Source organism: Nannobrachium achirus, assembly GCF_963921795.1.
Source record: "Nannobrachium achirus genome assembly, chromosome: 13".
In the NCBI taxonomy this organism is placed as follows: domain Eukaryota; kingdom Metazoa; phylum Chordata; class Actinopteri; order Myctophiformes; family Myctophidae; genus Nannobrachium; species Nannobrachium achirus.
Window position 1 is genome coordinate 14,971,610 of NC_137833.1, and position 123,187 is coordinate 15,094,796.

The following is a 123,187-nucleotide window of genomic DNA, read 5'->3' on the forward strand; positions in this document are numbered from 1 at the left end:
GCCCTTGTGCCACTTGAATATTGTCGCTGTAGTGTCCGGTGGAAACCTTGTATGTCCAAAACCTTAAGTTTTTGAGCGGTGCTAATCGCTCCTACGTCTGGCTTTGTGTGTATGAGTACGGATGTGTGTATGAGCATGGATCTCCATGTATGGAGATAACTGACGTCACAGACAGAACGGCCCATACAAGGAGATATGCGTCATGTTTGCGATTTTTATGAAATGAAAAGAGGGTTTGTAGAGGATAAAAGTAACTATCGCTGCTTTCACTGCTGGGAGAATGACAGCTGAGACAGAATGCGGAAAGAAAAATAAACATATCATGCCCACCTTGAATGTCTGACCAACTCCGGATATTTTCTTTGGATAGTCAGAACATCTGCAAGGAGTCCGAAGTTCTGAATGACGTCGATTTGAAGTGTAATACCTACCCTCTCCGACATCTCATTACTCCGACAGTGGTTACGTTTAGGGTTAGGTTTAGAGTTAGGTTTAGACATAGTTTTACTGAGGCTAGGGTTAAGGTTAGGTACCATCGAACTAATGGGACGTCGGAACAATGACACGGCATCAGACGGGTTAGAGTATGTGCCAGGCTTTAGTCACAAGCTCTAATATTCTTGCGCTGTGCTAACCGCTCCTACAGTACGTCTGGCTTAGAGCGTATGTACAGTATGAGTGTCAGTCCGTATGAGACCGGTATGTCCGTATGAGCAAGAAGATATGCACATGTGTCGTGTTTGATACCATGCGAAGTGAGCGCTGCACAGGTGCGACTCTTCATTGATAAATCACTTTAATCACTTTGCCCTATTTTGGGCATGTTATAGGCAAATGTTTTGAAAGTCTAAACATGATGAATGGTTGTGTGTTTCCGTGTGCGCGTGCACGCAGGGGGGCAGCGTGTGTGTGTGTGTGTGCATGCGTGCGTGGGGGGGGGGGGGCAGCGTGTGTGTGTGTGTGTGTGTGTGTGTGCCACTATACCGCTGCATCAATCAGCTGGGTGTTGTACCTGTGAGTCAAGGTTGTCCTGTGGTCACCAGTGCGCTGTCCCATTTTACTCCATTTTCACCATTCACATTGAAGAAGTTGGTCTGAGTCTGTACTTCCAGAGATCCTAGGCTTGTTGTGCCCTCTACTGCTAGCACGGCTACCTGCAGCAACAACAACAGCATGCATTTGTATGTTGGGTGGGAAGGGGGTACATCAACCAAAGGGACAGTAGAAGGCTGAACAAGCTATAGGTTGGCTCTGTCGTTGGGAGCCAACAGGATGGTGTGGAGGTGGTGGATGTGAGCAGTGAGCACATCCCCTCTATAAGGAAATAATAGGGTGACTGGATATACCAGCGGTGATTCACAGGGGCGTCACAGGGGGGGGGGGGACTGAGTTACTAGGGCCCAAGGTGTAGGGGCCTTAATTATTTAATACTTTCGCTGTTGAAAAATAGCACATATACAAGCTCACAACGCGGCACTCGGTGCCGTGCTGCGAGCTTGTATATCTGCTATTTTTCAATAGTTAAAGCACAAAATAATTGATGTGAATCCTTGTACCCAGGGCCCAGAATTTGGTGCGACACCTCTGGTGATTCATCCTTCCAGTACAGTACGCATGCCGGCTTCCATGAAGCTGTACAATGATGCTAATGCTCGATTCACCACCAGCCGCCCCGCTCAGTCCGTGGTCGTGGTCGAATGATCAATAATGACTCTGGCTCTTACGACTCTTATAAACTCAGTAAAGGAGTAAATTTACTTGAGTACCGTACTGTTAATTTCACTCATGTACATTTCCAAGACACATATTTTACTTTTACTCAAGTACATTTCTAGGAAGGTAGGCTACAAGTTACTTTTGTACTTTTACTCAAGTGACATTTTTGATTAACTGAACTTTTACTTGTGGAGTAAATTAAGGCCCATCTGTACTTTTACTTGAGTATTTCGTCCACCACTGCTCTTATCCCTGTGGACTGAGGACTAATGACTATCTATTAACAACAACAATAATCATGAAAATTAAATAAGAATAATAATTACTATTATTGTTGTTGTTGTTTATTATTGTTGTTGTTGTAATTATAATAATATTAATGCAGAGGCTGGTTAGAATGTCAATCTTGGAGTTTTTGGTCGTGCAGTTTCCTTGCCATCATGTAACTCCAGATAGTGGTGAGTTATCTTCAAATGTTGCTGTTTCTGCGCTGTTTTGGTTCATTTGCATACATATACTGTAAACTCCAGTGTCTTCTCAGCCATAATCCTCTCAGCAAATGTGTTTAGTGGCTGAGTTTTGTCCCCGTTTGACTTCCTTCAGCATTAAAACAAACAGTGCTCTTAGACTTAAACTATTGTCCCTCTTGTTACTAAACAATATAGAAAGATATATAGATACTATAGACAGACAGTACGAGACAGACCATTCTCTACTGTTTGGTTTTACTAGTCCTTACCCGTTCAAAGATATGAGCTCCGAAATGATGTGCAGTGTGTGGGTTATGGGGTGTGCACTGTGCACACAGTATATGAGGGATGGAAAGTAACTTTCTGGTGCTTGCATGATAATATGTAGGAGCATCAATGTAAGAAATACCCGTTTTGTTTAATGGCTATGGAGATACTGTGTACCGATCTACATGACAACATCTGAAAGAGGGCCAGCCAACACACCCCCCCCCCCCCCCCCCCGCCCACCCACACACACACACACACACACACACACACACACACACACACGCACACACGCACACACACACAGAGCTGGTTAAACATGCCTCATGCTAGATGCAGAATAGATAGTAGTTACACCATAAAAATGCTAATATACAGCATATGATTTGTGAAAGTGACAAACGGGCTTCACAGTTATGTCAGGTGTGTTCATATGCTAATGGTGATGCGATTTCAGATCAATTGCTCCAGCCACTGAGGAGAAACGCTGTGACAGACACTCAGACAGACAGACACTCAGAGTGACAGACAGACACTCACTCAGACAGACATTCCGAAAATTATATGTTTGATATAATTTCTTAAATGTATTGTCTCTTCACTGCATCTGTTTCTTTCTGTCTCACATTCTGTCTTCTCTCTGGGTGGCCTTGTGCTGGTTCTGAAGCTCTCATTAGTTCTCTTTCTTTGGTATGACCCTACCAATATCTCTCTCCCCCTTCCTCTCTCTCTCACACTCTCTTCTGTTATATATTTTTCATCTGTTTTAACACCCTCCACCCCTCACTCTCCAGGTGGTTAGGTCACCTCTGCCTCGCATCGATTCATCTGCAGTTAGGCAGCCTGTCTTGTTTCATCCGCCTGGGTTGTCGGTACAATTCCCTGCGGTCCCCACACTCCGTCACAAACATTTGCGCAGGGGCGCAACCCGCACGCACGCATGCACACACACGCACGCATGCCCACACACACAAACACACACACATAAACACCCTGTCTGTTTGCTTCTTACCAATAACAATGTACACCCCCTCGACCTCTCCCTTATGCCCTTCCCCCTTTCTTCTCCCTAGTCTTCTTCCCTCATTCTTTCATGCCTTCATTTTCCCTTGTTCCTCCTCTCCCTGGCTTTCATTTAAAACCCATTTCATCCCCTGGCCTTTCCTCATTCCATTCCCATCTCCTCCACTTTATGTCACATAAGCACATATGCGACTGTCGTGCGAGCGCACACACACACACACACACACACACACACACACACACACACATTTGCGCACACACAAGTTCACAGACATGCACATGTATGCACACACTTGCTTGGACGCGCGCGCACACACACACACACACACACACACACACACACACACACACACACACACACACACACACACACACACACACACACACACACACACACACACACACACACACACACACACACACACACAGTTTAAGGATTCATAGGACTTCCCCCATTTCATTTCTTTATTTCTCCAACTCTCTCCCTCCTGTTCCCTCCCCCTGTCTTTAGATAGATAAAGATAGATGCTTTATTTGTCCTTGGTTCTTTTTGCTCCCACAATTTCCAAATGCTTCTGCCAACTCATCTGTTATTCAGAATCTTTTGTAAATAAGCTAGATATCTGGTCATTTCCCCACTTCCTTATTTCCTGCACAGTTGCTTCAATAACTCCTACTGGACTGTGGTGTGGACTCCAACAACATAGTTAGCTGGCTGCTGAGCAGAATTGGAAGATCCAAAAAGAAACATTTTGAAATACATTTTTAAATCTGGAACAGATTTTATTAAAGAAGTGCGTTTGTGGCGAGACATTCAGGGGACCTAGGCGACCTATTTGCCTATTGGCTGTCCATGTCACATGGTAACCGAGCTAGTTTCATGATTGGGAGCGGCCTTGCGGTCTATGTGAAACTGGCAAATATAAGCTGGCGAATATAAGGAATTTTCTTCAGAATAAGAGTACCCCTCAGCCAATTGAAAAATGTTGAAAAACGATCAATTTTCCCATGATATGCACATTCCAAATATAGATTAAGCATTTACACGAACATACACAATGTTAATTATGTTTCTGGGTTAAAAAAAAGCTTTAATAACATAAAACAATTATAAATGGATAAATGCTGTTCACTGGAGTGCATGGCCTTTACAAATTGGACTCTAGACAGTAGACGGCTCTTTGCGTCAGCACTTTGAACACATGCACGCGTTCGGGGAGACCTCCTCTTCCACCCCACACTCTCCGCTAAGCCAAAGAGGTGTAAACATTTTTTGTGATGGCCGTTCAGAGCGGCCAGACATTGAAAAAGTCCCATTTTCAGACTCTAGTGGGCGCTGGACGGGAGGCGGCTCTTTGCGTCGGCACTTTGAACACACGCACGTGTTCGGGGAGACCTCCTCTACCCCACTACACTCTCCGCTAAGCCAGAGAGGTGTAAAAAAAATATTTGCTGGCCTTCCAGTGCGGCTAGACATACAAAAAGTACCATTTTCAGACTCTAGTTGGTGCTGGAGAGCAGACGGCTCGCTGTGTCGGCACTTTGAACACACGCACGCGTTCGGGGAGACCTCCTCTATCACGCCACACTCTCCGCTAAGCGGGAGAGGTGTAAAATCTATTTCTGTTGGCTTTGCAGTGCAGCCACCTGCTCAAAAAAGTAGGGGTGTAACAATATAGTAACTGTATCGAAATATCGTTTTTAACTTAAAAAACCGAAGTATATCGAAATGAAAACAGTTAAAATCGAATCGTATCGTTTTATTTTGTATCGTATCGAATCGGCAGTGCAAAGAATCGATTGTATCGATACTACCTTCTTGTGCATTGTATTTAGCATTTTTAAGAAGAAAAAATAATAAGGAGGAGTTTAATTACTTTTCCTTTCCATATAGCTACACTGGTCTATCGATAAATGTGTGTAATCTCTGGTTTCATGTCAAGGTGCGGGTTTGTCAATATACAATGTCCATGTATTTGGCAGATAATCACTGTGTTTACTTATTTATATCTACATTATTCCCTTAAAAACCTGCACTATCCACACCTATCACACAGATTTAATGTCTTTGATAAATAGTTACTATATCGATTTTAAATCATTGAATCGAATCGTATCGTGTCGCCATGAATGAACCAATATCGTTCATGTATCGTATCGTCAACCATGTATCGTGATATGTATCGAATCGCTATTAAAATGTATCGTTACACCCCTACAAAAAAGTGTCATTTTCAGACATTTTCAAACTCTAGTTGGCGCTGGAGAGCAGACGGCTCGCTGCGTCAGCACTTTGAACACACGCACGCGTTCGGGGAGACCTCCTCTATCACACCACACTCTCCGCTAAGCAGGAGAGGTGTAAAATCAATTTCTGTTGGCTTTCCAGTGCAGCCACTCGCTCCAAAAAGTGACATTTTCAGACATTTTCAAACTCTAGTTGGCGCTGGAGAGCAGACGGCTCGCTGCGTCGGCACTTTGAACACACGCACGCATTCGGGGAGACCTCCTCTATCACACCACACTCTCCGCTAAGCGGGAGAGGTGTAAAATCTATTTCTGTTGGCTTTCCAGTGCAGCCACTCGCTCCAAAAAGTGACATTTTCAGACATTTTTAAACTCTAGTTGGCGCTGGAGAGCAGACGGCTCGCTGCGTCGGCACTTTGAACACACGCACGCGTTCGGGGAGACCTCCTCTATCACACCACACTCTCCGCTAAGCGGGAGAGGTGTAAAATCTATTTCTGTTGGCTTTCCAGTGCAGCCACTCGCTCCAAAAAGTGACATTTTCAGACATTTTTAAACTCTAGTTGGCGCTGGAGAGCAGACGGCTCGCTGCGTCGGCACTTTGAACACACGCACGCGTTCGGGGAGACCTCCTCTATCACGCCACACTCTCTGCTAAGCAGGAGAGGTGTAAAATCAATTTCTGTTGGCTTTCCAGTGCAGCCACTCGCTCCAAAAAGTGACATTTTCAGACATTTTCAAACTCTAGTTGGCGCTGGAGAGCAGACGGCTGGCTACGTCGGCACTTTGAACACACGCACGCATTCGGGGAGACCTCCTCTATCACGCCACACTCTCCGCTAAGCAGGAGAGGTGTAAAATCAATTTCTGTTGGCTTTCCAGTGCAGCCACTCGCTCCAAAAAGTGACATTTTCAGACATTTTCAAACTCTAGTTGGCGCTGGAGAGCAGACGGCTCGCTGTGTCGGCACTTTGAACACACGCACGCGTTCGGGGAGACCTCCTCTATCACGCCACACTCTCCACTAAGCAGGAGAGGTGCAGTGGTGAAAGTGAGCCGGAACGGCCGGAACCCCCGTTCCGTTAAAACATTCGGGGCCGGAACGGCGTTCCGTTAAGAAGAGGAGAAGCCAGCTGTCAAAATCCCATGTTAAATAGCCAGCCACAAACGCACGTCCAGGAAGAAAACAATAGCCTATAGGCCTACTAAAGTCAGATTAACATACAGTACACAAGTTTTACTAGTTATATTTTCTGATAAAGTGCTTCTAAATTATTCCCGTGGGTTTGTGTAGGTCAGTGTGATCCAGTCTGTTTGCGTTTCAGTGTTTGTTTGACACGGAGCGAGTGGGTGGGACGTTCGTGAACGAATCGAGTCTTTTGAACGGCTCTTTGAAATGAACGATAGGATTCGGTTCACAGTAGGGAGCCGTTCCTTTATAATGAACAGTGGTGGGAAAATTACTCAATTTCTTTAGAAATATCAATACTGCAATCAAGTAGAAGTTTGGAATGTTAATGTACTTGAGTAGTAGAAGTATCAAAATGTAGGCCTACGTCTTTTGAACGGCTCTTTGAAAGGAACGGATCCCAGAGATCCGGCTCACTTCAAAGAGCCATAAATCCCATCTCTAGGAGGACTTGTGTCTGTGCCTGCATGCGGCAATAAATGCAGAATAGACCAAAATGATTCAATTCTGCATCTGGAAATGGGAGATGTAGTGGAGTATACTCCAGTAAAGTAGGCTAGGCTATACTTAAAACCTGTACTTAAATACAGTACTTTAGTAAATGTAGGTCTACTTAGTTACTTTAGATAACTGGTTATAATAATATGAATAATATAATAAATATAATAATAATATATATATATATATGCTTACCCTTCTGTTTGGAACAATGAACAATATGAAGAGGCTTTAGGCTTATCATAGAAGGGCAGCAGGTGGGCCTCCCAAAATGCAGTTTTCTATGCATTTCAGGGGTTTTGGGGGATTAGAGCCTCCCAAATTTTTTTCGGACGCGCGGCTTTGCCGCGCGTCCAATTTATGACAGTTCCGGCAAGAATTTCAAACCACTTTCACCACTGGCTCTAAAATTAATTTCTGTTGGCTTTCCAGTGCAGCCACTCACTCAAAAAAAAGTGACATTTTCAGACATTTTCAAACTCTAGTTGGCGCTGGAGAGCAGACGGCTCGCTGCGTCGGCACTTTGAACACACGCACGCGTTCGGGGAGACCTCCTCTATCACACCACACTCTCTGCTAAGCGGGAGAGGTGTAAAATCTATTTCTGTTGGCTTTCCAGTGCAACCATTCGCAAAAAGTGACGTTTTTACTTGGCAAAGGCAAAAAGCTGTGAGTAGGGATAATAAGTGGAAATGAGAATGAGAATGAGATGAGTATTTATTGATGGAAATTAAAACGACTTGCACATTTTTTTTTTCATGTGTTTGTCCTATCTTGGAATACTCCTCTGGAGTTTGGGATTCAGGTAACTTAACAAAGGTGTAAGTGTGCATGAGAGGGATATTAGATATTTTCTGGGAGTTTTCAAATTTGCTCCTATATCTGCTTTAATGGTGACAGGGGACTGGAAGCTGCTAAAATTGTATTTAAACAGATTAGGCAAAGATTTCCTTATTTTAAGAATGCATTTTAGGGAGAAAAAGCACTGCCCAGATTTGACAGGAATTCCTACTTTTTCTCAAGGCATTATTCAAAGCTGGCATAAAGCGGGAGGTGGGTCAGTGAAGGAGCCATGTACAGCAGATGAAGTGGGAAACCATATCATTTGGGGATCTGCTTTTATGACAGATGCTAGAGGGAAGTCCCTGTTCTATAAACACTGGATTGACGCTGGAATCATTTATATAAAAGATCTATCTGTTAAAGAAAAAACAAAGCTTCGTAACTGGATAAGAGAAATGAGAGAATTAGCCATCATCAGAAAGGCAATTCCCAAAAAATGGCTCCCATTTATAAACAACAGTATAACGTCCAGAGATGAAAATACTGATGCACGAATGGCTCTGACAGGTTACACCTGTAAAAATATATATAGGCTGCTGTTAAAAGAAAAAATAACGACATCATATATGCAGGCATATTGGGAAGCTGTACTAGTTGAGTAAACATCATGTGGAGTAACGTATGGCGGCTACAAACTATAAAACTATCTCCAGATAGAAAATTGGCAGAGTTCAATTTAAAAATATTACATGGAATTCTCCCAAATATGTCAAACTTGTATAAATGGAAGCTTGTTCCCAATCCTCTATTTGCTGTTTGCTTGGTAAAAGAAGATACAGAACACATGTTTGTTTCATGTCGGTGTCTGGGTAACTTTTGGAACCATGTTTCTGCTCTTATGTCTCATCTTAATGTCACATTTAGAGTAGAATTGTCAAACTGTCCATCTTTAAAATGTGGATAAGGTACAATGATCACCAAAGGTTCTCTACAGAATTGAAGGCAATAATTAAAATGGATCTCTTGGTGGATGAGGCAAGAGGTAATGAAGCCTGGGCATATTTATTGTGGTTGTTGGATTAAACCCACATGGAATATTTTCTTTTGCTTTTTTAATCCTTTATCCTGCCTCCTCCTTTGTACAGTAGCCTATGTATATTTCCCATCTCATTGGTGTGAGGTTTTTATGTATCCTTTTTATATGATGTTTTGTAATGTGCATGCATGTCTTAATAAATAAAAGTTTTTTAAAAAAAGGACGGTAAACTGGAACAGAATTAAATCAAAGACTATGTGGCTAGTGAAGGATGAGACCCACTTTCTATTGTACTGCCCATTTTATCATGATTTAAGAAAACACTGGACATTTTCTGACATCTGGCTGCACTGGACGGCCCGCCACACTTTTTTATACAGCTCTCCGGCTTAGCAGAGAATAAAAGAATACAGACAAGGTCCAAACTCCTGAGGAGTAATCAAAGATAGGACAAACACATGAAACAGGTTAAGATTTTCCTTTTAATTTCCTGACATAAATAAATACTCACTTTCTCATTCCCACATGTTAACCCTACTCCCAGCTGCTTGCCTTTGCCTTTGCCAAGTAAATATTGCACTTTTTGTGCATCTGGCTGCACTGGAAAGCCAACAGCACTTTATTTTACAACTCTCCCGCTTAGCGGAGAGTGCGGTGTGGCAGAGGAGGTCTCCCCGCACGCGTGCGTGTCTCCAAAGTGCCGACGCAAAGAGCCGTCTGCTCTCCAGCGCCAACTAGACTTTGAAAATGTCTGAAAATGTCACTTTTTTTTTGAGTGAGTGGCTGCACTGGAAAGCCAACAGAAATTAATTTTACACCTCTCCTGCTTAGTGGAGAGTGTGGCGTGATAGAGGAGGTCTCCCCGAACGCGTGCGTGTCTCCAAAGTGCCGACGCAAAGAGCCGTCTGCTCTCCAGCGCCAACTAGAGTCTGAAAATGTCTGAAAATGTCACTTTTTGAGCGGGTGGCTGCACTGGAAAGCCAACAGAAATAGATTTTACGTCTCTCTGGCTTAGCGGAGAGTGTGGTGTGATAGAGGAGGTCTCCCCGAACGCGTGCGTGTGTTCAAAGTGCCGACGCAAAGAGCCGTCTGCTCTCCAGCGCCAACTAGAGTCTGAACATTTCTGAAAATGTCACTTTTTGAGCGGGTGGCTGCACTGGAAAGCCAACAGAAATAGATTTTACGTCTCTCTGGCTTAGCGGAGAGTGTGGTGTGATAGAGGAGGTCTCCCCGAACGCGTGCGTGTGTTCAAAGTGCCGACGCAAAGAGCCGTCTGCTCTCCAGCGCCAACTAGAGTTTGAAAATGTCAGAAAATTTCACTTTTTTTTTGAGTGAGTGGCTGCACTGGAAAGCCAACAGAAATTAATTTTACACCTCTCCTGCTTAGTGGAGAGTGTGGCGTGATAGAGGAGGTCTCCCCGAACGCGTGCGTGTGTTCAAAGTGCCGACGCAGCGAGCCGCCTGCTCTCCAGCACCAACTAGAGTCTGAAAATGTCTGAAAATCTCACTTTATGAGCGAGTGGCTGCACTGGAAAGCCAACAGAAATAGATTGTACACCTCTCTGGCTTAGCGGAGAGTGTGGTGTGATAGAGGAGGTCTCCCCGAACGCGTGCGTGTGTTCAAAGTGCCGACGCAAAGAGCCGTCTGCTCTCCAGTGCCAACTAGAGTTAAAATTGTCTGAAAATGTCACTTTTTTTGAGTGAGTGGCTGCACTGGGAAGCCAACAGAAATTGATTTTACACCTCTCCTGCTTAGCGGAGAGTGTGGTGTGATAGAGGTCTCCCCGAACGCGTGCGTGTGTTCAAAGTGCCGACGCAAAGAGCCGTCTGCTCTCCAGCGCCAACTAGAGTCTGAAAATGTCACTTTTTGAGCGAGTGGCTGCACTGGAAAGCCAACAGAAATTAATTTTACACCTCTCCTGCTTAGTGGAGAGTGTGGTGTGATAGAGGAAGTCTCCCCGAACGTGTGCGTGTGTTCAAAGTGTAGACGCAAAGAGCCGTCTCCTGTCCAGCGCTCACTAGAGTCCGAAAATGGGACTTTATTTGTAGATCTGCCATTTTCAAAATACTCTGTTACAAGTAAAAGTCTGGAATTCAAAATGAAATTCAGTAAAAGTATGAAAGTATTGGCATCAAAATATTCTTAAAGTACCAAAAGTAAAAGTACAAAATGTTTTAAAATAGTAGATCTACACGCTCACAACATGTTGTGATGCGACACATTGTGAGCTTGTAGATCTGCTATTTTCAAATAGCCTAGGTATTAAATAGGGCTAAAGTTCTTAATGTGTGTATTGCAATAACACATCTGCAAAGTAACTACTGTAGTAACTCAAGTTTAAAAATAAATTGTAGTGGAGTAAAAATACAAATACCTCAAAATTGCACGTAGCCTACATGTAGGCCTACTTAGTTACTTTACACCACTGGCAGAAGGTGCTAATTGTGGCAATTATCACATTGTGGTCAGAAGTTGTATGGAAAATGGGCTAAGTACCCATTTTACTTGGGATCAATAGCCAATTTAAATCGGTAAAAACTTGTTAGGGCACTTTGAAGTACACCAGTATAAGCAATTTAAAAATACACACATCGTAATTGTATTCTTTTAAATAAATGTACGGTCTTTACAAACATTAATTACTGACATCTTATTTTGAAGGTCTTATATTCGCCAGCTCCTACACCGGAAGTCCTATATTCGCCAGTTTCACGTTGCCGGCCTTGCGCTGTTCTGGCGCTGTTCTTCTTCTCGAGTTTGGAAAAAAAGGATCCGTTCCGTTTCCTGCCTGAGCCAGATGCGAGCAGTCCTTTGTTGTCCCTGCTTAGCATTGACTTAGCATTGAGAACATTGTCATGATCGTAAAACTATCTAGTTTTAACGTTCAGAACGTTTTCTTTTTGGACAATAAAAACATTGACAGCCAGGGGGAAAAAAATCCATGAAGGACACGGAATGCAATCGTTCACTCGCCGTTGGAAAATTGACTTATTAGACTATTCTGGATGTGTGGCTAACGGCTAACGCTAACGTTAGCTAGCGCTAGCTGCAGGCTAACGCTAGCTAGCGCTAGCTGCAGGCTAACGCAGGCATGTTATACACAATTACTCATGGAATAAAACGGCGACCCAACTCTAGGTTAAGTCTGTCAGAACCGTCAGATTATCCTTCTAACTGAAGTTACACAAACACTGATTATACTACATTTAGCACTGTTAGCCCGACCAATTTAGATAGGGCACGAGTCACGTTGTTTCGCACGTAATAAATTCACTTCAACCTTGTGTTGAGCAGTTAAACCTATTTGCTATGTACGTCTACAAAAACGTTCATATTTCAAAGATAAAGTGCTTACTGAAGTCTCACAGATGTCACAGTATGGTACGCTCAAGCAGAATTACCCGTATCTTTCGTATTGTTTAATAAACAGCATTTTAATCCGATCGGACGTCATTTTCTGTTGTTTTTCAGCCATGCGACCCCATCGGTTGCGAGGTGTACTGCACTTAGATACATTAATACCTTTTTAAGGAAACGACGACCGATCGGATTAAAATGCTCCTCTTTAAATAATACGATCATTACGGGACATTCTGCTGGAGCGTACCCTATGGTGACATCCGTGAGCCTTCACTAAGCAATTTATCTTTGTAATCTGACCGTTTGTGTAGACGTACGTAGCAAATTGGTTAAACTGCTCAACAGCAGATTGTGTTGAATTCACGGTTGGCGCAGCGTAGCGTCTTTACATTTAGCCCAATAATGCTAATCTACAAAGCAATAACTAAAGTTTAAAACATACATAAACCACTTTAGCCCTATGTTATACCAAGGCTATTTGAAAATAGCCGATCTACAAGCTCACAACGCATTGCGGTGCAACGCGTTGTGAGCTTGTAGATCTGCTATTTTCAAACATTTTGTACTTTTACTTTTGGTACTTTAAGTACATTTGGATACCAATACTTTTGTACTTTTACTCAAGTACATTTTTAATTCTGGACTTTTACTTGTAACAGAGTGATTCTACATTGCAGAATTGATACTTTTACTTAATTATAAAAATGTAGGTACTTTTTCCACCACTGTGTAAACGTTTGTGTTCTCATGCCAATAAAGCTTCTTTGAATTGAAGATTGAATTGAAGATTGCTCCCCATGTGGCGGAGTACACAATAATGGTAAATAAAGTAGCTTACTCTAAAATAATCCATCCATCCATCTTCAACCGCTTATCCAGCATCGGGTCACTGGGGTAACAGTTCCAACTGAGATTTCTAGAGTTCCTTAATAATAACAATTAAAATAAACAATACTAATGATTATAATTGCGACCGTCAGGTCGCAGTTACTATGAAAACCTCCACCGCCTGTCTGTCTGTCTGTCCGTCAGTCAGTCTGTCTGTCACGTCACATCACACTTTTTTGCCCCTATCCATGTGAAATTTTCCACACACAATCCTTGTCTGCCAATCCACAACCTCCACCCTTCCAGGGACCCCCGCAGCTCCAGGGACCCCCGCCAAATTTTTTAAAACACATTTTTGAATACTGCTCCTACAGTTTTTGCCCTAAAATCACACAAATCGCTACACAGTATGTCTACACTTATCTCATCGACATGGATCTGTCCCATATAGCGCCACCATCAGGTAGATTTTTTAACACATTTTTGGACCTAAACTTTTTTTTTTTCTACTTTTTTTTTCAAACTTTTTTTTTTTTTTTTCAAAAAAAGATTTTTTCAAACTTTTTTTACACTAACTTCAACACACCAATCCACCAGATTTTATATTGACTGTGTGTCAATTCTTGTTTGTGAACACAGTGTGTCACGATTGGTTGAAAACCTGATGTAAGAGGACAGCTTTTTCCCAGGCTGAATTACGAGACTACCTCTGGAGCATTTAGCATAGTAAATGTGTTGGTGTTGATTCATCCAGGGGTATTATGGGATATGCTTGGTTTACTTCTTGTTCAGGTACAGAAGAGTGTGGCCACGCATTGTTGCTATCAGTGATTTATTTTATTTGTTTACGAGTGATACGGAAGATAGAACCCTGGCTGTTCACGTGTTTACTTGGAATATGTTTTGTTATTAAATCACCAGTTTTCCAGCACGGACTCCTTACTTATTTTAGCATAGAACAAGTTAAGGATTACTCTGCAACGAAGAGGAGGAAGGTGGTTATAGCGTGAGCATGAAAACCAACACAGAGAGAACACACAAGATACTTTATAGAACATGGAATCCCTGCATGGATTTCTGGGTATTTGCGGAGAGTTACCATGCCACTGACCTGTCTCTCCAAAGCTAAAAAGGGGGCATATACTTATTATCTCCTTCTCTCCCTCCTTTTCTTACCGATCTCAGTGATGAGAGGGGATGTATGTCGCCTCGTTCCTCCCACTCCGTCCCCTTGAATCTCGTCTCAGTGAGGAGGGAGGAGGTGTCAGAGAGGCCCACTATCGATCCACGTCAGGACGGAGGACACACCAAAACACGTCCCCCTCTGGGATCAGCCATCAGCTGGATGTGTCTCTGACCCTAACTCTCTGTCTCTGCTCTCCTGCTCCTGAGAGAGAATTAGACAGAGGAGGAGGAAGAGCAAGGAAGGAGCAGAAAAGCAGATACTCAGTGAGCCATTCAAAGGCCAGTGGTGGACAGTAACTAAGTACTTATTTTTTTTTTGCAAGCTCATGAATTTCACTCCGCTACATTTCAAATTGAAATATTGTAGTCCTTGTGCCTTTTATGCCCATTTATGGAGATCCCTGATGTGTTGTCATCAGTTATATGCCCATATATTGGTATGCCCATTGCCCATATATGGGCATATAAATTGGATCGGCAGTTCTGGACAACTGGACATCCATATGCCCACATATGGACGTATCGGTCGGATAGGCGGTTCTGGACATAGACATAAAAAGTTAGACGCCTCCTCCGGCTCTGATCTACAAGCTCACAACGCATCATGGTGCGACAAGCTTATAAATCAGCTATTCTTTATTTACATTTTTTCAGATATTTTTTGGAAATGTATAATGTATAAAATCTGTATAATTTGCAATGTTACTTTGTTATTTGTACTTTTTAATACTTGAGTATTTACTTCAGAATACACTCCACAGTGAACGAGAGACGGAGAGAGAGGGAGACTGTATCCTTGGCAGACACAGTGATAGATGTGGGACGGTAATCTCTAAAGCCACCTGGAACATGAGACTGATCGATTCTCACTCTCTCACTCCCAAATGAAAAGTCTCACTCTTTTCCATCTCTCCCCCTCTCAATTTATTTCAATTCCAAATGCTTCATTGGCATTAATACAATACATTCTGCATTGCCAAAGCATACATATAACACCAGTAAGACTACCTAATCAGGAGATAAGCGACCGTCAGGTTGCATACACAAACTTTAGAAGGCAATGGTAGGCAATCAGGAGGGAATATTGGAAATGGGACAGATCCATGTTGATGATATGACTTTAGAGATACTGTGTATCGCTTTGCGTGATTTTAGGGCAAAATCTGTAGGAGCAGTGTCCATTAATGTTGTCAGCAAAAAGCAGCCTCATGGTGGCGCTAGAACAGGGGCATGTGAGAAACAAGTCACAAAATAGTCACTTATACAGAGACAAAAAGCGAATAACATTCTCACAATAATACGTTATTATATTGACAGGCAATATAATAATAATGAAAACAAATGAATAACCAATAGCTGCAGCAGTTAGTGAGTTGTGAGTTTGTTTAGCCAGATGTGCTAGGCTCTTCTGTGTGTCTCTCTCTCTCTCTCTCACACACACACATGCACAAACACAAACACACGCACGCACGCACACACGCACATTCTCTCTCCCTCTCGAGTCATTTCTTGCACATTTTCCCCTCTGTTCCTAGGTTTCCTGTCTCTCTAAACACCCTATCTATAAAGCATTAAATGCCGAAAAGAAAAAAGAACAGTACCCCAAACCTAACATTTCCTAAAGCAGATAATCATGTAAGGTGCTGAAATATTTTATAAATGCATGGAAATCTTAAAGAGCTTTGCATGCTTTAGCCAGTGGATAGTACTGTAGATGCTGGGAAATTGCTTGGGTGAAGATTTGCCTGGAAGGTCTGCTTCAGCTAGGTTGAAGTCTTTGAAGTTGAAAAAGGCACCACAGCAATCTTCTTATAATTACAGTTTTTCTTAAAGGTGTATTCAGTGATAATGAAAGTGGCCGGGGGTCATCTTGTCCCTTACTGGCCTTACAGCGTGGAAATGTTTAGATTTTTATAGATTTTTTACACATTATAATGTTCTCGTTTTGATCATTAGACCCAATCACTGAATATCTCCAGCTTCAGGATATGTATGATACTGATTTACTACGAGACTGTGGCATTTTATGAGTTCAGTAGTTTACAATCTAGGCATTTAGCAGACATTCTTAATTCAGAGCGACTGTGGTTGTCAAAACTTTTATTTTGACCATCATAACTAAACATCATGACATAACTACAGCCATACTCGACCCTGATTGGTCAAGGACTGGCTGGCCACCTCTGAAAACTGAATCTAGCTATGCTCGCAACACGGGCCATGGTGGAACTCCTTATATGGTCAGCACACATTCTAGTGAGGAGAATGAATGGAAAATGTACCAATTATATTTTTATTTGAATGAAATACAATCACTGAATATACCTTTAATTGCTTTGGATCATTTCTCAAGTCTTCACATCATGCTCCATATCAAGAATTCAAGATGGTGTCATTTTCTTAGGTAGTTAGAAGGTATTGACCTGTTCAACTCACTGTTCCCTGCTCAGCCCAGCTGGATGCAAGTCTCGTCTTTGGCGACTTTGTTGATTGCTACACGCCACTGTATTCTGTAAATGTAAAAAAAAGAAAAAGAAAAGCTGCATGAGAAAATGGGCTCTGAATTAAATGCATCTGTGGCGCACACAGAGGATAATTTCCAATTAATATCGACCACGCAACAACGGCTACTGATTGGTGGCTTGCTAATTATACATAAACAGGCAAATACCAACATCAGAGACATGAAAAGAAACATTTGTGGGAGTGTGTACATGTATGGTTTCTCATCCTACTGTAGATACAAACGCACACAAGCAGCACACGTTTACACCAACATGTAAATAATCGATTCACTTTAATCCCATACATACAGTAATTCATGCACACATAAGCAACAGGTGTTTTATTGAAGATAAGATACATCGTCATTGATCCCGGATATGCATATAGAGCAACAGCAGTGCGAATGAACACTGCTAGGGTTGGGCATCCAAATTGCCATATACCGGAAATCCAAGTTCAAAACATCCTTTTTGTTTTCACGCTCTTTCAGTGGCAGTCACACACTTAAGAAAACTTGAAGAGTCAGTTTGTTCTCCTTCACAACAACTCTACCGTCTACCCTGAGCAAGCAGATTTGTCAGCTTTAAATAGGTTACCTTGATTGCTGCTACTGCTCACCTGCGCTCTCTCCAGGGACCATATGTATGAAATGGATGCATGCACAATTTGCACATTGTTCTGCGTTTCTCCGTAAAGGCGCTTTTCTTTTTTTTTTGTGTAAAAAACTAAACAAAAAAAATGAACACTGGTTTTTCATCCCAACCCAAGGCGTGGCGTGGCAGAGAAAACAGTGTGGGATTGTGCACATAGTAATTTGCATAGCCTATAGTTCATAATGAAACACGAAGAAGCGTAATTTAACAGACTGAAATCAAAATATTAGTTGAGGATTTAGCAAAGGGTAGTAGGATAAAGAACCAAAGAAAATTAAAAAGTGATTGGGAAAAAATGTACTATGAAAACCTCCACCGGCTGTCTGTCACGTCACGTCACACTTTTGGCCCTACTCTTATCTCCGGCATCGTTGCCCCTATCCATGCCAAACTTTGCACACAAACTCCCTGGCTACCAAACCACAACCTCCGTTCGTGATTTCTCACTTGCCCCTCTTCTAGCGCCACCATAAGGCCAATTTGTGCATACGTACATGCGACCTGACGGTCGCTTATCTCCCGTTTAGGGAGTCTTACTGGTAATACTAGTGTCAATAATGCCTGGTATCCTGGATCAAACAGATGTCAGTGGCACTGTCAACAACATCCAAGGGAGACAGCAATACCCAGGTGTGTATTTATTTATATTTTTTATGAATCAGACCATTGATTCACATTCTTTGTGGCATCAGGCTCTGTCCATGGTGCTGAATACCACAAGTAACACACCAATTAGTGTAGAATCGGATCAATATGAGTAGCAGGGAATTAGTTTCCACAAAGCAGTACAAGGCAGATAAAAGGAGCTTATCCCGTGGCTACAGTATGTGTTATGATTTGCTTTTGTTTTGCTTTTTCAGATGAAAGGCTGCGCTCAGAACGTTATATGACCTGTGGCATCCAGGGGCGTCACAAGGGGTAGGAAAGTGGGACTGAGTTACTAGGGCCCTGGTAACTTTAGCTATTGAAAAATAGCAGATATACAAGCTCACATCGCAGCACCGAGTGCCGCGCTGCGAGCTTGTAGATCTGCTATTTTTGAAAAGTCGTGAAAATGTGTGCAAATCTCTGAATATGTATTTTTTTAAGCGAACATTTGTAACTCAAATTTTGCCTCCGGGGTAGTCCCTGGAACTAAATATTTTGAGATGGGGGTCCGTGGCCAAATTCATATCATTTTGGGGGTCCTTCAAATGAAAAAGTTTGAGCATCACTGACATGGAAACATGGGTTTCTTGCACACATTTTCACAACTTTTCAAAAATAGCAGATCCACAAGCTTGCAGCGCGGCACTCGGTGCCGCGCTGTGAGCTTGTATATCTGCTATTTTTCAATAGTTAACATTCATGGGGGGCCCACAGTGAATCCTTGTACCCGGGGCCCAGAATTTGGTGTGACGCCCCTGGTGGCATCTAATCAGTCCACAGTCTTTTCCATGTGATACTGAACATGCAGGGGTGGAGTGGGGGGTGGGGGTATAATGTTAGATCCTGAGGGGTTTCTGCAGATTAGATATTCTTTCCATATTACGTTCCTCTCCACGGCCTCATTGCTCTCTCCTACTTCTCCCCACCAACACCCCGTGCCTTTTGCCTCCTCTGTTTATTTATCTTCCTCCCTGCCACCTCTGTTGTGACTTTCGTTCCCCTTTCTTTTATTTGAATACTGTGAGTCTCACTAAAAGTTATATTATCTCATGCCCTTCTCAATTATTTCTCCTCATACTATGCCTCTCCCCATGCATGCCCTCTGTTTATTTATCTTCCTCCCTGCCACCTTTGTCAAGACTTTCTTTCCCCTTCTTTTATTTGTATGAACTAGCCCTTACCCGTTCAAAGATATGAGCTCCGAAATGATGTGCAGTGTGTGGGTTATGGGATGTGCACTGTGCACACAGTATATGAGGGATGGAAAGTAACTTTAACTGGTGCTTGCATGCTAATATGTAGGAGCATCAATGTAAGAAATACCCGTTCCATTTAACGGCTACAGAGATACTGTGTACCGATCTGCATGATTTTTTGACAACATCTGTAACAGGGCCAGAACCCCCCCCCCCCCCCCCCGCCCGCCCGCCCGCCTGCCTGCACACACACACACACTCCCCCCCCCCCCCTGTGTGTGTGTGTGTGTGGGTTTGTGTGTGATTGTGCATGGCCTGAACAACAGCGCCCCTCCCTTAACATGTGTGGTCACAAAAGGTACTGTAGGCTAAATAGATATAGATACAGCATAAAAATGCTAATATACAGCATACGATTTGTGAAAGTGACAAACGGGCTTCACAGTTATGTCAGGTGTGTTCATATGCTAATGGTGATGCGATTTCAGATCAATTGCTCCAGCCACTGAGGAGAAACGCTGTGACAGACACTCACTCACTCACTCACTCACTCACTCACTCACTCACTCACTCACTCACTCACTCACTCAGACAGACATTCGCAAAATTATAGTATAGATGAATACTGTGAGTCTCAAAAACAGTTATATTATCTTCTCATGCCCTTCTCAATTATTTCTCCCCATCCTATGCATCTCCCCTTGCTCTTCTCTCCTCTGCTTTTCCGTCCTCATCCTCCTAGGCTGTTCTTTCCCTGTGAAACACATGTGGTCGTTTCACAATTAAACTCTTGTAGAGAAAGATGACAAGTAACAACAACAAAGGCTTTGTGATGCACCAGATACGAAGCTGATGAGCCTGAAATCTACAGGGAGATTCTACAGTAATTTGCTCCCTGTCATTTTCCTTTGAGGCCAAGGTGGAGAGAGGGAGAGAGTACTACACACAGACAGTGAGAGAAACAATATTCTGACTATGATTAGATTGATAGACCAGGGGTCTTCAACGTTTTCAGGCCAAGGACCCCCTAGCAGCGGAGATACAGCAGGGACCCCCCACTACATATTGTATAAAATTGCATATTGTATACAATTGAGTTGCAGATTTTCACACATTTAACCAATTAAATCATCAAAACTTGACATTTCACTCTGTACTCGGTCTGCTCTTTTTTACCTCTACAGCAAACACATTTGCCAGAAATAGCCGATCTACAACTTGTCAAGCTCTCAACGCCTCGCGCTGGAGTTGAGAGCTTGTAGATCTGCTATTTTTGGCTAAAGTTCTCAGAATAGGCATGCCAGGATTCAAGTTGTTAATTTAAAAGAATTATCCTACTGTATCACACAAAGATTTGGCGGCCCCACTGTAGTGACTCTGAGTCTGAGGACCCCCTAGGGGTCCCGGACCACCCGTTGAAAACCCCTGTGATAGACAGACAGAAAGCCAGTCAGCCAGACAGACAGACAGACAGACAGACAGACAGACAGAAAACAGACAGACAGACAGACAGACAGACAGACAGACAGACAGACAGACAGACAGACAGACAGAAAGCCTTTTTAGGCAATTGATCCTGCAGGGGAAATTCAGTTGTCATGGCAATACAGCAGTTATGAAACACAGGACAGATACAGAAAAAGAGATAGGCTGATAGGAGGATATAATACTAATAAAATTAAAAATAAGTAAACAGGTAACGCACAGGGATTCAATAGGAAAACTAAGAGTACCTGCTTGGCCCTCAGCACTTGGACTGCCAGCCAGTGCATTAACTGGTCAATAAGCTTTTAACAGGCGTAGATCATAGAGTTGAATACCGCATATATATTTTTTTTTAAATGATATTGTGTAAACGTTCATTTTCTTCTGGACCTGGTACTCTAGTCTAGAGCAGTGGTTCTCAACCTTTTTAGGCTGTGACCCCCAATATAGGCCTAATCATATTTTAACTGGGGACCCCCCACCCTGACAAGCACTATAAGTTGAGGAATTACATTTTGTATAACACGGTTGGTTCTATTGTGAAAATAGCAGATCGGCTATTTTTACAATTTCTGCTTCTAATATTTGACAATTTGGCCAATGTTTCATTTGGTATTAAAAGAGGTATTAAAAAGTCCTTAAAGTGTCACTTTAAAAATGTGCATATGGTATACCCTCTATAGCCTATAACTTTATGTTGGTTTGTGAGAGAGAAAACAATGTTGCACATTACCCCCAAAATAATTTGGGTACCCGATCCCACAGGCTGAGAACCACTGCTCTAGAGCAGAGTTTCTGAAGTCCAGGGGTGCCTCAGAATACGTTGTTAATATTTGGAATTTATCAATGTCACTTCAGTTTAACCACTTAAACCCTCTACTACTTAGTACAGGGGTCGGCAACCCAAAATGTTGAAAGAGCCATATTGGACCAAAAAAAAACAAAACAAATCTGTCTGGAGCCGCAAAAAATTATAAAAGCCTTATATATCGTCGTTGTTGGGTAGAAACCTTGTATGTCCAAAACTTCGTTTTGTATTTATCATTTACAAAAATGAACTAAACTAGTGAAAACAGCCGATCTACAAGCACACAACGCCTCGCGGTGCGAGGCGTTGTGTGCTTGTAGATCTGCTGTTTTCACTACCTTTGTGCGTCAGTCTTGTATGATGAAGCAGGGCTTTAGGCCTACTTTGCAAAAAAATAATAATAATACAAATTTGAAACTTGGGAGATACAAGGTTTCTGCCCGACAGTGACGATAAAAAAAAATCGTTGAAACAAAAAATACATTTTTCCCCCCATCTTTTTCCATTTTCATACATTTTTGAAAAAGCTCCAGGGAGCCACTAGGGTGGCGCTAAAGAGCTGCATGCGGCTCTAGAGCCGCGGGTTGCTGACCCCCGACTTAGTAGGACGGACCAGCAAACCTCCTTGCCAAAAATAGCAGATCTACAAAGCTCACAATCTGAAGCATACTTTAGTTTGTAGATCTGCTATTTTGTTTCAATCGGTCAAAATGGAAACAAATATTCTATAGGCCTACATTTTTCCTCATGACACAAACTGTATGTCTGTATCTTAGGGGGAACGATTAACATACATAGCATACCTATCATGATAGAGTTATAAGAATACCTATACGGTAATGACAACAGGTGCTATCAACTTCAAGTATGTAATTCAGGGGTGCCATGGATGAAAAAGTTATTTACAGGGGGCGAGTATTCCTACCGTAGGAGCCGGAGGTGACATGAGCCAGGCAGCAATGTTGGAGAAACACTGCCCTAGAGGAGTGGCGGGAAAAGCTTTAGGCCTACTTATTTTTTAATTAAGTAAAAGTATTAATACTGCAATGTAGAAATAGGCTACTTTGTTACAAATAAAAGTCCGGAATAACATTTATTTTACTTTCATTTTACTTTAATTGAGTATATTAAAAGTACTGGTATCAAAATGTACTTAAAGTACAAGTTTTCAAATGTATTTCATAAAGAAGAAATGGCAGAGCTAATTGGTTGAAAAAAGAAAAGGAAAAAAAATAAACATCTCTTACTGGAGTACCTGGCATATCTTTCCAAAAGGGGGTCCGCCATGGGGTCCGCGGGCTGATAAGTGTCAATTGGGGGTCCTTGACATGAAAAAGTTTGAGAACCACTGGATTCTTTAATGCGTGGACTTCTCCGGGCAAATAACCTCGCGTCACCTGGCCTGTCTTTCCTACCAGCTAGCTCCTTTCGGAACCCCTCACTCCACTGCTACGCAGCTCCGAGATGGGGTTCCTACTGGTAGCATGCCGGAATCCTGCGGCTGGATCGCCGATCCGCCGTTAGGGAACACTTCTTACCTTTTGGTGAACACTCTATCCAAAAAGTGACCGGTCTCTGTTCATCTATAATCCTTTTACTTCTTTAAGGTGGAAGAAACTCGAAGCAAGGGGGTGAAATAAAGTTTTTATATCGCTCGAAAGACCAGCCGGCTCTGTGTTTTCCCGTGTTTTCCCCCCGTTGTAGTCTCGCGTGGCTGTGAGCATTTGACCAAATCGCGGAGGCAACAGTCTGGCCACGCGAGACTACAACGGGGAAAACACGGGAAAACACAGAGCCGGCTGGTCTTTCGAGCGATATAAAAACTTTATTTGTGAGGGGTTCCGAAAGGAGCTACCTACCAGCCAACTACTGTCTGATTTTTGAACAGGCGTATCTCAGCTCAGCTTAGCACTTCGGAAGGACCCCTGCACACCGTCACAGTTCCAAGATGGCAGCGTCCATACGGATGTGTTGTGCCCTCCGCGTTACACTCGGAGGTGAGATTTATCCCTATAATGTATACTGTAGCATACGTTAGACACCATTCTAGTGTTAAATCAGGGTCTGCGTCGGCAACATTATATATAAATATTGTCATGTGTTGGCTCTTGGCTGCCTGGAAATATTATGGCTAGCTAGCTAGAGTCAGAGTGTCATACTCGGGCTATGATGACAGTTCTGTTTCAGGGCTTGTATGTCTTGACCGAGCATCCCTTAAACCGGCGGACTGTTGCCCCTTAAACCAGCTAGTTTCTCAAACCTTTTTTATGTCAAGGACCCCCAAATTGATATTTACTAGCCTGCACACCCCCCATTTGAAAAGATAACGCCAGGGACCCCCATAAGAGAAGATGTTTAAGGTTCTATAGCAGTGATTCTCAACCATTCTAATATCAAGGACCCCCAGTTTGACATGCATTATGCTACGGACCCCCATTTAATGGCATTTCTATCTCTGAGACCCCCATTTATATTGTAAAATCTATGTTATTTTAACTGAGCGTGTACAAATGGAACCAACTGGATCACTAACTGATGATCTATCCCTTATATGAGGTTTGATTGATTGAAGACTTTATTAGAAGTTTGCATAGGAAAAGGTACAGTTTCATGACGGTACAGTTCACTGGTACAAGGTCTACTAAAAGGAGATCCATGAAAAGACTAAGCTTATTTCCACTGGAAACCATTGAAGGTATAGCTGCAATTAAGCAACTCGGATGCTACGGTGCTATCAGGCATCTAGAGTTGCAGAGAAATACTAGCCCTGAAATACATCATGTATGGCCGTCATGTATTCAGGGCTAGAGCAGGGTTGGCTTAGGCTTGACAGCTGTGTCATCCAAACAGATAGGTTGGAAATCATTCAATGGTCTTGCGTACCACCTGTTTCAAAATTGCACATAATGCAGGAGGCAGCAGGACGTTGCGTTATTGAAAACGAGTGCTTCCACACGGATACAAAGAGATATTAAATCCAAGCTTTTCATACAGCTGCTGCAATCTTTGTGAGTTTAACATAGTTTAATACAATCAGATAGGACTTTTCTGTTTGGATGAATCGGCTGTCAAGGGTTGGTATTGCAACTCTAGATGCCAGATAACATTATTGCATTAATTGCTTGCGGCTAGGCTAGACTAGACTTGAGGTATGTGTCACTGTACTACTAAGAAAATGCTTAAAATTAGCATTAATTAATTACAATTTCTGGAAAAACAATCTTTTGAACTTTGACAATTGTTGCCTGTTTTGTCAATAAATGTCTAAATGGTTTGGCTCCCCCTCCTCAAGGAGTTTATCCATAGAGACAGGGGTCATCATGATCCCAGTTATGTGTCTAGGGTAGCCCTAGAATGTATGTGTCTATTTGTGTAATTCTCCAAATAAACAGCCATCGGTCCTATTGCGTGGCGTTGAACAGATAATCTCCACGGCAATAAAGTGGTGCATGCTACTGCTACTTGTTGGACTCACCGAATAATTTCATATCCCTTTGAAAGTTCTGGCAGAAAACGTGTGTTTAGTCAAATATCTCTACTTTTCCACAAGCTGAACACGGACGACTTTCAGTGGCGGGGGGCCCGGAATGAGTGCTGGACTGGATATATCAAAACTTCCTTTGGGAAGCACAGACGCATGAGGCACACAATTGGCAGGTGGTGAGATTAATTACCCCACGCCAATCGCAAAGCACCTGTCAATTGTGTGCCCGTACATTCGTGCTTCCCAAACACACATGTTCTCAAAGGAGGTGTTCAGTCCCGCAGTCATTTCAGGTCCGGCCCGTCGCTGACAGAAAATGTTGTCAGCGTGGAAAGCTCGTGGAAAAGTGGAGATATTTGACTAAATACACGTTTTCTGCCAGAACTTTCAACGGGATATGAAACTGTTGGACAATTTCTGTCTCCAAGTCTGAGGAATTAATTATTGGGTGAGTACATACACAAGTAGCACACACAACTTTATTGCCGCAGATTATCTGCTCAACGCCGCGCAATAGGACCGATCTATGGCTGTGTATTTGGAGAAATACACAAAGTGTTATTTGTAAGATCACAGACATTCAAGGGCTATTTCTAGGGGTGACTGTGAGATTTATGGCAGAAATACTGCCTTCAGCCAAAATGTTCTTTCCATCAAAGGTTGTCAATGCTGGAATGAGTTCCCTGTCACTCCAACTGCTTTTAAAGTGGTTAAAAAACAACCAGTCTTGTGGTCATGTATGACTCAGTCCACAATAGAGTAGGTCTACCCCAGTAATAGTCTTAATCTTTTCTTACTTCTCGTTTCTTATTTTCTTATTTTATTGTGTTTGAAATGTACCATGTATTTGTATGCTGTCCTTATGTCTTGTTATGTCAGTATTGTTTATTTTTTAATGTCTGGGGATGTCAGATGTCAGACTCTCACAATATACACTTGCACTCATGTGTGTAATACTCATGTTTTTGTGTTCATTACTGGCACTGTCTCGTCATGATAAAGTAAAGTTAAAATACATCCTCTTGAACTGATGTTCTTGAGTGTGAATGAATGCATGCACACGCAAATGCCCCCCCCCCCCCCCCTGCTATGTATACCATGCCTATATTGTGCGCTGTATCTGTCTTAATACCAATAAGTAAGCAAGTTTGCGGGGCCAGGAGGCCCATAGGGCAGGAGCCTTTCTCCTGTTTTCTGAGCTCAAAGCTGCTTGATGTACAATTATAGTACACCCCCTGGACATGACGCTAGTATGTATGTCACATCTAACCCGTGATACCCTTCATACCAATGCGTTACATGCATACATAATACGTTCTTTGCGTTTGTTCTTTAGGTGCGGTACCACTCCATCGCATAGGGGGAGCTCTGCAGCTCTCCCAGTTGGCCAGGCACACCTCAGTAGTGTCCACTGTGTCCCTCCAAAAGAGCCCTGTAGTTCCACTGGCCCCAACTGCAGCATGGCAGCAAATCAGACATGGCAGCTTCTTCAACAAACGTAAGTGTCAGACATGGCCCGACGGCTGGCATAGCGGTCTGGTACTTAGGCTGCAATGTAGCCTGACAGCTCTTCGCGGGTTCGAGTCCCGTTCCCGACAAGCTTTGCCTGCATGTCTCTCCCCATCTCTCTCTTCCTGTTTCCTTTCTGTCTCTGCTGTGCAGTGCAACTGTAAATAAAGCTTAAAAAGCCACCAAAAATATCTTTAAAAATAAATGTTATGACTTGGGATGATCAAGTCTGGAAATCTGGATGCAACATAAATTGGCCATGTTGTGATGTAAACTCAACTTGCCCTTTGTATTAAAAAAGGTGCTTTTCAAATATTTAAAAACGCTACACACAACATGACAGCCCCACCCTCATACACTGTGGTAAAATGTAGCTTTTTTTGTTGCATTGTTTGGTGACAGGCAATTATGGGCTGTAGCAGATTGTGACACAAAACTGACAGTGATGGATGGTCTTCATAATTTACCCACCAACTAGATTTTATAACTTATGGCTATACTGGGTTCCTGTAATAATTTCATGTCCGAAAATGCAATCCTGGCAAGTGTTAAATTGGGATCCTTAGTAATTCTAAAGGATATTTTGTTACTGGTTAATGGTTGATCGTTAAAAAGTTATTGTACAAACTTGCGGTTATTATTTTTCAAAATGGCCATCTCTACCATTATGCATGTCTGCGTACTACTCTGCGATAAGCTAGTTTACAGCTTGGCTGTACGGTTATACTGTAACTTTGCCTGGAGGGATGATTGCTCAGTGATTAATACAAATAAATAGTTGACAGATTTGAAAACAGATTCAAGAATTAACACATCTTATAAACGATTGCTGCCCAATCGTTAACCATGGTAATGGTTAATCTAAGTCTTGAGACATCTGCTAAATGTGGTATAATACCAAGAGTGACATTTTTAAAGCAATTCTTCTTATTTAAAAATGTGTTCTGTTATAACAGGGTTACATTAATAAATTAAAGCACAAAAGAGGAATACTGGGCCCCTGTCTGTAAATTGATTGTGAACCACAGACTTACTCATATTTAATTTCAGTGAGTAGAGGAAGTCGGCTCTTGTTCAAATGCAATAGCCAACACTACCTTGACTGTTTTTCTTTGATTTCGTTTGGATGAATAGTTTTATTCTTAGTGACAAAATATGTTAAACGGGCATGTCAGGTGCTGTCAGAAACATCAAAGAAATGTCCACATCACTCACAGCACCTCTGTCTTGCGTTCTCTTTCTTTCTCTTTCAGTTTGAGATAATTACCTGTTATGCCTCTGTCAGCCTGTCTCCCCCCTTCCTGACATGTTTTGAGCAGCCAATTATTTTTGCCCTTTTTTCTCCCATTTTCATAGATGTGCCAATTAACCCTTACCACACATGTCTGTGTTGGCAGTGCCACTGCTATTGTATTGTGCGTACCATGCTGGCTCGCCAGCCACCTGCCTTCAACACGCGCTAGCGCAGCCAGAAAGATCGCCCTCCCCAGCTGGCTTGCCTCCTCCAAACAATGGCCAAGTTTGTTCATGTATCCGGCTCGACTGAGCCGGATGCACCACAATGAATTTGAACCCCTAGACTCCATGGTGGTGCACATGTACTTTACCCCTGCACCACCTGAGTGCCCATCTGTCAGCCTGTCTTACTCGGTTTACAGCATGTGAGCGTGCACGCGAACAGCCGAACACACGCACACACAGTCACAATGGTCTGCTTTTTTGTTAGATCTGTCACCCTCTATTATCACTCCAGGTTGCCAAAAAATAGCAGATCTACAAGCTTGCATTGCGTTGAGGCGCTTTGTGATCTCGTAGATCGGCTATTTTTTGGCAAAGAGACTTGTTAGAGAGTGAAAAAAAGACGTATCAAGTACGTATATTATAAGTACCTTTTACCAATTATAGAGAGTTTAAGTGGTACCGGATATGCAGCTCGGCAAATAAAATGTTAATTGATCCCAGTGCATGACGGAGGACGATATCATGATAAATTAAATCTCCACGATACAATTATCGTGAGTGTTTTTTATCACGATAAACGATAATATCGCATATCGTCCCATCCCTAGACTCAATACGGGATATTTATATCCTGCTATTAAATCCTAGTCACTATTAACTAACTAATATTAACTGTCTGTCTGGCCTTCTGTCAGCATACTGTATGTTTTCCTCCTCAGTTGGTTGACCGATAAAATTGTACATGAGCATTCATGTAATGCAGTGAGTGAGGAAGCTGATTATTCACGTTTCCCAAATGTAAGCTCTTCATTAGCATTTTTGCCATGATGGGATATGTAGTCACGGTCACGGCCCCTGCAGGCTATAGGATCTGTAGCCACGGTCGCGGTCCCATAACACAGCCAAACAGTGTCAGGACATGGCTACACCATCTCAGAGAGAGAGAGAGAGAGAATGAGAGAGAGAGCTGGCTCCATGGTGCGAATGTTATAAAGGACTTGGATTTAAATGCATACAAAGCAGCAGACCCAGAAAGGCTGCTGTTGTTGTGTATATACATGTGTGTAGTCAATAAAGGTAATTCAATAAAGTGCAGAAGCCTTAATTACACAAATGTTTTGGGAAGAACCCACAAGTAGCATTCAATGTGCTTGCTACAGTAGTTCAGTGACATTCTTCTCCTTCTTTCATAATGACCAATGACACAATCAGTATTAAGTTAACAACTTTGTGTAAGTGTAATAACTTAATGTAAACTCTGAACTTTACTGTGTACTTTTCAACTTTATTGTTGAAGGGAAGTGTTTGTCTTTCAGCCCAGTGTGTGGTTTCCTCCTGCTTAACTCATTGACTGCCAAGGCACGAGTTTCACGAGTTATTACAGTACTCCCAGGCTGCCACAGCCCGAGTTTCCCGAGTTAGAAGCCATTTTGAAGAAAAAAAAATTTTTTTTTTTTTTTTTTTTTTTTTTCAAAATTTTTTTTTATAAAAAAATTTCTAAAAATGCCTCAAATGTATTAGGCATGATCGCAATTGCGAAATTGCATGTTTAGCCCCATAACAAACACATCTTTCAAAATGTCAAAAATGGCTGTTTTGTCTGACTTTGAAGGCTTGTATCTCATGAATGCCTGAACGGATTTCCAAGCGGATTTTTTTGTTTGAAAGCTGTTAAAAAGTACTACACATATGGTGCATGATCTAGGCATGGGCGTGCACGATCCGTGCACTAAAAATTGATCCGTGCACTAGAAATTTGGAAGGTGGCAGTGTTTGTTTTGTCTGACTTTGAAGGCTTCTATCTCATGAATGCCTGAACGGATTTCCAAGCGGATTTTTTTGTTTGAAAGCTGTTAAAAAGTACTACACATATGATGCATATATGGTGCATGGGCGTGCACGATCCGTGCACTAAAAATTGATCCGTGCACTAGAAATCTAGGATAGTGGCAGTCTGGTACTTGGGGGCCATCTTGAAATGGCATTCAATGAGTTAACAACATTATGTATATGTTGATAGAAATTAAATATGTATGTTTTTCATAAGAACTACTTTATTGGATTGTATATACTGTAGAGGCGGGAGAGAAGGGATGGGGAGAGATATAGTCGTCCTGAGGTGCTCAGCATACTAGTTGTCATATTGTGTACGGCTTAATGTATGGCAGGAAAAATGGCCCTGCACAATAATTGAATCCCTGTAACGTACGCGTGTGTGTGTGTGTGTGTGTGTGTGTGTGTGTGTGTGTGTGTGTGTGTGTGTGTGTGTGTGTGTGTGTGTGTGTGTGTGTGTGTGTGTGTGTGTGTGTGTGTGTGTGTGTGTGTGTGTGTGTGTGTGTGTGTGTGTGTACACACACTGAAACAAAGCCTAATTTGGAACTGTCACTCTGTCCGATTATGATCATGGCCTGCGTATATTAATTAACATATCATCCCACAAACAGTCTGAGGCTGTGAGTGTGTTCATTAGCATATTTCATATGTGTTTGTTAATGAACATACTGATTGCTTGCTTTGTTAATTAACAATAATAGGCCACTGCCTAAATTATACTGTATGTACTATAGTGCTTGTTCTAACACAAACAAGAAGTTTGTGTGTGTATTGCCTGCCCTTTCGTGTCTGGTTTTGTGCATTTGGGTCTGTGTTTATCTACTCTTATCTTTTTGTTGTCGAATGATTCCAAATTATGAGTAAATGCAGCTTTTGAACTCTAGGCTAGTCTCCTAGATGAGGGGAATGGCATTTACTGAGTAGAGAGAATGCATTGGAAGAAATGGGCTAATATATACAGTATATCTTTTTTTTATTCCCTCTAAAATGGGAACATTATGCTGACACTAGAGGCTAGGGTAGTTTAGGCTCTGAGCTGCTGTGGTGAATTTTAAACAGGGGTGGTCTTTGATTTCCCTCAGACCACAGTTCTCTGCAGACAGAGTGAACTGAGGATTTAAGTTTGACTCATTGACTCTTGAACTTATTTTAACCTGGTTTGAAGTCATTTTGAGCTGTTGAGCTCATTTTTACATTATAAAGGGTGTCTCCCTCACCCTGACATCTCTATATCTCTCTCTCTTTCCCTCTCCAACCCTCATCCATCTAAATTTGTTCAACACTATATATGTATAGGCTGGAAAAGATTGGAGAAAATATGCATACACCATGATGTTTGGCTATGGGTGGATCAGTGGAACTGATGTAAATCCTCCTTTTTGTGTATCTTCAGGGAAGTTTTGTTTGAAACCACAGCTTAAAAGAAGCAATACGATGTGTTGACGATCCATTCTGCCGTGTGTGTGTGTGTGTGTGTGTGTGTGTGTGTGTGTGTGTGTGTGTGTGTGTGTGTGTGTGTGTGTGTGTGTGTGTGTGTGTGTGTGTGTGTGTGTGTGTGTGTGTGTGTGTGTGTGTGTGTGTGTGTGTGTGTGTGTGTGTGTGTGTGTGTGTGTGTGTCGTTTGTGTGTACAGTGACAGCGGAGGAGCTGTGGAAAGGTGTGATGGCTGAAACAGGGGCCGGGAACAAGAAGGGTCGAGGGAAGAGGTCCAAACGCAAAGTGAGGAGAGACCTCAACAGAGGACAGAAGATCGGAGAAGGTGAGACTCTCTCCATGTGTCTGTAAAGCCTATTATAACGTATTTGTTTTTAACCATGTACAGTATCTACTGTATATCCTTAAAGGTGATACACCATGCATTTAAAAAGTATTTATGTCATATTGTTTATGTCCCAAAAACGTTTTTCAAAAGGTTTGAGGCTAAATTACCACTCCTGAATAGAGAGCCTCTCTCATTTTTGAATGGCTCTCAGAGCATTTCAGCTGCAGTACCACCTTTGGCCTGAACTGTGCCACCCCCCCCAAAATCCTTTTGAAAAAAATTGTTTTTGAAAAAAATGTTTTTTTTGAAAAAAATATATATATATTTTTTTATTTTTTTGTGATGACGTCACAATCGGCAGATGACGTCACAATCGGCAGCAAATCTGAACAGCCTGTTTTGAGAACCCGTGGGATACTTTTAACCTTCGCCTTCTCAAAACCAGAGAAAGACACATCGGTCTGAAATGGGACTTTGTGAGGATAGAAGGTGCTAGTGGGACCCCAAAAAAAGGTTTTAAAATAGGAAAAGTGAAATTTCACGGTGTATCACCTTTAACACTGTCTGTCTCTTCCTCTCTGTCTGTACATCTGTCTGCCGATATCTTTATCATAATTTATTGCGACTGTCAGGTCACAGTTACTATGAAAAGCTCCACCGGCTGTCAGTCAGTCAGTCTGTCACGTCACACTTTTGCCCTACTCATATCTCTGCCACTGTTGGCCCTATCAATGCCAAACTTTGCACACACACTCTTTGGATGACAAATCCCAACCTCCACTCATTTCTCACATGGCCCTCTTCTAGCGTCACCATCAGACCGATTTTTGCAAAACACATTTTTGTACACTGCTCCTACAGATTTTGGCCTAAAATCACTCAAAGCAGTACACACTGACAGTATCTCTAAAGTCATGTCATCAACATGGATCTGTACCATTTCCCATATTCCCTCCTGATTGGCTACGATTGCCTTCTAAAAGTCTTACTGGTCTGTATTACAGTCTGTTTGCCTATCAGAGAACAGAAAACCTTTTAAGTCCCCTTTCTCTGTTTTTCCATCCTTCTCTCTGTCTTTCAGCCTCTCTGAAGTTGGAGCAGCTAACTGATGCTAATGACTGAACCGATGGGCAGTTAGCTAGCTACAGTACATGACAGCCTACTTATAGAATATTCATTACACTGCACTGATTAATTCATTACTCATTTCTGTTAGAGATAGGCTTTCTGTCGGTCTTAGCTCAATTTAGTTCGATGCGTCTTATTGGCATAAAAGTTGAGATCGAGAATAACGTCAAAGCAGCACTATCTATTTGTGTCGGTATGTAAATGCCCTGTTTGTTTTTTGGCTGTGTTATGTCACTGCATGTTTCAGTTAAGGATCAGATTTTGGTGAATGAGTCAATACAAATGTTATTTTGAAGATGATGTAATAAAGTGAACTTATTTATTCCATGGGGAAATGTGTCCTCTACATTTGACCCACTTAACTCACTGAACTATTATGAGCAGTGGGCAGTCACTGAGCAGCGCCTGGAGACCAGCTCCAGCGACTGTATAACGATTGAAACCCCCACCAGACGAGCAAGCATAAGTGCACAGACGCAAAAAGAATTGTTAATGAATACAGCCGTTCTCACTGGCTGTGCACGCACACTCCACTCCACTCACATTCTCATTGAAATGCATTGACCAGACTTCCTGGCCAATGCCATATGTCCTTATAATATGCACGTTACTTCTTATGTATTCTTGATAAATATAAAGTCACCAGATCACAACTTGATCAAAGAAAAGACAAACTAAGACTAGGCCTGTCACAATTATTACATAATCGTCTAATCGAAATTATTTGACATAATCACAATTATTTTGTCCATATCGTGAATGTTCATACATTTTTCAAACGTTTTCAGAAATAGTGGAAATATCAGATCTACAAGCTCACAATGCGACGCGTTGTGAGCTTGTAGATCGGCTATTTACACTATCAATGTTATTTTTTTTTATTTAAGTAGAAAGTTAATGTCAGTAATTTCTTTGTATATTTAGGTTATGCGTCATATCTGCCATGTGCAACTTCAAAGCCTAAAAGCCAAATAGAAATGTAATTATCAATTTTATTATCAGTTTTTTTTATACTTTTTATTGCAATGATTTCAATTCTTACATTTCATATTTCACATTTTATATCCATAGTTGCAATTATTTTCTTTTCTTTTTTTTCCTATAAATTTACATCTTTTTTTTAACACGTGCAAAAAAAAACGATCAATAAAAATACATAAAATAAAATTAAAATAAAATAAAGAGGCTTTTTTGTTTGATGTCTGTGTCTAAAACACCCTTGGTCTGAACAAAAATACAAAATAACCGAAACACAAAAAGAGGGGTTATGTGGGCATGTTATCCTTGTATAAAAGATAAGCGGCCCACCTTTTTCAAAAACGGGTTAGGGTTAGGGTTTTCCTTACCATTCATTTTATATGTCACCTTCTCCATAGAGTACATGTCCTCCATTTTGGACAAAAACACAATTAAATCGTTAATCGCAATTATTTGAGTGACAATTAATTGTCATGTAAAATTACTTTGCTGTTGCTAATCTTTTTTTATTGTCCCCCCCCTCTCTCTCTCTCTCTCTCCCCCTCCCCCTCCCCCTCCATCTCTGTCCCCCCAGGGCGTGGTGGTTTCCTGTGGCCTGGTCTGAATGCTCCAGTGGTGAAGGCAGGAGCGGTGCAGTCCATGTCACGCAGGGCAGAGGCTGAACAGCTGGAGATACGGGCTGACATAGGTACACACGCACGCACGCACGCACGCACGCACGCACGCACGCACGCACGCACGCACGCACGCACGCACGCACACACACACACACACACACACACACACACACACACACATACTCACAAATGTGGTTAGAAAGTTCAAAGGTCACCTTCTGACCTTTTTGAATTTTCTCAACTACTCTCTGAGATGGAGCAGCAATGGTACAGTTGCAATACACATAGAGACATTTATGATATGTTTGCAAATTAACTTCTAGTAATAAGTGGTTTAGTGCTATGTCAAATATGCTCTTTAAGTATGTGAAGGTGAATGCTTGTCTTCGTTCCATATCCTAAATTGAAAAGTTTATGTTGCTAAAGACATTTAAAAATGTTTCGGTTGTATCGCAATTGTGTTTTTTTATTACCTTTTTTTGTCATAATATATAGTCAAAATGAATAGTTTAATATTAATCAGTTGATGAAAATAATAGTTTGTTTCAGCTCTGATGATAGATGCTGAACAGTGTTAAAATGTGTCTCTAGTGAACATTGGTGTAGCTTAACTCTAGAACACTCAACGCTTCATTTTGTCACACATCACTAAGCCACTAGGCTATGGGAACAATAGACCAGCACTGCTATTTCTCAGAGGCAGTGCTGGCTGAGACTTGTTTATTGCCTGTTTTTCATCTCATAGATACATCATTTTAATGTATGTAAAATGACACCGTCTGGCTGTCATTTTGAGTTGGATAAAGAATGTTGCAGCCCAAGAGTGTCTCCCTAATTAAAATCACGTGCGAGTGGAGAGTGATCTATGGGAATCACAGTGGTGAATGAAATCAAGATTCATATATTCATAAGAGTCCATGTCATCACGCAGTACTTTTGCTTTTGAGAGGCATAAAAATACACAAACATGTTTTCTTTTTTTTTGTTCTGTTTTTTCTTTTGGCATGTAGGGTCAGGCATGTCCCTATTATGACCAAGGATAAGCTCTAAATGTGTGAAAACACTTTTTTTCCCCTATTGTCTGAATGTAGTGCGACAGAGAGACGAGTGGGAGAAGAGGAGAAGAATGAGGGTGAAGAGGGAGAGAGGATGGAGTGGAAACTGCTGGGGGGGCATCAGCCTGGGACACCCAGATCCAGGCCCTAATGGAGGTCAGAACACACATACTATACATACACTGAAGCTTCTATGGTTGACTATGTCCTTCTGACTTTCTGCACTGATTTTGATGACTCTATGGCAGGGGTCTTCAACGTTTTCAGGCCAAGGACCCCTTAGTTGAGAGAGAGAGATGGAGCAGGGACCCCCAAAACCTTTTCAAAGATTACATAGTTTCATTGTTTGACAGCACAATCAGTGTAATTTGGATTCATGTCAATTTCTTTTTTTTTTTTCAGATATTTAACCACTTGAACCGTCACTCTGTACTTAGGTCTGCTCTTTTTCCCCTCTACACCAAAATAGCTGATCTACGAGCTCACAACGCCTCGCAGCGTTTATCGTGGAGATTTAATTTATCGTGAAATCGTCTTCCGTCCTGCACTGGGTTCCATTCACCTTTTATTTGCCGAGCTGCATATCCGGTACCACTTAAACCCTCTATAATTGGTAAAACAGACCTGTAAATAACGTACTTGATACAGTCTTTTTTTTTTTTCACTCTCTACCAAATAAATAGCCGATCTACAAGCTCACAACGCGTCTGCAATTTTTTGGCAAATGTTCCGCCCCAGGATAATGAATGTTGGCGATATTTTGATTATTGCGATAATATTGTAAATCGCAATGTCTTTGGTCACAATTATGTCATGAAATTTTCATATCGTCCCATTACATCCCTCTGCCCCCCTGTCCTCTCACCATGTGACATTATCTCCATCTCCCTCTCACTCTCTGCATCTTCATCCCTCCCTCCCGCCCTTGTCAGACTCATTTGTTCCTCCATCCATCCTTCCATCTACCCTTGTGCAAGGTTCATATTTCAGGGTAGCAGAAGAACTCATTCCAGTGAAGAAGAAGTGTGTTTCTGAACTTTTAACAACCTCAGAAACCTCACAGAAATCTGTTCACTGCTGATTAAATAACACAACAGCACCTTGTATCTCTATCTCTCTCTCTCTCTCTCTCTCTCACTCACTCACTCACTCACACACACACACACACACACACACACACACACACACACACACACACACACACACACACACACACACACACACACACACACACACACACACAAACACATACACACACACGGGCATGCCGATGTCCTTCAATACAGGAAGCCAGAGACGGACATGATGGATGTGTTATTTTTAACAACTTTATACTGCTGTGGGAGGCAGTATATAAACACACCACGTGCGTTCACAGTCACACACTGACACACTACTGTAATACATTGTTTTCTACTCTCTTCTCCTCTCAAACATTCTTTCTCTTTCTTTCTATCCCCTTTCCTGTTTTGCTCACACTGCCTCTAGGGTGAATTGACAAAAGGATTGTGCAGCTTGTATGGCCGCTGATCCTGTACAAATAAGAAAATAAACTGTACTTCTCAAAGCACCTGCAAAGGATGAAATGAAATGCGCCCCTAACTGCTCTACTAAGCAAATTGTGTATCAGAGCTCATTGCTATTTGTACATAACTTTAAAGTAGGTAATATGCATACATTTGTCTCAACATTGGGCCGTGAGTGTCATACTGTATATTGCAGAAAGAAAAGGCACAAAAGTCCAATTCACAAACACCAGTGCTAATAGCCACACACAATCGAGTGAACATCTTTAGCATATTCAGAGAGTTAGTGGTAACTGAAAAGTATTTATAATCACTTAGAAAATAATAAATAGTTGCAGCCCCAAGTGCCATATATGTTGTGTATTGGACCTTGAGGGGTCGGCACTGCAGCAGTGATACATAAATTCATGGTGAAATGGGCGACTGCAATCCATTCAGTGTGAATAGGCCCCTCTGTGTTCCAGTGCAGGCCCACAGGTTGTGTGAATGTGATGTACTGCATGTAACAAGGTTGGTTGTCATTGTTTATAGATGCCAGCAGACAGATGGTGGACTAATGTCTCACCAGAGAGACCTTCACCAGCTGTGTGTGCGTGCGCTTAAAGTATGTATGTGTTTGGGTATGTATGTGATAGTGTGTGTGAGGGATGCTTTCCCCTAGGGCTCTCTTGTCTGTGACTGGTGTTAATTGCTTTACAGACAGAGGTCAGCTGTTGGAGTCAAAACCTCTCAATCAGAGGTCATCAATTACAATCAAGCTTCCTGTTTTGTCAAATAACCTCTGAATCTAATCCATGTATGCTGTGCGCGTGTGCTCATTTTTTTCCTGAAACCTTTTCTTTTTCCTAAACTTCGTCTATCCCTTTATTCTTATTGCCTTTCTTTGCCTCTCTTCACAGAGACCTACGAAGAATTTGACTCCCGTGTGATTGAGGTAAGTGCTCCTCCAATGCGCACAAACTCCCAAATGCAGTGGCGGCTGGTCATTTATTTTCTAGGGGGATCGCTAGCCACGCTATAAAAAAATAAATAAACTAAACTCAAGCAAACATGCACCAAGCCTAAGGTCTCACTGTATAACCCCCAATTAATTGTATTACTGCAATCTGATAAATACATGATGATGACATTCATTGGAATGCTTTTCTTTTGTAAATAAAATACAAAATACACACAACGCATACATCATCATAATAATAAACAAAACTGGCCTTCATAACCTGAGACAATGGCAGAAGATTAACCCTCAAAGCCATGACTATCACCTTATGGCTTAACTTTTACTCAGTGGTGGAAAAACAATCACATTCTTTACTGCAGTATCAATCAATAGGCCTACTGCAATGTAGAAATACTCTGTTACAAGTGGAAGTCCAAATAACAAGTATTGGTATCAAATGTAGCCTAGGTAAGCCTAGGAAAGCCAGCATTCTTAATCCTGTATCATACAAAACAAACCGCGAGTGTTTCTGATCAGAACTCACCTAGTTATGTTGCTTTTCATGTCTCAATAAGTTTGCTTTATACTTCGACGTACGACGGTAACGCGAGTCAAACACCGCCGATCTACAAGCAAAGATGTGGGCTTGTAAATCGTGTGGGGTGCTGGTGTCTTGGTGAGCCGTCCACCGGTATGAACGGGTTAATGTTCACCAGCACGCAGCATTAGGAACTGCATGGAGGTGGGACGTTCGTGAACGAATCGAATCTTTTGAACGGCTCTTTGAAGTGAACGATGGGATCCGGTTCCCGCAGTAGAGAACCGTTAATTTTGGGGGGGGGACTCCCCTCCCCCCAATTCAACATCTCCTTGCTACTCCATTGACTACTGACTGAGTATAGTGATTGAACGGTGCTTTTAAGTCAGCCAGATCCATGGCTCGGTCTCACTTCAAAATGCCATAAATCCCACCAAACTGCGAGAGGCTGAGCCGACTCTCTCTGCTACAGTACATTGTAGCCGAGCGCTCCAAACCAGCGCTCCTCGCCCTCCTATTTTCTTCTACTGAAGAGGATTGCATCGCGCATGTACAAATTAAAGCGAGACTCAATGGAAACAGATCTCTGCGCGCACAGAACGCTACGATAGGAGACAAGCAATCACATGTCTCTGACATGTGATCGCTTATCAACAAATGAGTGGCATTCACAGCAGATTATACGTTTTACTCACTGGTTAATCACTATTATATGATATTTACCTTGCTGGCTTGCTCATTTTAAATACATTTCAGAATTCAAAATATATTTTATTCTGGTCGTTTGCCTCGGGGGTTCGGCGCACTAGCGCCCCTATGGGCCGGCCGCCGCTGCCCAAATGTGATTTGAAAGGGTACGGCCAAGGTTGCAAATCATCACAGTTAGTCAGCCAAACATTGGGGGACGCGGTCCATATTTATTTTCTAAGACCATTACAAAAGGCGTCAAGCTACAGCAATTTGTATCATCGTACAGCGAGTGAGACAGCCGACACTTAACATAATTGGTATTAGCGCTGAGGAAACCTGCTTTTTGTGGAACACAGGTTTTGTTTTCAAAGTCACAGACACCCTTCGAATAATACTTTTAGCTTTCAGCAGCGCTCTTAAGGATGTCTGTGTTAGTACTACGAAGTAAAAGTAACAGTACCACAATATAAAATTACATTTAAATAATAAAAATGTCACTTCAGTAAAAGTACAATGTAAAACTTTTTCGAATATAGCAAATATAGTCAAAGTATAAAATAATGCTTAAGGGGTTAAGGTGGTTGCACACTGCACTGCGTGTTTTCGTTGCGTTTTGGAAATCCGAAAGCCGTAGGCCAGGGAGAGAGAGAGGAAAGGGAGAGAGAGCAAGGGACTCAGTGCAACAGCTGCGAAAATCGGAAAAAATCAACCCTGGTCCGAAAATAAATACGAAACCGGCGGCAGTGTGCAAACGTGATTGACATAACGTGAGGTTGATTTTTTTATTCACGCACTCCGAAAATCACTCCGATATTCTGCCCGAAAAACGCAGCAGTGTGCAAAGACCTTTAATGTATGTTTTGCATTAATAATCTAAATCTGCAATTATAACTAACTACTGTAGTAAAAGCTGTCACATAATTATAGTGGTGTGAAAAGTACAATATTTGCGCCACACATACAGTACAGTAGGCCAGTAGGCAGATTGAGTGATTGCTTCATCTGAGGATGAAGCAATCACAAACATTACATTTAATGTGTTTAGCGCTTGCTCTTGTCCATATTATTGACATTAACATTTAGAATAATCTCCAATTCCTATATCATGTACCAGTATGGGTAGCAAGTAATAAAGGTTATTAAAAAAAAAGGGTTAACCCAAAAAAAGCAGTAGCAGATTGAGACGCATTGAATATATTCTTAGGTTATCTTGCTAAAGAACTGAGACTGAATTATATGTTTTTGTATTACTGTATTTGAAGAAATCCTTGTGTTGCTTATTGACATATTAAGGGAAACTCATAAATAAAGTAGAACAAACAAACAGAATGTACAGTACCGATTATGTGCCACACGTTGCTGCAGGCAGGTTAGCAAGAAAGATTGCACGCAGTAGAATGCTACAGTATGCATGCCAACGCAATCCAATTGCTATGCCATGCATATACAGTACCACATGTCAGATAGTGCAGCACTGTGTTTGTTCAATGATTGGAAATTAGTTCTCAGTTTCTCCTTACCCTGCATGTACAGTATCTGTATCCTTTTAGAAATTACCCCATCTTTTGACATTCTGTGTGAAAGGTTAATCCTTTTTTTACAAAGTTTTATTCTACAAAGTTTCATACAAATCCAATTATAACTTTTTAAGGTATCTTACTAACTGACAAACAGACAAAATGGGGTGAAAATGTAACCATCCAACTCTATTGCTGGAGGTAATTAGTTTCAGTACTGTAGTGTGATACAGCATATAAGCATAGGTATCGCTTTTTCTTTCTCCAAATAATGGATAACTCATATTGGAACACTCAATTACACCAGTTGCCTTTGAATTCATGCACCCCAAATCCTTATTAAAAGCCATTTTAGTGTTCCTAAAATCCTTTATATTACAAAACAAAATAAAACCACACTAGATGAAAGAGTGAGTTGTGACAAAATCTAACATTTTGAGGAGTTTTACAGTACTAAATATTAATTTGAGAAGAAACCTCTTTAAAATCTTCACTCGAGGGATGTATTTCAATTAGATGACCTCAGACGTTCATTAGACCATTTAAAAGTGAGTATGTTCTTTAACGGGAAAAGAAATGGGGTTATGGCATAGCTTTAGGTCACCTTACTTAATCCAGTTTCTCAGAAGTCAACTTGAAGGATTCTATATCAAAACAGACACAGAGAAGCCAGTGGGGTGTTCTAGTTTAGTGTGTGTGTGCATTCTGCAGTCCCTGTGTGTGTGTGTGTGTGTGTGTGTGTGTGTGTGTGTGTGTGTGTGTGTGTGTGTGTGTGTGTGTGTGTGTGTGTGTGTGTGTGTGTGTGTGTGTGTGTGTGTGTGTGTGTGTGTGTGTGTGTGTGTGTGTGTGTGTGTGTGTGTGTGTGTGTGTGTGCATTCTGCAGTCCCTGTGAGAGAACGTGTGTGTGTGTGTGTGTGTGTGTGTGTGTGCGTGCGTGTGGATACCACACACCAGTGCATCATATCTGTGTGTAAATCTCTCCATCACATATACTGTATTTCCTCCACAATGCACAGCCACAGCTCGCAAGTTGGAGGGTCATTTTTATACCACAGTATTGTTATTGCTTTTTTGCTGGCTACCAGCAGCACCTTGACCAGATGCATGTTGTCTCCAATCCATGTGTGTTTTCCTGCGTCAAGTTTCCTAAATACAGTACCACACTTGTCTTCAGTATTTCGTCTTTCAATATCTCCTTTATTACTGATCACACATCATCCCAGTACTTGTACATTTTTGGGCAATTCCAAAATATATGCTTGTGGTCAGCATCCATGTATCCACATAATCTCCAGCATGGTTGTTTCTCTGCTGTGACTTTTCCTCTGATCTTTGGAGTTATGAAATATCTTATAGCCGTTTCTCTTTTCACCTGACACTGAGGAGAATACAATACACACCGGAAGGATGTAACGCATGATGTGGAGTGACACTGACCAGGCGCCCTGACCAACCCATGGTAGTCACTAGGGTTGGGACTCGTTAGGATTTTAACGATTCCGAGTCCTTAGCGATTCCCTCTTAACGATTCCGGTTCCTAACGGTTCTCTTAACGGTTCCAATATATATATTTTTTCATATTTTCTATCATCCATTATACAATTACATAATACACACAACTTAAACCATGGAAAATCAGCTTTATTAAATTACTGCACCCATTTCACTTGGCTTGAACACTGTTCGGTTAGGTAGTCTGGCTGTATGCATGAGTCCAACATGTTTTTTTTTTATGATTTTTTTTCCTAAATAAAACATGAACGATTGAGACCATTTAACAGTAGTTGTTTACATAAGCCTAATGGGCGTTCAAACAGTAGTTAGCAGTGATGTTAATAGGTTTTCAATGTAATGGGTCCCGGGTCCCAGAAAAGTTTTATGAGTCCTCAATAAAATGTGTTTGAGCGCTGTGAGCTTGTAGATCGGCTATTTTCAAAATGTTTGCCTATTTCTTATATTTATTTTACAATATGGCTTAGTTTGAACTTAGAACTAGGATTTCTAAATACACTAGGCTACAGATACCCATTTAATTATATTTATATCACTGGGACCCCAATTTATATTAAATGTTAAAATATTAGAGTAAAAATGGAACAGGTCCATTTGGTTCCATTTAGTCACTGAGTTACAGACCCATAAAGTTTCCAAAAGATTCCCTTTTACTTTGCTTATTAGCAATATAAAACGTTTTTATATTCAGCAAAATGTAATGGTATTGTCTGCCTCTCATTATTGTCAAGGAAGAAAGTACTGTATGTCGCTGCCTTGCTTAAGTTTCATCAAGGCAAAAAAAAGCACCCTAAGACACACACCAAAGGTTTCACTTCACATGTGTGCGGGGGACGAGGAGGGGGAGCCACCGTTGCACAGAAGTTACTTTCACTTTCAGCTTAGGACAAATGGCAGCTTTTAATCAATGCACAAGGATTTAAGGACAGACACCACGGTTTGATTTGATCATTGCACAGTCAATTATGAAGGGATTTCAAAAATTAAAACGTCTCCATATTGCTTGGGAAGTCTACTTTGCAGAAAATCGCGGCCTTTGCGATTCGCTAATCGCTAGTGTTTTTCTTTTACCGCGATGCGGTGATGAGACCCGTTAAGAGAATCGGACCGGCAAAAATGATTGACCCGGTTCTGGACCCGCTATCATGGAACCGGGTCCTAAAAAGAACCGGTTTCGGGTCCCAACCCTAGTAGTCGCTAGTTCAGTTACAGAGAACGCCCTCCCCACCTGGCTTCCCTCCCATGAACACGGCCAGTCGTGCTCATTAAAATGTTGGACAAAGCCGGAGGCACCACGGAGGATCCAAATCCCTATAGTGGTGGGCAGGAACCACCCGAGCGCCTAGAGAGTTGCATCGGCCAGTTTTTCTACAGCGGTAGTTCCCCACCACGACCACTTCCAGAAACACTGTATTAAGCTCTTTGATTAGATTGTTAGGGTCCATGTAAACAGAGTCAGGATCCGCCAGATGTAATTAAGCTTCTAATTTGGTCAGTGGAGAGACAGGGAAGGAAGCCTGCGAGGAGGAAGTGATATCAATATGACTGTTACTGCAGTGACATTTCTAGTGATACTAGATAGGGTAGATACATGAAGTGATACAGCAAATTATGCTATTAACGTTTTAAGCACCACGTATTTAGTCATGCGATGAATAGCAATTATAGCAGATATCGTCAGTAAAAGTTTGTTAATTTAACAGAGTGTAAAAATGGCTCATGCACTTTTGGTCTCAAAGAGAATGAGAGATCTTGAGAGAAAACCTGTGTAATAAATATTATTTGGTATATACAGACAGACATACCGTGCACAGTCAGCGACTGTGTATGTGTGTGTGCGTGCACATGTGTGAGTGAGAGCGAGAGATAAGCTACATTGTGGGTGGACCTAAATGGTAAATGGTAAATGGTGCATTTATATAGCGCTTTTAATCCAAAGCGCTTAACATAGATTGTGCATTACATTCACCCATTCACACACACATTCATACACCGGTGGCGGAGGAAGCCATGCAAGGCACCAACCTACTCACCGGAGGCAATTAGGGGTTCAGAGTCTTGCCCAAGGACCCTTCGACATTAACTCAGGGGGAGCCCGGATTCGAACTGGGAACCCTACGGGATTTATACCCTTCGTGCTCTAATACCAGTTTCTCTACCCCTGAGCTATGCCGCCCCTAGTGCATTTAGCCTTCCTCTTTGTATTCTGCAGTAATTCAATTAGCTGTAATGGACCCTGTCAACTTAATGGGGTTAATCGCCCTCGTGCACTGGATCTGTGTGTGCATGTGCATGCGTGCTACGCAAGCACCGGTGAAAAACATGGTGGTCTACAGAGCTCAAAAACACTTTCACATCTGCCCATATGTTACATGCCCCTAGTCTAGGGGATAAGGATATGCAACATAAATAAGGCAAATGGCAGGTGAAAGAAGTATTTTTTTATTACTTATTTTGTTTTAGTATTGATGAACCTTTTACAAAACCAAAGGAAACAATTAACAATATGCAAAATAACTACGCCGCAAAGCAAAGAAATAAGCAAAAATAACTAACCCTAATCTTGTATTTTAACCACTACATAAACTAAACTAGACCAAACTACACAATAGGGTGCAGTACAAATGTGAAACATTGCACCGTACAGTATGTCATATAAATACTATTTTCCTCAAGTCCTGCTGACTGCAGCCCAAGACTTAACACAGCCATACCTAGGTGTATCCCAGCCTGGTAATGAGTGCTGCGCAGTGTGCCCCTTTCTAGTTTCACATAGGATAGTGTTGATGGACAGGAAACTACGGGCAGAGAGAAGAGAGACAAGCCTCTCTTTTTTTGGCCCCTGGTCATGGAATGACCTTCAGTCCAGACTCAAATTGGCTGTGTTAATTCCTTTGAGAAGTTTTAAGAGAATCACTCTAGACAGATCTACAAACACTTGCACTTGTTCAGACCTGTAATTAATTGCTCTGTTGATCTCTTCCTTTTGGGTACATTGTGCACACTGTGCGTGTATTGCTACCTGTGAATTGACTAGTTTTTTATTTAGTGTATGTATTTTTGGAGTTCTTAGGTATCTGTTTGTGTATCATGGATGTTCTATTTTTGTTGTGATGTCTTGTATATAAGCAAGGATCGTGTAATTTTTTTATCTCTGCCTCTTGGCCAGGTCACACTCGTAAAAGAGATTATGTCTCAATGTGTTTTTATCTGGTTAAATAAAGGTTAAATAAAAAAAATAAACATACGTTACAAGGTGGTGGTCGGATTTTGAACCCCGGTCCAAGTGCTCACGCGATACATATGGCCCATGTACTAACTGACTGACGGAGCCATCAGTCAACCCCATGGTGAACAGTAAAACAGCCACTATTGACCAACCAATTAAAAGTCCTTTGTGTGAGTATTTGTTCAGGGGTTTTCCATTAATAATCTACAGTAATGTAGCAGTTATTGATTCTCACTGTACAGTACACTGTAATTAGATATTTGCTTTGTACTGTCTGTGTGTGTGTGTGTGTGTGTGTGTGTGTGTGTGTGTGTGTGTGTGTGTGTGTGTGTGTGTGTGTGTGTGTGTGTGTGTGTGTGTGTGTGTGTGTGTGTGTGTGTGTGTGTGTGTGTGTGTGTGTGTGTGTGTGTGTGTGTGTGTGTGTGCACGCGTGGTGCTTTTGTTTTTAAGTCTATCTTGGGGCCTGCCTGTGTGTGTGGCGTCTTCATTCCTTTTGTGTGTCACATTGATAGTCTTCCCTAGTTCTCTTGCCTGCTACATAAATAATAGCAGTGTCACAGGCATTTGGCTCCATTGGAAACCAACGGGTGCTTTTATGGTGCCATCTCCTCATATAAATAGATCCTCTGTGTGTGTGTGTGCGCGTGTGCGTGTGTGCGTGTGCACGCCACTATAAATTCAGCCCTAATGAAATGAAAACGGCTTACTGGCATAAAAGGCTTGTCTCCCAAGGACAAAGTCACTTGCTAGACATTGGCAAACCAATCCCACAGCAGGCAGAGAGGAAGAGAATCAGACAGGGGAGAGGGAACAGAGACAGAGTCGGACAGAGCAGCAGAAATGAATGTCGAAGCCAGGTACAAAACCAATGTACTGTAGGATTTCATTAAGGATTTACTTAATGTCTTTGTTAGTGAACATAAGTCTTAGTCTTAGTTGGTGACATTTTATTAAATATTTATTAAATTAACCTTTCTGCAAGAAATTGTTGGGTAATTGTCAAACCACATAGCCGTTTTCTTTTTCTTAAGGTTAAAGCCTGATTTGGACGGGATAAGTGTTATCTAGGGTCCCCAGGTGAAATGTAAAAATCACCAAGGATGTCTGTTTTTTTTATCCTGTGCGAATTGACCATGTCTGTAATAATCACAGAGGCTGTGGTGTAATCATGCAGGCTGTTTTACCTACCATAATAATCACTTCACAGACCTCCTGAATTCACCTTTTTTTCTTTTTCTAAGCAAGGGTTTTGTTTTTTCAGCATCAGGGAATACAGCGTGGCGGACAAGGGGTCCACGCATGCGCACACACACACACACACACACACACACACACACACACACACACACACACACACACACACACACACACACACAAACGCACACAAACGCACTGAAAGTAAAAAGTAGCCTATATAATCAATGCCAAATTGCAAATTATTTTGTAAAAAGGCTATGAACATGAACTGTAGGCAGTGGTGTTTTCGAAGCCCTGTGGATTTTTTAGCTGGAGCGGTCGCGTGCACACGCTCGCAAGTGATCGCCGATTATAATAATCCTCTTTAATATGCTCCAGACAGAACTTCTCACACCTGAGAAGTTCTCAGAGCGGCATTTTTGCGAGGCGCTAAAACAGAAAATGGTGGTTGCGGAGTTTCTCTCTCTCTCTCTCTCTATCGCTATCTCTATCTCTTATCTCTCTCTGGTAGCTACGTTATGACTTTATGTGGTGGCACATGCTTAAAAAGAAAAGATCAACAAGTTAACATCCTGTACCATCGCAAGTGTAGATAGCTTGTGAATCTGTTCTTTTTGCGCACGATGTGACAACCTTGTAGACAGCTCTTCTCCATGGATCTGCAAAATACATTCTACTGGATAGTCCTACAGTAGACACAGATAGACCACAGCGCTGGCTCATAGATAGGCTACTCATAGAGAAGACGAGAGTCTACTAGTATAAAGCCATGGATAAATTGCAGCTCATGAAGAAATATCAGCTGTCATATCAATAGTGATTCCCCGTGATACACCGCATGCCTAGTCTAACGCATAAAACATTCACCGCTCCGCTCCGCTCCTCTCCTTTTTTCACAACCAATGGGCAGGGTTCCCACGGTCATGAAATTCCTGGAAATATTTTGAAATTAGAAAAATATTTTTCCAGTATTGGAAAAGTTTTGGAATTTATCAAGGGTCCTGGAAGGTCCTGTAAAAAATAGCTATGCATTGTCTTTGGTTATTGATTTTGTAAATACCTCTGAAATGACAAATTAAACATGGGCCAAATTGTCAAATATTAGAATTGTGAAAATAGCCGATCTACAGGCTCACAACGCCTCGCAACGCGAGGCGTTGTGAGCATGTAGATCTGCTATTTTCACAATAGAACCGTGTTATACAAAATTCCTCAACTCGTAGTGCTCGTCAGGGTGGGGGTCCCCAGTTAAAATATGATTATTTCGGGGGCCACGCACGGCCTGAAAAGGTTGAGAACCACTGGCATACACTACCTGTCTTTGGGCATTGCGCATAGGAGTAAGCGACCTGTTATTGATCTGAATTATTGTTATATAGTCCTGGGAATTGGGTTAAATATTCTGGAAAAGTTTTGGAAATTAATTGGTAAAAATGTGTGAGAACCCTGAATGGGTGTTTGCTATAGCTCAGATTTGCTATTATAAATAATAGCCTATGCAACTCGTCTTCCTCCTATGTTTTGGGAGAAAGATGTGATGTGTTGCCTGTTGTTCTAGCTTTTGGGAGTCTCCACCGCCTCGTTGATAATTTGTTTAATTGGCTCGTTCACCGGCATGTTGGCTCTCGATCAGACTCGGAATTATTTATTTCAATCAGAGTGAAACATAGTTTAAAATTAAATAAATACTGTTAATGTAAATGCTAAAACTGAGAGAGTGTACAAATGAATGGTCCTTTCTGTTTTGAGGACAATGGATTAATGTCCGTAAAGTAAAACACAGACATTGCTTATCATTACCCCACGTCGTCTGGTAAAGCTAGTCCAATGCGAATAGGACATAAGTCAATAAATATTGCCATACATATTTTGTTGCTGTGTTGTCATACAGTCTAGTCAGTGATAAGTGCACCGACATATCTATCTGTCAGAGAGGCAGAGTGAGACATAAGAAGAGAAGGACCAGGGCTAAAAGAGGACAGAGCAATTTTTGGGGGGACGTGGGGATGAAGAGAGTGCATATGGTGACGAAGGTAGTATCATTATTATGTATTGATCAGCATGCAGTGAGAGGCGTAGATGAAGCAGAATAACCAGGGTCAAATGAGAGGATTGGGGGGGGGGAGAGGATAATGGGGGGCGTGTCACCCATGGCTCCGATCCAGGAAGTGAGGCGACTTGGAAAGGATTCTGTGATTTCATTAGGCGTGATGAAGCGCCATGTGGAAGCGGTTTCCAACATTACTTCTCGTCCCAGCCACTCCCAGGAGACGGTGGGTGACCTTGGAAGTTTGCTTTAAAGTAAACGGGTATTGTAAAGTTGGCCGATGGTCTAGGCTCCAAAAATAGCTCAAGATGTTCTTTTATCCCTTCCAGTGCCGATCCCGAACAAGTTCGGCTTTTTTTCGGCAAGAGACAATATTTGTTTTGCTATTTTACTTACCCTGAGCTGCTTGTAAAGACGTTGGTGGTCCTGGCTCGTCCTACGCTTTCCAAGGAGCAGTCCTACGTGCTCCGACGATTTATTCCATTGAAAATGGCCTGATGCCAAGTTTACAGCCCCCCAATTTTTACTGAATCTATGCTGTCGGCGGTGCGACGTTTCACGGGGTGCCGATTTCGAACTAGTTCGGCTTTTTATATAAAATGAATTAAATAATCGGAAGCCTCACCGAAGCCTGGGGCTAAATTTTCATCCAGGCCGCCGGCCGCGATCTGTTTACATCGGCCCGCGAGAGCGTCGCGCCGCCGAATCGCGCAGCCAAATCCAATGCATTGTCACATCTTTGAAGCTCATTTTCTCTGAACTGTGTTCTTATGGAAGCGGACAAGGTTTATTTACGGCTAAATTGCCGAAAATCGGGCTTCTAACATGAGTGATAGCCTATGGCTATCTTGTAGCTTTTTTCATCCGGGTCTTTTTCATGACACACACGAACGTCACTGCTACGTGGGTCCCCGTATGTTACAACGGTGGTCTATGGGAGTGACTCTGGCAATTTGGTGCCCTCAAGTGGCCTTGGCACGCATCGAGTTAACGTCTTTATTGCCCCGTCACTTCAATGATGGGACCTGATTGAAGACAACCACAGCGGCTGAGTAGGGTTATCCAAGACTCCCATCAAAACGTTCACGTTCAGGAGCCAAAGAATAATTCATGTATGGGATATGTCTGTGCTATCAGGCTCCTATGGCAAAACGGATGGAGCAGGGTGTACGTATGCCCATCTGAGATCAAAGAAGCTTCATCCAGCTAGTGTACAGTATCTCTTATCCAGAGAGACATGCTAAAGTAGGTAATCACACAGGGATTCTCTGTTATCCTAGGACTCAAGGCTTTTTATGGGAGTCGAACCTTTGAACTTTCTCTGAACAATGTGATTCACAACAAGCCATCCTTTTCCTCCATAAAGACCGTTTTGGAAGTTCTCCATTGCATATGGATCATGTTAAAATACTTTGATTTGGCCTGGTTGAGCCCACGCACGCGCGCACACACACACACACACACACACACACACACACACACACACACACACACACACACACACACACACACACACACACACACACACACACACACACACACACACACACACACACAGTCACAGTGTGATGTGTGTGCACACACACAGGGCAGCTGAATGAATTATCATTTAATTTTCTCTGTTTCTGAATTCTCTCCCTCGCTCTCTGTGTCTCTCATTTGTGCTCACTTACAGTACACACACACACACACACACACACACACACACACACACACACACACACACACACAAAAATCAATTAAATTAATTTGCATCCTTTGCGCTCCCTCTCACACACAGAAATGTACACACACACACACACACACACACACACACACACATACACATGCATGCATCCATCCAGCGCACATAAACCACAGACAGGCTCATTGTCTTGGTGGTTTAATGCATGGTTATTGTGTTGCTTCTCAGCACTAATCATTAGCTGCTCCTTTACTGAGAGCTGGAGTAGAGACAATCTGTCCAGGCTGTCTGCTGACTGCATGTAAATCAACGCAGTGACACACACACACACACACACACACACACACACACACACACACACACACACACACAGGCACACGACTATACAGTCACACAAATGCACTTATCATAGGCCCACATTTTCGGAAATATAGCAGAGGCCAAATTGTGTTCATTTAACTGGAAGACCATTACAGAAGATGCATTTTTACACTGTTAACTCATCTAGTGCCATTCCCGAGATGTCTCGCGAAATGTACTCGAGTATCTGTAGTGCCATTCACGGGATATCTCGGGAAAAGTAATATATTACTGTAACGGCGAGTACATTACCGAGAAGAATGGCCGGCGGTCCGGAGACGAAATCCGTCGCTGATTTCGCATCATCACGGCTCCACGAGCACAAAATAGTCCCATCCATAACATTGAGGTGGACGGGGGATCTCATCTTTAATGTCCATTATCTCAAAACTACACTTTAGAAGCTAGGATGGAGGCAGATGCTCGCTTATGTTACACAGTTATAAAAGCTCCCGGTCGGCCATTACACAACTCCACGTGGACACGGATCGGTTCCGGCGCACGATCCGATGACGTCAGACCGGAAGTGATTGCGCTGTGGACTTCTGGCCTTCAAAATAAGATAACGGCGGTGATGCCAGCTAGGGATGTCCCGATACCACTTTTTTGCTGACCGAGTACGAGTACAAGTACTTCATTGTGAGTACTCGCCGATACCGAGTACCGATACGAGTACAATTAATAATACAAAACAATGTGTTGTCATCCTCACAAATCTTAACATTAGGGATGTTCCTAGCGACTAATTTCACTGACATGTACACGACAATTTTGAAACCTATTCGGATAACCGAAAATTAATTGATGAATTTATTTATTGACATTAACAAGCAGAAAATAGCCTAAATCTAGCACATTTCAATCTATTAGGCTAAACCTTATTTGAAAAAGATATCAAGAGTATATGAAAGCCTTTTAATAATGTTTATACTATTTGAATCTGCTCCAAAATAATTGATTACATCACCAGTGAAAGACGTAAAGCTAGGGCAAGTACCAATTAACTCCCCAGCACAGCGCACAGCAGCGTCAAGCGACCTCTCTCATCTCGCTCATCTCTCATCACTGTTAGGCCTACTTTAAACCATTATTTATGGCATTCGCAGCCAACTTATGACTGAGACTACTTTCTCCATGTTCTCAAAATCTCACCTCAAAATGGATTATTCTTCAGAGCGGATCACACTGATGCAACAGGCTCGAGCCGAGCTGCCGAGGTAATGAGTGAGTGATTCACATCCAGTCGCCTTTTTTGGATTTGATTTCTCCATCAAAGGCAAAGCACTCAGACAAACTTTGCATCGTAGCAAGTTTTAAGATTAATGAATGATGAATGATGCTGCTAAATCACTCAATGTAGGCCTACTCATGTTGAAGCAGCAGAAAGACAGACAGACAGCCTGCTGCCGCTGAATGCCAGCGTTCACTCCGTTCAGCGTGCACCCGCTGTGGGTCATTGTGACCACAATTACCAGTATGACAGTCAGGCTCCGCAATGTTCTTCATGGGGTATTTAAAAAATAGCAGATATGCAAGCTTGCAGTGCGGCACTGTGAGCTTGCATATCTGCCATTTTTCAATAGCAAAAGTATAAAATAATTAAGGCCCTGGCTTTCACCTTGAGCCCCAGTAACCCAGTCCCACTTTTCTCCCCCTTGTGACGCCCCTGTTCGGTATCGGCCGCTGCCGTCAGAAGTATCGGGCGAGTACGAGTACAGCAAAATAGGGTTGTATCGGCGCGAGTAGCGATACCGCGAGTACCGATACCGCATCCCTAATGCCAGCCTGAAGGTGGCATCGTGGACTTTATAATCCGTTAATTTCAGGGGCACTAAATGAGTTAAGAGTTGAGTTAAATCCAGGAACATGCATGCCAGCCAGTGATTTGTTTAGCACATCACCCTCTGAAGTTGCAAATGCATCCACTGCACCTCCTACTACATTGACGATGGTAGTTACAACGGGGCAGTTTAACGTCATGCCCAGGACACACACACACACGTGCACAGCACGTGGCGCACAGGCATAATAATCTATCTACAGTCGAAAAGCATTACATGGCCTGCCAGCTGTTGTCTCTGGTATGCTAATGTATGAGCCATGGTCATAGTCTAGTGAATGAATTTTTACCCAAAGACCCAAAGAAGGCATCATTCTGTATTTAAAAGTTGGGTATAATTGTCACACTTTCCAGGGGTATACAGTATTTGCAATATCTTGCAAGTAGGATGTGTGACATGTACTGTAGGTCCTTAGAGTTGAAGCAAGATGGCAATTACTTGGCCGTTACTTTGCTTGATGTTGCAATTGAGATCTTGAAGATTTAAGATCGATGTCATTTTAGTACATTCTTTATGACCGCCGGCAACATACAGCAGAACAAGAACAACAAAGCTCAACAAAGGCATAAATATCACTACTGTATAGGGATGGTCCGATCAGGTTTTTTGGAACCGATCACCGAGCACCGATCACAAAAGTTTGATCACCCGATACCGATCAATCACCGATCAAGTTATTATTTATATATTATTTATATTTTCTAAATGTTAATGTTTTAACTTTAATTAATTAATTCACTCATGAATTCATTTATATATTTGCCTTATAGTTATTTACCAGCATTACTATGTATTTATTATCATAGCAGTAACTAATTATTCCTTCAGCACTGTGGAAATCAATACCCCAAAATGGCCTCAAGTGGGCATACTGAACGGCTGGTTGATCGGATGCACCGATCGGATCGGATCGGTGAATTTACCTTTTGATCTAAACCACCGATTATCGCCGATCACGCTTTGATCGGCCCGATCCGATCCATTGCCGATTGATCGGTAACAAGTATATCACAAACAAAAACATTGTGTCATATCATTCACTCAGTAGTAAAAACAAAAAAAAGGAAACACAGTGAGAAAGCGACTAAACAACACACACAGAGGGAGACAAATCTCCTTAGATATTAAGTTTAAGTTTATTTGATCATCACAGCATAAATAAAACATACAACAAGACAATCATATTTGAACAAAAAGCATTGGTTACACTGTTAAGATGATCAAAAGGAATAGGCTGAAGCTTAAAGCTTGTAGAAGCCTATCCTATGCACATATCCAAGGTTTCAAAACCTTAGGAAATTCCTTCAAAGTCTTCACTACGTTAGGACTGAAACTATCGTCTATCTGCGTAGCGATTACCGGTATTCTATATAAACTTTTTTAATTCATTGCATAATTGAGAGTTTTTTTGGTGGGGCTGAGGAGTATTTTAAATATCTTCTTTTTTATTAACCACTCAACAAAAAATTCCAAGAGACTTTTCGATTAGACAAAATTGATTGGCCTCATTAAGCAGTGAAGCCCCATTTTATGTTGTTGTAAAACAGTGTTGTGAAGAAGAAGAAAATCGAGAAAATAGCTGATCTACAAGATCAACATTTTTACCTATCATTTTATAATGGAAATGTTCTTTTCGGGCAAGTGGGCATGACCTTTGGGCAGGAAGAACATGACCTGTACTTGCCCCCTGTAAACTGCAACAGGTCGGCGGATGCATATTTCTGTTGGTTGTATCTGAGATCCCTTCTCATTTATCTAAGGCAGGCAGAGCCACCACCTTCCTGGAGAATAGTTTTATCACTACCTAGATCCTGCTAGCACTGACAGCTTTTTAATGCTCACTTGACACCTGAGTTCCCTCAGGTTCTCCTCACAGTGTCTCCAGGGGGGTTGGAGTGCAGGAGTCAAATCTTTAGGAAATGTTTTCTTCCACACCCTCCTCTGTCTTCCCTCCAGCTATTCCTCTCCCCTCTCTACGTCTCTCTCTCTCTCTCTCTCTCTCTCTCTCTCTCTCTCTCTCTCTCTCTCTCTCTCTCTCTCTCTCTCTCTCTTCATCTCACCTGGGCTTTTGTAAATGTCTTGTTCTCCTGCTGACATTCTCACTTCTCTATTCCACTTCATCATCATCTATCATATCTTCTCCCTTGTCTCTCTCTCTATCTCTCTTCAAGGTTCAAGGGTTCAAGGTTGTACTTTATTGTTACGTCTTTTGTACAGGTACATAAGAGTAAAACTTGTTGTTGTTGGCATCCTTCAGACAATGCAGTGTTATATATTATAACAACAAACAATATAATAAGGCAAACAACAGAACAAAAGAAAATCTAAAGGGGTAATTATAATAGATCTCTAGATCTGTGATGGCTGTTGTATTAATGTAGCATTCCCCACATGATTATGTCGCTTTCCGAAAAGAGCTGATCATTTTCAAGATAACATGCCACGATGCTTCACATTATTCCGTGCTCATGTACTGTTGTACATGTGCTGGTGATATGTGTGTTGATTGAGAGGCAGTCTGCATGAGGGAGGTACAGGAAATAGAGTTCTGGAAAGGTTTGATTTCAGGCCAGCTGAGGTGCGGGTTGTCACCAGTCCACTACGCAATGAGTGGTCACATTGTTGAGTTTTCACATCAGTTGGTTGCCTGGGAGATGGCATCAGAACAGATGGGATGAGATTTGACCAATGATGTAATGAGAGCATGGAGGTGGGAGCACCAGTTTAGTTTTCTCTCTCACTTTCTGTCATTTTTCTCTTCTATCGGTTCATCTCATGCCTAAAGCCCCTCCAGCCAAATTTACTAAACACTCTCCTCCGTAAAGGAAGGGTTGTGGTTTCCCTAATCCTAGTAGAGAACATGCAACGATTTTAGCAAAGACGGGGACTCACAGAGATGTTTTCCCCACCATCAGTTCTCATTTGTTGAAGCGGCTGCACCCACAAAAGCTTTTGTAATTAATATGTTCAAAATCCACAGCAATCTGGCCTAGTTACATGCACATTATGTTGCGGTTCGGTCTATTGACAGGATCATCTTTAATTAGCTGCAGTTTGGAAGATGCCTTTTTCTGTGTTATGGTGTCTGTGTTTATTATTATTGATTGAGGAGTGGATTGAACAGAAGCCTCTCCAGCTCTCAGATCTCGAGTGGTATCTGTTGCCTCGCTGCTCCCACAAACCCATTCAGATGTGTGTGTGTGTGTTCTGAGTTGTTGTTGTGTGGCACACACCAGATCCAAGATTAAAATCAAACCAATCTGATATCAGTGCAAGATAGCTATTTTAAGACTGGACCACACGAGTCTGACTCTGTGACCATTTCACATTAAACGACTGTCTGTGACGTGTGCACACTTTTAGCAACCCTAAAGAGATTTCCTTATCATCTGCAAGATGTGCTTGTGGCTATAGGTTAATTCTCACAAAGATGTCTTAAAGATGGACAGCCACAGCTTACAGTCACAAAAGTGTTCTATGATGATGCTTATGGAATCAATGTAGCAACAGTGATAAGCAAAATATTAAGCCACTTAGCTGTGTGTGTGCGTGTGCGTGTGTGGATGAAGTCATCCTAAACACGGACTGTTTTAGATGCTACCACTTGGCAAGTGGCTTCGTAGCCGCAAGGCCACGGGCAGTAGGCTGCGAAATAAATACTTCCCCCAGACAATCAGGTTTATGAATGAGCAGGCCAGGAAGGGGAACAATAATAGCTTCGGAAACGCTAAGCAGGCGCATTGAGAGCACATACTGTATGTACACAGATGGTTAATATTTAGAAGTAGGGACCATGCATACAGCACCGTTAAAGGAGTAGTTCACCCCCAAAATGACTTTTTTTCTATTGATTACTCATGCCATGGAGAGTAGAGTTCAATAAGATTTTTTGTTTTTTGTCACATTCCTAAGACAAAAATTAGTAAATAGTAAATTTACCCCCATTGATTCCGGATGGTGACCCGTTTCGAAACGGGTCACCATCCGGAACGAATGGGGGTAAATTTATTGTTATCAAATTTTTGTCTTAGGAATGCGACAAAAACCAAAAAATATTATTGAACTCTAGTCTCCATGGCATGAGTAATCAATAGAAAAAAAGTCATTTTGGGGGTGAACTACTCCTTTAAGCAACCGTTTTTATTGTGCTATAAAATATTATCCTTTGTTCTTTATCTCTCTCTCTCTATCATACTCCGCTTCTCTCTGCCCCTTGCACATCTGTGTTTCTCTTGTTCGATGTCGGGTTTTTGTCTACCTACCGAGGAGGAGCCCCCACCAAGAGGACATAGCACCTCCATCCTACTCCTCTGTTCCCCTGCCATCAGGCATCGCCTCAGCCCATAGGAGACAAATATCACCCTGACACCCTCCCCGCCCAGCTTCCTTCCCCTGAACATGGTTGGCAGGTGCTTTACTGTACCCCCGAGTGCCCTAGTAATTGAAAACTGAACTGACTACACTACAAGTTAACTTGTCATGAACCCGTTAATCCCTCCCATTCTCCTCTAAGTGCTTCTAAGTATTGCATAATTGAGTTGTTGTTGTGGTGTTTATCCATTAGCTGGAATTTAGAGCTATTTGAAGTAGGCAATTTGGAAGTGTACTTTGCATTTGGGGCGTGTGTGTGTGTGTGTGTGTGTGTGTGTGTGTGTGTGTGTGTGTGTGTGTGTGTGTGCGCGCGCAACTTAGCATCTGAGTTTTTCTCCTTTGTGAGCATTTGAGTTCCTCTCAGTGTGCGTGTGCCTTTCATGTGTGAGTCTGTGTTTGCGAGAATAATGTGTAGATAGCCCTGAGAGTTTGTCAGAGGCATCTCCATCTGTGCTGTTACACGCATGAGTGTATAACAACGCCTAAGGTGTGTGTGTGAGAGAGTGAGAGAGATACAGTGAGGATTAGAGAAACCGAGATAAGATGACAGTGCATAATGGTGCAGTGCAACTGAAAAATACATCTAGAAATTAGAAAGTATGAATTGGTGCGAAATCTTGTGTGCGTGCGTGCGTGCGTGCGTGCGTGACATGTTGCTTGCAGACAGGCAAGTTGCTGACTGGTTCAGAAAACTTTCAAAGAAATAGTGGAACTAGAATGTGACCACCACCAGTCCTGGAGTTCTCTGTCTATCTGCCGTCTATCTCCTTCTCTCTTCCCCTTTAAGTTTCTGCTCCTGCTTTTCTGCTCTTCCATCCGCTTTCACTTCCCTCTCATTCCCTCTTCTTTCCTCTCCTCCTCCCGTTCAGTCTTTGGTGTATCAACATTGCCCCCTGGTGTTTATAAGGCAGTATGGTAGGCAATTAATCATAGATCAGGCTGACTGGTCAGACAAGGACCTGTGTGTGTGTGTGTGTGTGTGTGTGTGTGTGTGTGTGTGTGTGTGTGTGTGTGTGTGTGTGTGTGTGTGTGTGTGTGTGTGTGTGTGTGTGTGTGTGTGTGTGTGTGTGTGTGTGTGTGTGTGTGTGTGTGTGTGTGTGTGTGTGTGTGTGTGTGTGCGCACGCACGCGCATCTTTCAAAGATGGGAATCTCTGCATCTATGTGTGTGTCTTCTTGGTAGGTATTTTTGTGTCGCTTGGACCAACCTGATCTCTCCCTGCATAAAATGATCAAGTGTTGGCACACATAAAAAAACCTCAAAGACACACACATCTGTCATTGTCTCCACTCCCCATCACTCAATCTGTATCTCTGCTCTGTCTCTCTCTCTCCCTGAGTCCTCCTCTCCTTCCCTCCTTTCTAGTACCGTCAGACCAGAATGTAAAATTCCAGGCTCTGAAGTTGAGCATCAAAGCAATTGTGAACCTATTGTAGGTTGTGTGCGGTTTTGTGAGGTTTTGTGCATACAGTGTGTATGTCAGTAATATCACTCCGTAATGAACACTATCTGTACTCTATCATCATCATACTGGGGCGGCAGTGACTCAGGGGTAGAGAAACCGTCATTAGAACACAGAGGGTTCCCAGTTCGATCCCGGGCTCCTCCATAGTTAGTGTCGAAGAGTCCTTTGTGCAAGACTCTGAATCCCCAGTTGCTCCCGGTGAGCAGGTTGGTGTCTTGCATGGTTTCCTCCGCCATTGGTGTATGAATGTGTGTGTGAATGGGTGAATGCCTGGATGCACAATCTCTGTAAAGCGCCTTGGATAAAGGCGCTATATAAATGCACCATTTACCATTTTACCATTTACCAATATAAAATCACTACACAAACTTGAAACTTCATATAATGAATCTCTAGTCAACCCTCTAGTCTAGTTTGACCTGTTTTAAACCAAAGTTAAAATGTTTTTTATGCAGGTTCTTTAAACATGTTTTTAGTTTTATTTTCCGGTTTTCAGGAGAAACCTGGTACTAAGAACAAACATTAAAGTTTTAGGGAAGCATTATAAAAATACATTAATTATTGTTTCTTTTTTTACAGGTGAAGAGTGTGTTCAACATGACAGCCAAGGAGGGCAGGAAGCGCTCAGTTAGCTGCCTAGTTGCTGTTGGAAATGGAGCCGGAGCCGCAGGTGAGCCTTTCTTCTGAAACGCATACACAACCTACTCCAACTCAGGTCTTTTGAAGTATGTAAACAGTACTTTGAATTGAATTTCCAAATAATGCTCCATTATGTTTTATTTTTTATTTTTGTTGTTTTTTTGTCAGTGTTGGTATTAAACTTTTCACAATTCACCGCCACAATGCTAATTTGCTCGCCCATACCAGAGGATGTGGACTGCCACTAATGGCACATAGCAAAAGGTGTATCGTATATGTGCTACACTCATTACATGCTATGTGATAAAAAACAATTGGACAACTAGAAGCAGTGCTCTTCCGAGCACAGGTCTCCACCAGGCCAGGCGGTGGTACTACTATATAATAGGCCAATGTAAAAAGGCTGGCATATGTTCTTCACCTTAGACCTTTCATGGCAATCGGACACTGCATGCATGATTTGAGGCATTGTGTTCCAAAAATGTGTTTTGCTAAAGTCTACCTGCTGGTGGCGCTATAACAGGCCAACGTGAAAAGGGTAGCATTTGTTCCTTGACATAGTGGGAACATGTGTGGCAAATTTCACGGTAATCGCAAGCTGCGTTGATGATTTGAAGCATTTTGTTCAAAAACTGAGCAATCCTGCAAACTTTGGAAGCCAATATTAGCCAATTAGGATGGAATATGAAATATCAGACGGTTCGGACTTGATCACATGACTATAGAGATACTGTGTACCGATTTGCATGATTTTTGGATAAAATCTCAAGGAATAATAGGAAAAATTGTGTCTTACATAAGTCGGCCTTCTGGTGGCGCTATAAAAGGCTGATGTGAAAAATGCAGGGAAAGGGTTTTTCCTTGGCCTCTAGGGAGTGCGCTTACAAAGTTTGAAACTGATCGGTGGAGTTATAGGTAAAACCACAAAAAGGCCTGTTATAGCGCCACCATGAGGCTGATTTAAAAAATTTGAAGTGGCATTTCTTCCTCGGCCTAGTGGGAACGTGTGTGCGCGATTTCATGATAATTGCAATTTGCGTTTGGGATTTGAGGCATTTTGTTCAAAACTGCTCAATCCTACAAACTTTGGAAGCCAATCTTAGCCAATCAGGATGATATATGCAAAATCGGACAGATCCGTGTCGATCACATGACTGTCGAGATACTGCCTACCGATTTGTAGGATTTTTCGACAAAATCTGTAAGAGTAGTGCACAGAAATGTGTTTTGCGAACATCGGCCACTAGGTGGCGCTAGAAAAGGCCCATTTGAAAAATTTAGGGCAGAGGTTCTAGATTGGCATCCAGGGAATGTGTGTGCTCACTTTGGCAGCGACCGGGCCAACGGCGACTGAGATTAGGTGCACACAAACTGCGAGGACACACGGACGGACGCACGCACGCACGCACGCACGGACGGACACACGGACGGACGAAGGGGAAAACATACTCTCCCCCATGCCTTCGGCTGGTGGAGACAATAATTGTGCTCAAAGAATGGCAACCAAGAGGCGTGTATATCTGAGTATTGTTTGCAGTACCCTCTGGTGGACAAATATGTGTATAGTGTGATATTGGACAGGCAGCCTCATTATAATGGTTTAGCACTCAACTACCTTCTGCTCATGTTTTGACTGGGACAGGCTTTGCGCTGGGAAAGGCCGCAGACAGAACGACTGCTCTTAGGAAGGTAGGATACAAAAAACACCATTAAATAAATAGCTTCTCTAATCCCTACCTGGTGTTTTACCCTTGGATTCCTTAGTTGTTAGATGTCTTACTCTATGTAATCTGACTTGTCATGTGATTTTATTGTGCAGGCCAAGAACAGAGCCATCCACTACCTTTACTACATAGAGCGATACAATGACCATACTAGTAAGTTACTGTGTGTTTGTGTGTGCAATCTGAGCATGAGAAATAGAATGAGTGACAGTGTATATCTCAGCAGAGATATATCTGGATATACATGCAGTTTAACTAAACCTTCCATATTGCTTTCCCTAGCTAAATCATTCCACTGTTTTTATTGTTTTTAAAATAATAACGTTGTTTTATTCTTAGTTCTCTCTTGCCCCCCATGTAAAGCATCTTTGGTTACTAAGAAAAGCACCATATAAATTTGAGATATTATTACTATCATTCATTACTTATGGCCAATATGAGGTTATTTTAAGCTGAAGACAAGGAAGAGTCATTCGTTTCGGGCTGGGGGACCAGGAAACAAGTTTCAGTCACTGTAAGGGGCATCTGGTTGACTCTCACAAACAACACGCTTCCAAAGCCAACCTGGACCTCCTACAGGCATAGCAAATGTTCTGTTATTTTCTTGTGACGTACAGTACATAAATAATTTGTGTGTATGTGTGTTTGTTTGTCCAACATTTAGTTGTACAGAAAAGTTTATTTTTGCATCACTACCCAGTTTTGCACATTTATCATTTCCCAGCTCTCTCACCCTCCCTCTTCTTTCTCTCCATCCATTCCATGTTACTCCCACATCCCTCCCTCTCTCCACCAGTCCACCCTGATACTTGAACATCCCTGTGGCTAAGGGGCTTCCTTTAAACTTTAAATTAGTTAAAAAGAACAACCATGTTGATCAAATGCATGTCAACAGATCCTCTCTCTATTCGCTCATGGAAAAGAAAACCCCCCAAAACTATTGAGAATAAGCCTTTTTTTAAAGAACAAAAACAACATCCAGTACATTCAAAATTAAAGTGAAAAATGTTCCCAAAGTTTTTCATATAAATCTGCTTTAGTCCTCAGATTATAGGACATATTTCTTCTATAATGACCAACCAATGTTCCTCTCTTGGATGATCTGTTTTCAGCCATCTTCTTGTGATGGCTTTATTAGCCACCAGTGTCAAGATTTTAAACGTGTACTGTATATGACCTCTTGCCCTATTATGTCCTCTGGTGTCAATCCGAGGTATAAAATCCGGGATCACAAATATTTTATAACCCATAATTTCCTCCAAAATCTGGAGAACAAACATTGTCCCAGAATGTCTGTACTTTCTCACACGACCAAAATATATGAGTGATCGGCATTCAAATATCTCCAAAAATATTGCTGCTTTCCCAGTTGCTTACTTTAGATTTTTGGTGTAATAAAAAACTATTAAATTCTTCCACCGAAATTCCCTCCATCTTTTAGATCTAAGCATAATGTTGTTTACCTGTCCTATTGATGCAGGTACACTGTATTGATAGATGTAAGAGAGAAGTGCATAATGACACGTGGGTCAACAGTATCGAGTCAGTCATTTGTAGAAGGGAACATTTCTATTGTTGTGCATTTTGTATATTAAGTTCATGTATAAAATCTGTGGTCTTTCTTTATGTAGATGTGATGACAATATTCCATGCATGCATTTTAAAAGCGAACCGATTGACTTGCCGATTCATAAATTTGACCCTTTGGCATTGCTGCCGTTTTCTGTCCAACAGTTTTCCATGACTTGGAATCCACCTCCAAAAGGACAACTCTCCGCATGAAAAAACAGAATCAAGGTTTGTGTTTTTTTTATGGAACGCTATGTGTGTGTGTATGTGGTATGTGCATGCAATTGGTTTCTGCATGGCAAATGCAACCTCTTCTGAACTCTCTCCTCTCCTCAGGCTACGGTCTCCATTGCCACCGTGCAGTCATCACACTGTGTAAGCTGATAGGGATAAAGGACATGTACTGCAAAGTGGAGGGTTCCGTCAATTACCTCAACATCACCAGAGCCCTCTTCACTGGACTAGCTAATCAGGTGAGGCCACGTCACCCAATCATAAGGGCTGTTTCTACCGTACTGTATGTTTACGGTTCTGTTTGAAATTGAACAATAACAAGTTTAGGTTGATTAGAAACCTTTTTCCAATGACTCTGAAGTCTTTTGAAAAGTTAAAGCTTCACTGCACTTGAGACATACAGTGTGAGTCACAGTACATACAGTTTGAAGGACGACGAAGAAGGCCAAAACCTTAGCGGTTCATTGTCAGCCTTGTCAACACCTCAAAGAATGCCCTTTGTCTTACGTTCAAACATTCAAATTGTCCTTTTTTCCTCTCTACACCAAATCTCTTCAGTGAAATTGCCGTTCCATGACATGTCAAGAACAAGGATGCTAGGTCTAATGTCATTATTTAATGTCCATTTTGTCCGAACCTGTTCTTTCTGCATCTTCATTGCCCGTCCGTCCTCTCACTTCCCCTCTGTATATCCTCGCCCTTTTCTCCTCCACCAGGAAACGCACCAGACTTTGGCGGAGAAGAAGGAGCTCCATGTGGTGGAGTTCTGCTCGGAGCGTGGGCCCCTGCCCATAGTGGTGGCGAGCCCGGGGAACGGGCCGCGGTCCGACCCAGAGGCCGAGGACGAGATCCCCAACACGCGCCTTAACTGGGACGATGTACGCACAGCACAGGGGGGCAAGCGCTCAGTGTGGGCGAGCGTCAAGCGTAATGTCTTGTAGACAGAGACCTAAATAAGCAGACATGGGAATTGACTCCAAGACTGCCAAGACTGGACTATACAGGATTTGGTACTTTGTCTGGAATGAGTCCGTCACAGTCACTGTGTATTGGCTGGTGCTTTTCGAGGACTTGACTAGAACATGGAACACCCAAGCGTATTTGCACCACCATGAAGAGTTGTGTTCATTTTAGGCAATACCATTTTTTGTGGTCCAGGCACTTGTGGTAATGTTGCCCTGTATTCTATTATTCAGCTGCCTGCAGCAGAGTCCCTGGTGGAACTACCTGTATAGGAAAAGGGTTGTGGCGCAACATTGCTGCCACTGGAAACTGCCTAGTGCACACTTTTATGTACAGTCATGGTTGTTTGTGTACAGCAATTAGAACATCTACTGTATCTCCATAATACGTACCGTGGGTGAGGACATAGTCTCCACTTCTACCTGAAAGTAGAAAGTGTCCATTTTATTTTATAGAATGTTGTTTTGGCCTGTCACAGTCATAGATACTATCTTACACTTTTATTTGCAATAAACATATGTAGAAATACACTTTGGTCACCTGTCTTAATCTTTCTTTGTGTTCTTTGTAAAATGTCTGTTAAAGTAAATGTTTGTAATGTGACTCATTGTAAAACTAAATGTAGTATATTATCGTCGGGTGGAAACCTTGTATGTCCAAAAAAAGTTAAAATAGTCATACAAGCGCTATATTTACTCTATAAGACATGCAATTATCTGTCTGTCTGTGTGTCTAGTTAATATCTTGATTCGTTTTACAGAGAAATGCAAAAGCTTCCCCCATTTTTGATCTTCGTTTGGAGTGAAATATATTTAGATGAATATAACAGCCTAATAGAATGTTAAATGTAATGTTAAAAATGCAGGACTAGAGTGCATGAATGTGATATGGATCAGTCTGCACTGCAAGATATTAAAACCTGAAACTGATCATCCTGTGAATCAGGGCCGGCTGCAGGATGAAATGACTAAGGGGGCTGTTGAAAATTGTGAGGAGGCACGTATTTTTTATATAGGCTAGAAATAATGAACATTCTTATTATTATCTATAATACCTACAACAGATGCCAGTTTTTGGGAGCTGAAATAACAGCCGCTGCTACTGCGCTGTGGTTTAGGTGATTTTAAATTGCGGATTAAACTTTGTTTCAATAGTATACTGTTATTGTAATCTCTATGACAATAATAATATTCAGACAATATTTGTGTTGTTTTTGATATTTTCTTGACTTTACATAGAATATAAACTGAGGGGGCACAACTTGCAACTGAGGGTGCAATGCTAGCCTGGGCTGGCTTCCAATTTCGGCTTTTGATCCGGTCGGGAGCGGAAGATCTCCTACGTTTTTCTGTAGTCCAAAACGGACTACACTTTGGCCGGAAACAACGACCGGAAACAGTTTTAACCCGTACTTGCGCATGCGCTAACTACATGGCTAACGACTTGCGCATGCGCTAACTGGGTTGAAACTGTTTCCGGTCGTTGTTTCCGGCCAAAGTGTAGTCCGTTTTGGACTACAGGAAAACGTAGGAGATCTTCCGCTCCCGACCGGATCAAACGGCCCGTTTAGTAAACGAAGACCAGGCTTTCCCCCAGCGGAAAGCCTGGTGATGCGAGGTTAGTGCAATGCCCCCCCAGGCCCCCCAGTAGCGCCAGGCCTGCTGTGAATGCTGTAATCCCACTATTTTTATTTTTTTTTCACATTTGGAATTCAATGGTAGCCTAATTTCATTTATTTTATTTATTTGTAATTTATGTATTTAACAGACCATCGTGTCAAGATTTTGTTTTAACTCATAACATCAAATGACAGACAGAACAGAACAGAACACATAGTCTACTATGCAGAGGATATCAATAGAAGAAAAAAAAAACAGTCGTAAAACAAAAGCTAAAAAAAATATATATAAAATGTATTTAGGCTACGGTAGAAAGGGGTAGGTAATGTAGTCTTATGTAGTAGGCCTACCGTAATTTGAGTGCTTGTTGTCTGTTATCAAGATGCAAGGTTAAAATTAACCTCCCCCTGGTGGCGAAAAAAGAGAAATGCTTCTGGGAACCCAGATTTGAAACAGTCTTTAATTTAGGTTAATTGGCTGCAGCTGTCAACCCCGCTCAGACAAGTGTGCCTCCTCACACAAACACGTACCCAGGGTATCCATGGGAGAATGGGCCTACCTCCTCTGAGAGTTTATTTTGGTCATGGATTTTGAGTTAAAAGTTGTGTAGAAGCCATGGAAAAATAATTGAAAAACCATCAATAAAAAGGTGTATAGGCCTATGGCCCTTTTTTAATTTAGTTTGTATTGACAAACATTTTGAGTTGGACATCATGAGCGCTTCATTATTTGTTTCCAACGTGCCTCTGAGGAAGCCCATCAGCCCTCCAGTAGCGAGGATCAGCCCGGGGTTTCTGAGAGGTAAGAAGCACAATACAATCAGACATTTTTCTCACAATATATATATATTGCTATGGACAAACATGCAAATCTGAGCGGACAATAATACACTTTAGAGCTAGCCCTGAATGACCAAAAGTGGAGGAAAAAGTACTCCCTTTTGTGAAAGTATCAATACTGCAATATAAATACTGTTACAAGTAAATGTCCTGTATTCACAATTTACTTGAGTAAAAGTAGGCCTACAAAAGGAAACTATTGGTAACAAAATGTACTTAAAGTACCAAAAGTAGAAAGTATGCTACTCATTGTGCAGAATGTGCCATTTAAGTTGTCAATTATATTTAAAAATAATATATATAATTAAATGCATTGTGAGCTTGTAGATCGGATATAAGTAGTCTAAAGTACAACCTCAATTGTACTTAACTTACAGTACTAAAGTAAATGTACTTATTTTTTTTTACACCATGGTGTACAAATGTAACCGAATGGACCCTACAGGTCCATTTGTTTCCATTTGTACACAGAAACCACTGTGGACTCACCTAATGTGCCATATAGTGTCATAGTAGCTAAATCAGTGTCATGTATATTCTGAAGAATCAAAACAAAAACAATATTACACATTATGTAAAAACAATCTAGAATTTGCCACAGATGAGGACAATTAAGTCTTGCCACAGACAGTGCACCTGATACTTTGTCACACCGAAAATGGCTGATTGATCTACAAGCTCACAATATTGTGTCACAACACAACTTGTTAAAGGGGCACTCCACCACTTTTCAACCTATGTTCATATGGTCCTCACTCAAAAAATAGCTTTTTTTTTTTTTTTTTTTTTTTCCCCAGAGGAGGGCTGTGGGCAGGTCAGAAACCCATCTCTTGTGACATCATCAATTGCCAATCCAGTTTATAGAAACTGCAGGCTTTCTATTCCTGAAAAGTTGCAATTTTAAAGTGGAAGCCATTGTTCTCGCGATAATAAAAATCTAAATATTTTTTTCAAAAATATTGATTAATTTTTTTTTTGTGGAAAATGATGATGTCACAAGACGATGGATTCTGAACTTCCCACAGCTCTCCTAGGAGACTTGGACTGAGTCGAAAGAAATTGTGATATTTTATCATGAACATTAGTGAGGACCTATTATATGAAGACAGGTTGAAAAGTGCTGAACTACTCCTTTAAGCATGTTGATTATCACGTCTACATTTTCTTTGTTTCAGGAGGTGCAAAATCAGAGAGCAATGGACATGTATGTATCAAATCAGTGCCATAATCAGTGTGGTCTCCTCTTGACTCCATCCTTCTCATTAATTAATGATGTAAAATTCTCTTGCATTTACAGTTTACAGAAACTACTGTTACAGAAATGACTGCATCTTGGTGCAACTATTGCAGTCAGCAAGGTAAGCGTGGCAACTGGCAAGCCTACTTTCAAAAAGGGGCTGAGTTATTAGGGCCCAAGGTGGAGGGGCCTTATACTTTAGCTCTTGAAAAATAGCAGATCTACAAGCTCACAGCGCGGCACCGAGTGCCACGCTGCGAGCTTGTAGATCTGCTATTTTTGAAAAGTCGTAAAAATGTGTGCAAATCTTTGAATATATGTATTTTTTAAACAAACATTTGTAACTCAGATTTTGCTTCTGGGGGGGTCTGTGGCCAAATACATATCATTTTGGGGGTCCTTCACATGAAAAAGTTTGAGCACCACTGATATAGAAACATAAGTTTTTAAAAAAAACCTTTGAAGGATTTGAAATATTCAGATTTGTGAAGAACATTCATGGGGGGTAGTGAACATTCCCCAGGGCCCAGAATTTGGTGCAAAATCCCTGTTTCTTTGGTAGTGCCGTGCGCACACGCACAGTTATCTACTGTCAATGTCATCCAACAGCGAATTTCCGATGCGTGCGCTGCAAGCATGCTTTCTACTGCTCCGTTCACTGTCAGACTCAAGACTGGACAGCACATAGACACATATGTACGGTCAGCTCTCCGGTCTCAAGTGTCACGTAAGTCACCTCCACTCTGCATGGACACAAATTGTCTGCTGTAGAGCTAAGTCAAAACATCTTAACACCGTCAAATGTGAGTGTCTGTAATCTAAATGTATGTATGAATAAACCTAGTACTGTCCTCTTCACAAGATTTTGGTGTCATCCAAGTGCTGATAGGCGGTTTAAACATATATTACATATATATTTTGAATATTAATTTTAATGTATTATAACGACACATTTGGACCATCGACAGTAAAATTCCAACTGAGAGCCAAGATTCAACAGTGGTGAAGAAGACAGACACAACACTGCAGCCAAAGGTAAACCAGAAAAACCTAACCCATTGTTAAAGCACAAGAACAGTCCAGTATTGGGAGCATTTACTAGAGACGACACGCAATGCACCATTAGTCAAGTAATGTATGTTTAGCCCATTGACTACAACTTGTTTTTTTTTAAACCCTACATTCCATTCATTCAAGTACAGTACATCAAACAACTTACATAGACTTGAATCTTGCTTGACAAATGTACCCAAAAATAGTCCACTGTATGTGTATGGACAGCAGATTGATATATGCTATGGAATATATTGAAACTGATTCAGATATTCAGGATCGCTAAAACTGGAAAAAACAAATTTTGACAACCGTGGATGGCATTATGACCTCTTGTTTGGCCTGTCTGGTTTAGCTGGACTTGAGTGATGATTCCACCCCCCAGCAAACCCCGTCCCATCAGAAAACGTATCTAAAGGACCTGAAAACCAACGGCATCGCCAAAGGAACAGAAATTAAGGTCCTTTTAAACCCAGTTTAGTTGTGAAACGTTGCTATGCATGTACTGTACTCCGATGACTATGAAAAATCCGCTTGTGCATTTGTCTTCATTACACTGGCATATCCTGTGTACAGTAGTGTATATACCAATGTATACAGTTAACTGTGTGTCTTTGTGTAGGGGATGGTGGCAGGGTTCCGCAGCCCCAGCAGGTTTTTCTTGCAGTCTCAGGACCCCCAGGTGACTGAGAACCTGATGAGCATCGCTACAGAGCTGAAGAAGGCTGCCAGCGATGGCCCACCTTCTACCTCATACATCCCCGACCAAGGAGAGGTGTGTGCTGTCAGGTCCTCTCTGGATGGGGTGAGATGCCAGCTTTTAAGTTAACATTTTCTCTCTCTCTCTCTCTCCCTCAGTTGTGATTAAAGGCTATCAACTGAGCTTAAAAAGCATTTAAGCTATTTGAAAACAGAAAATCTACGCAGTGCAACTGGTTGATTAATACACACCTGTATATCAAAGTCCACCAAAACATTGAACTGTAGCCGCACATACTAATCAAATATTATTACAACCAATTGCGCATTATCGACAATTATTCAAGGTTCGATTCATTCATTTGCTGTGTGTGTATAGAATTGGTACAGAGGTCTTGTGCAGTTGGTGGCAGCAGACCAGAAGCCAGCCACGGTCCTCTATATTGACATTGGGAATGAGGAGACTGTTCCTGATCGACTGCTTCTGATCAAACCCCTGCCTGTCAGTCTGCAGGTCCTGCCTCCATGTGTGAGTACATGTATCAATGTTTTTATTCATAACACAATGGTATGTTAAATTTGCATTGTGTTAAGAGTTATCCCAATAGCTAAATAGTTAATCCTAGTGTGCAAATAGAACTCGAATGCAACCATTTGGTTCCATTTGTACACTCAGTGTTACAGACCCATAAGGGTCCATTTGGAGACCTAGTGGTCTACAGCACTGGTTCCCAGACAGTGGTTTGGGAGCCATTTTGTGGGTCACAGGACAATTTTTATGGATTTCTTTTTTGACCCCCACCATAAAAAAATAAAAACAGAAATAAAAGAAATGTCAAAACATTTAAAATAAAATAAAAATAAACGTTTAAGAAGTATTGAAAATGGAAGATCTGCAAGTTCCAACGCCACTACAACGTGTTGCATTTCACTGGCCCTGTTTTGGGTCTCAAGCAAAACAGTTTGGGAACCATTAATCTACAGTATATAAAGGGTGATCTACAGTATATAACTAACTTTGTTGGGTTTGGTTCAGGTGCTGCACTGCAGTCTGTCTGGTGTGGTACCAGTCGCTGGCAGCTGGACCAGAGAGTGTTGCATGGTTGTGAAGCAGCTGCTGAATGGGAAGTATTTCCCAGTCAGCGTGATAGACACGTCAGAGAATGGACATGTCTTCGCTGTGGACATCGAACTGTCAGCCTTTGGTCAGCTATGTTCACTTCCAACTTTGTCACACCACCTCACACTGATTTGATTTGATTCAGAAATCATAAAAACGCATGGCATATGTGCTTCTTACAGACATTACGAACATACATTTCAAGGATGAGAACACAAAGTCAGATATTTAATTCTATTGTGATCCTTGGTCAAAACAGAACGAAGAACGTTGGGCCAGCGTGGGATCCTATGGGGAGATACAGTACCCCATGTAACCGGTGTACCCCGTGGCACCTGGGGTAGGAAGCTGAAAATAATGACAACAATGCTCATGTTCCTTACAAATGGGGCACCATTTAAAAGGGAAATAAACAGGCTTTCCAAGAGTTTAAAAGTTATAGCCTACTTGCCAAAAAGCTTTGTAGCTACAGAGAGATGTCTAACTTTATTTATGACTTGATCTTACTTTTGGCCAGTTGGCCACTGCATGCATTTTTTACAGTTGTTATATTAATACGCAAAGTGTAGTTGGTGATTAGACTCAAGATACAAGGTTTGACTTTCATTGGATAAAGCTACTACTCTGTTTTGATTTTTTTGCTAAGTATCGCCAATAACATTTTTGTCAAAAGCATTTTATTTATGATATGTATTACAGTAAGTCTTTCTTCCACATACTGTTATTTGCTATCTACCACATCGGTGGTCATATTAAAATGTTATCTTCCCTTACTACTTGTAGGCAAACGTCTGAGCACATTCCTGATAGACCAGGGGTTTGCAGCAAAGGCCACAGCAACAAAAAAACCTACTGAACCAGACATACGTGAGTAGTCTTCACTAGCACACACTGCAACTACTGAAGGACTGAAAATGACTTGTCTGAGTGAGTGTGATCACTAATGGAAAAATAACAATGTCCAAATAAGACTTATCGTAGTGTTACTCAACATACTATATTATTAGGAATTGTGGAAACCAAATATTGATTGGAACTGTACAATTAACTGCATCTACCGTATTGTACAGGCATTGAAACTTGGTACATTGAAGTTGAGCTTTGAGACCCAATAGAAACACTTTTGCTGTTTGTTCTCAGACTCGTTGGTGAGTGCCTCTCTAGATAACTTCAAGCGCCTGTCCATCGGGAAGGATGAGAATTTGGGGGCGAAGCCCCCTAAACCCATGACCCTATGTGTGGGAGACACCTTCTCTGCTACGATCACTAACCTCCAGTCACCCCACAATATGATTTGTCAGAAGTTTGAAAACGCTGGTGAGTGCTCAAATGGTGCATGATGCAAAATAATGGCAGCAGCCTTTCTGTATTAAAGAAGTAAAAAGTAAATAGACTAAATGAAAAGTTGTGTTTGCAGCTGTGATCCATGAGCTACAGTGGATGATAAGGGAACACTGCAGTCAGATTCCAGCGAGCAACAACTTCAGACCAGCCCCTGGCACCATGTGTTGCTCCCAGTTCTCAGGTAATGATACACAGCTTCTTTGGTTCACTGTTTGAAGATAGTTCTTGTTGGTGGCCTAGCTGCCAATTTTGTAAAATTGTGGGAATTGAAATAAACTTCAAGGTGTAAGTGTACTGTACACTCCAATCTAATTTATTAATCTGTTTAAAATGTTTTGATTATCTGATTAATCTACAGGGTTAGGGTTACAAAAAAGGCAGTACATGTATTTCGGTATTCGGCCAAGTGTTTTGGCTTCAACTAAGAATGTTAATTTTGGTGCAAAAATAATTTAGTGGAGTTGTCAAAAAATTGAAGTATTCAAACAAAGTAAAAGTTCTTGCCTATTCTGGGGGGAAATATTTGGTTATATTTTGGCAAAGTGATTTGGTGTAGGCGGAAAAAAAGTACAGTTGTAACTGAGGTCAGTTTTACTGAGAATGGAGGGTAAGGGATTTTTCAGGGGCTTGTCTGTGCGTCCAGGCTGGAATTTCTTTCCTCCCCCCACAGAGGACAAGCAGTGGTACAGGGCGAAGGTGCTGGCATATTCATCTGAGGAGCATGTGTGTGTTGGATACATCGACTTTGGTTGCTCCGAGGAGGTGGAGCTGGGTCGCCTGCGGCCCATCAGCCCATCTCTCTTGGCTTCGCCCCTGCAGGCCATCCCCTGTGCCCTGGCAGGTAAGACACCATGCAGGGCGCTAATTTACGGTCTGTAGGGTGGAAACGGGATAGATCGCTGGTTTTCGGTGGAGATGACGGTGGAGCGCCATCTTAGCATTCACCAGCTTCGGCAGGTTAGCTACTCGCCACCGTCGACAGGTTAGCTACTCACCAGCGTCGGCAGGTTAGCTACTCACCAGCGTCGGCAGGTTAGCTACTCACCAGCGTCGGCAGGTTAGCTACTCACCAGCGTCGGCAGGTTAGCATTTCACCAGGTTAACATTCACCCGCGTGTGTTTCAATGAGGTTATGGTTAGGGTTAAGGTTAGGTTTAGGTGCACCTCTGCGCAGTCCAAGTGACCACAATGGAGCGCTCCCTACCTCCGGTTCAGCCAATCACAAGCTTCAAAAATGGGTTTGGGGCGTGGTTATCCTGTTTCCACCCTACAGAACATAAACTAGCATGCAGGGCATCCCCTGTGCCCTGGAAGGTAAGGCAGGGCTCAGCTCTCCTTGTACAAGTCTGTTTATCCTCTGGAGAAACTGCCAGACATGATATGACACATTTCACCTATACTGCCATTTCATTTCATTTCTTTTCTCCCTACACTCATATCTCTGAATTAAAGCTTAAAAATGACACACACTAAATCTTTTTTTTTTTTTTTTTAGAGAGAGCCATGTCGCTCTTTTAACACATTTTGTGCCGTGGACGGAGATCTGTTTTTTTGTAATGCTATTGCTAACGATTTTGCGCCTCACATGCACACACAGCCATATTCCTGTCCTCATGTGCAGGAGTGCGTCCAGTGGGGGAGTGCTGGTCTGAGGACTGTATCGCGCTCCTGCGGCAGGCCGTGTGCAACCGCAAGCTGCGCGTGGAGATCCTGGGGAAGCGTGATGGCACCGCCCTGGTGTCCATGGCGGACGAGATCAGCGACCCTCAATCAGACATAGCTGAGCTGTTGCTGGCCTTGCACTATGCCTGTCCTCAGCAGCTGGATGCTGACACCCACAGTAACTCCATACAGTCTCTCTGAACGTTCTCTAAAATGTCCTGCATCACACAGTTCAACAATAGGGCTAACCCCAAATCTTAGAAGCTTCTGGAGCAATGCTTCGAATTAATTTGAATTTTTGATGTTTTACATCTGTCGTAGATGTGTTTAAATGTCACGTTTGCTTACAGTCAGCAGTAAAGTTGTTACATTTTTTTAACATTATAAATTTTATCCCAGGACTTTTGTAACCCATTTCTTTTTTTCACCCAGTGCCAATCGCCTAAGCTGTAATCCTGGGCTCTGCTCTCCCTCTGCCATGCCTGGGGAGGGCCCCGAACCGAGCTCATGCATCCTTCAGTGCATGAGACAATTTTTTCCTTTTTGCACAAATTCTATAGATGGAGATACACTCGTTGCCGTTGGAGATGCACTCGTTGAAGCACAATGTGCAGATACACGGTTTGTATCCAGCGCAGCAGTCAGCCCAGAGGCCCCACCCCTGATTTGGCATTACCCCGAGCTTCCCAGTGACGGCCAGATGGTGTCAGTGGTGGGCAACCTAGTGGAGAACCCAGGAGACTTCTACTGCTACCTGCACAACCCTGAAGGTAACACCCTTTGTCTATTTTGAGTTGGAGTGCACAGCTGACACTGAGTGAGCTGAGTGAGCTCTGCTTATATGTTGGTTTTGTGTGTGTGTGTGTGTGTGTGTGTGTGTGTGTGTGTGTGTGTGTGTGTGTGTGTGTGTGTGTGTGTGTGTGTGTGTGTGTGTGTGTGTGTGTGTGTGTGTGTGTGTGTGTGTGATAGATGCACAATACAAATAAAACACTGAAGGCCACTACCAAGATTACAAAATGTTTTTAATCAGATACCGTTGAAATTAATGTGTCTATCAGACCCCCACAAGCTGCAGAACCTAATGGCAGATTTGAAACGGCACTGTGAGGTGGATAGCGCTCCCTTCAGGCCTAGAGTGGAAGAGGCTTGCTGTGCTATGTTTTCTGGTGAGACGAAATGAAGACCAACACTTTTTAAGATTATATTTCACATTGCTTTATTGTAATAGAAACATTGAACAGAGAAACGGGAAAAGTGGGAGAGAGAGTGGGAATGGCATGCACTAAATATAGCCTCTAGTCTGATTTGAACCTGAGCCAGCTGCATTTATTTATATCTTTGTCAAATAAAGACTTCTAACCCTAACCCCAAAATAATTCTAAATGTATAGATATTGTGGGGATATTAAATATTTTAAGTTGCAAGTTAATATTGAAGTGCATGTTTGTAGGTGAATGGCACCGGGCCATGGTCCAGAATATGTTTGAGGACAAGGCAGAGGTGTACTTTGTGGATTACGGAAACAGCAGCAAGGTGGAAATCGGTCACCTCCGAACCATCACTCCACCACTGCTCGCACTGCCAGTCCAGGCCATCCACTGCTGCCTCGCAGGTATGCCCTGTGCATGTGTGTTTGCACTAGCTTTGCATTGTCAACAAACATCTGTAAGTCATGCTGGAAAAGAAAAGGACAGAAGGAGAGCTTTTTCTGCAAGTTTGTTATCCTAAAACCTAAATATTTTTAATCAATACCCCCAAAACCCCATTAAAGGTGTATTCAGTGATAATGAAAGTGGCCGGGGGGTCATCTTGTCCCTTACTGGCCTTACAGCGTGGAAATGTTTAGATTTTTTACACCATTATAATGTTCTCGTTTTGATCATTAGACCCAATCACTGAATATCGGTAGGCCTACATCTCCAGCTTCAGGATGTGTATGATACTGATTTACTACGAGACTGTGGCATTTTATGTGTTCAGTAGTTTACAATCTAGGCATTTAGCAGACGTTCTTAATTCAAAGCAACTGTGGTCAAAACTTTTATTTTGACCATCATAACTAAACATCATAACATAACTATGGCCATACTCTACCCTGATTGGTCGAGGACTGGCTGGCCACCTCTGAAAAGCGAATCTAGCTATGCTCGTAACACGGGCCATGGTGGAAGTCCTTATATGGTCAGCACACATTCTAGTGAGGAGAATGAATGGAAAATGTACCAATTATATATTTATTTGAATGAAATACAATCACTGAATATACCTTTAAATGTTAATAACTTGTATCATGTATAGCCTATCTGTGTGAGTGTTGTACTTATGCAAAAACAGACGATGGAGATCACTATACAATGTAAGATAACGCAACATTGCTGCCTGAGGAACATGATTTTTTGTCATTTGTCTTCGTACACAGACTACACACAAACAAACATTGGTATTTAAGGGTATTACAACTATATTTTGCATTAAACCGTGGTCTCCATCATCTGTTTTTGCATTGGATTTTTGCCTCCTTGGGAACCCTACTATAGGACTCACCACTTTTCTGTTTCTGTCTTGTTAATTAAAGGGGAAAAGAAACGGAAAATAAACAACATATAGCTGCCTCCATACAGGTGCACTGCACCCATCTGTCTTAGTTTATTTTAGGATCAGAGATTATATTGTGATGTCATATTGAACATAATTCCTATGTAAATCGTTTATGAACAGCTGAGCTAAATCAGTTTGTGCATGCCTGAGCCTAGCTGCTAGTGTGTGTGTCTGTCTGTCTTGTGTTGTCCACTCCAACACTCGGTCAGTGTTGGAGTGGACCTGTGTGTGTGTGTGTGAGAGGAGTCAAGTGTGTGATGGAGCTTAACGCAAAAATAATTTTCACCTACTACTAGGGTTGTTCGATATGGCCAAAAAATAAAATCTCGATTATTTTCTCTGAAATCCCGATTTTCGATTTCGATTTCGATTTTTTGTTAAAAGAATAATACATTGTTTCAACTATTTTGTTTTCATTTAAAAAATGCAAGGAAATGATTTTTTTTTTCATTATTGTTTCATTTTTTGATTTTTTTTATATAGCCAAATAGCAAAATGCAATAAAACAATAAGGGTATTAATAATAATAACTTTAGTTGTGCAACAATCACATACAACTTAGCGTCCTTAGTGTTTCATTATCAATAGTGAGTGACAAAACAGCCAAAACAAGCCAGCTCTTGGAGGCTGGTGAGGCATTTTGGTAGGCATTTCGCCTACCAAAATGTAATTCCTGGCTACGCCCCTGCCCTGCACCACTCATGCACGGAGATGTTGATGTTGTAAACGGAGGCGAAGCGCTTCACTTCCCGACGCAAAATTAACACAGTGACAGGGACAGTAGGACTAGGAGTAGACTACAGTCAGTAGGTGGGTAACACAGAATTAATAAGCTTCTTTCAAACTACAACAAGTAAGTAAGTTTACCAGCTCAGCAGCGTTTTGTTCTGTTTGCTGCTTGAACCATCGCGAGTGAGCGGTGGTGAACTCTGCTCAGTCTGACGTGCGCTAAACGCGCATCAAAGAAATTACACATCAGATAGAAAGTAGTATTAATTTGGTGTCGGACCTTGTCGTCCTGCTTTAGGAGGACGGGGCTGTGTACTTTTTGCGCGTGCAAGGCTCCAATGAGTAAGAATTTCCCTAATTAAAGTGAAAATCGATTTTACGATTTCCATTTTTTTAAATCTTCCAAAGGAAAAAAACCGGGTTACGATTAAAAATCGATTAATCGAACAACCCTACCTACTACTACTTAACATCTGTAATCCAGTGATGTGACAATAAATGTAATTCCGGTAGATGGATGACTTGCTACCCACAGAAGACCGCAGTAAACGGCAAATGTCTTCACGTGTGTACGTGTCTAGGTGTGCTGCCAGTGGGCTCTGCGTGGAGCAGCGAGGCCATTTCAAGGTTCCAGACTCTGATGGGGACGTCGGATCTGAAGCTGCGTGTGATCTCCATGTTGGAGAATGTCTACGAAGTGGAGCTTGAGAGCGGTGGGCACAGCGTGGCGTCTACCCTGCTGCTTGAGCAGCTGGCCACACAACCAAATGCAGCCGCTCAACAAGGTTTGAATCACAGGAAGACCTCTTCACAAGGTCAAAGTGCACCCCCTCCACACATAATAATCATGCACTGAGCAAGACATTAAAGACAGGGTGAAATCAAAAACATGTTTTTCACACTTTTAGAGCATATCTGTAGTGATAATGTGGCCATACCCAACACTAGATGCCAAAAAAATAGAAAATAAACAATCTTTGTGTATATTTATATCAAAGGTCCCTAAATAGGCCATTCTTAATTACTTCCTGTGAACAGAAATTCAAAAAGTGATGACATAGATAGACTTTTTGAATATAAATGAACCTTTGATTACATTCACCTGTTTGTTTCCCATTGCTGGCTCCCATTACTCAGATTTTAAATCCCATCGCCTGAAGGGCTGGTCCCCTCGGATTGGTTCAGAAACACACAGGCTTCTTTTTCAAACTATAACTTCAAAATAAAATACCCAAAATAGTCATTTCATTGGGTCTTTAACCTCGACATGAACTTGATGGTATCTTTGCCAAATGTACTGTGGCAAAATATTTCAAAACTAAAAAATATGTTTATACGTTGAGCTATGAAGTGATTGCAGAACAATCTTTTGAGGCTATATGTCTGTCAATGAATACAGGGTGATACGCAGAGCGGTCTAATCACCCTGAAGGGGTTTGTTTCTGAATAATTACCTGCTCCCCATTGATTATCCCTCTTATTACATGGTTCCTTAAGAAATTAACCCAAACGTAACAAAACAAAGGATTTCATTGCCATCCATCCGTCCATTTATGCCAGATGTGTTCAGTGCCTCGGAAAACAACAGTGTTGATCAAAAAACCTGAATGATAGATGGTCTTACTGGTTGTTGGTGTCTCCGTTCATATGCTGCATATTATTCTCCTATCATTTTGACAAGTGCAGCTTTTAAGGTTTGTAAGACAATTTATGGATTCAGATTATTATATATTTCTTTTTTATTCAACACTTGTACAGAGACGGACATGGCTCCAGAGACGGACATGACCAGAGAGAACAGCCCGGACCTTGTTCCACCCATCACCAAGGAGGATGCAGCCCTGCCCCTTGCAGTGACATCACCACCAGGTCAAACAGTCACCCACTAATCAAGTCAAACCTTATTTGTGTAGCATGTTCCATTAAACAGACCGTGTACTCGTATATGTCCAAGATTACGGCATCACAATTGGACATACAGCAGGGGTCTTCAACGTTTTCAGTCCAAGACTCTTTAGTTGAGAGAGAGATGAAGCACAACCTGTTAATAGATTCCAGCATAGTTTCATCTTTTGACAGCACGATCATCAGTTTCTTTTGGATTCATGTTAATTTGTGTTTTCAGATATTTAACCACTTGAACCGTCAATACTTAAATTATACAGCTCTACACCAAAGCTCTTTGCCGAAAATAGCTGATCTACAAGCTCACAACGTTGTGAGCTTGTAGATCTATGTTTGTCTAAAGTTCACCAAATATGGACGCTGGGGTTCAAGTGGTTAATGTAAAAAAGGAGGAAAAAAAGTTTCTATCATACAAAGATTTGGAGGACCCCCCAGTAGTAACTCTGAGGACCCCCTAGGGGTCCCGGACCCCCTGTTGAAGACCCCTGACATACAGTATGTAGCCTTCCCAAAATGTGTGTGTGTGTGTGTGTGTGTGTGTGTGTGTGTGTGTGTGTGTGTGTGTGTGTGTGTGTGTGTGTGTGTGTGTGTGTGTGTGTGTGTGTGTGTGTGTGTGTGTGTGTGTGTGTGTGTGTGTGTGTGTGTGTGTGTGTGTGTGTGTGTGTGTGTGTGTGTGTGTGTGTGCCATTGACTGTATAAAAGGTTGTGACCAGTGCAATATGTCTGGTTCACTGTGTTGTGTAGATGTTCCAGCAGAGGGTTTTCCAGTGGACTGGAGGTCAGGAGAGCTGCCTCACTACCAGATCTTCCAGCCTAGAGTGGCAGCCATCATCAGTCCCTCCTTATTCTTCCTTCACACCCCCAACCAGAGTGAGCACACACCCTCGCCTCTACCCCATCATCTTTCGCTCACTCACCTGTCTTATTATACTACAGATATTGCTTAATTGCAAAAATATGTGGCTGGGAGGGTCCTATTTCTTAACACTTTTCATGCCTAAAACAGTCAGAGATCTCACTTTTATCCACTTCTGTGCCATCGTTTTTAGTGTTTTCACCGTGTTTTTGAAGGACGATCGTGCGTGCACACTGCCGTGCGTGTGCTCCGATTCGTTGCAGAGCATTCTGCACCCTTACTGTGTGTGAGCGAGCAGTGAAATGGCTTCCGTGTTGATTCGGCTCGGGCAGCACTAAAATTCCAGGCACGGGAAGTGTTAAAAAGAAAACACTATATATCATGAACACAACATCCAATCAACCAAGAATTAGAATCACATGTTGAGGGGAGTCTATAGAGCACATCTCAGCAACGGTAACATGTCATTAGGTCGAACACCCTTTGGATCGACCACCAAACTCTAACCCTAATCCTAACCTCAGTAAAACTATGCCTAACTCTAACCCTATGTGACGGAGAGAGTCGCAGCCCCAGCCTTGAAGCCTCAAAAAGTCTAGTATCTCCCCCGGACCAAAGAGATGTCTCTTTGGTCTAGTGGTTAAGATATTGGACTTTCGCGTGGGAGACCCGGGTACGAACCCGGGTGGGGAGGTTCGGATCACCTCCGTTACATTGGTGCCGTGACCCGGATTCGGGCTTCCCCGTAGGAGGAGGTCAAAGGGGGGTGAGTGTGACGGAGAGAGTCGCAGCCCCAGCCTTGAAGCCTCAAAAAGTCTAGTATCTCCCCCGGACCAAAGAGATGTCTCTTTGGTCTAGTGGTTAAGATATTGGACTTTCGCGTGGGAGACCCGGGTACGAACCCGGGTGGGGAGGTTCGGATCACCTCCGTTACACCTAAACCTAACATGGCGATTGGCAGAACATTTGGTCTGCCAAATGAACATCCTCAAATTCCATTTGACTGCTTGACTTTTTTTTACTAATGCAGTACACATAAACACTACTAAATTAAGTAGTAAGTAGGTCAGAGTGGTTTATTGTCTCTCACTACCAAATTAATTGAATCAAATTAGTGCTTTAACATGATTGTTCACTATATTTGTTTTCCTCTCTGTTCTCATTCTCATTTCATCAAATTATTATTTTGGTTATATGTTTGTATTTCCCTGTACAAGTAAAATATCTTTGTGTTCAGTGGGGGTGGAGGAACTCCAAAGATTGATGATGGATCTGGCAGTGTACGGTAGCACCAACCAGGACTTCTGTCTGGGTCAAACTCCAGCTGTTGGGGCAGCTTGCTGTGCACGGTTCTCTGGTAGGAAGCCCACTGTAGGGTTCTTAATGTCAATTAGTTGGATCTTTATTTATTTTTTTCCCTAGGGGATGGAGGGGGAAAAAACTGCTACGGTAGTCTAAATGATACTTGATACATGAATAATCTCTCTCTCTCTCTCTCTCTCTCTCTCTCTCTCTCTCTCTCTCTCTCTCTCTCTCTCTCTCTCTCTCCCCCCCCCCCCCCCCCCATACTCTTGCGTTCTGGGCCGGTTCTCCTAGCATCCAGGGTGCACTACTCAGCCTCTCTATAATGACAGAGTGGCATTTGAAAGGAAAGGCTTTAGGAGCATTAGGAGAATCTATGATTGAAACCTTTATTTATTCTCGAAAAAAGCATTTGCAATGCTGATGAGATTACATACACAAAGATCAACAATACAAATAGCATACAAATATAAAACAACAACAAAACATAGAATAAAACATCATAGAGAATTAGTAAGTTAAAAACAACTGCATACTGAGGTAGGGAGATTTAAGAGCATGTTATTAAATTGTCCATAGGATATTGGATGCTGGTGTCAGCCTTCTATCCTATAAATTATGAATGCAATCGCACTTCCATCCAATAAATTATCAATGCAATCACTCTTCTGTCCCATGATTCAAAGTATCAGTCCAGTTGTTCTTACATACTAGCAAAGAATCAATCCAATATCAAAGAATCAATCCAATTCTTATATTCAAAGTATCAATCAAATTTTTCTTAGGTCATATCAAAACCATTAATAGTGTCGCTCTTCTACTTTTAGTGTCAGTCCAGTTTTATATCCTATGAATCTAGTTGACCTTGAAATACTCAGAGTTGGACGTCCAGTTCCACACTTAGACCTTCTTTCTCCCAGCTAGCCCATGTGGGTTTGATTACCCATTTAGAACGGGTACACATTATTGTGTATCATTATTTTATGACCCGATTCTATAAGTGTCTTTTGAATCCTTCTAAGGTTTTTTGAAAAACCTATGTTTCTATGTCCGCAATCTGGCAGCCATCGTCAAAGAAAAGGTCCTTTTCACTTAAGTGGAGCTCAGTTAGTCTGTTCTTGAGAGACTACTATGTCAGTGGTTCTCAAACCTTTTCATGTGAAGGACCCCCAAAATGATATGTATTTGGCCACACGGACCCCCATCTCAAAATATTAAGTTCCAGGGACCACCCAGAAGCAAATTTTGAGTTACAAACGTTCGCTTTAAAAATTCATATATTCAAAGATTTGCACACATTTTCACGACTTTTTCAAAAATAGCAGATCTACAAGCTCGCAGCGCGGCACTCGGTGCCGCGCTGTGAGCTTGTATATCTGCTATTTTTCAATATCTAACACATTCAATATTTCTAGGCCTAAATGGGATTTATTGAAGTTTAGATTGGACACTGTTTGAATGGTTACATTGATTTGGTGTGGTGTGGTTAAGAACAGGGTAGGATCTGGCGACGGCATTACTTTAAGGACTGGAATTTAAACTCTGCCTTCTCTGGTTTCATCTCAGGTGATAAGACCTGGCACAGAGCGGTGGTCCTGGAGGCAGGAGAGAGTGAGATCACCGTCCTGTGTGCTGACCATGGCAACACAGAGACCCTTCCCTACACCAGCATCCTGCCTATACCCTCACACCTTCTGGACGTCCCCTTCTACATCGCCCGTTGTGCACTAACTGGTGAGTGGAAAGGTGTAACCATTAATCTACAACACAGATTATTTTTTAATTTAATGTATGATTGGTGGAAATGATTCATCAATGGCCTATGTTCCGAAAATGCTAATAACATGCCATACAATTTTGGCCTTTAGCAGACACTTTTCAAGAGCAACTTACAAATGCAAGATCAGAGTAAATGGTATGAACCCTAGTCAACAAGTAGAATGCAAAGAAAACAACGTAGAGCTCAAAAGAAACTAGGATACCAGATAAACGTCAAAATCTAGCATATGTCTAAACATGTTGTCTAATTATTTTTGGTCAAGCAAACAGTATCTATCTTTCTAAATAACCTAACAAGGCGATACAAGGTTGTTGCATGAGGCAGACAATATACCAGGTCAAGTTATTCAATGTATTCATGCTACAGTGCTGTGCTCTTAAGCTCAATGTGTTAGTCAAGTACATAATAAAAGTATACATTTTGCATTTATCTCAACCATGCAGGTAAGGAGCTTTTCCCCTCCGCTTTCCCGTCAGAGAAATTGGCACTGTTTAAAACCCTGCTCTCTGAAGATGTCGGTGCCACCGTCGAGTACAGTGACAACCTGATCCACGTCCTGTCTGTAACCCTGCCTGCCCACCGAGGTGGGCGACAGCTCAACGCGTTAACGCTGAACACATTACATCCACGGACTCCTCCTCCTCCCAGAGCTGTCCAAGCCCCTGAACGCCAACACGCTGATGCCAGTGCATCTGGGGCATCTGACCAAGCCCCTGAACCCCAACATGCTGATGCCAGTGCATCTGGGGCATCTGACCAAGCCCCTGAACCCCAACATGCTGATGCCAGTGCATCTGGGGTATCTGACCAAGCCCCTGAACCCCAACATGCTGATGCCAGTGCATCTGGGGCATCTGACCAAGCCCCTGAACCCCAACATGCTGATGCCAGTGCATCTGGGGCAGCTGACCAAGCCCCTGAACCCCAATATGCCAATGCCAGTGCATCTTCTGGGGCATCTGACCAAGCCCCTGAACCCCAATATGCCAATGCCAGTGCATCATCTGGGGCTAGCCAGATGCCTTCAGCTACACCCGTAGAGCTGGAACAACCAACCAGCAGCACAGATGACACCACAGAGGCCTCAGGGACGATGCCAGAGTTGCCTGTAGTTAACGGTTTGTCAAGTCAAAACTTACTCATGAATCTTGAAATCTACCTTTCAGTGCAGCCAATTCAGAATTCAGTACAAACTCTGATCAATTTGTGATTTGTTTTCAGATGATGCTGCACAGAAGGTGGCTGACCAAATAACGCCTCCACACAGTCATCATACACAGAGTAACGGTATGTCTTCTCTAAAAGAAAATGAGTGTTGAGCATGAGTGTTGAGTGCATTTAAACTCTGCTTATACTAACCCTACCTACTCTTGGTTAACTATTGACATGGGCATAATGGGATCGAAAACACAGAATTACACAAGCTAAGCAGTCAGTGCACCTGCGCATACTTAGAAAAGCACCTCAAAGTGTGCAATTATTTCGAAGTGCTGAAACCCAAGGACTTTTCTCTTGTATACCTGTCTATATATGCGATGTATGAAAAGAGAGAGCAGACATGCACATCTCTAACCCAAGTTTGAGCAGGTGCTGCTGAGCGACGAACTGTATAGCAAAGATAAAAAAATAAACGCTCGCACACTTGGAGGTCTCCAATGCGACAGATGCTTTATTGCACCAAATAAATCTGTACAGTATATGGGATGTAATAATAAAAATCTTGAAATGTTGAATTACACATGCTAAAAAGCCTGTCACTTGATTTGTTGGACCTTAGGTGTTGAGAAGCAACAAAAAGAAGACTGTTGCTGTGTGGAGATGAAGACAAAAGTAAGAGCTGCCTTCCGCTCATTAATTGAATCTGTGCACACTGCTCTTATAATGCATCACTTTTCAGAGAGCTTAAATACGGTAGTTTCCCTTCCTGATAACTGAACTTGAAAACAATTTAACTGTGTTTTCGTCTGTGGTTTATATAGCCATCACAGTGCTCTCCGTGTACGGCTATATCATTGTGACCATAGGTCGCTACTTAGTATGGAAGCCACCAGATCCTCTCCGTCACTCAAAATCCCTCATTAATTTGTCACTCAAAGGGTGCGTTCGGAAATGCGCACTCAACGCACTGGTGTGCCATGTTGTCGTTCGTTTATTCGGTGCACTTGGTGCGTTGTCGTTCGGAAATCCAGTGTGCGGGGCACCGGTGTGCTGATTGCACGCACTCCCCGACCCTACTCAGAAGTTGGGGTTTGACGGTGTGGTGCGTCAGTGCTGTGTTTTGATTGGTTGGTTTTCATGGCCATGTCTCAAGCGCTTCTCAGCTGTGAACAATGGAGGAAATTACCTTAATTGGTCGTTTGGGCTTGATAGTTTCACACGCATCAACATGTAAACTAACAGCAGGTATGCCAATGTTATGAATTGCATCTCCTTTCAATATCAACGTTACATTAGCAACTGCTGCTTTTCAGAAAGTTTACCTTCAGAGTGAAAAAGCACACAGCTGCCTCTTAACTGGTCGTTCGTAAACAAGCCACACTGAACGCACTCTACAACGTCACGCCCACTGCACTCACTACACTGAGCACACACCCGGTGCGCATTTCTGAACGCACCCAAAATCCCCCATTCATTTGTCACTCAAAATCCCTCATTAATTGTCACTTTTCCTGTCCACTCAAGTTAAGAGTAGAGTACTGCTTGCATCTAAACTCAAGGGTTAATGGCCACCCATTCATTATATACTGCTTGGCTGTGTCCTCATGACATCACACTGATGTCAAGATAAGTCACCTACTGTATGTCCATATGGATTCTACATTAGACTGATGTCAGAACTAGATGTTTTTGCTGGCTCCCTATATGGAGCTTAAGATCGTCCTGGTCCAAATTCAGAGTTTATGTGGTCAGACCTAGATGGGTTAGTAGGATGTGTCAGGTAGCTCCATATAGAGTACTGGCAACGCATACCGTCTATAACGATAGTCTCCCTAGGGTATATAGGGTGCCTAGCATTGTGCCCTACCCGATGGGGTACATGGGGTTCAAATAGCCCCATAAATGGAGATATGTCATCAATATCATCCGACATCTGAGCTTCATAATATGCAAACAAGTCTTGGTTTAATGTATGCCCTGAATATCAAATAAACAAAACTGTGAAAAAAAAGAACTGAGCTGCCACTTTACTAAGTCTAGAGGGTTTAACGCACACAGAGCTGACTCACTGACCTAAGTGCGCGTTCACGTGCAGTCAGTGAGTAGAGGGCTTGAGGGCTGTTCCAATTTCTGGCGCTCGCCGATAAAACCGCCGATCTGCCGCAATATCGGACTTTGCTCGCAGAGTTTTTGCTCATTGTGTGTTAAAGGCACTGCTAGAAGATCTGGCCGTGATAATGGAGCTCGGCGATCCCTTCCCAAGCGTTTCTCTCTTTGTGTGTGTGTGTTTGGCTATATGTCTCGGGTCTAGATCGCATCTTGGTGAAATATCTGGCAGTGTGTGATCCCGTGTCGGTGATCAATCTCATAGTGTGAAAACCAAAACGATATTATGACAGCCGATTTCAAGAAAGACACTCGAAATACTCCGATCCAATAATCGCAGACCACTTAAATATCGTACAGTGTGTCCGAGCCTTTAGTCAGTATCGATGCAGACTTTGGCAAAGGAATTACCCACAGTTCATTGTGTTACCAGGGGAATCCTCCAAATGTCAATTATTTAAATATGCAAATTAGTCATGAAACTTAAACAACCAACCAGGTCTGTGCATTTTTTTGGTCAAAGTTTATCCCATTAACGGTTCTACTGCCAGATTTATTATTTATTTATTGGGGCTGGTGCCAGCAAAAAGCAGCTTACCTTTGCGATGTTATAGAAAAAGATCTATTCATTATTTCCAAAAAGATCTATTCATTATTTCCAAACTATTTATCTTTATTTATTATATGTGTACTTTAGCCAAGCTGGCGCCAGAGGGCAGCCTTATGCAAAGAATGGGTGTGAATTGGGCCGTTCCGCTTGCCGTCGTTCAGAGCATAGAAATGCATAATCTTGATCAGGTCCACAGAGAACAGCCAGGAAGTGTATTGGACGTCATTGATGTTTACGTGTGGTGGAGATTTGAAAGCAGCATTATGGGAGATGTTTTTACTGTACACACCCGCGCGACCTCTCATCAGCTTACAGTCATCAGACAAGGTAAAAGAATGAGCGTTCGTATTGGCAACGAGCTAGGGTCAAAATTGGGGCGAACGGGAACGTCCGAAGTGGTAAAAGAGAATAGTCTTTAAAAGACAAAGAAGCAGGCTGTAGCCAAAGAGCCATTAGCGACATTAAGCAGACCGTTTCTACTACCGCAACGCAGAGCCCTGCACGGGTCCAATTTTGACAACCCGCGCCCGCCCCGTCCGTCATTAATCAGATCCGTGGATCGCCCGTTACCCGTCATTATTTAAAAATCAAAACCAGACCCGCCCCGCCCGTCAAAAAATGGACCCGTCGCCCGCCCCGCTACCCGTGATTACATGCAGTAAATGAAATAGCCTAAAGACAGTAACTCAATTTGAAAGTGGTTTATTTGTTTTACTTTCTCCTTTTCTTTTTTAAACTCAGGACAGGTAGACTTCAACAGGCTTCAACAAATATTTAGGAGGAGGATTATTCTGATTTGGTTCTCAAAACGTGAACAAATACACTTTTGATACATTCTTCAATCAATTAAACAATCGAGTGCTGCGCGCTCCACGCTGTGCGCCGTGCATACAAATATAAACATAAAATAGGCTTAACAACACAACAAGGCAAGCCACTCAATTCTTTTCCCCCAACACAACATAAATAACAACTTACATTTTTAAGAAAATATTGTCCACTCCACAACAAACTTGAGTCCAAACAAAGTAACTGAATGAAAAGCTAAACGTGGTCGCTACTTTTTTTTCTTTAATTAACATAGCCCGCTTGCTACTCACTCAGTCTCAGCTCTCAGACAGTAGGCCTACAAGACATTTATTCCTTCTTCTTGATGGCAAGGTTGCTATGTAGGAACAGAATGTCATCCACGGTATCAGGGTTAAGGCTTGTTCTGCGCTCCTGAATAACGAATCCAGCCGTTGAGAAGTCTCTCTCGCTGGCTGCGCTGGATGCCGGGATGCACAGAATATTTCTAGCGATGAGTGACAGGTTGGGGAAGTCGGAGGTATGCTCCTTCCACCAGGACAAAAGATCAAAGTCATCCTTGCCCTTGAGTGCCTTCTTGTATTCTATGTATTCCGCGACTTCATCCTCAGGCTGGACGTTTTCATCGCTGCTATCCTCCACGTCTGATAAATCGTGACGGGGTCGTTTAGCGGGTGGTGCTGTGGCAGCAGCGGCCTGAGCCAGCCGGCCCGGCCCCGGTCCCTGTGGGCTTGCTCTTTTCTCCTTCAGTTCTAGAGGATATTAAAGAAAATAATATTAAAATCAATACTATTTTAAGAAGCTAAAGGACAAAGAAAAGAAATCAAGGATCCATATCACATTACATTTAAGAGTTGCACTGAAAGCTGAATAGTTTAGTGGGCCAAGGTTAGGCCTCTAATGTCAGGAATTACTATTATTATTATTATTATTGTATATTAATTAGGCTTATAATAAAGTTACTTTTATTATAGGCCTAATTATGTTTAGACTTGCCTTGAACAAAAGCTGAATAGTTTAGTGGCTCAAACTTTAGGCCTATAATGGTAGGAAATATCTAAATATATAATTAGGCCTATAATAAAGTTACTTTAAGTCACTTTATTATAGGCCTACATTAATAATAATTATTATTACAATAATAAGTCATTTTATTAAAGGCCCAATTATATATTAGACTTGCCTTGAACAAGACGTCGTGCCTCCCCATGAACAGCCATAATGTCAGCCTGGTTAGGCAGCAGCTTCAGGCTTTTCAGTTTGGGATGGAGGAACAGAGCCATCTTATGCAGGAGATGCAGATCCAGTTTCTCCTTCAGGATTGCAAGGCTTTTTTTCTTGAGTGAACCCAGTGCCATGCTGTCAGAGGTAGCTGGTTGCAGGTGACCAGTCAGGCGCTCCAGCCACACAGCGGTCAGGTGAAGTGTGGGGGTTTTGGAGGCCTCTAGGGCCTTGGTGGCGTCTCGAAATCGTTCCAGAAATGAAACCAAGTCACTCAGAATGTCAAAGCTGATGTCATTCAGACGGCGTTCTTCTCCTCGCTCAGCCAGAATAGCACGTACATCTTCATACTGACTGTGGATGGACTCCAGCATTGTGTGGAGGGAATTCCAGCGTGTTTCCACAGATGCTTTCAGTGTTACCTTTAGGCGATTCTGGAGGTTGGTCTGCTTAAAGTAAGTTACAAGGGACTTGGCAGAATCAATAACAGCAGACACTTCTTCATGAAAGAGGTCATCATCAGCTTTTTTCCCAAGGGTGGTGTGCAGCACAGTGCTCAAGATGTGTGCGGCGCAACTAAGCCTCGTAACATTGCGCAGTGCTGCCACTATATTTGAGCCTCTGTCAGTCACGTAGACCAGCTTGTAGTAGAACTCATCCAGATTGTACTTGCGTAGTGCATCTTGAATAGCTGGCCTCAGATTCTCTCCCGTTTTGCGCAAAGCACTATCCCATTCAGCAGTGCAAAGCACACGTTCGACCAGCTCCCACTTCGCATTGATGTAATGGAAAGTGACACCGAGATATCCAATTTTTTTGTAGTCATCGGTCCACATGTCCAACGTAACGGCACCGTTGCTTACAGTGAGCTGCATCCTCATCTCCGGAATGAGTTTGTCTCGAAAGTTGTCTGCATATTTTGTGAGTCCCCGTGAGACTGTTGTTGGATCGGGCAGAAGTTTCACAGCATCCACCCTGCCAGCCCGGGCCCCGATGTCAATCAAGCCTTGGGCTAGAGCTCGGAATCCTTCCCCATGGATGGTCTCAAAAGAGCGCACGTCTCGTGACACAAACTCAATCGATAACTTGGTTATAGCATCCTTGTCCTCTCGTTTTGGTGGTAGGAGACCGTCACCTTCGTTGCTTTTTTTCTTAAAGTATGCATCTAGCGAACCGCCTGCTTTCCCACCACAGCTGTCCAAGTGTTTCCGCAGTGAGGAAGTGCCCAGTTTACGGCTATCGTAGGCTAAAACTTTTTTGCACTGTTTGCAGACGGCATATCCATTAACTATGTTGTTTTCTTCGTCTTGAAGCAATCCAAATTTCTCCCACACGTCCGACTTGGCCCTTGTCGAATTGTTGTCCACAACTTCGTATTCACCGCTCGCTAGTTTTGCTTTTATCTCATCCATGTTTGTTGTTCATTCACTCCCGCGTGGCGTGTGCGGTTCCGCTGCCAGTGGTTGACTGATTGTGATTGCGTGCTGCTGCTCAAGTGGTGTGCGTGTGCGGCGCGCTGCTGACGTTTTTGTTTTTTTTTGCTCAGTGTTTCAAATGAAACAGCCGTTTATTATAGGCAATAAAATGTGACCCGCCCGTGTTTAGTTCTGTTCCGCCCGTGCCCGTACCCGCAAATTTAAAGTTGAATATATTCCGCCCGTACCCGCCCGTCAAACACGGGTACCCGTCGGGTACCCACGGATACCCCACCCGTTGCAGGGCTCAACGTGAGGTGGGACTACGGCTGCTATGACGTAATCGCCGTAGCGATCGAAATGGTTAAGCAAAGCCTCGGCGGTGACGGGTTCCCACCCCTTTCATTGAACGCTTTGGTTCCCATGGCGACGCGCACACGCAGCAGACGGAGTGCATGCACCCATGTGCACGACCTCTCCCTTTAGGGCGAGGTTGTTTCTCTCACTTACTGGTAAACCGGAATTGTTTACTGTAATGTGCGATCACGTGATAAATTATGTGATATCGGAATGATGAATAGATTATCAGAACAACAAATCACTTTTATTACTTTTACATTAGCCAGCACAATAAACAGTAGCGATACAACGTACTGGTGATTTTTTTTTTGTCAGAGCCTAGAAGGGGTACTTGATTAACAGCCCTCACACCGAATTTTCCCATGATGTTAAGATTTTTTTACTGTCATCTATCTATAAATGCGAGAAGTCTCTGCGTGTCTGTCTGTGTGTCTGTAATCCGCGTATCTCGAGAACCGTTCGTCCCACCGGCTTCAGATTCGGCACGCGCGTTCCCCGCCGCGGCACGGAGTGCAGTGCCAGGTCTCGACCCGACGCGCGGTTTTCCCGAACCGGCGCGAAACGTTCGGAATCTCCTTATGCGGGGTTGATTGTTGACATCAGGCTGTTCCGGAGGAAATCGGCGAAAGCTCTGACTCATTGTGACATCACTTCATAAAAGGCTCTGACATCACGTACGCCACATGAGTCAACAAAAAATCTCTGTGAGTGTGTATGTATGTATGTAATCCGCGTATCTCGAGAACCGTTCGTCCCACGGGCACGCGCGTTCTCCATATATGGGCATAAAATGAATGCCCCCATATATGGGCATAAAATGGATTGCAGACAGACAGATACAGATATCCATATATGGACATAAATGGACAGAGGCAAACAGATGGTCAAAGATCTCCATATATGGGCATAAAATGGACGCAGACAGACAGATACAGATATCTCCATATATGGGCATAAATGGACACAGGCAAACAGATGTTCAAAACGGGTCCTATGACAACAGGTATAATGAGGTTTGCATTAAAGGGGGAACCGGCACTGTGTCTGCAACACAGTTGGAGGCACAGACAGATACTCCATATATGGGCATAAAATGGACGCAGATAGACAGATATCTCCATATATGGGCATAAAATGGACCCAGAACTATAACTGCAGTGATCTCCATATATGGACATAAAATGGATGCCGACAGACAGACAGACAGATACAGATATCTCCATATATGGGCATAAATGGACACAGGCAGACAGATGGTCAAAACGGGTCCTATGAAAACAGGTATAATGGGGTTTGCATTAAAGGGCGGGGCATTCATTCCCTATTTACATTGTTCCGAGTTGGCCAGGTCGCCGACTAGACGCTGGGCCGCCCAAAGGGCGGCCCAGCTTCTAGTTGACTTAAATCAGCATTTTACACAGATTGTCTAACTGATAAGCATTTAACGATTTATCGTAAATCGATTCAATTCAAAAATAAAATAAGAAAATACTGGATTTGTAAGGAAAAAAAAAGAACGCCAAAAGGCTACACATGCATATTTTTGCGTGCATGATTAGCTTTTAGAGCATGTGTCAAGATATTGTTTTCATCTGACACTGTTTTCATCCGTGTTCTTCCTCAGATGGCTCATCTGGAACAGCTGCTAGAGATGTTGCTCACACGAATGGACAAGCAAGATAACTGAACAAACCTTAATGACTTCTGCTAGCATTTTTCAAACCAATTTTACTTTGAGTTTTCCACAAGATCAGGTGTTCGAATATTAGTTTATTTAGAATGTACCTTTGAGATTTAGGAGTAATCTTTTTCAGAGAACTGAATTTATTTTACATTTCTAATAATGTATAGAGACTATCTGTGTTAATTTGATAATGTTATCAGGGAATATGTTACACTTGGCTTAATATTGTACGTTAGGACTGTAGGTGACAGTATTCGGTTACTGTATTAAGTCACCTTGTTTTCATTTTAGATTTGTATATACATATACACACTGTAGGATAGTGCCAGAACTCCGGCATGTTCTGTTTCACATAGAGCCTGTGTAACCCTGTGTAACCTTTATTTTTTATTTTTTTTGCATTAAACTTTTGGTTTGGAAAAATGTATTGATGAGTAGATGTATTGTGTGAACTGGACCATGATGACTTGTGAGTCGTGATACGATATTGAAATCAGTTAACACTCCTATACAGGCAAAAAAGGAATTAGGAGATGATAGATGACTAAATTAGAAACTGAAGATATACAGAATATACAGTACATAGCAGAAGGATGAATAAGTTAGCTAGGATCAATTTATACGTGTGTGCCAATGGCAGTGACTGATAAATAAACTTAAATAATAACTTAAATAAATATGGATATGGATAAATCCATAACCAAAATAAGACAGAGACGAGCCAAAGGACAATCAATAAATTGCTGTATTGAAGAGAGTCAGACAAAGACAAAACAGTGAGCATACCATCCTAGTGGCAGCTTGCTAATAATTGATTCGTTCCCATATCAAAACAAGAAGACAGAGACGCGTAGAGTGTTGGTAATTTTCCACTAGCCAGAACTTACAGTATAACCAAAACAGTCTCCTATACTGTAAGTTCAGACAGTAGTTCACATCATATGAGCCTCATACATGAATCATGCATTTATGTATCATAAATCATATCTAACAATCAATATGAATTGATAAAAGGATATTAACCACAACAAAATACCCATCAGTGACTATTAGTCAATTAACTATAACTGGTGTTCCCTAAATGCAATATAAAACTAGAATCTTGGATCTCAGAATCCACAAGGGAACGGCATGGTTCCAATGTGGATTTTGGACTTCATGTGGCCAGCCTGTGGTGTTGGTTGTCTATGACTTGGAACTACATTTGGGTAAGGTTTTAGCCCGATCAGGGCCCCATTGTCTCCCAGTGTGAAATTAAAAGTTGAACATTTGATTTCATTTCAAGTGCCATGCGTGTCTGAAAAGGTCTAATTGATCATCTGTTCATGTTTAAAATAGGACCTACTTCTAGTCTTTGATGCATCATGCACCTGTGTATTAGTTTAGTGGAGGTCAGAAGGAAGCAACACAGTTTTCTGACCGTGCACTTACTTTAACTAGTAAAGACGCCTCACACGCCACAGTGATGTGGACATCAGGGATGTGGATATCAGGGATCTCCATATATGGGCATAAAAGGGATTGTTCCCCTGGCATCACAGGGATCTCCATATCTCCATATATGGGCATAAAATGGATTTGTTCCCCCTGGCATCACAGGGATCTCTAACAGGGCATCATTAATATTGATGACATCAGGGAAGCCAGAGTCTGATGTCAGAGCGGCAAACCCATTCCGGTAGAGCAGTGGTTCCCCTGACATCACAGTGACATCAGAGCATGATGAAATCATGATGACACATTTGTACGGTCTATGGGTTTGTCCACATTGTCAACACAGACGCGGACAAGCTGTGATGTTTCTCATGGTAAACTGCGACCTTCTGTCGCAATAAATAAAACCAACTTTTCTAAGAAAAGTTACTTTGTCTTGTCATTCCCGTTGCAAATATTGTTTTGTTTTTGTGAGGTATATACTCCACCAAGTGGTGAATCTTTTAGAAGAAATGGACAGAGTGCCGCTACACCCATGATCAATAGACGTTGACTGGGGATAAATAATAAGGCAGGAGCGGCCAGGCTTACATGTAGGAGGCGTGCCCGGGCCGGCTCATGGATGAGAGTGCCATCCGAGTTGGCAAGCTATCCTGGACGGATTAAGTTATCACCTGTTTCAAAATTGCTCATGTGAAACAAAGTGAGTGAAGACCTTTATTGATCCTGCAGGGTCGCCAGAGGGAGCACATCAGTTGATGGTAGATTCAGTAGGGTAAAAACATCACACAAAGAACTAGAAAGGTGTGCTCCTTCCTTGGCGCAAAGGTCTCCACCTATAGGCCAAGCAGAGTGATCATCTTGTGCTGCATTCTAAAATCTGCTTATACATCAGCTTGAAACTGCTTGGGCTGTAGCTCTTGTCTGTTCCAAGTCTGCAGATGCCCGATAGGGACAGAATAATAATACATGTTTGGGGGTGAAGCGTCACTCAAAGTGACTCTGGTCAAACACATTGCGTCTTTTCCGGGACTTTGGAGAAAGTAGTTGCCTTCCATCATGTCCTGCTGGCCACAACTGACACAGGCACAGCCCTGGCTAGGCAACCTGGCCTTATATGGCTATGTTTATTCTTGTCAAATGTTGGCCTACATTACATTCCTCTGCCAAAGGCTATTGTTGCACTCTGATTGTTCAGACATGGTATTGTTGTCGGGTGTCCGATAGCACCAGCCTCTCTCTTCACAAACACCTTTGATCTCAAATCCTTCGTCAGTTTACTGTAAGTGTAAACTGTAGTTTACAAAAAGTATCTTTGATACAAATTACAAATACTGGGCTCAAGCATTTTTATCAATACAATTACAGAACACTGGTCTCTGAGATACAAATGTATTTTGAATTCATAGATTGATTGCTAAATGCCTGTCAGAATCTTTAAGAATAAATGTATCATACAAGCAGAGTGCAGTGACCTTGTTATTGTCGAAAGCTAGACAAGGACGGGCATGAGACTGAAAGCAAAGCTCAATCCTACACAGAGCTGCCTCTACATCTGTACTGCGCAGACACCAGGATACTGACACCAGTATTTGTTACGCATGGAAGTAATAATTCATTATGTTGTGATAAGTTGTGAATTACCCACACTGTAAAGAAAACATAATTAGGTAGATAGGTTGCCTGATTGAAAAAAAGAACCTCCAATGATGATGAAAGAAACGGTATACTGTATGTCAAGGTTTTTTTTTTTTTTATCCATTGATTTTAAAGTATATAAAAATTACAAAACTATACACATTTCAGGTCTAAACTGTAGAAATACACTTACATTTAAGTACTGTGCTTCAATATGGAAAAGTAACAACATGTAATTGTCATGGGTGTTTAAAGGAAAGTTCACCCCCAAAATGACTTTGTTTCCCCTATCGATTTCTCACCCCATGGAGACATGAATTCATGGAGATTGAGGAGACTCTTTGTGTCTCCATAGTAAACAAGGCAGGATCTTTGTCTCCATAGGGAACCACTGCTGGTCATCAAATTATTGGCTTAGGAATGTGACATAAACAAAATAAATATTCATGAATTCTAGTCTCCATGGGGTGAGTAATCGATAGAAAAGGAACTGTCATGATACACTATAATGTGTACCAGTTCCAAATGGGTTAAGTCATACAAGACATTCAGCTGTGACTTATCTTTGTATCCTTTTTGTGGAGTTTGATTCCAGAATGACACATCAGCCATTTGTAATAACTTCTTTCTATAATCACAGGCATGACATTAAAGCTAATTTCAGATTATTCAAGTTATATATGATGTTAAAAATTCTTTCAAGAATCCCTGGCTAATACACCTTGGCTTATACTATTGCTCTATATAAACATGTACAATTAAAACATTTAAACTGTTTTGATGCACACATTAACCTAAGGAAGTATCAAGTTGTTTTTAGTTGGCACACATGGACAAATGACATCAACTTGCCACGGGCGTTGTCCCACTAAAACTATTTCTAAAATAAATAAAAAATATATATTTTTTATTATTATTTTAGTTGGGGGCAATTATAATGTATTAATGCATATAAGGCTTATTAGCCAGGGATCCTTTTATGTTTGAATGCAAAACAAAAACATTTGATGAGAGCACAGTCCATAATTAATTGACAGGTTCATTCCTTTTCAAAATTTAAATCTTGGAACGATATCCTTTGTGTAATGAAACAACATGTACTATAGTCATAGAATGTACAGCATATGAGAAAGGTTGAGCACGATCAAAATCTGCAAGTCTGACAGGATCAAAATAATTTGTGAAAAACAAACTGTAAAAAAAAAATAATAATAATCACAGAATTAAAATATAAAATTCTATGGAATATACTATGAGGACTTTTAGTAACGATTGATTTGCCAACATAATTAGTGATGGAATACATTGTGAACAGTGGGGGAATCACAATACCCTATCCCGACAAACTAAATTAATTCTACCAATACCTGGTTCATGAAATACAATATATCACGCTATACGATTGGGAAGTAAACTAAAAATGGATCAGCCTACACACATTACGTTCTGCATTGTACAGTATATCAACTACTGGAATTACTTTAAATTGGGAAACTGAGCATTGTTGTTATGTTTTATTAGAGCTTGCTCAAAGGCACTTAGAGCAGTGGTTGAACCTGGGAACTACTCCACCCACATCTCCACCCCACTTCCCTCCAACCACATTGGCATGTACGTTTGTGGGGCTTAGACCCTTACACTGGGAACCTTGTTGCTTTGGACACAGGGACGTGCTGGCCATTGGGAAAAGCGGGACAACTCCCGAATGGCCGGTTCATAAAATAAAATGTCGGCCTTCGTTACATTTTGGGGGCTGGGCGGCCAACAAAGTAAATCGTCACTGTCGGGCAGAAACCTCGTATCTCCAAGTTTCAAATGTATAATTTTTTTTCGCAAAGCAATGCCCTGCTTCATCATACAAGGCTGTTGCACAAAAGTAGTGAAAACAGCAGATCTACAAGCACACAATGCCTCGCGGTGCGAGGCGTTGTGTGCTTGTACATCGGCTGTTTTCACTAGTTTAAATCATTTTTAAAATGATAAATACAAAACAAACGGTTTTGGACATACAAGGTTTCCACCCGACAACGATGAAATATAACTCATGTACAGTAATTGGCCCACTGGCTTGTCACTTGTCATGAATTGAAATGGCAAATCTTTGAGTAGCAGCAGCGCTATAGAGAGAGAGATCTCTCTATAGCATGCAATGAGGGCCTCTACAACTCTTTTTTCCCGGGCTGAATCAGGGGCCCAGCACGTCCCTGTTTGGACAGGTGTATAATGAGGCACAAGTTGATTCATTTCAGAGATGGAAACACAATCACATAAACAGTCCATTCAGTCACAACTCACGCATAGGCCTACTGCACACACAAGAATGCACAGGTGCACGGCGCTCGTACACACCACACAAATGCTGAATGTGCTCACAAACACATGCACGCACACACACACACACACACACACACGCCCCACACACACACACAGAGAGTTCTGTTGGTTATGTTGTCTTCAGAAGTTCTTCCATCGGATGGCTGAGAGGATAACATGGATGAAATAGAATAAAGTGGCCACATAGCAAAACACCTGAAAGACACAAAAACACGCAAGGACTTTTCAGGAACAATCACTTGGAACAATGCATGTGCTGCAACATCTAGCAACCGAATGTCTATACTAATTAATTGTATTTCTATTTTCTTTTTCTTTTTCTTTACATTTTAATATTTTATTTACTTAAAACCTATACACTTTCTATATTACTTACTTGGAATATGATTTAATATGATGTATAATTTGTTTTACACACAATGCCAACCGGGGTGAGTGGGTAATCTGGGTATGGGAGGGATTTAGAATTTGAGGTATTGTTGATCCTTTTTTTAGGCTTGTTTGCTACAGTATGTGAAATGTAGGGATTCACTTGATTGCCTGATTGTACTTGTCAAAATTGAAAAACTAATACTTGGTTGACCAGAGTCCCCCATGGGTCTGGGAGCTTGTAGATTGGCAATTTTGACAGTATAACAAGGGTCTTCAACAGGGGGTCTGGGACCCCTAGGGGATCCTCAGAGTTACTACAGGGGGTCCTCAAAAAAAAATGTGTGTGTGTGTGTGTGTGTGTGTGCGCGCTCAACGCCTCGGCATTGTGAGCTTATAGATCTTCTATTTTTGCCAGAGAGCTTTGGTGTATTGGCGAAAGAGAGCAGTACAGAGTGAAAGGTCAAGTTTATTAAGTAGTGACAGTTCACATGGTTAAATATCTGAAAACACAAATTGACATGAATCTGTCAAACGATGAAACTACATGGAATCTATGAATAGGTTGTGGGGGTCCCTGCTTCATCTCTCTCTCAAGTCTCAACTAAGGGGTCCTTGGCCTGAAAACGTTGAAGACCCCTGGTATATAATGTTCATCCCAGAATAGGGACACTAGCTTTCATGTGGTTAAAGGTGCTGACTCTATAGCACCGAAACAGTTTTAGTTGTTATAGAGCACTAGGACTGTGTCCAACAACTTGTTCTCTAACCCCTGTCACTATAGCCTGACACCTCAAAGTGACATTGTCCTTCCATCCTTACCACAGCAGCGATGTCAATCTTGTAGTATTTAACATGTTCAGCTTGTGTTAAATCCTTGTGCAAATAAGTTATATAAGCCAGATCCACTGCTGCACTGAGGTAGAAAAATGCTGCCAAGCCATGGTAGACAAAGTCCTACACACACACACACACACACACACACACACACACACACACACACACACACATATATATCACATTACTACTATGACATTAGATGCTACATATAGTAAATATACTACTACTAAAATCAACAGTATAACAGTGATGACTTTATAAAACATATGAAGTTCTCTACAAGTGCAAAATAGAACAATAAAAGCCACACTGGATGGACTTTAGAGTAAGGAAATAGTGTACATTAAAATACACAGTACTGTACCTTGATGGATACACTTGGTGTGTAGCCCAACCTAAAATAAGCCCAGGCCTTAACCTCAACATCCCTCATCCTACAGCTAACCGCCCAAATGTCTAATCCCAACCCCAACCTTAATATTTTTACTCTAACTACAAATCTTTCTTAACCATGAACATGAAGCATTTCTCTTGGGAGGATCCTTCTCTACTGTGCCTCTAATCCTTATCCTGCCCATTTGTTAATCCCAATTTCAAGAATCCAGAAGGGAACTTATTTATCACTCACTTATACAGGTAAGCATTCACATGTCTTACCTTACTTAATTCTCACTATTAGCGAGAATTAAGATTAGTTAAACTAATCTCTCCTCACTCACCTAACACATCTTTCAATTACCTGCCTCTATGCCCTCCTGCAGTTCCCCCATCCTTTCCTTGCTACTGAACATCTCTCCATTTAACTTTCTCTTCCTCTGCATCGTTCCCATCTAACTTCATTTGCCTCCCATCCTCCTCTCTCCCTCGTCTTTCTCTCTCCACATGCATTGATTTCTCTCTCCTCCTCCTCTCAGGTCTTACAGCGGCAGCCCAACCAGAGCTGTTTTTGTGGCCACCGGCGATGAAGATCACCATCCACAGGAAGGTCATGACGAAACAGAAGACGGACACGAACATCACCCAGCCCAGAGGGTTGTTCGGCCACACGTGGGTGGACGCCACCAGGATCCACACCAGACCCCCAAACACCTGGAGGAAGATGGAGAGATGGGTGGATGAACTGGAGAGGTGCTGTAGGATGGATGGATGGATATAATTTTATTTTTGAGCAGTGCTAACCGCTCCTACATCTGGCTTTGTCTGTCTGTGTGAACATTATGTCCCGTCCCAAAAGTCTGTGCGTACGTGTCCGGCCCCATCCCACATTGGGTCACTTATAACTAACTCATAAATAGCACCGCTCACTTCACACTGGGTGTGATTTTTATACATTAGACACAGACAGATAGAATAGATAGATGGATAGATACTTGTAATTCGGTCTCTCGTTTTTGCTCCTTGCGTTTCTCCTCCTCTGCTCCTTCCCTCACCTCTACTGACCTGTTTATTTTCTCCTCTATTTTCCTCTCCTGTAACCTCCTCTCTTCCGCACGACCCTGTGTTCCTCTGGTTTCTGCACCAGCGGGATATTTATCTTTTGTCTCTCCTGTTCCAGGTTAAATAAAATCCTAGTTCAGATACTTCGGCCTATTTGTAAATGGCAGCTTTTATCAACTTGTTTTTCTCTTCTGCGCTCATCATCAACTCCTTTCCCTTTGTTCCATGTGAGGAAGGATCGTGTGTCGTTCCATTTGAAATCAGCCGACTGGGTGAGTTCAGGTAAAGGCTGTTCTCCTCTCGGTTATGAGAATAAATAAACACTACCCATGAAACCTGATGAAGATCCAGCTTGACAAGGACGCCTCTATAAAATATAAAAAGGCAAGTTGGGTCACCTGTTACTGTCTGTCTGTTTAGCCAAGCGTCACCACCACTATTTTGACATGACTACAAGGGTGGATATAGGTCAGTGGTGTTGTAGGCCAAAACAACATAGGGGGTGCTGCGCGTGGTTGTGACAATTCACAACCAGACTGATAAATTGCATTTAGACATGCAACAGTTATTGAAACAATTCCATTTAAATGATTTTAAAGAAAACATTTTAATCAGATTGTAGACTATCTATTTTCACCTTTCTATTTGTTTTGTTTGTAAAAACAAAATCCCCCAAATACGCTGCTCGAATATTTGGTTATTGAAAAAGTAATCAGTAAAATAAGATCTGTGGTTCGAGGATGCAGGTTTATATCGCTGAAGCCATGTGTGTCCTGTTGAATATTTGTGATCACTTATAATGAATAATGAAAACAAAATAGTACATCCACAGAGCGTTAAGAAAAGTGTGAAATAAAAGTTTTAAAAAAAAAGTATGATTGGGAAATATTATTTGAATATCTTTGTCAATGTTAAAACTCCAGAATTATTGCTCTGTTTACCTCTGTAAGCCCACTGATAGTGGCCGTTATCCATTCATTTTTATTGGATAAGGCACTTTTTACCCTAAATGTATTATTGTCAGCCAGCCGTCACGTTACAACGTTGCAGACAACATGATTGCTGCCTTTGCTGCCTTACATAGGTGACAGGAAAATAACAAACCTTATGCAACAGAGGTGAGACTAGTTGGTTCAATGTTGTCTGGAAAAGTGTTTCTCCAAAGTATTTTCAACCCACGCATCTGACTACTTACAAACTACACCCTTGTATGACAAAGTATAAAACTGGTTGAATATTCCAACGATACATGCCTGGTACATTGCAAATGCATCCATAATAGAAACAAAACGTACAGTGATGTAGAAAAATCCACGCCCTTGTCAAGTTAAACATTTTATCTAAAACATTCCACAGCTGTGACAATGTGACACTTACACAATTTAATTGAAAGAATTGTGTATTTGCCCTAGCAACCCTACCTAATAGAAGAAATGTTTGGCAAACTGCCCAACCCTGATTAACAAATAGTATGGAACACTGATACTGTCTGTCTGCAATATCTGACACTGTATTGTGTATTAAATACACTGCCTGCAGTATCTGTGAACACACTCTCACACACACACAGAGACAAACAAACACACACACACACACACACACACATATATGCACACTGTACAGTATGTGCACACACTCCCAGATGATCGCCGGTTCAAATCCCTTGACTGGAAAAAAAGTGGGATGAATGCACTTCCTTCATTAACCACTGTTGACGTACTGTTGAAGTTTAAGCTAGGCACATAATTAACCCCAAAAATTCCTATGTAGTTAGTAAAATATTGTGGTTGTCCAGGGTTACCAGGTGTGACTGTGTGCTAGAGCAGTGGTTCTCAACCTTTTCAGGCCAAGACCCCCAAAATAATCATATTTTAACTGGGGACTAATAAAATATAAAACACCCTGACGAGCACTAAGAGTTGAGGCATTACATTTTGTATAACACAGTTCTATTGTGAAAATAGCAGATCTACATGCTCATAACGCCTCACAACGCGATACTAATATTTGACAACTTGGCCAATGTTTAATTTGTCATTTTAGAGGTATTAAAAAGTCCTTAAATGGTCACTTTAGAAATGTGCAGATACCCTCTATACACTTAAACATTATGTTGGTTTGTTTACAGTTGAGTGAGAAAACAATGTTGCAGATTAAGTTAATCATCTGGGGACCCCCCAAAATAATTTGGGGACCCCTCTGATGCGGTCTCGTACCACAGGTTGAGAACCACTGTACTAGAGCAGGGGTTTGCTGATAAAAACGTCAGATAATGCTTACTTAAATTGATGCATTTCATTAACAAACAAAAAAGGGAAGGGGAAAGAACCCTGTGCTTATTGTTGAAGTGGCTTTTAAGGAGTAGATTGTCTGTAATTGTCTTTTTTCTGGAACATACAGTAGGGTGGCCCCATTCTTTCTTAGATGTGCAGATATGAGTGAAACCCAAGATGTCCCACACATCACTACACCACCCATGCAGGACACTGGTGGGCAGGTGTACTCATTCCCTAAGCCAGCGGTTCTGAACAAGGGGTGCGGGGACCGCCAGGGGTCCTTGAGGGGGCTTCAAGGACTCACCAGCGAAGGGATTGATAGTTGGGAATGGGAACCAAAAAGAACTGTAAAAGGAGTGTTCAAATGAGCCAAATATGGATTGTGCTGCATAGAGATCACTTAAAAGGTTCCATGTGTTGGCTACACTTGACTTAGTTGTACTTTTAAGTTAGAATATCTTTTAGCATTATGCTCAAACTATCACATTAATGAAAACATAGTTTAATCTGCCATGACTCAAAACAGGTTCATTAGCAATTCCATGCCAACGTTCTCAGTGTTCTTTTAACTACGAGTAAAAATTATAAAATTATATGTAAAAGACTGTATAAGCGTTTTACATCCTAATGCTGCATTCACACTGAGAGAAGCCAAGCTACTGGTTTGCTTGGTAATTCAATGTATCCTCTATGCAAACCAGCTTTAAAAATTTCCAAGCTTTTTTTTTCAGCTTGGACATTTTAAAAGCTGGTTTGCATAGAAAATACATTGAATTACCAAGCAAACCATTAGCTTGGCTTCTCTGTGTGAATGAGGCATTAAAGTTAAATGGACTCATTCGGGACTATTTTTGTTGTGTACGGTTGTGCTGCACAGTGCTCAGCTGTGACTTCAAACATACAGTAGCTGTATAGAACACTGTGGTATAGGGGTAACTGGCCGTTGCAGCAGGTGTGCACAGTCAACTTACCCTTAGTATATAAACATGAAAAATGATATCCTGCAGGCAGTTTTGCTGTTTAAAACAGTGCTTACAAATGAAAAAGATTTACACTGCACAAGACAAACTCCTCACATACTGTAGTTGAGTCACTATAGTATACACGGCAGTTCACCCTGAGTTTTTTAAAACTATATCTTACATGGTGCCTACCCTTAAGTAAGTATTGGGATGGGTATTTTTTGTGTGTAAACCAAGCATTTTTGGCATACACCCTGTGAAAAAGAATCAAATGAATCTAAGAAGGTCAAATTGATATAGACCCTATACTACTGCATGTACCGGTATACTTTTGTCTGGATTTTCAGTGTCCTGCAAAAAAAAACATACACCACATATTTCCTGCTCCTGCATTTTCCCTTGAAACTGATACGGTATTGTTCGTATTATGTGTAGGGAATACTTCAAGGGAGCTAGGAGCAAAGTCAAACTATTTTGACTTTATTGTGTTAATCCACCCTAGGCTACTGGTGGATTTGGATGTGAGGATGACACCTAGAAAATCAATCAAATGTTCTCTTTTTTACATAATGTTGACTTAAGTTATTATTACTGTAGTATTAACCTGTTCATAATGCATTTTGGGCAAAATGTTAAAATATAATAATGATAATATGTCAACTCACCAACTCAGGCAGATAAAATATATCCGGGGCGGTGGTACATATCCCCAATCCGCTGGGAAGGTTCCCCATCGGCTGAGCAGTAGTTGCTGCCATCACTGCCTTTTCCTTTGATTCTCGGAGCCTGTCCTCAAAATCACGACTAACGGAGCCACAACAGGTGTCATAGATCCTTATAAGAAAGATAAGCAAGCGGGCCAACCCGTTTTGCCATTGTGGTTTGGCTCAGGGCCCTGCCCCACTGCTGCAGCTACTGACATCCGTTCTTTTTAAACTGACACACCCTCTGTCAAGTCTACCTGTTAACATGCCCACAGGCTTGTATTAGGGAAACGTGAATGCACTTAGGAAAGGTCGAGTTTACAGCCCATAGCCTGGAGGGACTGTTTATGACTGCATACTGGTTGTCGTAGACTCATATAGCATCTAAATATCGTCTGGTGGGAACCTCACATCACATCACTGTTACTTCTCAAGATTCTAATTCAGCAATAGCAAAAGGTAGCAGATCTACAAGCTCAAAACACAAACAGTTTAAATATGGAGATATGAGGTTTCTGCCCGACAAGCAACAATATCAGAGTTTACACACAAGCCTATAGTTTTTATTGATTTAAGTTGATAATTTGATACTGTTAATAGTATTAATATCATTAATAGTATTAATTGCATTAATAGTATTAATTGCATTAATAGTATCATAATTGATGTCAGAAGATAAAATATCTTCTGACTTTTGCTTTGCTGTTTTATCTCTATTTGTCTCTATCTTATCTCATTTCTATCATGTTTTGTAATTCTAAAACACTGGAAAAGTGCTCGAAAGTGCTTACAGTACATAGCCTATTAATCCCATTCCAAAACATTTGGATTGCCCACATAAACTCAAATTAGTTTAATTAACCTAGAGTTAATTAATATGGACAGCATAACATGGAGGGATTTATAAATAACTACAATAACAAATAAAACTACTAATAAACAGATCAATAAAATAATATATAAATAATATATAAAATAATTATTCAAATCAATTTGCTTTATAAGAAATGCTATAGAGTATGTTGTCTCTAAACATACCACCTTCTATTTGGACAATGTAGTCTCTTTATGATATGTTTATTTATGACAATCACAGCTCGACCTTCCCTCCAGCTATGGAATTCCAAAGCAATGACTTGTCCCTGGAGGCTACAACAAAAGGATTCAAATTCATTACAAAGTTAATAGTTAATGGTTAGTCATTGTTTGAGAAATGAGATTGCCCTTAGTGAGTTTATTTATTAACAAATATGGATGATATGTTTGAGTGTATTTAAGTCGTTTTATCAGAATTGCGAACTTTATTTATTTAAAGATTTATTATGTTTTATATTATTATTAATATTAATGTATTATTTTAGTAAAATATAAAATAGTCAATTGTGACAAATCCCAGAGAATTATGGAAGCTTACGTCAAAGTGTAATCTTTAGCCTTCCCTTCTTGCAGTAGAATACAGTCATGCAATCCAGCATTACTGTCTCAGTGTCTCTCCTTGCTCACCCTCTGGCTGTGTAATAAAGAAGCACTAGTTGTCAAATAGATTTATTTCCCATCAAAGATTCATGATCTGTTACGGGACACACTTGTAAAATATTTACATGTAATGTATTTCTCTGTAAAATATCATATATCTATATATTCTACATAAAGCATAAATGTAATCCACAAACCCACATTCCCTGATCATTCAAGTGTGAACAAATCAAAGAGCAGTGTTTACATCACAGTGCCCTTAAATGGAGCAGTAAACACTGAAGGTGTGTGAAATAATAGACCTAGACTAGCATGATGTCATTGTCTTTCTGTTCAAATAACAGATTCCAGATCCAACCATGTGTCAGCCTAACGTTAAAAGAAGATTGTTAAAAGATTGCCACTAACTAGGACCACCTTTGAGGGGATGATGCAACGTCAGCAGCATAGGAAAACATAAATCTAGTAAAGTAATTTAAACATCTCCAATCATTTAAGCCGATGTTGAACTTGGAACCTTGGATTGTATAGTTACCTGGGTGTGATTTAAGTCCAAATATTGTCGATCATCTTTATCTGTTGCTTCCGTGCTGGTCTAACTTTTTTTTGGACACCTATTGTATTTTACACGACTGATATTCATGACCAAATTGTGATCATTTTTTGTTGCACTAAAGAATTTACTACGCCTAGGGCAATAAAATATACTGTTACTGAAATACAGCCAATTCACATTCTTGACTACCTCCAGACTTATATTATGCCTATAGCTACAGTATTACAACCCAAGGTTCAACCAAAGAGTCTGATGTTGTGACTGGTCGACAGCAACTTAAAAGTTGACTTACTGTATTAAGTAAACTAAAGAAAAGACTCTTTCCTGAAAACATAGTCCACCTAATATTCAGATATCAGAGTTAGACCAGTTGAAAGCTTCTGCTCTATAATTGTTAATTCATTTTTCTTTCAAAATGTTGCTTTTTTCAAAACGTTCTACTCTCAAAAACAGAGCTACTTGCTCTTAGACAAGTGATAACAAGTGACTGCAAAATAAACAAAGCTTTTTAAAGGACAGTATACGTGGCTCCTCTCCAATGAGAGGTTATTTGGGGTATTTTATTCAGTCCCAGTGTAGGCCTTTTGTCCTTTTATCATCCTTTCTGTGTTTCTGTGGAACCGTCTGTACTTTGTTCAAGAGCGCTTCCATCTGATGGCCGACAAAATGGCGTGAATAAAGTACAGCAGAGTGGCTACGTAGGACATCACCTGCAAATACAATGGTGAAGGGGGGGGGGGGACAGAAGGGGAATTTTACATTCTTCAATAATAACATTTGTGTATGTGCATGATCATGATGTATGTGAGCATCATTCAAGGCACAAACCGTATTATGGGAGGGTGTACGTGTGGGCTAGTGTGTACGTGTGGCTATGTGTGCATGATTGTGTGAATATCATTTGTGCATGCCTGCATGAATGTATGCATGCGTGTGTGTGTAGACCTACAACTGCAGCGATGTCCAGTCTGTAGATTTTGAGCATATCTATGCCAGTTGGCCAAGTCAACTTTGTCAGTGTAGCAATAGCAATGGTGGTGCTGGCCAAGGCTACCGACGCAGCAAGGTAAAAGACAGCAGCCACAAAATGATAGGCTGCATCCTAGAGAGAGACAGAGAGAGAGAGAGAGAGAGAGAGAGAGAGAGAGAGAGAAGAAAAATAAAGGAAGGTGAAAAAGGGGAAGATGAATGAGAGAAAGGAGAATAAGGAAAACAACAAGAATTATTAGTTGAGTATGTATCTACGTTTCTAAGTTACTACCTACAGACTTACCTACCGGTCTGTATATCGATCATTCAACACATCAACATCAGTAAGAGAAGCTTTTCAATTTCAAGGACCCCCAGTTTGAAATGCATTAGCCCACGGACGCACATTTGATAGGATTTTTATCACAAGGACCTGAATCTACAGTGAAGTGGAGCTAGTGGAGTCTTCCCTCACAGAACCAAGTGGGACCTGTAGAGGAATTCTGATCAATCAATGATCAAACAATATTCTAGGTGGTGATGTTTATGCTTTATGTACATGATATTGGGGTCCACTCAATATGCCAACGGGCCGCTGTTCTGACTAGGGTCGGCAGGTTAGTTACTCGTCACGGTTACTGAGGTTAGGTTTAGGTTTAGGGTTAGAGTTAGGGTTAGTTTTAGTGTCGGAATACCGGCCCGTCGGCATATTGATGCGGACCCCATGATATCATGGGGAGAAGTACAATAACACTCATGTCAGTGGTACGGTAGTTCTGCCAGGAGGCACAAATCAGATCACAATTGCTGCTTTAAGGACGAGCTGAACCATAACAAGATAGGCAATAGCTATACCAGTAAGACGCCTAAGGGCGAAAGGCGGTTGCGCAGGACGGAATTTGAACAGGACATAATTCATTATTAACTGTACATTGTGCAAGTACAGTAACGGCAGGGGAAGCAGCTAAGAACATAGGCAAATTCTGAGCTATCTGTGTGCAAAAGTTGGAAAAGCGGTTCTACTGAAAGTTTTTCTTTTGTACAACTGTACATCAGGGATCTCCATATATGGGCATTATACAAGGGACAAGGACGGAATGTGAATGTGACAATAGCTAGACTATAGACATTGAGACGTCTTCCTCAGACCCCAAACACCACGTCATGGACCAGTGAATGAACAGATGAACTGATGAAGATGTGTCTAACCAGAGCGAACCAGACGCTGCTCTGGTTGCATCCCGCGGCAAAGACCAAGAACCAGATGGTGGTGAAGACGAAGCAGAAGACGGAGACAAACATCACCCAGCCCTGGGGATTCTCTGAAAACACACGAGTGGACGCCACCAGGATCCACACCAGGCCCCCGAACACCTGCATGGGGAAGAGAGTTGAGAATATATTTAACAGATAGATAGCACGTGGTGTAAAGTAATAAGTTATGTACTTAAGTAGAATTTATTTGAGGTATTTGTAATTTGCTTGAGTATTTCCAATACTTTTACTTCTACTCCACTACATCTCGGATTCAAATATTTTACTTTTACCATTTATGTGAAAACAGTTACTTGTAGATTTTGATTATTATCACAAAACATACATTAACTACTTTTTGACCATTTGAAAATAGCCGTTCTACAAGCTCACAATGTTTTTGGTACTTTAAGTACATTTTTATACAATACATTTGTACTTACTCAAGTACATTTTTTATTCCAGACTTTTACTTGTAACGGATTATAACAAAGAGAAGTAACAAAATTGTGAGTACTTTTTCTGCACTCATACCATGTATGAGTGCATATTTGAGCTCTTAGATTTAAAGCTGCAATCCATAACTTTTCTGTCCTAACGTGAAATCCTGATCTCCAGGACTCCAGGGTAGGAATCTCAAGCTAAGAGGCAATCTGCACTTCGTCTATGGGGAGATACTGTGCTTAAGAGCTTCAGGCAGTACTACTTGTCTCGATGGCAGAGTAGGGAGACCACCAGCAACCACTGGAGATGTGTGCTAGTTATATTCTGTTAACACACTCTTAACATACAGATTGGTTAAAACAATGTAAGTAGCCTGTAAAACAGGTTCCGGATTGCAGCTTTCAAGTATCAGCGGCTCTTGCTGGCTTTCAAGTCCTTATATAATGTTTATCTTTGAGCACATTTAATATTGGTGCTTTACAGTATGTTATGCATATGGTACCCATCGTTGTATGCTCTGTGAAAACGTTGTCCTCTCTCAATGATCTGGCATATGCGTGTTCGCAAAGGCTGTCCGCAAAGCACTTCTCAATAAATGACCACTACCTGGCTATTAGTTTGGAATGTAGGACCTTACCAAACTCGCTCGCAGGACTGACTTACGCACGCACACGTTCACACACACACACACACACACACACACACACACACACACACACACACACACACACACACACACGCACACTACCCTACCCTAGAGCAAAGTGTTTCAAACAAATTCCATTTGATTAACAGTAAAGTACACAAGTGTAAGGCCTCTTGTCACCATCATATGTTATACCTACTTTTGAATCTGTACGTGTACAAATGTAGCCAAATTGACAAATGTGGGTGCACATAAGGGTCCATTTGGTTACATCTGCACTCTCTCATGGTTATATTTACACTAAGGATTTTATCGTGCATTAATGTAACCATAGAAAGCACTCACAGACATGTATCTCTTGCACACAGAAACGCTCTCTCTCTCTCTCTCTCTCACACACACACACACACACACACACACACACACACACACACACACACACACACACACACACACACTCACACAACTGCCAGTCTCCATTCCCTCTCCTCCTTTGACAAACACACAGATGAAAGCTTGCAAGGCATTTTGATAGAGCACGTAACAAGAGCATTTGTTCTCAGATAAGTGCAACTTTGAAAAAATAAAAGAATAAGAACTATCACTGTCCTGAAATGACCAATCACATTGTGTGGGTATTAAGGGCCCCAATGATCAACTCAATGGACATTTTGGAAATATACAATACTTTGAACTTATGTTGTACGTCAAAATGACACTTGTGTGTTGATTGATTGTGTGTAGAAACATCTGTTGTGTATTTTTGGCAACCGGTGCAGGGAAAAAGGGGAAGTAACCTACAGACCTATGGGCTAAAATTTGATTTGATTGAGAAATGTTGTGTTAGATGTCGTAACAACCTTAGTCATGGAGTCTTGGGTATAGAACTGAACAAACAACTGCTCCACAGTACCCAGTCATGGGAAACCATTCAAATATTGCATTAAAAAAAATCTGCAGACCATCAAATATTACAGCCTTTGCACTCTGACAAAGGCAGAAACCATTATTTATTTATTATTGTACACATTAATTGCACAATAATAATTCCCTTTTTAACTCAATATTTTGTTCCTGCTCCTGATGTTTGTCTCCTTCCAAGTGATAGAATACATCAAAGGTCTTCAACAGGGGGTCCGGGACCCCTAGGGGGTCCTCAGAGTTACTACAAGGGGTCCTCCAAATCGTTGTGTGATAGAAACTTTTTTTTCTCCTTTTTTATATTAACCACTTGAACCCTAGTGTTCATATTCTGAGAACTTTAGCCAAAAATAGATCTACAAGCTCACAACAACTCGCAGCGCAAGGAGTTGTGAGCTTATAGATCGTCTATTTTCGGCAAAGAGGTTTGGTGTAGAGGGGGGAAAAGAGCAAGCACCTACAGTAAGTACCGAGTGAAAGGTCAAGTATTGACGGTTCAAGTGATATCTGAAAACAAATTGACATGAATCCAAAATACACTGATGATTGTGCTGTCAAACGATGAAACTATATGGAATCTATGAACAGGTTGTGGGGGTCCCTGCTTCATCTCTCTCTCAACTAAGGGGTCCTTGGCCTGAAAACGTTGAAGACCCCTGGTATACATGTAAGCCTTATGGCTCAGATCCCATATTTCACAAGGAAACGTTACACATTACAGTTCAACCTATTCAATCCTTTCTATTCCAGGTCAAGGCATCCATTTAAATCAAACAAGACTATCAAACAAGAACAACATATATTATCTCTAAGCCATCTGGCCTCAGCTTCACATATCTTGATAGTAGGTTGAAATGGGATAGATTCACAGTACACATGCTGGCAGCACAAACCCAGTTTTCCAGCTATGTAGCACAGATTTTATCTCTCCATCGGTGCCCATTCAGGCAAATATCGTATTTCAAGTGAGCGTGCCATGTTTATGGACATTGTTCTCCTCAATGCTTTCAAATGAACCCAAACAGCCATGTTGTTTTTTTTTTCAACAGTGGGTGGAGAAGGAATGATAATATAATATAGGTAATATTTAATACAAGTCAACTATCATGGCAACTGCCTAACTCCAAAACTGATTAAGATCATGAAATCAAACAAGGAGACAGAGAGTAGGTAACTTGAGTTTACCATAAATAGAGTGTTAGAATGATAGTTTTTCAGGACAGACAAGTTGGGTTGTCCTTAGTTAATTATACAGTTGGGCTCTGTTTGTATTTTACAATGCATGCTATGGAGTCATAGGAGAAGGTTACAAAAAAGGCTAGGGGTCAGCTATGGTGACATGATTTGACTTGTCTCCTGGTGACAAGCATGGAAAGCCCAAACATGTCACCATCTGACAAAACTCCAAAACAATTAAAAATGCATGTCAAAGTTCTCTCTGGAATTAAGACAGAATTCCCTCCAAAATGGGATATCCACCACTTAAAATAGTAGCTATTCAATTGTTCCAAAATAACAAAAAAAAAGAAAAGTGTATTCTATTTTTAAAAGAGAGCAACTGATTTAAATCCATGATGGAATTACAAGAGAACCACGCAAGACTTTTATTCTTGAATCAATACTCTAAAGGTAGTGAATGATAGGGTCATTGCATGGTTCCTATAAAACACATAAACCATTTATTATAGCTAATTTTGAAAAAAGGAAATGAAAATAAGTAGAGTTTGAGAATTCTATAGTATATTATGAATCCTCATAGCAGCAGTGCATCATACATCAAAGTCAGAATTGTATTAGTACCCCCTGGCTGAGACTATAAACCCGGCCTACAAGTGGTCTTATCTTAAGTTTGTCAGTTCATTTCTCTAGGCTCTGCTAGGTCTAGTGAGCAAATACAGATTCATGTTGACTAATGCTCTGTAGAGAAACAGATTAATATCTAACTGGAGACTTGCCTCAGAGGAGGATGGATGAATAGAGAGGGAGAGAGACAAAGAGATCCCGAACTGGATGGGACTGAGCTCCAAGTAGAATCATGGATACTTGGATACCAGTAAATAAGGTATAAATAGGACAAATGATACTGCAAGGTATGGATGGATGTAAACAAAAGAGAAGAGATATACTCTCACAAGACAAAAGACCCTTATAGTCTGGCTAATCAGGAATAAAGGATGAGCAAATTGAAGGATGGTAGAAATATGATGTAAAAGAGGGAAAAGAAAGAGAGAATTCCACAAACAAGAGGGCAAAGTCTCCTCTGTAGTATAAGAAGAATGAGAAACTTAAGAAGAATGAGAAACTTAAGAAGAATGAGAAACTTACCCACTCTGGGAGGAAGAAGAGGTCAGGAGCTGTGGTGAAGATTTTGCCTCCGCTGGGCAGAACGCAGACAGATGTGGTGGAAGCCATAGTCTCCAATGTGTGCAGTGCCTGCGGGTGTTAAAATATATGTGTCAGGGTTAACCCACTGTGTTGTGTGTGGGATGTGGGTCTGCCTTTTAAAGGCCTGTGTGTGTGTCTGTGTGCTCTCACCTTCCTCTATCTCGGTCTCTGTAACTCACTCCCTCCTCTCCTCTCCTCCTACCCATCAACAGATTAAGCGTTTTTCTTTTTTTTTTGTTCCATGGAAATTCCAGTTGGACAGGTTACTTGGTAGTATTGCAAGAAGCAGCTGTCTGTACAGTATTTGGACATTATTATAAAAAGAAGAAGGTAAATATGAAAATGTAAAGTAATGTAATGTTAATCCACATAACAAACGTTTTCTTTTTTATTCTATTTAGCTGCTTTTAGGAACTTTTTTTCCATTCATTTGAATGGCAAATATGTATGCAATGCATGCCATGTTCATATGTAAATGTGCTTGCAAGCACGTGTATGTCCCACAAAACAGTATGAGCTTTGTGAGTCTCATGCTTTTAACAATGCTTGGTTGTTTCTCTTTTACCTAGAAAGAAAGAAAGAGAACGAAAGAAAGAATAACTTTGGAGGCGAGTTGGTTCGATTTTCTTAAGATCTTACAGCAGGCTGATGGTAATGGAAGTAATATTCCATAATGGATAAACAGTTTTCCCCAACCATAATAAAGTACTCCACACAAGAAAAGAGTCCACAACAGTGCAAGTGGGTTTTTCTATATAGTTGTATTGAAAATATAGTTCAGGGTTCAAATTGTAGCAAGTACAGTACACCCATCGTTGGTTCTCTCAGTACAAAGCATAATGATTTCACAGATATATGGAGTTACAGAATACATTAGTCACATTCTGATTGGACAATTAAGCATAACAAGGTATCAGGAGATGGTGTTGTGACTGAGTCTAAATTGTACTCAGAAGCAAGGACGTAGAATGTTTTCTTTTGCTTTATCAAAGTGTCCTGGGCATTGTGACCTGCAGCGGACAGATCTCCTTGCGAGGATTACTGTAGCTATTTGTCCCTGGTACAGTATGGCATTGACGTTTAACACTGAAAATGATATCTATACCGTGTTAAACATTTTAATCTTAACACAGGCAATCTTGGAGTGGTCTGAGTTTGTGCATGCAGACAGTATACAGTACCTGGTTTTTAAGGTGCTGTCTCATTAGAGGTGACAGAATGAAATAACAAACTCACTCCATCGTCAAGTTTCTGTTCTGGTCGTAGCTTTTACATTTATTTTCAAATTGTTGGTTTGTGTTCAGGACAACAGTGACTCACTGGGGGTTCCTGCTAATAGGATGTTTGCTTGTGAGCCTGTTTGAACTGAAGCACGAGGCTTCAAAGCCAAACTGAATGATGGGTGGATGAAGGCTAAGTGGAATGGATGTCCAAGAGTTTTGTTTGTTATTGAGGAAAAACAAGCAAGAGATGGGAAAGATACTATATCATGTACGACTAACAGAAAGCAAACACAGTAAAACTCTCAGCGTTCATTTAAGTCTGAGAGTCTAGAAATGGACTGTTATTGTCTCCGCCAGGCTGAAAGTCATGACCCTGTCTGTCCGTCCATCCGCCCGTGTGTCCGTCTGTGAACAGCTAATCCCTGGCACCGTTGGCACAATGGCAGCGAAACTGGCTGCCAGAGCAGAACCTCTGGGCCAAATCTTTCAAATGGGCCTGTTATAGAGTTTAGTAAAACATTTTTTTGACAGTACCAGATTTTGCCCAAACATCACACAAATCGCTATACAGTATCTCTATTTTCAAATCAGCCTCAACAGGCTGAGTCGCATATTGACCTACAGTATAACTGCAGTGATCTGCATAAAACATTTTAAGAACATTCCCTAGAGGCCAAGGGAAAAACATCTGGCCTGCATTTTTCTAATCGACCTTTTGTAGTGCCACCAGAAGGTCAACTTACGCGAAACACATTTTTTATATTAATCTTTCAGATGTTATCTAAATATCAAGCAAATCGGCACGCATGATCTTTTTGGTCATATGATGAAGATGGATCTGGCAGAGTTTTCATATTATATTGTGGTTGGAGCATACATATTCCCATACAATCTCTTCATCACCATTCAACCCTAAACATCTACACATTTTACACACCTTGATAATCACTCAATACCACACAATGCACGCCCACAACAAACATTCCTGAACTGGCAAAGACCTGTGCTTGGAAGAGCACCTTTTCTAGTGTTTGAATTTGAACAGACCCTGTAAATTATATAAAGAATATACAGTATATATTATAACTATGCAGGGCACAAAACCTAAAAAGCAGTCTTTCCCATGTCTGTTTAGACACGGAGAACATTAAGAATGTTTGAGTCACTAGTTCAGGGTAGTTGTACAGAAAGCCTCAATTGGGCCATGGAATCAGCTGGAGTCATCATATTAATAAAACACAGGCAACACTGTGATACTTTGCAACTGACTTTAAAGGAAGGGAATGGGATGTATTAAACTGTAGAAAAAAAAGAGTATTTCTATCAGAGGGTACAAATTGAACCAAATAGAGAAAGAAGTGAAGAGGTAGGAGCAGGTGATTTGATTCCCAGAGAGAGAAAGGTACAGTACATGTGGTTCAGAAAACTACAGCTTCAATGAATTGAGTACAAAGGACCCCAATGGAGACAAGCCAGTGCTTTCTTGGATTTAAATCCTCTTAGCAGACCTTGTACTTTCCTGTTTTCTTCTGCGTGCAATCACTCAATCAAAGCTGGATATGGTTTTCAAAAAGACTCAAATTTCTCAGATGGATTGTGTCTGAATAGTTAACAAACAATTTTAAAATCCAACTAAAATTTCAAATGTAAGCCTACGGTATATATATAACATTATGCTAGCCAATCTACAGGCACACAATGGGTCGCAATGCGACCATAGATCAGTTAAGAAAAAAGGAAGCTGAACACTTTTGCCTTTATATGTTCAAAATAGAGAAGCTAGGTTGGTGTGATGACACCAAAGCCAGTCATTGCTAAAATAGTGAGATCTAAACTGTATACAGTACCTTCAACTCAACTCAAGCCTACTACTCAACTCAAGCCTACAGTAACAAAAGTGGTGTTCATGTAGCCTACAATTCACCAGTGAACTAGAAAAGAGACTTGCTTCATTGGCTGTAACACATGGGCAGCGAAATATAAAACATATTTAAACACTGTTTATAAATAGTCACTGTCAAACATCTCTGCCCAAAGAGGAAGTAAACTAACCGATGCACTAATAAATATATAATTTCAGAATTCTATATTTTAGACAACAACCCTGGTCTGGGGGGAAAAATGGGACAGACTTACTTGGGCCCCAAGGTGGGGGGCCCTCGAAAAGCCTGGATTGAGACCAATTTGCTTTACAGTTCTTACTTCCGATCTAGAGCGGATACGGAAACGCAAACGTGGGCCTGCATATACAGTATATGGGTGTGGAACTTACCGGATGCAGTAGGTGTGCTCTAGACTGATATCATCACTGAACAAGTAAATGGAAAGCAGTCTTTTCATTGGCTCCGCGAAAGCCATCTAGCTGATTCCTCGCAGCTAAAAATAAATTCCACACATTGATGACTGAAGAAGCTTCAGAATAGCGAGTTTCGTTTGCAGTTGCAAAAACTAACTATAACTCATGCCTTGGTACACAAAAGTTAAATCAGGCCCTCAGAAGAGAAAAGAGAGAGAAAGTAAGCAGAAGAGGAAACAACTCCTCATTTCTTCCCCAAAAAGAGAGCTAGCAGCCAGTAAGTTTCTTTTGCAGTTGCAAAAACTAAGTATAAGTCATGCCATGGTACACAAAAGTTAAATCAGGCCCTCAGAAGAGAAAAGATAGAGAGATGAAGCAGAAGGGGAAACAACTCCTCATTTCTTACCCAAAAGGGCAGGTGTGCATCTAGACTCTAGTCTAGATGCTGCACCTGTTTGTTCACTCTAGAGTCTGAGTGAACAAAGACTAAACAACCTAAAGCCAGATTTATACGTCGTCGTGGTGGCGCTGGTGCAACGGAAATAGCCGATCTACAAGCTCACAAAAACAGCATGGTCTGACTCATGCATGCGACGCGTTGTGAGCTTGTAGATCGGCTACTTTTTTATGCACTTTACACCATCGTATGACAGAGCATAAATGATAAATTAGCCATAACAGTTGATGATGTTTTTGTCAATATCCTCATCTGATCTTTGATTGAAATAAGGCAGTCAACTAATTCACGTTCACTTTATTTGTCAAATTGTAACACCACATGTTTGTTTACTACAGTAGTAAAACAAAAATAATAACAAGGAAATGTAAAAAAAATATATAGTGTCCTGCCTGAATAACAATTATGTGAGAAGTGTGAGAATATTTTCATTATGTTCTGATCAGTCATCAATGCATGGTAGCAACCATTGATGACTGATCAAAATACAATGAAAATATTGTTAAAATTTGCTGCTGCCACTGTGCCACGTGATGTAGGCATATTACTTGCAGAGTCCCCAGAAGTTTTTCTTTTTTTACTTGCAGACAGGACACTTTTTTCCCCATTACCTTCATTCACTTGTTTTTTATATATTGATTGTTTTGTTTAACACTATTATTTAGCACCACTGTACTGTACACAAATGTGGTGTCCCCCACCCCCACTCGTCCATGAAGAACATTCATGGGGGTCCACAGTGAATCCTTAAAGGGCCCAGAATTTGGTGTGACACCCCTGGACAACATGATTGTTGTTACAGTTGCAACTAGAAAAAGGGCTCTCAGCACAGGTCTCCGCCAGGTCAGGTAGGTTATCGTGGGCCAGCAATGTTGATGGAAAATGAAGAATCTGACAGATCCATCTTGATCACAACTATAGAGATAATGTGTACCAATTAATTAATTATGATCTTTGGACAAAATTTAGCAAAAATGTGCCTCCTTGTGGAGCTATTACAGGCCCATGTGAAACATTTGGGGCAGAGGTTCTGCTCTGGTTTCGCTGCGACCAAGCCAACGGTGCCGGAGATTAGCTTTTCACAGACTGGCATAAGGGAGCATGCACGGACGGACGGACGGACAGACAGACAGACAGGATGCAAAATATATAGTAGTTTCTGCTATGTTTCTGCCTGGCAGAGATAATTACAGTACATCTATCGGTTGGAATGGATATAAAACAGATTATATTTTGATTATGCTTTTGTCTTTATGCCTCTCGACCAAGACAACTGCCAAACACAATGATGGTTGCTGGGGAAACGGATTAATGGTACAGTAGGTAGCCTACTCAACTGGATACAAAAGCTATTGTCCAGGACCTGTTCTTAAACTCCTTCCATCTCTCCCCTTTGTTCTTTGAAATATGTATCGTGTGTGTGTGTGTGTGTGTGTGTGTGTGTGTGTGTGTGTGTGTGTGTGTGTGTGTGTGTGTGTGTGTGTGTGTGTGTGTGTGTGTGTGTGTGTGTGTGTGTTGATCATACATTTTATCATACATGACACAAGTCACAGCAACACCCTCCATGGTTTTCACCCAAAGGAACACAAGGTTATTGTAGGTAGTCAGTCAAAAAGTTGTGTTTGACCGAAAGTAAGAGAGCCACACCTTGGAGTAGCTCTGCTACGGATCTGGTTACACTCCAGAATGTACTGTGTGTACATGCACGTGCACGTGCACTTCCACACACACATTCAGTACACATGCTGAAGCGCTAAAAGAGGGAGAGAGTTTGCATGCCTGCTTCCAGGGAACCTCTGCCATCACTTGATGGCAAAACAATGGCTAGTATTATTTGTTTATAGATATTTTTGGCTTCTATCTTTATTTGGATAGTACAGTAGAGATGGACAGGAAACAGGGCGAGAGAGACGGGGAGTGACCATAGGAAGCTAGCCCCTCAGGCTTCATTAATTACTGTATGTGGTTTGTGCCTTAAAAGGCCATCGGCACCCAACAATGGCTAGTATTGGCGCGCGCGCGCACACACACACACACACACACACACACACACACACACTTCAAATATGGTCCAAAACATCAACTGCTTTACAGCAAACAGCATGTTCTGTCAAAATGTCCAAGGCTGTAGAGACACTCAACCCAAGCCTCCCAGTCATCATGTCACGTAACTTCACCTGTGTAACACATTTCCCCTTCTGGCTATTTAGTTTAAAACTTAAGATGAAGGATTACTGGACTATTGCCATTAATATCCTTTGTCTTAGGAATAACATAGTCTCGGAAACCAACCTGACTAAGTAACTTGGGTAGAAAATGCTCTAAGGATGCACTTGCACACAACATACAGTATCTTAAAATCTAATTGCCTTAATACCATGAAACTTGCAGAGAGCATTCATGCTCCCAGGACGATGACATAAGATATCTACCAGTAAGACTCCACAAATAGGGCAAAAATGTGTTTTTCCAAAATCTTCCTGATCCATGTTGATGACATGAGTGTAGACATGCTGTGTAGTGATTTTCGTGATTTTAGGGCAAAATCTGTAGGAGCAGTGTCCAAAAATGTGTTTTTAAAAATCGGCCTGAAGGTGGCGCTATATGGGACAGATTCATGGTGATGGGATGAGTGTAGACATACTGTGTAGCGATTTGCGTGATTTTAGGGCAAAAACTGTAGGAGCAGTGTCCAAAAATGTGTTTAAAAAATCGGCCTCATGGTGGCGCTAGAAGAGGGCCATGTGAGAAATGAGGGGTGGGGTGTCCGCGTTGCCTTGGCGGACGAATAGGTACCGGCCCCGGCTCTCCCGGACCCTCCTAGCCCGAGTTACGGCATTTTATGTGAGCTGCAGTGGAGGGGGTCCTCCACTGGGGGCGCCACCACTTTTGCATCCGTTCTGGAGCACCAGGAGTCGGTGGTCCCTGGGAATTCCCCGTGAGCAGCCCCGTTGGGGTGGTCATTTGGTCATTTTTGCACATTTGGTCATTTTTTACATCTGGGGGTCCCTGGAGCTCCGGGGGTCCTTGGAGGTTGTAGTTTGGCAGCCAAGGAGCGTGTGTGCAAAATGTGGCATGGATCGGGGCAACGGTTGCGGAGATATGAGCAGGGCAATAGTGTGACGTGTGAGGTGTGACAGACAGACGGACAGACTGACTGACTCACAGTTTGTGGAGGTTTTGATAGTAAGTGCGACCTACGGTCGCAATAAATCCAATGGGTGGCTTCCCAAGACATTGCCCAATACATTCATGCCCCTTGGAGGATGCACCGTAGCCATTTGTGTGAGTGTGATCTCCCTAGACCCTCAGTTCAAAATGTCAACTCCAAGTATTGCATAGTCTAATCCTGTAGTTTTTGGTGAGCCCATGTCCTCTAGCGCTTCATTCACTGAATATAAAATTCTGTCCCCAATAATAATTAACATTTGCCTTTATTGCATATTTAGATCCACTGTAAGGGTGTGGGACTCTAAGGATGGCAAAGTTCAAACCACTTTGGTGTGGCTAGGAATAATGAGCAGCACTGCTGCTGGGGGGATTTTAGAATACTCTTTGTACTCAAAAAAATATTTCCCTCCATATTGTGCTGTTTAATATTACTTTTGACCCTTTTTAATCACTGATTAAATAAAGACTAATCTACTCTATCCAGACCTAAATATCACATGCATCCCCAAACATACAAGTACACACCACTAGGGGTGTGACGATATAGTAACTGAATCGAAAAATCGGTTTTAATTTGCATATGCAAAAGCATATATCGTACTGTTTTGGCTTCGTTTTACAATGCAGAGAGAGATAATCAGTATCGAATCGTTTTGCGGTGCAAATAATTGATTGTATGGAAACTAAGTAATTGTGCCTTGTATTTAGCAATTCTAAGAAGGAAAATGAAAAAGAGGGGTTTAATTACTTTTCCATTCCATATAGCTACTCTCTGTCTATCGATAAATGTGTGTAATCTCTGTCTTCATGTCAAGGTGCGGGTTTGTCCATATGTGTTGTAATATAATGTCAATGTATTTTCTAGAGAATCAGTGTTTACTTATTTACAGTATATCCATAATAATAGGTTTTTCCCTTAAAAACATGCACTATTGACACATTTCACACAGATATAATTTCTTTGCTAAATAGTTACCATATTGATTTTAAAGGAGTAGTTCACCCCCAAAATGACTTTTTTTCTATTGATTACTCATGCCATGGAGAGTAGAGTTCAATAATATTTTTTGGTTTTTGTCACATTCCTAAAACAAAAATGTGATAACAATAAATTTACCCCCATTCATTCCGGATGGTGACCCGTTTCGAAACGGGTCACCATCCGGAATCAATGGGGGTAATTTTACTCGAATTACATTTTTGTCTTAGGAATGTGACAAAAAACAAAAAATATTATTGAACTCTACTCTCCATGGCATGAGTAATCAATAGAAAAAAAGTCATTTTGGGGGTGAACTACTCCTTTAAATCATTGAATCGTATCGTAATGCCATGAATGAACCAATATCGTCCATGTATCGTGATGCGTATCGTATTGTTGTTAGAATGTATCGTTACACCCCTAATCACCACTGAAGGAACCAAGGCCCTCTGCGCAGCCGCCACTAAAACGTTAGCCCTTGGAAACTCCCCCCCTGCTCCACTGGACCTGACCCTCCTTCAAATCTCTCCTCTTGGTCTCCACGTCAGACACAATAGTTCTAGAGGGAGAATGAGACTTGGGAACTGGGTGAAACTTCTCAGCATATCCCGCTTATAATAATCACCACAAGGCAGCGATTGTGTGAGTGGTTGTCAACAAGTTAATACAATCTTATTCAACAAAGTCTAGGCAATATGCCAGGGCCCTGGCTGCAAGCCACGACTCTGCATGTCACATGTTGTGTTTCCACACTGAAATATACCATATTGATTGTATAATATCTGGTTGCAGGTGTAACAGGATTTGAAGAATCTGATCCAAAAAGATATATATAATTATTATTCTATGTGAGAAGAAAAAACTGGGTTGTTGAACAGCTCATCAATGCTGCCTCCAACTTGCATTTCAGAGGATTTCTCCATGTAAGCCTGATGTCATCCCGCTTCTATCAGCTAAACACTATACAATGCTTTTTTGGACACCATGAGTGTTTCCAAGGGAACGGCCATCTCATGTTGTCTGTGAACTGAACACACAAGATGGAATGTGGAAAAACAGGAACTGTAGACATATTATTTACCCCCAAACATTGAAGAAAGGATTTGTGGGTGGGTGGGTGTCGGTTTTACTATTGTGGACTGGACGCATTTGAACTCTTGGCAGATTGAGTGACTTTCAGGAGAAATGAGGACCTTTCAGTCAGCTCCCCACTAAAACAAATTTTCCATTATTTTCTGGTAGCCAGGGGAGGGGTATTTGCCTTTACAGCTTCACCCAGCTGATGGCAGCTCAGATGGCTTTGGCGAGAGCACAGGACAACGCTGTTAGTGTCTTGCTCAGGGACACTTCCAACACGTACACACTGGTGAGCCGATGGCTGAACCGGTGATGACCTTGCGATTCCCAGACAGTCGCGCTCCCATTTAGAGTTAGAATTATCATTAGGTTTTGGGCAAAGGTTTGTCATTTATTTGAGGAAGTGCAATATCCATTAGTGCATAACACAACACTACAGTAATTAAAAAGTGATATGACCGTAAAAGAGTGACTAATATATTAGTTATTACAAAAATAGTATAGCAAAGCTGCTTTAGTATCAGTTTATACTATCAGTTAATAATATAGATAAGCATATGTAATCAAGATTAAATGTACTTTAATGCAACAAAAATATCATTAATCAGTAATACCCCGAGACATTTTGACGTAAAACTGGTTCGAAATGATAAATGCTGTAAAATCTGATTTTAAGCTTCCTTTTTGTCGTTTCATAATCTCAGTCATTCACACTAGATTAAATACAAAACAGAATAAAATCAATTTAAGGCAGCACCTATTCTTAAATTCTGTCCCATTTCCGCCTCAAAACCTGATCATGACACAGCATCCAACTGCACTGATCTCTCAAAGAGTTCTCACTGCTTTTATACCCGGATATATATAGACTACGTCAGAGTAATTATTAACCCTGAACAACTACGCTATTCATTGAAAGACTTTTGTCAAGCATTGATGTTGAACTATTGGGTGGGGACAGAAATGAAAGAGGGAGGGAAAGAGACGCAATAGAGAAAGGGAGGGGAGAGAAAGGGGGCGGCACAGGGAGGAGAGGAGTGAGTAAAATTGTAAGACAGGAATGTAAAGTGAGTGAAGGGGCACGGAGGCGCAGTTGGTAGCGCTGTCACCTCACAGCTAGAAGGTCCTGGGTTCGATTCCACGCTGTGGGCGTTGGGGGCGTCTTCTCTCCATAAGCGCCCACACCCTAGGTGAGGTTGGCGAAAGGATTTTCTGTGTGGAGTTTGCATGTTCTCCCTGTGTCTCCTAGGGTAGATTCCCCCACACGCTAAGGCAATTGGCACTGGGTGAAAAAATGGGTTGCAAAATCGTGGGATAAAAATTATAAAAAGAGAAAAAAGGAATGTAAAGTGAGAGAATGAGATGGCGAGGAGAGTGAGAATTAGAAGGGGAGAGGATACATGACTGGAAGAAGAGATGACAGACAGGGCCAGTGCATACTCCACTTTTAGAGACGAGTTTAA

The 123,187-nt window shown here is 41.6% G+C and overlaps 2 protein-coding genes across 2 annotated transcripts; one reads left to right on the top strand and one right to left on the bottom strand.

Moving 5' to 3' along the window:
* Positions 1 to 23,846: 23,846 nt before the first annotated feature.
* Positions 23,847 to 64,233, top strand: mrps5 (mitochondrial ribosomal protein S5; the record flags this gene model as incomplete). Its single annotated transcript, XM_080739953.1, has 12 exons — positions 23,847 to 23,895; positions 26,719 to 26,880; positions 31,818 to 31,943; positions 34,627 to 34,740; positions 35,761 to 35,880; positions 38,150 to 38,184; positions 59,220 to 59,310; positions 60,922 to 60,968; positions 61,099 to 61,156; positions 62,738 to 62,800; positions 62,909 to 63,045; positions 63,523 to 64,233. The coding sequence occupies 12 exons, from the start codon at positions 23,847 to 23,849 to the stop codon at positions 63,745 to 63,747; spliced, it is 1,227 nt and encodes a 408-aa protein (XP_080596079.1). The 3' UTR covers positions 63,748 to 64,233.
* Positions 64,234 to 97,399: 33,166 nt separating this feature from the next.
* Positions 97,400 to 112,545, bottom strand: LOC308297164 (myelin and lymphocyte protein-like; the record flags this gene model as incomplete). The annotated part of the gene is made up of 5 exons (XM_080740580.1): positions 97,400 to 97,474; positions 98,471 to 98,605; positions 99,410 to 99,577; positions 108,078 to 108,242; positions 112,459 to 112,545. The coding sequence occupies 5 exons, from the start codon at positions 112,543 to 112,545 to the stop codon at positions 97,400 to 97,402; spliced, it is 630 nt and encodes a 209-aa protein (XP_080596706.1).
* Between the last annotated feature and the right edge of the window lie 10,642 nt (positions 112,546 to 123,187).